Source organism: Thamnophis elegans, chromosome Z (assembly GCF_009769535.1).
Source record: "Thamnophis elegans isolate rThaEle1 chromosome Z, rThaEle1.pri, whole genome shotgun sequence".
Lineage (NCBI taxonomy): Eukaryota > Metazoa > Chordata > Lepidosauria > Squamata > Colubridae > Thamnophis > Thamnophis elegans.
The window spans coordinates 27432338-27576516 of record NC_045558.1 but is presented as its reverse complement, the minus strand read 5'-3'; the positions used below and the strand labels follow the sequence as shown (position 1 = coordinate 27576516).

General features: G+C 41.3%; 1 protein-coding gene across 1 annotated transcript; it reads right to left on the bottom strand.

Annotated features, from left to right (window-relative positions):
* Nucleotides 1-61528: 61528 nt before the first annotated feature.
* On the bottom strand, nucleotides 61529-135068 carry LOC116520388 (macrophage mannose receptor 1-like). The gene is made up of 30 exons (XM_032234555.1): nucleotides 134975-135068; nucleotides 134104-134505; nucleotides 133580-133753; nucleotides 131991-132155; nucleotides 130875-130988; nucleotides 130284-130418; nucleotides 128887-129069; nucleotides 127267-127424; nucleotides 125960-126073; nucleotides 125342-125457; nucleotides 124191-124339; nucleotides 123885-124084; nucleotides 118403-118524; nucleotides 117716-117791; nucleotides 109663-109801; nucleotides 108775-108810; nucleotides 107767-107936; nucleotides 106665-106732; nucleotides 105373-105473; nucleotides 103982-104124; nucleotides 102462-102576; nucleotides 94243-94382; nucleotides 91755-91857; nucleotides 83213-83442; nucleotides 82421-82586; nucleotides 81729-81881; nucleotides 79237-79347; nucleotides 67914-68114; nucleotides 63725-63763; nucleotides 61529-62142 (listed from the first exon to the last, which is right to left on the bottom strand). Exons 1-30 carry the CDS (start codon nucleotides 135036-135038, stop codon nucleotides 61916-61918), a joined length of 4314 nt encoding a protein of 1437 aa, XP_032090446.1. The 5' UTR covers nucleotides 135039-135068; the 3' UTR covers nucleotides 61529-61915.
* Between the last annotated feature and the right edge of the window lie 9111 nt (nucleotides 135069-144179).

Below are 144179 nucleotides of genomic sequence, written 5' to 3'. Positions count from 1 at the left end.
CCGAGGTAAGAAGCTGTCTGTAAGTAATTCTGTCCTGTTATTGTGCTGTATTCATATTTTCAATTGCGTGTCTAGGAATTGCCCACATGGGTATCTTGTCATTTAATTTATATTGGTATTTCTTCCAAACCCGCAATAAAGCATTTCTTAAAATATGACTTTTAAAATTCTTATCCAATTTTTTGTTGAATAACAGGTAAGCATGCCAACCAAATACCAGATCGTGTCCCTCAATATTCAATATTCTATCATTGGTTAAATGAATCCAATCACTAATTACAGATAATGCCACTTCATCATAATATAGTTTTAAATTAGGTAGTTTCAATCCTCCTCTCTCACGTACATCTTGCATTATTTTCATCTTTACCCTCGGCTTCTTTCCTGCCCACACAAATTTGTTGATACCCTTCTGCCATTCTAAAAGGTTCGCATCTTTTTTAAGTATAGGTAACATTTGGAAAAAAAATAAAAATTTTGGTAAAATGTTCATTTTCACTGCCGCTATCCTACCCAGCAAAGATAAGTGCAATTTCTCCCATTTTTTCATCTCTGTCTGTATGCTATGCCAAAGTGGTTCATAATTATGCTTATATAATTTCCCATTTGAAGTTAATATGTTAACTCCAAGATATTTGACTTTTTTAACTACCTCACATCCTAGCATCACTCCTAATTCTTCCTTTTGTTTAATATTCATATTTATAGCTAATATTTTGGTTTTTCCTAAGTTTATTTTAAAGCCCGACACTTGACCATATTGATTAATCGTATTCATTAAAACCATACTGGATTCCTCCGGTTGTTCCAATATTATGACCAAATCATCCGCAAAAGCGCGGACTCTATATTCTTGCTGCCTAATCTTGATCCCTTTTAAACCATCCAAGCCCCGTATTTTATTCAACAATACTTCCAAAGTTATAATAAACAATAATGGGGACAAAGGACAGCCCTGTCTTGTACCTTTTCCAATTTGAAAAGAGTCTGTTAAACTTCCATTGACTATGATTTGTGCTGTTTGCTGTTGGTATATTGCTTTAATTGACTGTAAAAAATTATCTCCTATCTGCATTTTTTGCAGTATCTTCAACAGAAATTGCCAGTTAACTCAATCAAAGTCCTTTTCAGCATCCAAAAATATAAACGCAGCAGGGATCTGGTTGTTCTTTCCCAAATATTCTAATGCATTAATAATTAATCTAACATTACTTTTCATCTGTCTCCCTTGTATAAAACCTGTTTGGTCCGTATGTATCAATTGTTGAGTGACCAACATTAACCTATTTGCTAATATTTTAGTAAAAATTTTATAATCTACATTCAGTAATGAAATAGGTCTATAATTTTTGGGTTGAGTAGTATCTTGATCTTCTTTGGGTATCAAAGATATAAACGCTGTCTTCCAAGATGGAGGGACTTTACCTTCCGTTTGAATCATATTAAATAATTCTCTAAGAGGTTCTACCATTTCTAACTGTAAGTTTTTATAGTAAACCGCTGTCAAGCCATCTGTACCTGGTGCTTTCCCTGACTTTAATTGCTTAATTACCTGCAGGATTTCCCCCGAGGTTATTGGTTGATTCAATTTTTGCCTGTGTTCTTCTCTAACTGAAGGTATTTTCTCTTTGTCTAAATATTTGTCTATGTCTAAACCATTAATTTTATCCCCTTTATACAGTTCTGTAAAAAATTCCCAGAAAGCCTTTTGAATCTCTTCCTGTTGAAACACCTCCTTCCCTCTGTAAATCAGTTTAGATATATTTCGAGTTTTCCTTTTTTTCCTAATCTGATAAGCTAACCATCTGCCAGGTTTGTTTGCATTACAAAAAGTATTGTGTTTTGCATATAATAAATTAGTAGCTACCTGGTCAGAGATCAACATGTCAAATTGAGATTTTAATATGTTAATAGCTTCCTTAACCTTTGTATCGTCTGGGTTCATTGTTAACTCCAGCTCTTTTCTCTTAATTTCCTCTTCCAGTTCTGTTCGTTTTAACCCTTGCTTATTTCTATGTGTTTTATTTATATTCATCAAAACTCCTCTCATATACGCTTTGCTTGCGTCCCATACAAATTCCATAGATGTACCCTTATTCATATTCAAAACAAAATATTCAGATAGTAATTTTTTACAATCATTAATATACTTTTCATATCTAAATAAGTTTTCATTCAATCTCCAAGACCTTCTTGCCTGCACTACCCTTCCCAACTCCATCCAAACTGGGTTATGGTCCGAAAGGACCCTAGCTGCAATCTTTGTTTTCTTGACCCTAGAAAGCAAATCATTAGTGGTTAGAATAAAATCAATCCTTGAGAGGGATTGATGCCTATCTGAGAAGAAAGTGAAGTCAAATTCCTCTGCATTTCTTTCTCGCCAAATATCTCTCAATTCAAAATCATCCATAATGTCAAAGAAAGATTTGGGTAACTTTGCTCGCATCTTGGTATTTAGGCGGGAAATCTTCTTATCTCTCTTAGTGTCTATCACTCCATTCCAGTCACCCAATAGTATACAGGAACTATAGTCCCACTGTACTAATTTAGCATGAAGATTTCTATAGAATCTATCTTGCTGTTGATTGGGAGCATAAATTCCCAAAAGTAATGTCTTTTTCCCTTCTAAGATTAAGTCTAAAGCAATATATCTTCCGAAGGGATCTGCTTCTATTAATTCAGCTTTCATATCTTTTCTTAAGTATACAACTATACCATTCTTCTTTTCCATAGCAGAAGCTGCAAAATGTTGACCAAGTTTTGAGTTGATCAAATATTTTTGATCAGTTGACTTGATATGAGTTTCTTGCAAACAAATTACATCGTTCTTAAACTGTTTGAGATAATGAAATATTTTCTTCCTCTTCTGTGGAGAGTTCAGTCCATTGACATTCCATGTTAAAATCTTAGTTGTCATCTTTGGTTGGTTGAAGCATTTTTAGAGCTTCCTGCATGGCCTGTTTAACCTTAGGTCTAGCTCCTCCCACTGCTTCCAGATTTGTTATTGTAGTTCCTTGATTGATGGCCGATGATTGTTGATGCTGTTGCTTTTTAGCTTGTTTCTCCATACATCTAGTAGTCATGCGGCTAGGTCTTGGTTCCATAGCACCTTGCACTTCTAGAGAAGAGAGATGCTCCATCTTGTCTGGTGGTTGTGTAGTTTGCTGTCTATCCTGTCCTTCTTGTGGTCTTTCTCTAGGTCCAGATGGTGCAGGGTGTCCGGCCTTCAATATATTATAATAAAAATCTTGGGCTTTCCATACAGAGTTGAGGCGGTACCTTTGCTTATCAAATGTAAATATGATGCCGAATGGTGCATCCCATCTATACTGTATCTGACGATTTCTGAGTTCTTCGACCAAAAAAGCGTAGTCTCTCCTGGCTCTTAACATTTGAGGTGGTATCTCTTTCAAAACAGCCAGGTCTTGACCGCCAATTTGAAGCTTAGTGTTATAAGACGCTTGCAGTACCATATTTCTAAGCTCTCTTGTAGTAAAATATATAACGATGTCTCGAGGAAGCTGCTTCTGCTTTGCCAGCCAGGAGTTAACGTGGTAAGCTTTGTCAATTTGCCAGTCTTGGTTGGTCCCTGGTCTTCCCATCAGGCGGTCAAAAGCTTCCGATAGGATCTGTTTCAGGTTCTCCTGTTTCTCCTCACGCAGCCCCCTTACTCTTAATGCGAACTCCATTTGTCGGTACTGTATCATAATAATTTCTTTTTCAGCATTTTCCACTTTTTGTTCCACCACCTCTGTTTTCAATGTCAAGTTAGCATTGGCATCATTAAGAACCTCTAGAGTATCTTCCACTCCAGAAATATGTTCTGTTAATACAGTTACAAGACTCAGCATATCGTCTCTAATTTTATCAACCTTAGCCTCAAATTTCTCATACAGCTCCTGTTTAAGTCCTTTTATTTCACTTTTAATTTCTTCTTTCATTTCTTTTATTTCCTCTTTTCTCTCCTCTCTATTATCTCTAAATTTATCTTCCATTTTAATTGTCTGTGCATTAAGAGCCTCGCTTAGATTACTCAGGAAAAATTCTTTCGTTAACACATCCCCAGCAGGGGGCGTAGGAAGCGGAGGCTGCAGCTTTGTGCCAGGCACTGAGGATGTGCCCCTGGAAGTAGAGGGTGACGACTTCAAGTTAATATTTGGTTTTGAGGCCATTTCAAAATTTATCTGCCTGCAGTTAATAAAACTCTATTGCCTGAATATGCAGCTTTAAGTAAAGAGGCTTTTATTTTGAAGTTTAAGGCTTGGCAAAACTTTCAGTGAGTAAACATTGTAACAAGACCGTTCAGCAGATTCATCACCATTTAACTTCCAGATAAGCAAGGTTAATGAAGGAGTAAAATTCTTCTATTGTGAAACCAAAACATATGATAAGCAATCTCTTTTGTTTTGAATTCTTGTGAGGATTAGCAAAAGGTGTTCGTTATTACCGGAGAAACCAGCCTGCTCGGCGCCATTTTAAAAGCCTCTGAGTAAATAATTTTTCGGAGGAGAAAAAGAAAAGAAGCTAAAATGTTGATAAGCAATTATTGTCCACGCAGTAAACGGATTCAGCTCGTGATAAGATTAAATCAAACAAAACTTTGAGCAGAGTGGGGGAGACCTACTTTGTCCTGCACAAGGCAGTTTGAAGTTCCCAGCACGGACAGCCGTTCTGCCTTGGGCTAGCCCCCCTTTCCTTGCAAGCACAAAAGCTGCAAAAATCGAAGAGCATTTGCCAGCAAAACAGTTTCTTCTTTCCTTCTTGCCTGAAGGATAAGAAAACCTGATAAGACGTCAGATGGAAGATCCTCTAAACAGGTACGTAGCCAGGAATTCGGAGGCAGCTGATTTTTTGCTGCCACCACCAGTAGGCTCCTCCCAGGAAGCCTTCTCTTTACATTTTTATTAGCCAAAATTCTTATGATAAATATCATTAAGGTGAACATCAATCTTGTTGGTGTGACAACTTCTTTCCCAGACAGATGGGCAGTATTTGACAACAGTGTTTACTAATGATTGTGCCACTGTATGCAATGTTTTTGCCGGTGCTTCCAGGCTGTTTCCATGATTTTCCTAAATGAAGTTGTTCCTGGTTTTCAATTCTTGTCCAATTACTTCAATTTATTCGGCATATAAGCCAAATCAATCAATCAATCAATCAATCAATGTGTTTTCCAAATGTAAGGAATTAGTCAAGGATTATTCTGAGGTATTTTGGATGGCAGTTATGTTTTATCCTCTTTTCACAGAAAGATTTATTTAACTCTTTCTGTGCTGCATGATTGCCAATGAGATCAATGATTGCCTCTGAGGTCACCGGATACAATTTCAGTTGATCAGAAATATTTCTACCAAACCAACAATGGAGAGATTGCAGTGAATCAATCAACACCTGACAAAGGGGGAAAAAACTGCAATTCTGGACACAGTTATGGAACAACCCAAAGAATGCAACTTGGATAAAAGAGATAGATAAGAAGAAAAAAATGAAATGAAAGAACTTGTAATAACAGCAAAACTAGTAGAGAAAAGAACAAGGAAGATCAAAAATTGGTCAGCACTTTGTGAAGATGGATTGTATGATTTTTGGTTTTGGAAAACTGCAAGAGAAGGAAGACCAACATGATTGCAGTTTTAACTGATTACAAGAAGGCATTTGATTCCCTGCCATAGGATTGGATAATCAAATGCCTAGAAATAATAGTAGTCCATAGAAACATCAAAAACTGTTCAAAGCTCAATGAAAGACATAGTTGCTGATCAATAATGATAGACTGGGAGAGATTAATGTCAAGAAAGGAATCTTCTATGGACACTCGCCTTCAGTCTTACTGTTTATTATTGCACTGATTCATCTGTCAATAATTACGAACAAATCAGGCTACAGCTATCAAATATCTCCTTTAGATGGATGATTTGAAACTGTATAGAAAAACACAATTTGAAATAGAATCACTGTTCTCCATCTATTTGTACAGCCAAGATATTGCAATACAATGGATACTGTAAGCATTTTCAACTGGACAAATGTGCAATTTTTACCATCAAAGGGGGGGAGGGAAGCAAAAATTTAAGGAAACAAGATTCTCTATGGAAATAACTTCAAGAATTTGGATGGAGATCAACCCTGGCTACTCTTTAGAAAGCCAAATCCTGAAGATGAAACTCAAATATTTTGGCCACCTAATGAGAAGGAAGGACTTACTGAAGAAGAGCCTAATGCTGGGAAAGATGGAGGGAAAAAGAAGGAAGGGACGACAGAGAATGAGGTGGCTGGATGGAGTCACCGAAGCATTAGGCGTGAGCTTAAATGGACTCCAGAAGATGGTAGAGGACAGGAAAGCCTGGAGGAATGTTGTCCATGAGGTCACAATGGGTTGGACATGACTTTGCAACTAACAACAATAACAATTACAAATACCTGGGCAACCTTCAACATGCCAAAATCAAGAAAGTTATAAGTTAATAGATCGAGGGAGTGAAGAATATGTTAAAACTCAATGAGGAAATACTTAACATCTAGGCAAACTCAGTCATTAGATATACAGCTGGAATAGTAAAATGGATTTAAGCAGAACTAAAAGCTCTAAATAAGAAAACCAGAAAAATAATGACAATTCTCATCATTAATGAAAATATTGCAAGTACACCTTTTTCTGCAAAGAAGCTGAAGAATCAGTGACCACTTTGTTAGCTGTTGCAAAAAAAAAAAAAAACTCCACTGATTACAAACAAGAGCATTACAATGGAGCTATATTGGAATATCTCTAAGAAATACAATTTGCCAGCAAGATCTGGTGAGACCATGAAATAGATAAAACTATAGAAAACGAAGAAAATAAAGTGTTCTGGGACTTTAGAATTCAAACAAACAAGCAGCTACAACATATATAAGTCCATGCCTAACAACTGATGATAAAAAAGACTGAAAGGTTTGGCTAGTGTAACCCATGGCTCTTGAGCAGCATGTGGCTCTTTCATCCCTCTGCTGCGGCTCCCTGTTGCCGGTTGGCTCCACAATTGATAGGGCTTTTGTTTAGGACAGGTAGAGGAAAAAGAATGGTGCCCTAAGAGGAGACTGTATAGTGGGAGAACCGGACTTCCGATCAGCAGAGGAAGAAGGATAGTGCTAAACATAATAAGCATCTTAGGTGCAATACCAAAACTGGATAACCTTCAAGCACTTCAGCATTGACAAAATTACCACCCGTCAATTGCAAAGAGCAGATTTACTTGGAATGGTTACATACTGTGACTGTTCTTTGAACACATCAAGCAAAAACATGTTTATCCCAGATCCTTGGGAAAGACTTGATAGGTGGATAAAAAAACCAAATCCAGTATAAATACGGGTAATCTTCAACTTATAGCAGTTCATTTAGTGACCTTTCGAAGTAACAGTGGTACTCAGAAAAGTGACATAACCGTTTTCCACACTTACAACCATTGCAGCATTCCCATTGTCAGATGATCAAAGTTATAACTCTTGTAGAGTCCTGAGATCATGTAATCATCTTTTGATAAACAAAGTCAATGGGGAAGCCAGATTCACTTAACAACCATGTTGCTAACTTAACTACTGCAATAATTCACTTTGCAACTAGGGCAAGAAAGTCACAGTAAAATATAAAATATAAAACATAAAATGGGGTAAAACTCATTTAACAATAGTGTCACAAAAAAAATAGAAAATTGGGCTCAATTGTGATCATACGTTGAAGATTATATCTGGCTGACTATGCACAAATCATAACAGTAACAATAATAACAATTTCCCACATAGTTACCAAATATATTCTGCAAACAACTCCGGAATCCCAAAATATCCAGCTGAAAAGTCTGGCTTCAACTAGCTTTCTGAATATTAACAATAAGGTTATACAATATGTCATGTTCAGGTCATGTTCAGAAAAAGCTTCAATTATCTGAAAAGTGAAGAAAAGCAGCTGCATCAAAGAAAAAAGTTTATTTAACTTTGAAATTTATTATACTTCATTCCCATTGTGATAAATTATGCTATAGCTTAATGGAAGGGACATTATATATGGAATATGTAAGATGAGAGAGCAAGAATTGAACAATTTACCTTTGGATCAACCCTAATTTTATCTGTGGTATAGCAATAGCACTTATATAATGTTTCACAGTGCTTTCTAGCCACCCTCTAAACGGTTTACAGACTCAGAATATTGCCCCCAACAACCCCCTAACCTTGCAAAGATGGAAAGCTGAGTAAACCTTAAGCCTGGTGAGATTTCAACTGCCAAATTTCAGGCAGCCAACAATCAGCAGAAGTAACCTGTAACTGTAACTATGAATGAAGAAAAGAGAATTAATTAAGCAGTAGCAATGAATGAGGACATGGCACAATTCTTCAAGGACAATGTCTATTCTTGCCTTTTTATCACAAGTAGCCTCATGTGATAACCTAGATAACCCACAAATCTCATAACCACTTTTGAAACATCATAGACATCTCTCCAGATTTCAGCACACTTTGGATTAATTGATGGGCTCCTCTTTCATATTTGGTAACTATCCCATTGCTAAGCTCCTCCTCCTCCTGTTACTCCTTCTCCTCCTGTTCCTTCTTTTTCTGTTCCTGTTCTTCCTCCTCCTCCCTTTTTTTTTGTATCTTTCAAAAATGATGATTCAAGCCACTTTCTATTTGAGATCTTCATTCTACAACAGCCCATCTACTTCCATATGGTTAGTGAACAGACAGAAACGGCCATTTATGACTGGTGACGGGGTAATGTATAAACTGTTTGCAAATATGATTTAATGAAAGTGATTTATAGGTAGTGTTTCAGAACAGCTAATAATATGTATTTTTCTTTAAAATTGTGTTGGCTTTTTCTTTGCAAGAAGAAAATTATCATAGTTTTCATTAACACTATTACTTTGTCAAATACCTGACAATAGTTTGCAAATTTATTATTTAAAATAAGAAATTAAAATAATTATATTATAAATATGTCAGTGGCCTACTTGAATCACATTTCATCTGAGAAAATTAAATTTTATATTCTAATTTAGTTAACAGTAGCAAAAAGCAGGACCATCTGTTTCTAATGAAAAACAATACTTTTCTTGATATGTGTGAAAGCAGAATATAAGAATGTAGCTATGGCATAAAATATCTCATCTTTGGCAAAGACCTCAAAGGAGTATGTATATAATTAATGAGCCAATTAAAAGACAGGAACAATGTTTATCAAAAAAGAGAAAAGCTTTTACCACATATTTTCTATATTTATCAAGCCTACATCCCCCCCCAAAAGCCATTTAACCTTTTTCATTTCACAATCCTACAGATAAATCAATTGACCAAATTAATTTTCAGTCTGATGCTTTATATAGTACATTTCACATGGCCAGTCAATTAGAATCCAAGTTTCCTTCAAACTGCAGGGACTTATCTAGTCTTCAAAATTGAACACTATTAAATGGAAGAAAAAAAGGCTAAGCAAGTAATTTAAATTGTCTTATTGGGATTCAATTTATGGTCATATCATGAAAGCCAATTGGTGTCCTTGAGATACTCACCATTTTTTAGCCCTAGCTACTTTCATAGGTTGCAATTTTGTGAATATAAATAAGAAGAAAACATGTGAATACATAAGTTTGTCTATTGCTGATTTCTAGAAGTTTTCAAATATCTGAATTTTCAAATGCTATCAAATTATGATGGCATTCAAACTGTTTTAATTCCAATAAAATAAATCAAATGGCAACTGATTGCTAGTTAGGATATGTTATAGCCAGTTTTTTTTAATGTAAATTTTATTTTATTTCCAAAGTTAAACCACAAGCTCTAAAAATAATAATCCAAGAACAAAACAAAACAAGACCAATATATACAAAATGCCCATAGTTTATAAACTACAACTCTGTTTACGTAACCAATTTGACCTACCTTGAATCGACAGTAAGAAAAACCCCAACAGCAAAGCTAAACTTCAAAGTACTCTGTTAACAATCTATTGCTGTATTTAACTTTCAGAAAGTAAGAGTAGATTCTAATCTAACTTAGCCCATTGCAGTCATTGTTTCTGACCCATCCAGGATCAAATATCCTTGATGGATTCTTAATAATAAAACTTTTCCATAGAATTGTAACTGATATCTTTATATAGAATTCCATTTAAAAGCCCAGTCATAGATCGCTGTTTAAATATCTCCACAACCTTTTTTGTTAAAAAAAAGTCTTCCTACAAATTGAAACACAGCATCTCTTGACAGTTGTGTTCTAGTTGAATATAGTAAGTCTATTCCACAATTTCCATCAGGTTTTTTTTTAAGAACATCAAATTCACCACAAATCCATTCTACTATCTAAGCCCTTTAAATTCAAGCCCTTTTCAGGTTTTTCCAACAAGCCTGCAAAACAAAGCTCCTTCTCTTCCAAGTCTTCCAATTACAAGTCTGATTTAGCTGCTGTTATTTATATTCAGTGACGTGCAGTGAGCTTTATGGCTGGTGAGGCAGCAATTGTTTTAGACTTGTTGACTTCAACTCCCAGAATTCCACAGCCAGGCATGCTCAGTTCCAATTTAAAGCGACAGCATTTTTCCCCATTGCAAAATAAGTTTTCCCATTCTTTTTCTTCTCCCTCCCCCTCCTTCCTCCCTCTCTCCCTCCCTCCCCCCTCTCTCAAACAGACACACGCACACAGAGAACTCTCTCACTCACTCACTCTCAAACAAACACAAACACAGAAGTTAGATTGGATATATTTTCCAAAGGCTTGAAAGCAGCTCCTCTGCCATACCCCGCCCCCCCCCCATTCCCCTGCTGCCTTCCAATCGGAGCCTTTGATTGCAGGTGAATCACGTTGCCTTTTCAAACTTGTAATCAGTGAAGATGGGCTTATATACTTTTATCCAGCTGTGTGTGTATGTGTGTGTGTGTTTGTGTGTTTGAAAAGGTAATGTGGTTTTGTATGCAATCAAACTTTTTGAATTCCGCCCCCCTCCCCACACACGCACCTTTTCCAGCTGTTTCAGAGAGGATTTCAACTCTGCTTTTGCCTGCCCTCATGAAAAGAAAAAAAAGCCTCTAAAAATGTCCTCTACAGGAGGCGAGAAAACACGTGCCTCCTTTGCATAAGAAATTTTTCGCCTTTTAACCCTTGCTTAACTCTTCTCAAGTGATCATAAAGCTAGAGTAAAGGAGGCCCGTAGTTCTCTCGCCTCCCACTGCAGTTAAGCACTAAGCAGAGTCATCCACTGTGACTCTGGCAGCAACTACCTCAGCCTTTTTCCTTTTAATTATTCTTTTCTTTTCCTCATGATGCTGGTGAGGCCACGCCTCCCGACTGCATGTACCTGTGATGATAATGTTGGGTAATGAAATGTCTGCAAGCAATAAACCAAGCACCAAGGACTCTACATTTCAACCCTGAGCTACAAAGATTCTCTTCCATTAGATCTCATTCTTGAAAATTTAAACATGGGGGGAAATGTATTTTCTACAGTGTTTCCTATGTGGCAAGTTGGTGATGTTCTTTCATTTTTTTTTCAACAACTGGGATGATAAAATATTGAATTAAATTGAATTCTTCGGCTAAAGGGGATACCACAGTGGATACAATTTTCACAGGAAAACCTTAATGTAGGATTTTTTTCTTGTTTCTGCTGTTTCAAGTTTATAAAAATGCAAAAAAAAGCAGATGAGACCACCACATATATGAGGAACCATGGGGATTTTAGAGTAAAGGTTTGCCATTTGCCTTTGGTATTAGAACAATGATATCCTTATTTTGGTGGCATGAAGGCACCCTTTGTCCACCTTCATATTCAAAGGTGCCCACTTCTTATGAGCCATATAAGGCTCACCCCTAGCACCTATCCATAGCTAGATAAAATATTAAGGCTGTGTCATGAAACACTGATTGTGATGACTTTGATTGCTACACATATATATATCCAGGATCCCAATCCTTGTGCTGAGGCATTGAGGAGTTGAGGTGCTGAGTAGCGGAGGAGCTGAGGTGCTGAATTGCGGAAGTGTTGAGAAGCTAAGGTGCTGAAGTGCAGAGGTTCTGAAGTGCGGAGGTTCTGAGGTGCTGAAGTGTGGAAGTGCTGAAGTGCTGAGGTTCTGAGGTGCTGAAGTGCTCAGGCACTGAAGTGCTGAGGAGCTGAGGTGCGGAGGTACTGAAGTGCTGAGGTGCTGAAGTGCTGAGGAGCTGAAGTGCGGAAGTGCTGAAGTGCGGAGGTGCTGAAGTGTGGAGGTGTTGAGGAGTTAAGGTGCTGAAGTGCGGAGGTTCTGAAGTGCGGATGTTCTGAGGTGCTGAAGTGCGGAAGTGCTGAAGTGCTGAGGTTCTGAGGTGCTGAAGTGCTCAGTCACTGAAGTGCTGAGGAACTGAGGTGCGGAGGTACTGAAGTGCTGAGGTGCTGAAGTGCTGAGGAGCTGAAGTGCGGAGGTGCTGAAGTGCTGAAGTGCGGAGGTGTTGAGGAGTTAAGGTGCTGAAGTGCGGAGGTTCTGAAGTGTGGAGGTTCTGAGGTGCTGAAGTGCTGAAGTACTGAGGTTCTGAGGTGCTGAAGTGCTCAGGCACTGAAGTGCTGAGGAGCTGAGGTGCGGAGGTTCGGAAGTGCTGAGATGCTGAAGTGCTACAGATCTGAAGTGCTGAGGTGCTGAAGTGCTGACTTCTGAGGTGCTGACGTTCTGAAGTGTGGAAGTGCTGAAGTGCTGAGGTTCTGAGGTACGGAAGTGCTGGGGAGCTGAGGTGCGGAGGTGCTGAAGTGCTGAGGAGCTGAAGTGCTAATGTGTGGACGACCAGCGGATCCTGGTAAGGACACACTTCTGGAATTATGGTCCAGTGGGTCACAGGTCATACTTCTAGAGCTGAGATGCCATTGCCCACCTTGTACCAAGCCTTGATCACATGTTTGCTTTCAGTATTTAGTGAAATGGGGGGGGGCAGACCTTGATGGATGTCTGTAAAATCCTGTTGCCAATCTCCATTTTAAAGGCAGATAAATCATAGAATCAATATAGAGTATCAAGAAGACTTCTACTATTGTCGACCTCTGTTCTGATCAAACTTTGAAGAAAAAAGCTGCAAACCTCAATAGTTGAGCTTGTTTTGCATATGAAGCTCTCCTCACTATTGCAAATTTTGTTGATGCAATGGTGATGTCATGCGACCTCACAAAAAAGGTACTGTGAGGAAGTAACTTGTTGGGATACCTTTGCAGATTGGCATTTGGGAACAAAGTGAGAACTTTTCCCACACACTAAATCAAAACATGTACCTCTAGAAATTGTTTTGAATTGTTTGTGTCTGTTGTGGCATGAAAGAGAAAAACGTTCTTTGAATTGAAAGGCTCTTCATGGGGAATATTGACGGCCAGTTATATAGATCATTTGAGATAGTTCACAGATCCATGGCTGCATCCCAGTGGTGGGATTCAGCCAGTTCACACCTACCAGGGAGAACTGATTGTTAACTTTATGAGCAGTTCGGAGAACCGGTTGTTGGAAGAAATCTCCTTTTGTTTTTTTCTACTTTACAGGGCTAATTCTGTAAGGAGGACAGGAAGGAAACATTCTGGTGCTTTTTCTAGCCTAATCTTTATTGCCCTCCTTACAGAAACTGCCTCTCTGGTTAACCCTAATTACATTGTAACAGCTAAGGTGAAGCGCCCATCGACCTGAGTGATATTGAGTTGGCCACACCCAAAGAGTCACATGACCACCGAGCCCTGCCTACCCAGCTGGTCATTAGGGCAGAGAACTGGTTGTTAAATTATTTGAATCCCATCACTGCTGCATCCCCTACATTGTAGGATTTACATTTTTAAAGCAATGTTAGTTTTGATCTTACATTTTATAATCTGTTAATGTTTTATTTCATTTAGCTGCCTAATGTTGCCTTTAGGTCAGATGGGCCACATATAAAGAGGAAAATTGAATTCTGTGTGGTTTAGATAGGTAGGTTGTAGCTTCTAGGAACAATTGAAGGTGTGGAAATCGCATGGGGAACAGGAATGTCTCTTACATGTTGAATTGTCTATCCATCTGCTTTCATGAAAAAGGTCATAAACTTCCCCTGTAAGTCATAGGAGATTGAAAAGTAGCTTAAAGTTATGGGACCTTATCAATTGGAATATAAATGTCAAATATTTAGTTGAAAGAAAAAAAGGAAAGGGGAAACTGCTGGGGTGGAAAGGGCAATGCTTGTCCTAATGGATCAGAGTAGAGGAATTTGAGGGCAAATGTAATTAACCAACCATGTCCTATTCTAGACATTGTCTCTCAAGTTTACATTCCAAATTTTGAAATAAAAATGTCAAAGCTATTCTGCCTTGTCACCTATTTCTTTATCTTCTAGTTTCCATCACTGATTTTACGATGGAAAAAGATCTGTTGAGAAAATTAAGAGAAAACATGAAGTGTCTCCAAAAAGAGGTAAGAGAAAATATTTGTTCATAGGCTGTCACAATAAACATGTGATGGAATCAGTAGTGGGATTCAGCCTGTCCGCACCTATTCAGGAGAACCAGTTGTTAACTTTCTAAACAGTTCGGAGAACCGGTTGTTGGAAGAAATCTTATTTTGGTGTTTTCTGCTTTACAGGGCTAATCCTGTAAGGAAGGCAGGAAGGAAACATTCTGGTGTTGTTTCTAGCCTAATCTTTATTGCCCTGCTTACAGAAACTGCCTCTCCGGTTAACCCTTATTACATTGTAACAGCTAAGGCGAAGCCCCCAGCGACATGAGTGACATTGAGTTGGCCACACCCACCTAGACACATGACCACCAAGCCCTGCCTACCCAGCTGGTCATTAGGACAGGGAACCGGTTGTTCAATTGTTTGAATCCCACCACTGGATGGAATGTATAAAAATTTAAGAAAGACAGACAGGCAGATTAGGTAGTTAGAGATAGACAGAAAGAATATTAAATGTGGTTTCTGTTACGCCACGGTTAAGGCATCAACCTGCAAACTCAGAGACCAACATTTCTTGCCCCACTTTAGAAGCAAAGCCAAGTGGGTCACCCTGAGCCAGTCAGCTTCTCTTAGCCCTAGGAAGAAAGCAACACCGAATCACTTCTGAAAAACCTTGCTAAGAAAACTGTAGGGACTCATCCAGCCATTCCCTGAGAATCATTAAAAACTTTGGGTCTTTGGTCATTGCAGGAGGAAGGATCGAGATTTCCTCTTCTGTCATCTACCACTGAAGAACGGAGACGTGCTGAGGTATATAATGTATATTTGTAGCTCACCTTAGAATATATTTATGAGAAAAATAAAAACAAATGATTTCTTCACAATTGGTAATTGTGAATAATGCATGTGCAGCATATTTTATAGAGTATATATGTTCGCTTTATATTTCTATTATATGGATGAAATCCATACACACACAAATCTATTCAATACAAACTAGTTTATTTGAAACTTATATTCAAGAATGGCAATTGTCAGAGTTCATGCTCGTTCTTGGTTGGCTCCTTCTTTGCCACATTAGCTAGTTTCTTTGGCCACATACAACACCAATGGCAGTGAAATAAAATGTAGATGATTCCAATTTTGTTTGAACCACCGTGTTTTGCGTTTCCTAAAGAAATGAACTAACACTAAATCGTTCTTTTTCTATCCCGGTGTGAATAACCTTTATTGCCTGTATTGAACATCTACAGCAATAAATCGGGAGTTGCACATTTGTGCTCATCTTGACATGCATGATTTTAATATGCACAAATATGCTTGTCTACACCCCAGACTTTTTTTCCTAAAGAGGATGTTTCAACGAATATCTTCTTTACACTGACATGAGAGAATTTATGGAAAACAAATGCATGTAATTCTTCTCATGACCATGAAATGAAGGAAATTATCAAGCAAGCGTTTAAAATTCATTTTGTTTTTCAAACTGCCAGGTTTCCCGGAGTCCAGAAAAGCACATGGACCAGAACATCAGTTTAAAGATGCGTTCCCATCGGGTAAGCAACCTAGCATGTGAGGAATCTGTTGAGAGTCCAGTACCAAGAGACAATTAATGTCATAAGAAGAGGTGAAGAAGCCCAGTGGGGGTGATGGGGTGGGGGTAGGGGGTAGTGAGTGGGCTGATATGGAAATATATTCCTGACTTGTGATGTATTTTGGCTTCTCTAGATTGTTCAGACAAAAACAGAAAAACTGGAAGGAGATCTGAAGAGAACAAGGGACCAGAGTTATATGTAAGTTTTTGCATAGTTCATCACATCTTTTTATAACCCTATTCAGATCACACTTTCAATACAACATTCATCATTTGTCCATTGGCAATGGGACTGGCCATTTTATGAAACAAGTGATGGAAAATTATATTCTAGTAAAGCTTGGGAAAAAAGGGTGGAATGTATTGTAATTGTATCAAAAGGTTTATAATTCAAGTACAAGGGCCTAATTTCTCTCTGGTCTTCATAATTTGCAGAAAGACAATGGAAATCTCAAAACTTCTGGCAGAAAAAGAGGAGCTCAAAGTCCAAATTCAGGAGCTTATAAAGGAAAACGACCAACTGGCCAAAGAAAAAGAGGAGCTCTGCGAAGAGTATAAAGACTATAAAGAAGAAATGAGCAGGTTAAAAAATTTAGATAGCCATCCTAGTATTTAGTATTTTAGTATTTATTAATACTTATAGGCCGCCCTTTTCCCTGAGGGGACTCAGGGCGGCTTACATAAAAAATGAGGGGGGGGGGTATACAGACAATAGACACAAACAATACATAGAAGTAAAATAATAAGCAACATTCATTCATCATTCGGGTGGGGACAGTTATCTTTGTCCCCAGGCCTGACGGGCTAGCCAGGTCTTAAGGGCTGTGCGGAAGGTCTGGACGGTGGTGAGGGTACGAATCTCCACGGGGAGATCGTTCCAAAGGGTCGGAGCTACTACTGAAAAGGCTCTCCTCCGTGTAGTTGCCAGTCGGCACTGATTGGCAGATGGAACTCGGAGGAGGCCTAATCTATATGATCTAATTGGTCGCAGGGAGGTAATTGGCAGGAGGCGGTCCCTCAAGTACGCAGACCCACTACCATGAAGGGCTTTATGAGTGACAAGTAGCACCTTGAAGCGCACCCGGAGATCAACAGGTAGCCAGCGCAGCTCACGGAGGATAGGTGTTATGTGGGTGAACCGAGGTGCACCCACAATCATTTGTGAGGGCCTCCCGGTTCAGGTAGGGTCGCAACTGGCGCACCAGGCAAACCTGGACAAATGCCCCCCTGGTCACAGCCGTCAGATGGTGGTCAAAAGTCAGCTGTGGATCCAGGAGGACTCCCAAGTTGCGAACCCTCTCTGAGGGGTATAAAATTTGATCCCCCAGCCTGAGCGATGGAACACTGATCGAATTATTGGGAGGAAAACACAACAGCCACTCGGTCTTCTCCGGGTTGAGTACAAGCTTGTTAGCTCTCATCAGTCCATAACGGCCTCAAGACCCCGGTTCATCACGTCCACCACTTCATTGAGTTGGCACGGGGCGTACAGATACAACTGAGTATCGTCCGCGTATTGATGGTATCTTATCCCGTGCCTCCGAATGATCTCACCCAGCGGTTTCATGTAGATGTTAAATAGTAGGGGAGATAAGACCGAACCCTGCGGCACCCCATATGTTAGGGGCCTAGGGGTCGATCTCTGCCCCCCCACTAACACTGACTGCGACCTGTCCGAGAGGTAGGAGGAGAACCACCGTAACATAGTGCCTCCCACCCCCACCTCCCGCAGTCGTCGCAGAAGGATACCATGGTCGATGGTATCGAAAGCCGCCGAGAGGTTGAGGAGAACCAGGATGGAGGCATGGCCTCCATCTCTGGCTCTCCAAAGATCATCGGTCAATGCGACCAAAGCGGTTTCTGTGCTGTAACCGGGTCTGAAGCCTGACTGGAAGGGGTCGAGATAGCTTGCTTCCTCCAAGGACCGTTGAAGCTGGAAGGCCACCACCTTCTCGACAACCTTCCCAACAAAAGGGAGGTTGGAGACTGGACGGTAGTTGTTAAGGACAGCTGGATCCAAGGATGGCTTCTTCAGGAGGGGTCTCACCACTGCCGCTTTAAGTGCGGCGGGGAAGTGCCCCTCCCGAAGAGAGGCGGTAACAACCGCCTGGATCCAGCCTCGTGTCACCTCACTGCTGTTAGCAACCAGCCATGAGGGACACGGGTCCAGTACACAGGTGGAGGCACTCACAGCTCTCATGGCCTTGTCCATATCCCCAGGGGCAACATCCTGAAACTCAACCCAGAGGTGGTCTACCAATTCATCCTCTTGTGCCTCGGCTGGAACTGCAGGGATGGAGTCCAAATCCGACCGAAACCGAGCAATTTTGTCCGCTAAGAATTGGGCATAATCCTCAGCTCTACCCTGCAAGGGTTCCCCCGTATCCCTCCTATTTAGGAGGGAACGGGTTATCCTAAACAGGGCGGCTGGGCGGGACTCAGTGGACGCAACCAAGGTGGCAATGTGAGATCTTTTTGCTGCCCTAAGTGCCCTGATGTACTCCTTGGTGCTGGTTGTTAGGATTGCTCGGTTCGATTCGGATTTATCGGACCTCCATAGGTGCTCTAGGCATCTCCTCCGGCGCTTCATCTCCCGGAGCTCGTCGGTGAACCAAGGAGGCCTCCGGGATCCGCCGCCTCGGAGGAGCCGTAGTGGCGCAATCCGGTCAAGGGTCTCCGATGCTGCCGAGTGCCAGGCAGCAACCAGAGTCTCCACCGGACTGTGGGCGAGAGTATCAGGAATAACCCCAAGCTCCGTCTGGAACCTCAGAGGCTCCATAAGTCGCCTGGGGCAGAACCACCTGGTCGGTTCCTCCTCCCTACAGTGGGGGTTTGGTTTCCGAAAGTCGAGCCTCAGTAGGCAGTGGTCTGACCACGACAGGGGTATGATCTCATTACCCCTCAGACCAAGATCACAAGTCCACTGCTCCGAGAGAAATACGAGGTCGAGCATGTGACCCGCTGAGTGAGTTGGGCCCCGAATTACCTGGGTCAAGCCCATGGCCGTCATGGAAGCCATGAACTCCTGCGCCCCATCAGAGTGTTCACCGAGCGAAGGCAAATTGAAGTCCCCCAAGACCATAAGTCTAGGGAACTCAATTGCTAGCTTGGCTACTGACTCGAGGAGCGAGGGAAGGGCTGCTGCAACGCTGTTGGGAGGCAGGTACGTTAACAGCAGACCCACTTGACCCTTGAGGTCCAACTTTACCAGCAGAGACTCACACCCGACAAGCTCCGGAGCAGGGATCCTACGAGGTGCTAACGACTCCCGGGTAATGATAGCCACACCCCCACCCCTTTCCTGGGCTCTCGGCTGGTGCAGCACCTGAAATCCTTCTGGGCACATCTCTACGAGTGGGACTCCTCCCTCCGGGCCCAGCCAGGTTTCAGTAATACATGCCAGGTCTGCCCTCTCGTCTAAAATTAAGTCCCGGACGAGAGGAGCCTTGTGAACCACAGACCTGGCATTTAGCGACAGCAGCCTGAGACCAGGGTCCTGATTACTCGGGCCATCTGGCCTCGGAGTGGGACTCATAGGGCCGGAAGGAGGGATCTCTGTAATGTAGCGAACCCTCCTTCCCCGGTAATGGCCAGCCCTAAAGTCCCCGCCATATCTGCCCCTCCCTGTTACGACCGTAATGCTCCGGCCCTCTCCCGTGTCTCTGGTCCTGACTTTCTCTTCCTTTCTCAGCTATTTCAATTAGTTTTAATTTTAAACAAGTTTTATAATTCAAATAAAAAAACCTAAGGGAGCTAATTACACTTTGCTCTTGATATTTTACAGAAAAATTAGTTCAGAGGAATTTGGGCAGCTGGAAAAACTGAGGCAAGAGAATGAGAGACTCCGCTGCAAGGCTCAGAAAGAAGCTGTGGAGAAAGCAGAGCTCCTACATGAGAATAATGATCTCAAGGAAGAACTTTATAGGTAAGAAATATTTAGATAGCGATTTGACTTTTTCTTTCAAATTCAGATTTATTTATTAGAGCCCTTAGGCCAGATATACTGGATAAAAGAAATATTCCATTCATGTATGTATGTATATATGTATGTATGTATAACTGAGTAAGAGAAGAGCAATAGTTATAATGGAATGCCATAATAATTAGTAATTCAAGTAACAAATTAAGAGGGCTAATATCTATCTGGTCCTCATAATTTACAGAAAGATAGCAGTGATGTCAAAACTGACCGTAGATAGTGAAGAGCTCCAAAACAAAAATGAGATTCTGACGTTCAAAAATATTGAACTTACCGATGAGAAAGAGGAGATCTTCAGAGCGTACGAAGAAATACTGTGCAGGTGAGAAATTTTTAGATAGCCACCACAAAATACTTCTTCCAGAATTTCATATTAGGGTCTCCTTATCTTAGAAAGCTTGGAAAACCTGTCATTCTCCTTACTTTAGAAAGAAATTAACAAACTATGTCTCTTATTCTTTTACATATACAAATCTAGGAGTTAGTCTCATGGAATGGGAAGATACGTATAGAAGAGACTTTTCAATCTCCATCCCCCGGTGCCCAACAATATTTATATACTTTCAGAATGAGAGTTTCCTGACATCAAAACAGTTTCCGTTATTTTAACTAAGAATACTTTGTTGTTGACCCAGATTCACAGCTAACATTCTGATTTTTTTTCAGAAAGGAACTACTGAGGATAGGGTGCTGCACCTTATTGACAGACAGAGACCAGATGGAAAACAAGACAGAAGCTCAAGAGAAAATGAAGCCTCAGATGGCGGAATATCAATTGAACCCCAAATGGCTTAAAGCTTCGATAGACAAAATTAAAAAATCTAAGGAACCCGGGTCAAATATTCTGAGGTGGCTGCAGAAATCTCTCAAACTCCTAAAAGAGGATTCCTCTGAAAGGTCAAAACACACCCTGCCAGAATGGCTTAAAGCATCTGCCACCAACCTCCCGGAGGAATGTGCTAAAGTAGCCAGGGAGGATGTGAAGGATTGGCTAGAAGCATCAATGAATCATCTCCAGGAAAAAGGGCCAGAAACGTGCGAGTTAGATGTGGAGGGATGGCTAAAAGCATCTATTATAGGCATTCAACATCTACAAAAGTTCAAGTCAGAGTCTCGTGGAAGCCGGAAAAAAAGGGATGACTTGCTGAATCAATAGAAAACCTGAAGAAGAGGACTTCCTGTGGTGACGTCACCATGCTTAGAGTGGAGGGAAGGAAGCTCTCCTAACTTCTAACTCTAACTCCTTTGTTTGGGCTCTTTTCTGAGCACTGTTGATCCTGAAGGGGTCAACAGATTAAAGGGGATACTCTGTAGATGCTGGGGTGATAAGGCAAATCCTCCCACGGATAGGAGAAAAACCCCTAAACGGACAAGGAGATATCCTACAAAAGTTCCAAGTCAGATTGTCGTGGAAGCCAGAAAAAAGGGATGGCTTGAAGAATCAATAGAAAACCTGAAGAAGTAATGTCCTGAAGGATCTGAAGAATATGTTAAAATGACTTCGAGGATCCTTAGAAAGCCTGGCCCTTTCTAGAGAACCTAGACCAGTTCCTGAAAAATGCCTTCCACAATCCTTGAAAAACCTGGAAGAGGAAGGTCCTGAAGTATCTAAACAAGATGCCAACAAATGGCTTGAAATAGCTATAAAGAATCTTGAGGAAGAAGGACCTAAAACGCCACTCCTAGATACTCAAGAATGCCTTGAAGCCTCTATTAAAAGCATTCGGGATCTACAGAAGTCCAGATGAGAAGGTTTGAAAAATCAATAGAGAACCTCAAGAAGCAATGTTCTGAAGGAACCGTGGAAAATGTTTCAATGGCTTCAAGGATCCTTAGAAAGCTTTGCATTTTCTAAAGAACCTATACCACTTCTTGAAAAATGGCTTCAGCAATCCCTGAAAAACTTGGAAAAGGTTCTGCAACATACAAACAAGATGCCAAAAATAGCTTGAAGTATCTGTAAACAGCTTCAAAGAGGAAGGACCGTGAAGCATCCCATGTGGTCCTCCGGAATGGCTTGAAGCATCTATTAAGGGCATCCAGGATCTCAAATAATCTAAGAAATCAAAAACAAGCAGGGGAAAGACAAAGGAGAGAGTGATTTGGGTAGAACTTTCTTGCTCGGAAAGAAACTGAAGTATGGATGGATGGCTTCAAACATCTTTAGCAAGTTCCAGACAGCCTGGTTTCTACTGCATCCAAAACAGATATGCAAGCATAGCTACAAACATCTCTGCAAAAACTCAATCAAGAATCTCCAGAAGAAGCTAAAAACAATCTGGAGGAATTGCTCTAGGAATCCAGAGAAAATGTCCTGAAGAATCCAAGGAAAAGGTGAATGATTAGCTTGAGATAGCCTTAAATGACTTCCATGAGGGAGGGCCTGAAACTCCCCATCCATTCCATCTTGGTATATACTTGTCTCTCATTTCTGCTACTACTAGTGTTACTGCGATCAAGATGACTAAATGAACAAACTGGAAATGTATCAGCAAGTATTTATTCTTTTGGTTTTCCAGAACTTCTTGGGCCATTTTGGAGTGAGTGACATACTGTTTTACTAATGGACTATGGTATTCCAATGTGAGCTTCATAACCAATGAACCCTTGTCATCAACAATTTTTATTATTGTGGACTTCCATTTGGGTGTTCCACATATCCCGGCTGATTCTACTCTGATAGGAAGTCTTTAGGGTCACCCTGGAGAGGTGGCAAAGAAGCGAGGGATTACTTGATTCCGGGAGATAGGCAGCTCTCCTGCTTGATCCCAGGAGCCCTCTCAACCAGTGGAGAAGAGAGACAGCCATTATGACTGGAATCAAGCTGGAGCAACCGAGCTGAAGTGGTATGTAAAGAGAGGATTGGAACTGGGTGAGATGATTTTCAACTTCTTTATTAGAGACCCACCTAAATAAAAGAAGTTTTAAAAGTCTCCAAAGTGCAGAAAGTGGCAAGTTAATACACGGAGAAAAATTATAGACCCAAAAGAGAAATCACATTTTAAAGGAAGAATATGAAGTTTTACAATATAAAAAGACTGAACTGGAATTTTGTTGCTTTTAAAAGTGACTTTGATTTGCCTGCAATATTGTTTATTGTTGGAAGAAATTGTAAAAAGAATGTTTTTTTTCCCTTTTTGTTGAACATTGATAATCAGCTGTTAGAGCTCTCCCTCAACTTGGCACCGAAAATTACAGTTGAGACACCATCTACTGGCCAAAGAAGATACTATATTATTATATGGTTGGAAAGAACCTTGAAAAAAATGAATTGATATGAAAAAAAGAAAAGAAAAGTCAAGAGTGATAAGAAGAGAAAGAAAGTGAAAGGAAAACAACTTCTGGAAGGCTGTCTTTTTGTTTTCCCTTTTTTATCTACTTGTTTTTTGGTGGCAAAAGTCCAGTCAGAGTCTTGAGAAAGCCTAAGGAAGAGATGGTTTGAAAAATCAATAGAGAACATCATGAAGCAATGTTCTGAAGGAACCGTGGAAAATGTATTACGATGGCTTCAAGGATCCTTAGAAAGCTCTGCATTTTCTGAAGAACCTATACCACTTCTTGAAAAATGGCTTCAGGAATCCTTGAAAAACTTGGAAAAGGTCCCGAAACATACAAACAAGATGCCAAAAATGGCTTGAAATATCTGTAAACAGCTTCAAAGAGGAAGGACCGTGAAGCATCCCAAGTGGGTCCTCAGGAATGGCTTGAAGCATCTATTAAGGGCATCCAGGATCTCAGATAATCTAAGGAATCAAAAACAAGAATGGGAAAGACAAAGGAGAGAGTGATTTGGGTAGAACTTGCTTGCTCAGAAAGAAACTGAAGGATGGATGGATGGCTTCAAACATCTTTAGCAAGTTCCAGACAGCCTGGTTCTACTGCATCCAAAATAGATATGCAAGTATAGTTACAATCATCTCTGCAAAAACTCAGTCAAGAATCCCCAGAAGAAGCCAAAAACAATTGTGGAAGAATTGCTCTAGGAATCCAGAGAAAATGCCCTGAAGAATCCAAGCAAAAGGTGAATGAGTAGCTTGAGAAAGCCTTAAATGACTTCCATGGGGGAGGGCCTGAAACTCCCCATCCATTTCATCTTGGTGAGAAAATGCCCTGAAGAAATCGTACAATATGAGAAGCAATAGCATGAGATCTGGGATCAAGTTGACAAAATGAACAAACTGGAAACCTCTCAGCAAGTATTTATTGTTTTGGTTTTTAAGAACTTAATGGGCTTTTTTGGACTGAGTGACATACTGTTTTCTTAATGGACTATGGTATTACCACATGAGCTTCATAATTAACGAACCTTTGTCATCAACAGTTGTGATTATCTAGATGCTGCCTTAAGTTGGGTGGGAGGATAAAAGAAAGAGAGAGGAGAGAAAAAGGAAATAAAGAGAGATTGATATGGAGGAAGGAAAGGAAATAAGGGCCAAAGAACAAGCACAATTTATGCCAAAATGCCAAGAATGGATAGACAATGGTAGAGCACAGAGAAATAAAGCTTTGGAAGTGAAAAGGAATCAACCAAAATCAGGAGGGTCCCTTGACTGCAGCATTGCCAGCATAACAATTCATCTTATGGGGAAGGGAAGAGATGCATTATCAGGAAACCTCTCGAGACTTCCATGTCCGTCAGACAGTCTTCCATGGTCTCGTCCACAGTCTGGGCTATACACTCAGGGCCTTTGAGTATCATCATTACTACACGGGAGTAACTTATGGGGTTCCCAGCAGGTGAATGGAGATCATTGGACCTGAAAGTGTGGCAGCATGAATGGATTTCCAGAAAAATTGCAGACTACGGGAATCCTTTCAGCAGTTCCCAAAACGCTGCCCAGCCATTTGCACTACTCAGGTGATCCTGAGGATCAGGCAAACATCCAAGTGGTCTCAACAACTCTCTAAAAGAATGCAAATGACCAGCTGTCTGCAAGGAATATCAATCCTCTCCTTCCCACCACCCAATCAGAGCTGAAGAAGCTTCTTGAATGAAGAGGGAAACATCTTCTAAGACTTGATTGGTTCTTCTATTTAATTTGCCTTCTGCAGGTACTTAATAAAGCCTGAAATCTCCTCATTAACTGGTGTGTTCATTGTGTTTGGATACTCAAGGAACCATTTTTTCGGCCCCTGGGCCGTTGCCTGATATTTGGCGAAAAACACACATACAGACAGACACATAAACACATCTGATTTATCATATGAAATGTATTTTGTTTCAATAACAAAGTAAATTTACAATCAAACGAACATCTCTGGTAAAACAGTCTCTCACCAGAAATCAACTGGATCCATAAGGTATCTGGGGCGGACCACCAGAATGTGTCTGGCCTTGCGTGGGCATCCCAAAGCAGGCTGCAGCACTACCAAACCATCAACCCACACTATGGCATATGCCAAGGATAGGAAGCTTGCCTGTTTTTCTGCCCAGTGACCTCCCTGTCTGAGGAAAGATGCTAGAGAGGAGCACAAGCCCCTTGCCACTTGGTCTGTGAGGGAAGAACCCAGGCTCTGCTCTCCCCACGTGAAACGGAGTGCATCGTCTCCATGCCAGGAGCAGCCTTCTTCCCAAGATGTTTTTCTAGAAACCAGAGTTCTGGGCTGGCTTGCTGATTCCACAGCAAAGACAGCTAGTATTTGGGCCCCAGGAAAGAAAGCCTTCCGTTCCTTTCATTCTAGGTTAAGCTGAAAGAAAAGAGCTCACAAAGGGCCACATAATATTGTACTACACCCACTCCTGCCAAATGATCTCACCTAATGGTTTCATCTACTGTTGGGATTAAAAAGGAGCAGCAACAAACTCTGGACACTCAGACCATGCTATTCATATGCTTGCCCAGTGCTTGGGGGCTTTGAATTTCACGATAGGGAGGAACGGGTCCACCCACCTCAACCCTGGCTCTCAGTAGGGTACGCGCTCCTCAAGAGACAGCTGCTAGGCAGTTTGGGTTTTCTCTGGACTCACAACTATTGTTCCAGGAGTGGCTGGTAACTGCCTTTGCACAGAGCAATCTCCTGCAGCCATTCTTGGATTGAGAGGAATGCTCACAGTCTGTCACAAATTGATTCTTTCACAGTTGGAGTCATGCAACGGGCTTTACAGCTAGTCATGTTGTGGAAACTTTCTGTTTTTTTCTTAGGCACAATACAAAGTCCTGGGCATCACTTTTCAAGCCACAAATACAGAGATCCAGCATACGTGCCTCTCTCTGAGGGTACATGCCCATCCGACCACGTCAGATAGGGTGGGTCCCTCTTGGCCCCCTCGCTTAGAAGTTGTCACCCAGTGAAACTTAGTTAGCGCATCTTTCCCATAGCTGCCCTGCCCTGTGAAAGAGGACTATGAGATCCAGCAACCTATCTCCATCCCCTTACTGGGTGGTAAGGAGACCGCAAACAGCTGGTTCTTTCCCCAATACATGGGGTAGGTTGAGACTACAGTCCAGAAGGTGTGGTGGTAGAGGGTGGGAAATGTTTTCGCAGGTACCATACGGTGTACAGTTTGTAGTTACTATCGTTTTGTTGGTGTTTATATTTTATTGTTTTGCACTGACCCATCAGGCATATTGTATATAAGATGTGTGTCCACATCAATCTCTTAAAGTGAATGAGTTCAGATTCTGGGTTCTTTTGGTCTCTGGTATGGTTTCCTGGGTTTGTTTGCTTGGATCTACAGGGGAAGAATTTCTGTGGTTTTAAAGACTGATTCAAAAAACTCTGACTGATTAGCATTGTGTATGTTAGAGTTGAGGCCTTTCTGGCATATTGTGCTTCCCAGTAGAGAATGGTCAACTGGATGTGTTGACTATTCATTTGGGCTCATTTGCCTCTTTGTTTGTGGAGTTTAGCTTGAGTAGTTTGATTTGGAAGTTTGTTTTCCTTTTTTCGGCTTAGAGATGGAGTCATGACAGTGTCAACATTTTTGGGTTTGTTCCAGTTGCTCCTTGAGGTTGTTTACGGTGCATCACCATAAAACACAAATCAACTAAGTAGCTTAAGAAACCAGAGGCCATCTACAACATGTGGAATAAGGGCCGCTATGTAGGACAGAGAGACAGACTGCATCCATAAACACCAACTGGCAGTCAGAAGACACATACACACAAAAACCCCTTAATCTTACAACACATACACAGACTCAACTATAGTTTCAATTGGGAAACTGTGACAATCCTAGACCAAGCCAAATCCAAAAAGAGAGATTAACACAGGGGGAAGGGACTTTGTAGGTCCTCTAGTTCAACTCCTCCCCCCACACACATACAAGCAGGAGACTCTGCTCAGTTGACAGTTGAGTCCCTTCTTGAAAGCTTCCAGTGATGAAGCTTCCACAACATCTTAAGGCAAGCTATTCCATTGGTTGATTGCTCTCACTGTCAGAAAAAGTCTCCTTATTTCCAGGTTGAATCTCTCCTTGTTCAGTTTCCATCCATTATTTGTTGTCTGGCCTTCAGGTGCTTTGGAAAACAGCTTGACCCCCTTGTCTCTGTGGCAGCCCCTCAAATATTGGAACACTGCTATCATGTCTCCCCTGGTCCTTCTCTTCACTAGACATTGAGCCATCCAGCAATGGACACATAGAGATAAATCACATTTACACATCATTCAAAAGAGACAATAAAAAGGCTAAGAAGGAAACAAAAAGACTAGAATGAATCCTCTCCAGTAGTCTAGACCCTTTTAAGGAGGGATTAACACCAAACAACCAAACCGAAAAGAATATCCTAACCAAGGAGAAAATCATACCCCCAACACTGACATGGCAAATTACAAGTAGTCCTCAATTTATGACCATAATTCAGTCTAGAATTTCTACTGTTAAGGAAGGCAGTTGTTAGGTGATTCAAACCCAATTTTATGACTTTTTTTGCCATGGTTCTTAAGTGACAATGGTAGACCAAAGACAAAAAGGGATGACCAAGATTGTATATGGCATACACCTAACCTAGAGAGCAGCTCACTGAATCAAAGAGATCCTTGGGAACTAGGAATTATGCCAGTGAGAGCTGGATGATTCAGGAAGATAACCATCAAAGTTAAAGAGTCCTCAATGATAGCCTATCGAGAAATCTCAAGCCAATGGAATATGTTCGAGGACTGACAATAGCATATTTGGCAAGGAAAAAAAAGAAAGAAAAACAAGAACTATTGGAGGAAGAATTTTAAAAATTGGAAGTGGATCTGCAAAAAGATCTATAAAAAACCAACATAAAGGGAAAGAGAGATTTGAGAAAACATAAACTTAATTTGAAGTTTTGAAGAAGAAATGGTTCAGAAAATTAAAATAGCTAAACAATTTTTTTTGACAACGCAAACAAGTGTGGTTAGCCCACAAACTAAAAAAAGAAAAAGAGAAGAGAATAATGCATTAATTACAAGATGCAAAGGGAAACATACAACACTGGAGGGAAGAAAAAAAATATAATACAAAATTTCTTTTATTATTATACAGCCATGAAAACATACCCACAAAATAACATGGAACAATACTTAAATAACATGAATTTTTTTTAAAAAAATGGGGAGACCAAAAGAGAAATGTTAAATGGAAAAATTACAATGATGGAATCATCAAAGGCAGTGAAGATCCAAAAAAAATAACAAGACACCGAGCCCAGATGGAATACCTGTTGAATTCTATAAGAACTTACAGGAACTAACAGAAACAGTAATCCTGGATTTGTATAATGAAGCACTTACAGAGACTAAATTACCAAAAACATGGACGGAAGCATACATAGCACTTATACCCAAAGAAGATTCGGACCATCAAGAAATAAAAAAATTACAGACCCATTTCATTATTGAATACAGACTAAAAAATGTTTACATCTGTAATTGTGGAATGATTTTAAAAAAATACTAAATGAAATTATTCACGCAGATCAAAATGGATTTCTACCGAAACGACAATTGAAAAATAATATGAGAATAATTATAAACACACTAGAATATTATGAATATTATGAAGCAGAGCCCAGGAAACAATGCACTGATTTTTTTGGACGTCCAAATGACCTTTGACAACTTGAATTGGCAATTCATTACTACACAATTAAAAAACAGGCAATTTGGAAGGAAATTTATGAAGATGGTAGAATCAATATATTCAATTCAAATGGCAAAAGTACTAATAATGAAGATGTTACAGAGAAATATAATATTTTGAAAGGCTTAAGACAAGGATGCCCCTTATCACCCTTATTATTTATTTTAAAGTTAGAAGGGCAACTAACAGAAATTAAACAGGGACAAGAAATAAAAGGACTAAAAATTGAAAAAGAAGAATATAAAGTCCAGGCATTGCGGATGACTTAGTATTCATTTTAGAAGAACCATTAGAAATGGGGGCCAAATTAATAGGAAAATATAGAGGAATTCGGCAAAGTGGCAGGACTTAAAATCAGCAAGAGCAAAACAAAGATCATACCCAAAAAATCTTACTAAAAAACAAGAAAGAGAATCGGAAGAAATAATGGGCATGCAGATAGCAAAACAAAAAGTGAAATATTTAGGAATTTGGTTAACAGGAAAATGTCCAACAATCAAAGAAGACAACTATAATAAGACTATGCAATGAATAAAAAAAGATTTGGAAAATTGGAAAAAACTGCAACTTTCACTTACAGGAAGATTAGCTGCAGTTAAAATAAATAATAAAATAAAATAATGTTTCAATGGTGTTCTAGCCCAAGTTCCAGTATCACATCATAGTGGACAGCCATTGGTTGATTTGTGCACTAGAGGAGATTGGAGGATGGGTATGGTACAGAAGAACCTCTGGTCATGACCATAATTCGTTCCATAATTTTGGTTGCAACCTGATTAGGTCATGACCCAAACCTAACCAAAATTAAAGCAAAATTAATGCAATGGCCACATGAGGACGTTGTTGCTTGTTGCTTACAAAAAAATGGCCTGGAAGGGGAAATTGGCAGTGGCCATGGTTGATCACCACCCAAGTATGTGTTTGTGACCAGATTCAAAACTTTTGTGAATTTCTTGGTCAGAACCCGATTTGGTCATGATCAGAAGTGTTCATGACCAGAGGTTCTATTGTATCTGCCATGACATTGAAACCTCTAGGTGTTTTGAAAAAGAAGGACATGATGTTTGGGCTTGGTTTGCCAGAACGTATCTCCATGACAACAGGTTTGTGACTTCAGACTGACATTTTGCTGTTATAAGTACCGCAAGCACAGCTGAATTGTTGAATTGGGCCCGGATCCTCGGTTTCTGCTAACGCTTTCTGAATTTCTGCCAATCCTTCCTGAAACTGGATGTTCGGGTTAAATTTCATTCTACAAAGCGTGTTTTCCAAAGACGAGCATGCAACAGTCAGTCCAAAGCTTAAGAGCAGAGTCAGAGTTGTCAGCCAGTCCAAGGATCGAAGGTTCAAATATGAAATTAATATACAGGGATCACATTTGAGCTAACCCTCCTTTCCTGTTAAGAGCAGAGAGGGAACCAAGTCTGTTCTTTAGGCCGTCATTCCTCAGAATGTTGTTGCAGCAAATTGCCACTGTCTGATTCTTTACTCTGTTGTTAGGCAACTAACTGAATGGAACTTTCCATATGTTCTCCACTCTCCTTTCATGGGCCATGACTGGTCAATGCTTCAGGAGCCAAAATAAAACAGCCAAAGGGACAAAGCACAACCTAATCTTGCCCCCTTCTGGATATAACATGGTTTAGTTAGATCACCATTGATCATAATTTGAACCTTCTGAAATGTACATATTGACTTAATTCCTTGAATAAAATTGTTGTCAAAGTGCATAATTTCCAGAACTTTAAACAAAAAAGACCAATTCCATTCAAAAGCTTTCTCTGCAAAACATGCCTTGTTTTTTATGTTGTAAATATCCTAAGGCATCCAATAAAGTTTTCTTTGATTAATAGAACAATAGAGCTGGAAGAGACATTGGATGACTTCTACTCCAACCCACCCTGCTCAAGAAGAAGACCCGACACCATAACTGGCTGTCCAATCTCTTCTTAAAAACCACCAGTGATGGTGCAGCCACGACTTCTGGAGACAAGGCGTTCCACTGATTAATTGATTTGGAATTTCTGAAATAGGCTGAATTCAGATCCCCCATCAAATTCAAAACCACTAAAACCATTTCTGGGGTAGGACTCTCAGCCAAGAAGCAGATGAGACCACCACGTATATGAGGAACCATTGGGAATTTAGGGCAAAGGTTTGCCATTCACCTTTGCTATTAGAACTATGATATCCTTATATTGGTGGCATGAGGGCACCCCTTGTCCCCCTTCATATTCAAAGATGCTCAGTTCTTGTGAGCCATGTCAGCTTCACCCCTAGCACCTATCCACAGCTAGATAAAACATTAAGCCTGTGTCATGAAACACTGATTGTGATGACTTTGACTGCTAAAAGAGACAATAAAATAGGCTAAGAAGGAAACAAAGAGACTAGAATGAATCCTCTCCAGTAGTCTATACCCTTATAAGCAAGGATTAATACTAAACAACCAAACAGAAGAGAATATCCTAAGCAAAGAGAAAATTATACCCGCAACCCTGACATGGCAAATTACAAGTAGCCCTCAATTTATTACCATAATTCAGACTAGAATTTCTACTGTTAAGAAAAGCAGTTGTTAGGTGATTCAAACCCAATTTTATGACTTTTTTGCCATGGTTCGTAATTGATATTAAGGTTGTTAACAAGTGAATATTGCTTCCCCCATTGACTTTGACTGTTTGAAGCTGGAAGAATAAGTTGCAAATGGAGATCATATGACCTGGGGAACTCCAACCACTAAAAATACATGCCTATTGCCAAGCACCCAAATTTTGATCACACGACCATGGGAATCATGCAATGGTTGTCAGTGTATTGATTATAAATCACTTTTCCCTGTGCTATTGTAATTTTGAATGGTCAATAAACAAATGGTTATAAATCAAGAACTAGATGTACTGTATATGAATAGGGATCAAACCCTCATACTGATGGTGATGATGCAGTGACATGCGGTGAGCTTTATGGCTGGTGAGGTAGCAATTGTTTTAGAGTTGTGGAATTCAACTCCCAGAATTCCACAGCCAGGCATGCTCAGTTCCGATTTAAAGCAACAGCATTTTTCCCCCTTGCAAAATAAGTTTTCCCATTCTTTTTCTTCTCCCTCCCCCTCCTTCCTCCCTCTCTCCCTCCCTCCCCCCTCTCTCAAACAGACACACACAAAGAGAGAAGTTGGATCCCTCTTTCACTCACTCACTCTCAAACAAACACAAACACAGAAGTTGGATTGGATATATTTTCCAAAGGCTTGAAAGCAGCTCCTCTGCCATACCCTGCCCTCCCCCCCCATTCCCCTGCTGCCTTCCAATCGGAGCCTTTGATTGCAGGTGAATCACATTGCCTTTTCAAACTTGTAATCAGTGAAGCTGGGCTTATACACTTTTATCCAGCTGTGTGTGTGTGTGTGTGTGTGTGTGTGTGTGTGTGTGTGTGTGTGTGAAAAGGCAACGTGGTTTTGTATGCAATCAAATTTTTTGAATTCCTCCCCCCTCCCCACAAATGCACCTTTTCCAGATGTTTCAGAGACGATTTCAACTCTGCTTCTCCCTGCCCTGCCCTCCCCTCATGAAAGGACAGAGCTCTGTCAGACTGAGCTAGTTGCTCCCAGAGAACTCTAAAAAGCTTCTAAAAAATGCCCTTTACAGGAGGTGAGAGAATACGTTCCTCATTTGCATAAGGAATTTTTTGCTTGTTAACCCTTGGTTATCACTTAAAAGGCAAAAAAATCCTTATGCACAGGAGGCCCCTAGTTCTCTAGCCTCCTCCTATGGTTAACACAAAGCACTATTCCAAGTCACTGTGAATCTGGCAGCAACTACGTTGGCTTTAATTATTTTTTAAAAAATCTTTAAAATTCTTTTCCTCATGACAGGTGAGGCCACGCCTCCCTTGCCTCTAGTGACTGCACGTCCCTGCTTATATTTGAGTGTCATAGCAATAGCACTTATATATTGCTTCACAGTGTTTTACACCCTCTCTAAGTGATTTATAGCAGTGTTTTTCAACCACTGTGCCGTGGCACACTAGTGTGCCGTGACATAGTATAAGGTGTGCCGTGGGAAAAACACTTTATATATAGTCAATATAGGCACAGAGTTAATTTTTTTTAACATTTTCTAATGGTGGTGTGCCTCGTGATTTTTTTCATGAAAAAAGTGTGCCTTTGCACAAAAAAGGTTGAAAAACACTGATTTATAGGGTCAGCATCTTGCCCCCAATACTCTGGGTCCTCATTTTATCCACCTCAGAAGAATGGAAGGCTGAGTCAATCTTGAACCTGGTGGGATTCGATCTGCCAAATTGCAGGAAGCCAGCAGTCAGTCAGCAGAAGTAGCTTGTAGTACAGCATTCTAACCACTGCGCTACCATGTCTCATCATCCTTAGGTTGATTTATGTTGTTAATGTATCAAAACTTTTATCTAAATTTTCATTCAGAGCTTGCAAATTGAAAACCATTTTTCCCAAAGGCTTTGACAATAAGTTGATCTAACTTTCACCTTTCCTTTGTATCGCTTTTTGTGGGCATTATAAAAAAGTATATGATATATAATGTTCAAAATCCTTACTTTATTGTTTTTATTTTTAATATAATCAAAATCTCTTTTTGGGCTGAAATTTCAAAACAAAACATAAATAATTCTTTTCAAGGACAAAACAAGTAAATGTTCCATAACAAAATAACTGCATGAGAAATTAAGATAATATTTCACACAATAAAAAATAGATAGAAAAAAAAGAAAGCTCCTGTTTCTTTAAAAAGAAAAAAGACGAGAGAAATACACTGAAGCAAAACAAAACAACAGTTCCTTAAAATTAATAAAAAACAGCCTTGTAATAGATATCTAATATAAATGTAAATAAAATCAGATCATTTTCATAGCCAAAGGAAAAGTCTTCATGCCATCAATTTCCATTTAGTAAAAAGTGAAAGTGTTTCATAACTCCAAGATAAATAAGTAAAAAGAGGTAAAAAATTCAAATTTATAATGCAACAACTAGGTATAAGATAAGTCATCATTGAATTGGATGACTAACACTTAAAAACCTAAGTAAAATAATAATAATTCAAAATATGAATTCTTACAAATGAAGTGCACCTAAAAAACAAGGAAACATGGACAGGAGGAAATGGAGATCCAATTTTTCAACTGTTCTTACCAAAAATTATGACCATCTACATTACTCTTCCAAGGCCTGGGGATCATCTTGACCCTCCCATTCAAATCAACAGAATATATTGATAAAGAACCAGATTTGTCAGCAAAATCAGCTGTTTGTCAATAGAAAAAAAAATGGTCCCACCACTAGTACACCATTTTTGGAACTCAATAATGGTTTTTAAAAATGCCACATTTAGTCCAAAAAAGAGAAATTCTAGAGAGATGTGATAGCAGTCTTCTGGTATTTAAATTTATTTAAAATTTATTCTCCACTGCATCCTATGGAAGAATTGGAACCAAAAGTTGAAAGCTTCAGAGACAAACCCAAGCTCAAAATCAAGCAGAATTTCCTGATTCAGAGCTCTTACATAGTGGAAGAGCCTATCTCCTGGATGAATGCTTCATCTCTAAAGTGTCTATGGAGATTTTTAGTCATCCAAGTATGGTATCCCAAAGATGGGTTTTTTTCCCAATAGGCAATGGACTTTCTTGCTTTCCTTTGAAGATGTTTCTCTCCAGTCTACAACAGTTCCAAGAAGGCTCCACACCTATCTGTATCACTCAGGTGGACCTTGACAACACATATAAACCTCCAGGTGGCCTTAACAACTCACTAAAAGAATGCAAATGACCAGCTGTCTGCAAAGAGTATAAATCCTTCCATTCCCCACCATCCAGTCAGAGTTGAAGAAGCTTCTTGGATAAGAAGCAAAATGTCATCAAAGAAAAACAAGACAGCCCAGTTGCCTCGAAAAAGGCACCTTTGGTATATCTCTATAGGTTTTCAAAGTCTGGACAGAATTTGTCTGGAATGGACTGAAGATTCTTGCTTTAGGCAGGAATAAACCTAGAAGGCCTTCAACAGCCTTTCAATTTCTATAATTTGGTAATCTTATGAAAATAAAGATTCCATATTTTTGGGAAAATAAAATAAAGATTCCATATTTTTGGGATTGCATTTGAAAAGTATTCAGAAACCAGGGGATACAAAATGCAATAAGGGAAGTAATGTGTGTCTCTAAAGTGACACACATTAGATACTGCTATTGAAGATATATTGGTCACAAGTTTTGCTTCCAGGTTCAATTCAAATTCTGGTTTTTAAAGCCCTTCATAGCATGTCTTTGAGGGATCACCTCTTCCCAATTATGTTTGCCTGTCCCATCAGATCCAATAGAAAGATATGCTGTGGGTCCAGTGGTGGGTTTCAATTTTTTTAGAACCTCTTCTATAGGTGTGGCCTGCTTTGTGGGAGTGGCTTGCTGGCAATGTGACATGGTGGGAGTGGCTTGCTAGCCATGTGACTGACTGGGAGGGGCTTGGTGCTTAGCAACCAAAATGTTGGCTCAGAAACTCTGGCATTTGAAGCATGCAAGTCTTAAAGCCGTCAAGTTACAAGACCCTTGCACCCCAATCCTTTACAAAAAAACCCCAGGGGTGTTCAAACTTGACAGCTTTAACACTTGTGGACTTCAACTACCAGAATTCCTCCTCCAGTCAAGTTGGCTCAGGAACTCTGGCATTGAAGTGTGCAAGTCTTAAAGCTGTCAAGTTATAAGACCCTTGCATCCCTAACCCTTTAGAAAAAAACCCCAGGGGTGTTCAAACTTGACAGCGTTAAGATTTGCGGACTTCAACTCCCAAAATTCCTCCTTTCACTCTTCATCTTGATGATATGCGGATGGGCGGAGGAAGGGAGCTGGAACCAGTTCTAAACAGCACTGCAGATTTGTGGAACTTCTTCTATAGAAGAGGTTAGAATGGCAGGAACCCACCCCTGTGTGGAGCCTATCTGCCAAGAAGTTACATCTGGTGGATCAGGAAATGAGGCCTTTCTAGGATGGCATATACCATATTTTTAGGACTATAAGATGCACTGGAGTATAAGACACAGCTAGATTTCAGAGAGGAAAATAAGAAAAAAAAATAGTTGTTGCCTCCGTGCATCTGGTTTTTGAATTGAATTGAATTGAATTGAATGAATTGAATTGAATTGAATGGGTTTATTTATAGGCCGCCCTTTTCCCTGAGGGGACTCAGGGCGGCTAACAACTCATAGGAAGGGGGATACAAACAATAACATATAACATTACATATAATTAAAAAGTAAACAACATTCATCCAACATTCGGGTGGGGGCAGATCAATCTCTACCCCCAGGCCTGGCAGGATAGCCAGTTCTTGAGGGCTGCGCGGAAGGTCTGAAGGGTGGTGAGGGTACGGATCCCCACGGGGAGCTCGTTCCAGAGGGTCGGAGCTACCACTGAAAAGGCTCTCCTCCGCGTAGTGGCCAGCCGGCACTGGCTGGCAGATGGCACTCGGAGGAGGCCTAATCTATGAGATCTAATCGGTCTCGAGGAGGTAATCGGCAGGAGGCGGTCTCACAAGTACCCAGATCCACTACCATGGAGGGCTTTATAGGTGGTAAGAAGCACTTGAAGCGCACACGGAGATCAACAGGTAGCCAGTGCAGCTCGCGGAGGATAGGTGTTATGTGGGTGAACCGAGGTGCACCCACAATCACTCGCGCGGCCGCATTCTGGACTAGCTGAAGTCGCCGGATGCTCTTCAAGGGCAGCCCCATGTAGAGCACGTTGCAGTGTTCCAGCCTGGAGGTCACGAGGGCGCGAGTGACTGTTGTGAGAGCCTCCCGATTCAGGTAGGGTCGCAACTGGCGCACCAGGCGAACCTGGGCGAATGCCCCCCTGGTCACAGCCGACAGGTGGTGATCAAAGGTCAGCTGTGGATCCAGGAGGACTCCCAAGTTGCGAACCCTGTCTGAGGGGTGTAAAATTTGACCCCCCAGCCTGAGTGATGGAATGCTAGCCAAATTGTTGGGAGGGAAACACAACAGCCACTCGGTCTTTTCTGGGTTGAGTACAAGCTTGTTAACCCGCATCCAGTCTCTAACGGCCTCAAGACCCTGGTTCATCACATCCACCGCTTCATTGAGTTGGCACGGGGCGGACAGATACAGCTGTGTATCGTCCGCATATTGATGGTATCTTATCCCGTGCCTCCGAATGATCTCGCCCAGCGGTTTCATGTAGATGTTAAATAGTACGGGGGACAGGACCGACCCCTGCGGCACCCCATATGTTAGGGGCCTCATGGTCGATCTCTGTCCCCCGACCAACACCGACTGCGACCTGTCCGAGAGGTAGGAGGAGAACCACTGCAAAACAGTGCCTCCCACCCCCACCTCCCGCAGTCATCGCAGAAGGATACCATGGTCGATGGTATCGAAAGCCGCTGAGAGGTCAAGAAGAACCAAGATGGAGGGATGACCTCCATCCCTGGCTCTCCAGAGATCATCGGTCAATGCGACCAAAGCGGTTTCTGTGCTGTAACCAGGTCTGAAGCCAGACTGGAAGGGGTCCAGGTAATCGGCTTCCTCCAAGGACCGCTGAAGCTGGTAGGCCACCACCTTCTCAACAACCTTCCCAATAAAGGGGAGGTTGGAGACTGGACGATAGTTGTTAAGTACAGCTGGATCCAGAGATGGTTTCTTCAGGAGGGGTCTCACCACCGCCGTTTTAAGTGCGGCGGGGAAGTGCCCCTCCCGAAGCGAGGCGGTAATAACCGCTTGGATCCAGCTCCGTGTCACCTCCCTGCTGTTAGCTACCAGCCAGGAGGGACACGGGTCCAGTACACAGGTGGAGGCACTCACAGCCCTCATGGCCTTGTCCATGTCCCCGGGGGTAACGTCCTGAAACTCAACCCAGCGCTGGTCTACCAAGTCGTCCACTCGTGCCTCGGCTGGGTCTGCAAGGGTGGAGTCCAGATCCGACCGAAACCGAGCAACTTTGTCCGCCAAGAACTGGGCATAGTCTTCAGCCCTACCCTGCAAGGGGTCCCCCGTATCCCTCTTGTTTAAGAGGGAACGGGTTATCCTAAACAGGGCAGCTGGACGGGACTCGGCGGACGCAACCAAGGAGGCAATGTATGCTCTTTTTGTTGCCCTAAGTGCCCTGATGTATTCCTTGGTGCAGATTGTTAAAAGTGCTCGGTTCGATTCGGATCTATCGGACCTCCACAGGTGCTCTAGGCGTCTCCTTCGGCGTTTCCTCTCCCGGAGCTCCTCGGTGAACCAAGGAGGCCTCCGGAATCCACCACCTCGGAGTGGCCGTAGTGGCGCAATCCGGTCAAGGGATTCCGATGCTGCCGAGTGCCAGGCAGCAACCAGAGTTTCTACCGGATTGTGGGCGAGAGTGTCAGGAATAACCCCAAGCTCCGTCTGGAACCTCAAGGGGTCCATCAGTCACTTGGGGCGGAACCACTTGGTCGGTTCCTCCTCCCTACAGTGGGGGTTTGGTCTCCGGAAGTCAAGCCTCAGTAGGCAGTGGTCTGACCACGACAGGGGTATGATCTCATTACTCCTCAGACCAAGATCACAACTCCACTACTCCGAGAGAAATACGAGGTCGAGCGTGTGACCTGCTGAGTGGGTAGGGCCCCGAATTATCTGGGTCAAGCCCATGGCTGTCATGGAAGCCATGAACTCCTGCGCCCCATCAGAGTGTTCACCGAGCGTAGGCAAGTTGAAGTCCCCCAGAACCATAAGCCTGGGGAACTCAGCTGCCAGCTCGGCTACCGACTCGAGGAGCGAGGGGAGGGCTGCTGCAATGCAGTTGGGAGGCAGGTACATTAACAGCAGGCCCACTTGACCCTTGAGGTCCAACTTCAGCAGCAGGGACTCACACCCGACAAGCTCCGGAGCAGGGATCCTACAAGGAACAAAAGACTCCCGAATAACAATAGCCACACCCCCACCCCTTCCCTGAGCTCTCGGCTGATGAAGCACCTGAAATCCTTCTGGGCACATTTCTACTAGGGGGACTCCTCCCTCCGGGCCCAGCCAGGTTTCAGTAATACACGCCAGGTCTGCCCCCTCGTCTAAAATTAGGTCCCGGACGAGGGGAGCTTTGTGGACAACAGACCTGGCATTTAGCGACAACAGCCGGAGACCAGGGTCCTTGTTACTCGCGCCATCTGGTCTCGGAGTGGGACTCATAGGGCCGGAAGGAGGGATCTCTATTACGTAGCGATCCCTCCTTCCCCGGTAATGGCCAGCCCTAAAGTCCCCGCCATATCTGCCCCTCCTTAGCCCCCAGGAGTACTCTGCAAGCCACCCAAATCCTCTGCATGTCCTGTTTTTGCAAAATATGGGCCTGTTTTTGGCCTCTCAAAGCCCCCCCATCCCATTTTTGCCCTTCCCGGCTGCCAGGAACACTCTGCAGGCCACCCAAACCCTCTGGGCATCCTGATTTTGCAAATAATTGACCTGTTTTTGCAAAAAATGGGCCAATTTTGGCATCCTGAAGCCTCTATGTGTCCTGTTATTTTCCCTTCCCAGTTCCCAGGAGCAGTCTGAAAAACTCCTAAACTCTTCATGTGTCCCATTTTCACCAAAAACAAGCCAGGTTTTGGCAAAAAGGGCATGCAGGGGGCATTGGGAGGCCAAAAACGGGACTGTATTTGGTCTATAAGATGCACCAACATTGGGCTTCCGATTTGAGGGGGCTTGCTGGTGGGAGCTGGTCATTACAGCTCCAGAATCCTGGTTGCGTTTATCTGGCGGATGAGCAATACATCAGCCATCTGACAGCTTGTTTATCTTTTCTTCGGGCCAAGGAGATAAGGTGAGCTAATTGTGCTGGGCAACGTGCCAACTAACTCTCGCAGATCGTCTCTGGGAGGGGGGGAAGGCCAGCCGACAGCAGAATTGTCTCCGCGCCAGGAATTCCTGCTGTGATTAGCAGCACAAAGCAAACCTCAAATCCTCAGAACAAAATTTGATCTACTGAATCCAAGACGAGCAGACCCTGTACATGTGAACTTTTAATTGTTTGTATTAATCCTTAGCTTCATTTTTTTATAAGAATTCCTTCTGATATCTTACTTGCTAAAGAGACACTCAAAATGGCGCTGAGCAGCTTTGTAATACTGTTCGAGTTTAATTCAATACTAAATTAAACAGTAACAGCTGCACAATCGACCAGCACAGACTTATTAATTGATTGAAGAAGATCAAAACTTGGAATGGCCTCTAAGTAAAATCCTATTCAAAAGGTCCCCCCCCCCCGGCTTCAAAAAGTTCGCCTGTCCCCGGCACAAAACTACAGTCATTACTTCCTCCCCCCACAGGGGAGCTATTAACTAAAGAAATTTTTCAGAAGGAATTGGCTGAAGCATTTAAAAATCATGTAGTTACGATGGAAACAAAATTTAAGGAGGAGATATCCATTGCGCATAAAGAACTGTCTGATAAACTTGAGACCCAGGTTCAAAAGATCAGGGATGATATGTTGGGGGTTGTTAATTTGTTAACAGAATATGTCTCGGAAATGGAAGACAGATTAGAAGATCTTAATGATGCCAATACTAATTTGGTATCGAAAATGGACGTGGTGCATCAAAAAGTCGGAAATACTGAGAAAGAAATTATTATGTTACAGTATAGACAAATGGAACTTGCATTAAGAATAAGAGGTTTGGTGAAAACAATCAGGAGAATTTGAAACAGATTTTTTCAGAAGCCTTCAATAGTCTGATGGGAAGGCCAGGGGGAAATTTTGATTGGCAAATTGATAAGGTTTATCATGCTAACTCCTGGCTGGCGAGGCAGAAGCAGCTTCCACGGGACATTGTGATTTATTTTACTACAAGAGACATGAGGAATATGATATTGCAAGAGTCCTATAAAACCAAGCTTCAAATTGGGGGTCAGGAAGTGACTGTTCTGAAATGCTAAGATCCAGGAAAGACTATGCCTTCTTAGTCGAAGAGCTTAAAAATCATCAGCTACAGTTCAGATGGGATGCACCAGTTGGACTAGCACTCTTTTTTGAGGGGCAAAGATATCGTCTTAAATCAGTATGGGAAGCTCGAGATTTTTACCATAATATCCTGAAGGCCGGACATCCCGCCCCACCTGGACCTAGAGAAAGAGAACAAGAAGGACGAGATAGACAGCAAACTACACAATTATCAACAAGGATGGATCATCTTTCTCTCTCAGAAGTACAAGGAGCTAAGGAACAAAGTCAAAACCGTGTGATTACCAGATGAATGGATCAACAATTGAAAAAACAACAATCAACTAATTACCAATGATTTGTTTTCTAGGGTGAAGAAGACAAGAAATGTGCCAGAGTTTTATCAAATCATAATCCAGTTTGGATGGAGTTGGGAGGAGGGACGCAAGCAAGAAGGTCTTGGAGATTGAATGAAAACTTATTTAGATACGAGAAATATACTAATAAATGTAAAAAATTGTTAGCAGAATATTTTTTTTAATATGAATAAGGATACATCTATGGAAATTGTATGGGATGCAAGTAAAGTGTATATGAGAGGAGCTTTGATAAATCTAAATAGATTACATAAATGTAAACAAGGGGAAAAACGAACAGAACTGGAAGATGAAATTAGGATTATGCAAAATGTTCTTTAAAAAAAGGATAAAGTTTATTCCTCAGTTATTTTTGTTAGGTATAATTACTGATTGTACAGTTGTAGAGATTAATTTGATTTTGGCTAGATTGTTGGTGGCGCAATATTGAAAGAAGGAAGACTTGCCTACAATTCAAGAATGGTCATTGAAAGTCACAAATTTAGCCGAGATGGCTAAAATATCTGCATATCTTAAGCACCACTCAAACGAGAGATGTAAACGAGACTGGAAAAAATGGGTTGATTATATACGAAATAAATATAGGGCTAAGAAATTCCAGATAGCTTATGATTAAGATCAGGAATGATATAAATTGTTTAAAGCTAGCTTAGCAAGGAGGAGCTAAGTTCAATGTAAAGATGTTATCAATTTTCTATTCTTTTTAAAATATATTTTAGATTGTTTTTGTTAAAGATTTATACCGTGTATGGGTTCTGGGAAGTCGGGGGAAGGAAGGCTGGGGTGTGGGGGTAGGAGGGAGGCTTGACGAGGGTTGTTAGATTTTAATGTAATATGATTGCACATATTATTTTTTCTTTATACTGATATGGAAGCATAAATACCATCAACATAGATTGGAGTTTGCTCAGTAGCGGAAATACACCAATGAGAGGAAGAGTGGGAAACAGAAGAGAGAAGAAAGATGGGAAGAGAAGGGTAGGAGAGAGGGTAAGGGGGGAAGATGAGGAGGATAAGGAGGAGTGGAATGTAGAGAGAGAAGGAGAAAGGAAGAGGAAGTAGAGTAGGAAAGGATGATGGAGGGAAGAAAGTAGGTAGGAGAGTGGTAGAAGAAAGAGGTGTATGGAGAGCAGAAGAGCTAACAATGGGTTTTTATCTTTCTGGGTGTTGATGACAAGAGGAACTGATGTAATTACTATACTGGTTATGTAATAGTATACATGTGATTGTATGTTATGAAAATGGAAAATAAAAAAGTATATTTGAAGATGCACCAACATTTCCACCCACTTTTTTTGAGGGGGGGAGTACTGTCTAAGGGGGGAGGAGTACTGTCTGAAAAATACAGTACCAATACAAATGTTTGTATTACAAGTGTTAATATTTTTTGTATGGTTGTTTTTATTTTATATTGCCCAGAGTTGCCTCTTGTAAGATGGCAGATATATAACTGTGATGATTAAATAAATAAATATTTTTGCTTTTCTCACTTATACTTTTAGAGATATGTGGTAAAGAGTAGCTATAGTTACATAAAATCAGCTTGTGAATTGGTAATCTAATTCCTTAAGATTTCAAGGGAAATATAACAGGGATACAGTATTCAGTTAAAAAAAATCACTGCTGCCCCCTCCCTCTTTCTCTGTTTGAATCTCTGAAATAAAGCTAGATTATCCCTGATAATTTAAGCCACCTACATCCCATCTGTTTCATGATTCATCAGAATGGCCTTGAAAAGTTTAACAAATAAATAAAGTAAAATTTGTCATCCAATTTTGTTTTCCCTCTGAGAGATGACCAAACCAACAACATGTAAACTAAGATATTCCAACATCAGATGACTCAAATCATAGAGTTTAGATCAATGTTTCTATATCATTAAATGCCCTAGATCTAGTATAGATCTATTTCAAGCTATTTAGCTCTCATCAGATACCTTTCACCCTGGCTTCGCTGATAACGAATAAGAGCCTGTGGCCTAATGGCTAAGATGTTTGCCTAGTATGTAATATAGCCCAGGTTCAAATCCCGGTAAGGGTATGACTAGCTGATGAGAGCTAAATAGCTTGAAATAGATCTATACTAGTCTCCCTTTATTTATTTATCAGCACAAATAAAAAAACACAAATATAACAAAGGCAACAGTAAAAATATTGGGTTTCTGTCGTGATGGACTCTTGTGACGAGCCGATTGACAGATGATGGAAGCAGTTAGCTTCCTCCCATAATTTGGGCATACCGGGGGTTGTAAAAATCTAATAGATATCTTTCACCCTGGCTTCGCTTATAACGGATAAGAGCCTGTGGCCTAATGGCTAAGATGTTTGCCTAGTATGTAATATAGCCCAGGTTCAAATCCCGGTAAGGGTATGGCTAGCTGATGAGAGCTAAATAGCTTGAAATAGATCTATACTAGTCTCCCTTTATTTATTTATCAGCACAAACATAACAAAAGGCAACAGTAAAAATATTGGGTTTCTGTCGTGATGGACTCTTGTGATGAGCCGATTGACAGATAATGGAAGCAGTTAGCTTCCTCCCATAATTGGGGTATACCAGGGGTTGTGACACTAATATATACCTTCCTCCCTGGCTTCAGCTGATAAGGAGGAGACCTGTGGCTTAATGGCTAAGACGTCTGCCTAAGATGTAATGTAGCACAGGTTCTAATCCCAGTAAGGGTATGGCTAGCTGATGAGAGCTAAATAGCTTGAAATAGATCTATACTAGTCTCTATTTATTTATCAAAATACACATACACACACACATATTTTATATATATATATATATATATATATATATATATATATATATATATATATATATATATATATATATATATATATATATACACACATACATACATACATACATACATACATACATATATATATATATATATATATATATATATTATATATATATATATATATTTATATATGGCTGTAACTGGTTACTTGAAATCATATCTATCATGTGTGGCTCTAAATATCATCTATGTTAGACCATTCTCCAAATATAGTTGGAATGGTTTGTTTGATAAGATGTAAGAGAAGTTTACACTGTATGGAGCAAATGTAATTTAAATGCAATTTCAAATACTCTTTCTGCTTACTTCCTATTTATAAACAAAACAAATAACATAGTTTTTGTTTGTTTTTATTTGTTTTAGAATTTATTTATAGGCCGCCCTTTTCCCTGAGGGGACTCAGGGCGGCTGACAACGTATAGGGAGTACACACAATGACATATAAAAACAGTACGTAATTAAAAATAGAAGCAACATTCATCATTCGGGAGGGGATGGATTATAATCTTTAACCCCAGGCCTGACGGGATAGCCAGATCTTGAGGGCTGTGCGGAAGGTCTGGAGGGTGGTGAGGGTACGAATCTCCACGGGGAGATCGTTCCAAAGGGTCGGAGCTACTACTGAAAAGGCTCTCCTCCGCGTAGTTGCCAGTCGACACTGACTGGCGGATGGAACTCGGAGGAGGCCTAATCTGTGTGATCTAATAGGTCGCAGGGAGGTAATTGGCAGGAGGCGGTCTCTCAAGTACCCAGATCCACTACCATGGAGGGCTTTAGGGGGGGTAAGTAGCACCTTGAAGCGCACCCGGAGATCAACAGGTAGCCAGCGCAGCTCGCGGAGGATAGGTGTTATGTGGGCGAACCGAGGTGCACCCACAATCACTCGTGCGGCCGCATTCTGTACTAGCTGAAGTCGCCGGATGTTCTTCAAGGGCAGCCCCATGTAGAGCACGTTGCAGTATTCCAGCCTAGAGGTCACAAGGGCACGAGTGACTGTTGTGAGAGCCTCCCGGTTCAGGTAGGGGCGCAACTGGTGCACCAGGCGAACCTGGGCAAATTCCCCCCTGGTCACAGCCGACAGATGGTGATCAAAGGTCAGCTGTGGGTCCAGGAGGACTCCCAAGTTGCGAACCCTGTCTGAGGGGTATAATATTTGGCCCCCCAGCCTGAGTGATGGAACACTAGCCAAATTATTGGGAGGGAAGCACAACAGCCACTCGGTCTTTTCCGGGTTGAGTACAAGCTTGTTAGCCCTCATCCAGTCCCTAACGGCTTCAAGACCCCGGTTCATCACGTTCACCGCTTCATTGAGTTGGCACGGGGCGGACAGATACAACTGGGTATCGTCCGTGTATTGGTGGTATCTTATCCCGTGCCTCCGAATGATCTCGCCCAGCGGTAGTGAGGATTATTATTATGGTATAATAATTTGTGAAAATATTAAGACATTGCCATTGCTGATCCAAAATATGCTGCCCAAACAAGCTAATAACTATAAATCAGGCAGACAGAACAGACATGGATATTCACAATAAGATCAATTATATATGTGTGATAGAATCCCATTTTTTTTAAAAAAATGAATTTAATTCAAATTTCCCACGTGGCAGACTTTCTTAGAAATAGTATTCCATATTTTTGATAACTTGCAAAATGCTTTAATCTGGTTTGTATAGCTCAATTACAACTTCCCAGTAGTGTGGAGTTATATGTACAAGGTATTTTTTTTATTTCATCTATTTATTTCTTCTACTTTCTTCTTTTTATTTCATTTTTTTTTTGGCTCTGTCTTAATTTGCTCTGTCTTAATTTTCAGGCTATATCTATCAATTATCTACTTCTTAAGAGGAATCAATTTGCACTATAAAGAGGAATTGCTTTACCAGATTTCATGACAAATTTCCTGGAATTTTAATTATTTTAAATTCAAGGTAAAAGTAACTTTTGAGTTGGACTTGAAAATGTACCTGTTACATGGAAATCATTTGTACTATTGAACCCTAGAGAGGATAAATTGCTGTATCAGATAAACTTCTTGCAATCTTCAGGTAAGAAGGACAACAGTTAGCTATTGCAACATGTTTTCATCAGCATCAGAATTTTCATCATTCCACTAGGCTACTTCCTTCACCAGAACACTTTGAAAAGGAAAGGAAATGGGATTAAACAGTCATAAGGTTGACTCAACCTTCCATCTTTCTCAGGTGGGTAAAAGGAGGACCCAGGTTGTTGAGGGCAATATGCTGACTCTGTAAATCGCTTAGAGGGGGCTGTAAATCACTGTGAAGCTGTATATAAGTCTACGTGCTATTGCTATAATAGTCTTCCTGTACAATAAGGAAACTGGAAAGATAAAGAGAAGCCTTATGCAATGCAGTGTGAATGTAAAGAAGGGCTGTTACAATTAACATAGTGTCATATTGCAGCTTTCGCAAATTGGGTTTGAAGGAATATTCCCAGATTGCATGTGTAGTAAAAGCCAAATGAAAGCAACACTGAAACTTGGACGGACCTTTTGAGGAACTTGTCTCTTGAATTGTATCTTGACCATTTCCTTAAAAATGTATTTAAGGCAAAAAAATAAAAGACTTCTGGTAACAGCAACAGCATAACTGTTACTCAGTTTTGTTTTATGTTGTTCTGTTTTTCACATCTGCATGATCTGTCTTTGTTGAAAAATATAAAAAGTATGGTATGCGAATACTGGACTAATCTTTATAAGAATCTACATTTAATCCTTAATCTTTGTATGTTTTACCTGAGTGCTTCTAGACGTCAAATATCTTCAGCCCCAGAAACCCTGAGAAACATCTTTCCACAATATTGAATGAACTGACCAATCATCTTGCCTACTGACTAATATGGAAGTGCAAATGAAGTGCCCAAAGAAGGGTTGTGAGGACTGAACCAGTCATAATAAAAGCACATAGTTTAATAACCAGAAAAATATATAATTCCTTGTCTCTTGTTGATGGAAGTCTGTTGATTGAGTGATAAAATACAAAAAACTAAGGGAAATTTTCTGGAACACTTCAATAAGATGTCCTTTTAAATCTCCTCCATATTTAATATTATATATTTTAATCGACACACTAAAATAAGAAAAAATTAAATACACTACAAAGAAGCATAACTTAAATAGTATGTGTTTGTGCACATACACTACTATACACATCTGTGTGAATAGGAGTTGGCAATGCAGAATGATCGTTGGTACTTACCTGAATGTCGATTCTAATGCTGAGCAGGAGGTGCCAGTGGGCTATCGTCAATCCTGATTGGCCCATAATCTGAGAAATTGTTGCAGCCATGCCTCTACTCCTTCTGCCCAGTTCCTTGAGGTCGTAGGGAATAAATCTGCGAAACCAAAACTCACAACAAGGAAAACAGCTCCTCCCCCCTGTCTGCTACACTAAATAGGGCGAGAAGGTAGCACCTCCCGCTCTCATCGTTAGAATCAACGTTCAGGTAAGTACCAACAATCGTTCCCAATGATAAGGAACAGGAGGTGCTACCAGTGGGACGTACCCAAACTTACGTCCATAGGGAGGGAGAACTATTATGAATCTGATACTCCCGATGGAGCCACTACCTGCTGCAACACTCTATGTCCAAAGGATGCTTCAGCTGATGCATAAGTGTCCAATCTGTAGTGTCGAATAAATGAAGTAGGGGACTCCCAAGACACTGCCTACAGATATCTTCGAATGGCACTCTAGTCGCTCATGCCGTCGTGGTGGTCGCACGGCGAGTAGAATGCGCAGTAATATCCTGAGGTGGACTCTTGCCTTTGGCTTCATAGGCCAAGGAAATAGCTTTCTTCAGCCACCTGCCTATAATGTTTGATGTCACTCTTGCTCCCTGTGTGGATGGTTGGAATGACACCAAGAGAGCTTCCAACTTCTGAAAGGAGACCATCCGCTTGAGATAAATTCTCAATGCCCTGTGGACATCTAGTCTATGCCACAAACACTCTCTAGAGTGAGACAGAGCTGGGCAACACTATTTCATGTGCCCTATGAAAGCGGGTATCAATTTTAGGAAGAAAATCTGGGTCTAATCGTAATGCTACCCTATCCTGGTGGAAAATACATAAATTGTTCCGAGAAGATATAGCCCCTAGTTCTGAAATATGTCTAGCCGACGTAATAGCAATTAAAAATGTCACTTTCATAGTAAAAAACTGAAGGGATACCATGGGAATCAGCTCAAAGGGAAACTCTATCAATGCCTGCAGAATCAAAGGCAAGTCCCATGTAGGAAATCTATGTATAATTGGAGAGGCAATATTAGCTGCCCCCTTTAAAAACCTCCTAATTAAGGGAAGATGAGATAAGGGGACCTGACCTTCACCTGGTAGAATAATAGAGAGTGTTGCCATCTGGCGACGCAAGGTGTTGAATACTAGGCCCCTGTCTAACGCATCTTGCAAAAAATCTAATACCTGAGGCACAAAAGCCTCTTCTGCTACAATGGATGCCACGTCGCACCACCTCAGAAACGCCAACCATGTAGTGTTGGACAGTTGCCTGGATGCTTCCAAGGTGGAAATAACCCTATTAGACACCTGGGCCCTACTCAAAATGTCCCTTTCAAGTGCCAGGCAGTTAGTTTTAGCCATTGAGGCTCTGAATGAATTAACACCACCTGGCACAAGCAAATCTCCTCCCTGGGAGGAGGAGGGGGAAAGGCATATAGAAAGCCCACCGGCCAATGGCATCTGCGTCCGGGTCCTTTGCCCTTCGAATCCAATATCTGGTCACAAATCTTGGTAACTGAACATTCTTTGGGGTCGCAAAAAGATTAATCACTGGAGTCCTGAACCTGCAACAGACCCATAGAAAAAGATCCAGGTGCAACTGCCACTTCCCATGGTACACTGTGGCTCGTCTGAGCCAGTCTGCCTGGTGGTTGGCAATCCCAGAAATGTGGTCTGCTGTGATCGAAACCACATGTGTCTCCACCCATGAGATTAGACTGTGTGCCTCTGTCCACAAAGCTCTGAAATGAGTTCCACTTTGCCTGTTCGACTGCTCATAGAAATGAGCCTATACTTAGCCATCATCCAGGTAAAGTTGTAATCGTACGAGGATAGACCTAAGGTAGGCTGCCACCACCGCCATGACCTTGGTGAATGTTCTCGTGGCTGAGGCCAATCCAAATGGCAATGCCCTATATTGATAATGAACTCCCTCTTTAGAGAACCTAAGATATCTGCGATGAGAAGGCAATATTGGAATATGAAGATACGCTTCGGTCAGGTCTATAGAGGTTATGAAATCACTCTGTCTAACTCCTTGCAAGATGGAGCTCAAGGATGCCATTTTAAATCGACAGTATGCAGTAAATTTGATTTTCAGATCTAGGACCGCTCTCCACCCCCCCCCCACCCAAATTCTTCGGAACTATAGAAAAGTTGGAATAAAACCCCAATCCCTGCTCCTCCAAGGGAACTGGCTTTATTGCCTGAATTTCCAATAAGTGTTGAATTGTGAGCCGCACCATATCCCGTTTTACCGGGCTCCAGGAGTAGGGGAAAGATCTGAAGAAGTTGGGAGAGGAACAGAGAAATTCCAGTCTGAGACCCTGTTGTACAGTGGCAAGGACCCAAGCGTCCGTCATTATGCATTCCCATTGTGACACAAAATGATACAGGCAGCCACCAATGGGAAGTGTGGGATTTGACTCATTTCCCTTTGCAGAATGGACGACCGCTTCCCCCTTGAAAGGTCCATTTCGACTGCCCCTGGCATCTATTCCTGTCCTGGAAGTAGTTCCTGGACTGGAATCTGTTCCCCCTGAAGCCATAGTACCTGTTCTGTTGGAATTCAGATTCAGAGGGACAGAAGAAAGATCCCTTGCAATAAGGTGCAGGGCGGTTCTCCTGACACTTGGTCGTTAATGGGAGGACTTTCTTCTTTTCTTTGTTTTCAACCAAGATTGGTTCCAAGGCCTCTCCAAATAAATTCCCACGAGTGTATGGTGTGGAAGTAAGGTGAAAATTCGATTTATTATCTACCTGCCAGTTCTTTAACCACAGGAGATGTCTTGAAGCTACAGAGACAGAGAAAGCTCGAGAGGCAAATTTAACGGAATCAAGTGTGGCATCCACCGAATATTGGGTTGATCTTTCATTGTGCGAGCGTCCTCTGGAGGGATAACCTCCTGCAGCTGCTGCAGCCACAACAAGGTTGTTCTGTTAAAGAAGGATGCAGCAGCAGCAGCCATCTTTATGGCCCAAGCCGAAGCCTGAAAACCCTTCCTAAGAATAAGTTCAGCTTTCTTATCCGCAGGCTTCAGCTTGTCTGCCATGTCTCCTGCCACCACCGCAACTGACATGACAAGGCCATTACCAGAGTGTCAACTATAGGTACCTGGAGTGCCTGAGAGAAGGACTGATCCATATTATACAATTTCCTGTCGTTCACTCCAGGATTTGGGAAGGTGCCTGGTTGCGACTACTGACTTGTAACTACTTCTAGGAAAAGAGGAGGCACTGGGACTTCTTCCTTATCTAATGGTTTTTTGACAAACATAGTCTTAGTTGGGTCCTTCTGAGACTCTGGAGTGGGAGTTGACTCACTTCCGCCCAACTTAGTCATGGACTTAGTCTTGGTTAATAACTGTTTAAACAATGAGGGTTGAAAAAGGCCAGCAAAGGAGGGAATATCCTGCTTTCCTGTGTCCTTCCTGTGCCCTGGAATGGGTCAGTTACCTGGACCCATTCCAGTCTGGCTTCAGGCCTGGCTACAGCACAGAAACCGCTTTGGTCGCATTGACCAATGACCTCTGGAGAGCCAGGGACGGAGGCCACGCCTCCGTCCTGGTTCTCCTTGACTTCTCAGCGGCTTTCGATACCATCGACCATGGTATCCTTCTGCGACGACTGTGGGAGGTGGGGGTGGGAGGCACTGTTTTGCGGTGGTTCTCCTCTTACCTCTCGGACAGGTCGTAGTCGGTGTTAGTTGGAGGGCAGATATCGACCCCTAGGCCCCTAACATATGGGGTGCCGCAGGGTTCGGTCTTGTCCCCCCTACTTTTTAACATCTACATGAAACCGCTGGGCGAGATCATTCGGCGGCACGGGATAAAATACCACCAGTATGCGGACGATACTCAGTTGTATCTGTCCGCTCCGTGCCAACTCAATGAAGCGGTGGATGTGATGAACCAGGGCCTTGAAGCTGTTAGGGACTGGATGAGGGCTAACAAGCTTGTGCTCAACCCAGATAAGACTGAGTGGCTGTTGTGTTTCCCTCCCACTAATTCGGCAAGTATTCCATCTCTCAGGCTGGGGGGTCAAATATTACGCCCCTCAGACAGGGTCCGCAACTAAGGGAGTCCTCCTGGACCCACAGCTGACTTTTGAACACCATCTGTCAGCTGTGACCAGGGGGGCATTTGCCCAGGTTCGCCTGGTGCACCAGTTGCGCCCCTACCTGAACCGGGAGGCTCTCACAACAGTCACTCATGCCCTTGTGACCTCTAGGCTGGAGTATTGCAATGTGCTCTACATGGGGCTGCCCTTGAAGAGTATTCGGCGACTTCAGCTAGTCCAGATTGCGGCCGCGCGAGCGATTGTGGGTGCACCTCGCTTCACCCACATAACACCTATCCTCCGCGAGCTGCACTGGCTTCCGGTCGATCTCCGGATACGCTTCAAGGTGCTACTTATCACCTTCAAAGCCCTTCATGGTAGTGGATCTGGGTACTTGAGAGACCGCCCACTGCCAATTACCTCCATCCGACCAATTAGATCCCATAGATTAGGCCTCCTCCGAGTCCCATCTGCCGGTCAATGTCGACTGGCAACTACGCGGAGGAGAGCCTTCTCGGTGGCAGCTCCAACCCTATGGAACGATCTCCCCGTGGAGATTCGTACCCTTACCACCCTCCAGACCTTCCGCACAGCCCTTAAAAACTGGCTATCCCGTCAGGCCTGGGATTAAAGACTGTAACCCACCCGAATAGTATGAATGTCGTGCTTTTAATGATGTATTGTCTTATGTGTCAATTGTTTGTTTCCCTCCCTTTTTGAGTTGTAAGCCGCCCTGAGTCCCCCCAGGGAAAAGGGCGGCATATAAATAAATTACTCTAAAACTCTCTAAACTCTAAACTCCTCCTCATCGGACATCACCAGGCTGCGCATGGGTTCCTCCCCAGACACTGACCTTCCACTAGCCAGGGAAGGGGAACCAGGAGCATCTCTCTCTTCAGGAGGGAGGACAGGGTCCGATGCCTTCTTCCCTGCAGCCTGCAGGGTCGAGGGAGGTTGAGCCTTCTTGAGGACTGGACCTTTGCTATGTTGTTGTTTCATGCTTGAGGCAATGCTATGCGAGATGGTGGAGGCAATCAGTTTTTGAATATTAGGGGGCGTTTTGCAATTCTTCATATTCATTATCCATGTCCTCCACACCAGGAGACTCAGGCCGAGGACCAGCGTGGGATGGGGAAGCAGAAAGTCTCTGGAGGTGCCCTCCATGGGGACCCTCATTACTCCCCTGATGGCCCTGGGGGAAACAGTGGGAGAGGGGGAAACCTCCATCCTGAAACTCCCACCCCCCTCTGCTCAGGGATGGGGCTAAGGAAGACACAGGACTAGATACTCTGGATGGAGGATCATTACCATGATCTTGATGGTCCTGCATCAGGCTTTCTACCTGGGAAAACTCTTTTTTCCAAGGCCCATTGCCTCCACTGTTCATCTCATAGCATGGCCCTTGATGGTCTTTGTGCTGCTGTGGGCCTTGCTGCCACTGCTCTAGGTCTGGCTCCAGAAACAGGTACCTCAGATACCTGTGGTGCAGCTGTTTTCTCCTGCCTGGATGACATTCTATCACTCTTTTTCTATTTTTAAAAAACAAAGGTCTCCACTGATAACCTAGCGGGGAACCCTGTGATTAGGTCCTCCTTCCCCTTTAAAACTGTGGCCAAAATCCAGTTAATGTCTTGCCAATCGAAATTGCAATTTACAATCCTTGTGGCTGATCTAAAATGGCCACCTCTCTTTTACTAGCCTCTAAAATGGCCACCAGTTAGAAAAACAACTGCCCGCCATGCTAGAATGGTGGTTGACGCGGCCAAGAATTCAAGGCCTCAGCGCCCAATCTCCTTTTGTTATTTTTTTTTGTCGAGAGCCCCCAAGAAACACCGGCGCTGCCATGATCTCTGGCATCCTGAAAAGGCACCTCGGTGGTGACTGCTGGCTCACTGCAAGGGAAGGAGAGAGCTGTCTGGGGAATTACTTTTTAAACAAACCACGGCTTTTCCCGCTTTTCCCGCACCCCGGGGCCACAGCAGCGTGAGCCAGCAACCTTTAACAAATCACTCACCACTCACCTCAGCCTCTATAGTGGAGTCCTCAACTATAGGCCCTCTGGATCAGGCCGATCATGATCCGACAGCCCCCGTGAGAAGGCGACGAAGACCAACGCCCCCTTCGCTGACAGCAACACTCAAAGTCAATTTGAAGTAAATTTGGAGGAAGGTCGAATTAGCCAAAATGAACAGATAATTTAGTACAAAAATCTCTAACTAGCAACAGCTAAGGAACTACCAGCCTATTTGGACCATAGACTGAGAGGAACTGGGCAGAAAGAGTAGCGGCATGGCTGCAACAATTTCTCTCAGTCTATGGACCAATCAGGATTGATGATTGCCCACTGGTAGCACCTCCCACTCCTCATCATTGGATCTACTGCATTTCCAGTATTCTCCTCCGTTATGTCCTTTTCCATCTCTAGCCACTTTTCTGGTTGCAAGACTGTGTATACAAGCATGACAATGGGCCATGTTTGTATACACTCTTGGGTCATATCTATGAGTCTGATCCTCCGTTAGTCATATATCTAAAGATATATAGGTCAGGCTTTGATTTCAACTTAAGGACCCAAGAGTTTTGAAATTTCCAATAAATAATTTATTCCTAAGGTTTAATTGAAATCCCTGACATAAGGCATATAACTCTGTGCTGTCCATATGCAATTTGCACAATAGCATATTATAACAAACTGTAGATTTTATTTCATAATAAACCTATGCTACAAGACTAAAGTAGTAGAACCAGCTAGTAGTGGTTGCCAAATAGGAGTATAGAAAATCAACTCTCTGTTTATATTTATTTGTTTATTTGTTTTGTCACTCATGTACAAGGTAACAGGAATAAGACTAAACATGAATAAGAACACAGGAAATGGGTACAAATAAATGGGGATAGTAGGACAGGGACATTAGACATGTTGGTGCACTTATGCATGCCACTGCTGACCTCTTTGGCATGGGGTGAGGTCAACAGTAGACAGTTTAAAGTTAAAGTTAAGAATATAACAACAGAATCAGGTAATGCATTCCAGACATTGACCATTCTGTTGCTGAAGTTGTATTCATATTGCAAAACACATGACATGGTTACATTTAGGGATTTTTGTACAAGCTTTAACAAAACAAAGAGATTAACACTAAAACAATAGACCTCCTCCCCAATTCTGAATTCTTACTTTTAGTCAAAATAAAAAAGGAGGATCGGTATATGACTCTATGGCCTTTTGAATACCACAAAGCATTTAGCTGCCAAAAAATCCAATGTTTTTAAAATTCCTTGATGGTGCTCAGCAAGCCAGAGAGGATTAGTTTATTTCTGCCTTGAAAGTTTCTGGTTGCTATGGAAAGAACTGCACTTAACTAAACCTAACAATGGAGGTGGACAGATATCTGTACAAGTTCTTCTTGGCAGGTTTCAGAATTCACATAATAAAATAAGTATTACTAACTATTTTAAGTGTCTTTGGTATTCAAACATCTCCTAGTTTATTTCATTCCTAAGATAAAGACATAGCAAAATAGCTTAAGTCAAAGAGCTGAGAAAGTAATTGAGAACCATTACTTTTCTGTCCAGTTGTGCAGTTTTTGCATGACAATTTTCTGCCCCCTCCCACCCTCAGGGGAGAAATTTTACCTTTCCAATTTAATCTGCAGAATAAAGGGGTATGTAACTGAAAGATCAACATTTTCTCTCTTACTTTACATATTTGATTCAGATAGTGCTAGTGTCAAATTTGCGGTATCACATTGATATCATGTGATGTTTCACAACATTTTTCCCTTTGTGGAACTGGGGTGGGTGTGCCCTGTGCATGACGCATCCGACCCACAGACTGCCAGTTTGACACCTTTGTGCTAAGGGAAAATTTGCAAGGAAAGAATATATTCTTTAACTGGAAAATAACAGTTTGGTTTCTACTAAGACAATGTTTATAATGAATTTCCATTTTGCTGAGATACTGAGGAGTTATTATTTCTCCAGTTTCTCTTGTCAACAAATTGACATCTTAGTTTTGGAGAACTGAATGTCCCAGGAGTCCTTGATGCAACACGAAATGTAGTGTTGAAGCTATCAAAGTGCTTTTCAAAGAGATTTTTGCAGGAACATTATATGTCCAGTCCAGATGATCAAGGAGCATCTGCTACAAATCCATTGTTTTCCAAGGTTTAATTCAAGGAGGCCAATGGCAAGTGTCCTGTGTGTGGACTCCCCTCCTTTGATGCAGGCTACCTTTCAACAAGGCTATCTCCCATTCTCTTGGCCTTCTAAAGACTGATAAAAGTTTGTGGTTTTCAAAAGGACTTTGGAAATTATGTGGCTATTTTAATCAGAAGGATTATTGAGTGTTTTTTTTAATGAAGTCATTTGTTGTTTAAGACTGATATGTTGCTTAGAGTCACTATGGATCGAAGCAGTCAATACATTGTACAACTAAATATATATTGTACATCTACTTTTAGCAAACTTGAAGTAACAGCTTTGGGAATTTGCAGTCCATGACTACCTCCATGATCCTTTTTTTTTTTTTTTTTTTGCTGTTGCTATGTTCAACATTCAGTTTGAAGATGTTTTGAGAGACTTACTTTTTTTAAAAGCATAATTTGTCAGATTTTGCCTAGAAAATCGTTATGAGGTTGAGATTGAAGAACAGGGAAAGATTGAATGGCAGGGGAGGTTTGAGTTCATTCCCACAATGCCAAAAAAATAAAACTCAGTTTTTAAAGCATTCAAAGACGTCTGTGCAGAGCATAACAGGACTGAATTGGTCAATATTTTTCAATCCAGACTATCCTGTAAAAATGTAATGCAGGTTTTCCATTTTCCTTGTTCATGCTTTCCTCCCTATATCTTTCCTCCCTAACTAAGAATGAAAAGGCATAATATTCAAATGGGATTTGTCAACCTGATAAGCAACATGCATTCCTGATTTTTTCTACCACATTTCTGCCTTTTTGTATAGATTTTTTTGGGGTGGGGGTATATGTTTCCCTTTTAAATTTAGAGTATTTGCCTCCTTTCAGAGGATCTTTTGATTGGGGAATCTTGCCATACATTTAATATACTAAACAATGACAGAGACAGTATAATGGTCCAGTTAAAGCTATGCCTAATTTTATGTGCAATGCAGATAAAAAACCATATGGAGCTTTAATTGCATTGCCACAGCCATCATCTTTATTTTTTTTTGTACCATACTTTACAGATATCTCCTTAGCTTCTTTCCGCCCCTTATTTATTCCCATCTATTAATTGTGTGTCTCATTACCATGCCCTGAAAGAAATATCGATTATTTCCTACTGATTGACAATAACTACAGGTGCCTTATTGCTTGTGTGGGTTTGTTTTAATGTCTCTCAAGTAGCAAAAAAAAGAACAATCCTGATTTTTTTTTACTTTTTAATTGATTAAACCAAATGCTCTAAATTTTCAGTAAGTAATGTAAACTCAACTTATTTCCCCATATCTTAATCATTTCCCAATGAGCGCTGTTTTCTTTACTGAGTAAAGGTTTAATGGCATATTATGCCTTCTGCCAAGCAAAATCAATGGGGAAGCCAGAATCACTTAACAACTGTGCTACTAACTTAACACCTGCAGTGGCTCACTTAACAATTCTGACAAGAAGGTCATAAAGTGAGACAAAATTCACTTTCTTGCTTAGCTACAGAAATTTTGGCTCAATTTTAGTCGTACCTCAAGGACTACTTATACGCGATGCAATATTGTGAATATTTGTTATTAGTGAACAATGCAGTGACTTTCAGAGTTCCTATTGGTGCACCAATTGCGTCCCTACCTGAACCGGGAGGCTCTCACAACAGTCACTCACGCCCTTGTGATCTCAAGACTGGACTTGCAATGCGCTCCACATGGGACAGCCCTTGAAGAGTGTTCGGACACTTCAGCTGGTCCAGAATGCAGCCGCGAGAGCGATTGTGGGTGCGCCTCGGTACACCCACGTTACACCTATCCTCTGCGAGCTGCACTGGTTGCCTATTGGTCTCTGGATACGCTTCAAGGTGCTAGTCGTCACTTATAAAGCCGTACATGGTATTGGACCTGGGTACTTGAGAGACCGCCTCCTGTCGATTACCTCCCAAAGACCCATTAGATCCCACAGATTAGGCTTCCTCCGAATTCTATCTGCCAGCCAATGCCGGCTGTCAACCACCCGGAGGAGGGCCTTCTCTGTGGCTGCTCCAGCCCTCTGGAACAATCTCCCCATGGAGATTCGGACCCTCACCACCCTTCAGGCTTTCCGTAAAGCCGTTAAGACCTGGCTGTTCCAGCAAGCCTGGGGCTGTTGAGTTCCATCCTCTACTCGAATCGGTGTGCTTGTTGAGACCTTTTAAATTGTTTTGTATTGTTGTCTGTTTCTGTTGCCTTCCCTTTTGTATTGTCCCCCGCCCCTCACTTGGTTTTGTTAGCCGCCCTGAGTCCCTCGGGAATAGGGCGGCATACAAGTTGAATAAAACCTAAACCTAAACCTATTGGATGTTTTCAAATGTCTATGTTTTTGGTTATGATGGAAAGGTGGACTGACCAAACTTCAGTAAATAGAAGATAACTGGTAGCTTTTTAGCCCCTAGTTTTTCCGAATGGAGATCATATTATACATTCAAATGCAAGGGTTACTCTATCATATTAAACTAAACTAACCTTTGGCTATTCAAATAAGTGATTTGTGCAGCTTCCACCATTTATAGCTTTATTTTTCTGGAACTCTATTTATGGTTTCAATAAATTACAAACCAGTTGTCAGTCACAAGGTCATTTGTTGTGGAATGAAAGAAAGATGAAAGAAGAGCCTCTGATCTTGTCAGACATTGTTGATACTCTTTCAACTCATTTTAATCTCTGATTTGTATCTTTAACATACATCAACAAATACAGTAGATTGAAAATAAATGCAGATTATTGTGTCAGGCTAACAGATAATCTAAATATTTTCATAATAAAACATCACCATTCAGCATCTATTTGGTTTAGTCAGATAGTGCATCCCTTATTTTAAGTCACAAAAATTTATAATGGCTAATTTTGTCATTTCCTCAAATCGGAATCTGGTTCATTCTATTTAATATATTGTGATAACTGTACTATTGCAGGCTGTAAACTGTTGCTTAAGTCTCAAGAGTTTGTGCCAGGCAAATAATGATGGTTTACCCAATATATTTAAATCATGCCTTTGCACAGATGATCATGAAGAACTCATATGTCCATTCAAGTCTTAGTTTTGAGTGCCTGCTGAAAAGAAATGATAGTGAATAAATCTGTTTGTTCCAGACAATAACATGTGGAGACAGAGGAGGAATGGAAATGGAATTGGTCCAGAAACAGTTTTTTTTAAATTGTTGGACTAACAAAGTGGTGACATTTGCATAAATATATCATTTACAACATCCGTTGAATGACCTTGCAATCCCTTTTTGTCACTAGTCTCCCTCTCCCCAATGGCAGTGGCCTTGTCCTGGCCCCATCATGATTTATGCTGCCTTGAGTTTACTTTTCTTCTGCATCCAAAAGATAAGAGAAATGCAACAAGAGCAAGGGCATCATTGTGTTTCTATTGGAAACTCTTTCTATTACCCCAAGAAGAGCTAGGTCCTGAGAAAACCACTCATAAAGAAAGGCTCAGATGTTGACTATCAGCAGAATGTCCTCTAACTTCAAACAGAAGCTATCTTGCATCATAGGAAAACGATGCATGCATGCCATTATTTACTTAATTTATTTTTTTATTTTTTTATATTTTGCCTTTATTATTTTTAAAAATAACTCAAGGCAATAAACCTATCCAACACACTTTCCTCCTATTTTCCCCACACAACAACAGCAACCCTATGAGCTAGAGGTGGGTTGTGGATCCCGTTGCAACTGGTACGGTGCAATAGGGCCGGGCATCTACCACATGCGCGAGAGCAACATGCGCATGTGTATTTACTACCCACGACGCTCTGCGATGGCTCTGCAACAATCCAGCTGCTTGGTGGAACATTGCGCAGGCGTCGTACGCTCCTTGTGCATGCGCATAAGCCTAAATCTGCTCAAATACAGGTAAGGAGAGCGGGTGGGCGCGCCTTCCGGAGCATCGTACTGGAACAGGGGCACCTGTACCAGGGCGTACCGGTCATATCCCACCACTGCTGTGAGGTGAGTTGGGCTAAATCTAAGAAAGCACTAGTTCCAAGACCAGAGTATGTCTTCCACAACAATCTGAAAACGTATAGAAATTTTGTGCATACTGAAAATAGGATTGAATGAACTGAAAATTGTAAAACAAGTAAAACTAAAATGATTTGTTTATCTATACAGAAAAGAGAGCTGTGTATCAAAAGAAGACATTTATAACAATTTACACATTTGTTCTCCAAGTTTCTCTGCAATTGTACCATTGCATTTCTTATCAGCAGTGTATTAATGTGCCCAATTTCCTGGCTATTCTTCATGCACTGTATTTTATTGTTTAATATCTGCAGATAAATGATCAAGAATACCCTTGAATTTACTTTTTGACCTGTTTCTCTGTATCTAGATGTACAATTGAATGTATAAATGGGCAGGTTCAGTTCCCTTAGCAGATAGAATCCTTTTTGATAACTAAAGTCATTCTTCTTCTCTTTAAACATCGGTAACAGCTACTCACTTCCATTTTAGCTTTATGAAAGAGGCTGCAAGCATGAACAGAGTGATCATGAATTCCCTGGCATATGCTTTGTCCAAAAGATAACATCAAGGAAGGAATGTTACTCTGAATTGTTTGAGATTTGGTGTATATACAGGAGTGGATATTCAGGGTCCAGGACCAAAAAGGAGGAGCTGCTTCTCTTGAATAGTCTCTAGAAAATGCTGTTACATACACCTGAGCAGTGTATGAAAGGAACGCAGATGGCCAGCAAGAAGATAAATGGGGACACTGCTGGCTGTGAAAATTGGTTTGATAGGGGCAACTAAAGGAATCATATCCAATTGAATGAACCATTTGCAATTCACTGTAGTAAAATATATTTAATAAAGAAACACGTTTGTATACTGTATATGCCACAGGAGGACAATTAATTTTCCAAGGGAGCACATCAGAAACTAGGACTGTTGTGGAGTGCTGAGCCAATAGGCTGAACTTAATTCTTCCACTGGCATCCAAGTGTTGGGGGATGAGGGAGCATGGAGCTTTGCCTCACCTCACTTCCCTTTAGCCTCTTCTGGTGCACGCACAAAAACGCTCCCACCAGTCCACTAAAGGAGTGAACTTGGCTTCTCCCCCCACTTTTATTTATGTTTTATATTCTAACTTCAAATTGACCAAGCACGACACAGACAAGACAGTCAAAAGACCAGCTGTGGCACAAGGGCAATAAAATAAATGTATAAAAGAAAAACTTCTGTTTCTTTTTTTTAAAAAACTGACAAAAGGTAAGCTTAAATTTAAACTATCTACTGAATTCTAACGTTTCATAATATGGGTCTGACCCAGTAGTGGGTTTCAAAAATTTTTAGAACCTCTTCTGTAGGTATGGCCGGCTTTGTGGGAGTGGCTTGGCAGCCATGTGACTGGGTGGGAGTGGCTTGGTAGTCATATGACTGGGTGGGCATGGTCAACTTATAAAATGTGGTGAAATTCACTAAATAACACTCTTGTTTAGCAATCAAAATATTGGCTCAGAAACTCTGGGATTTGAAACATGCAAGTCTTAAAGCTGTCAAGTTACAAGATTCTTGCACCCCTAAGACTTTAGAAAAAAAACCTTCAGGGGTATTCAAACTTGACAGTTTTAAGACATGTGGACGTCAACTCCCCGAATTCCTCCTCCAGTCATGTTGGCTCAGGAACTCAGGCATTGAAGTGTGCAAATCTTAAAGCTGTCAAGTTACAAGACCCTTGCACCCCTAACCCTTTAGAAAAAAAAAACCCAGGGATGTTCAAACTTGACAGCTTTAAGACTTTAAGGTTTAGCTAGGACTCTTAGAGGCAGGCAGGGCAATTTGTGAGCCATCCAATCAGTGAGCGGTGGGCAGGGCAAACGTGGTGTGAACAGGTGGGGGAAGGGAGCTGGAACCGGTTCTAAAAGGCACAGTAGATTGTGGAACCTCTTCTATAGAAGAGGTTAGAATTGGCAGGAACCCACCCCTGGTCTGGCCTATGCCTGTTGTGATAGGATCTAAACTTTTTCAAATACCGCACTGTAAAAAATTATAAACAGTGTAATCCAAAACATTTAATTTTGAATGTATAGTATCCAATGGGATACTGTCAGCAGTATTTGTTAATTTAATTATTTGTTCTGTATAAGAGATTATGAATCATTATGAAGAATAATAATGTTGTCACTTTACAAATAATTGTCAAATCCAGCAGAGACATGTGGTCTATTTCTTTTTTTGTAGAAAATATAGAATGCAAATGCTGTATCGTACCGATGCATATGAAGATAACTGGGATAACTTTTATCACAACTGTGCCATGTTAATTTAATTCTTCGTTGTCTACAAGAGGTTGTGAATCCTTATGAAGAGTAACCACATTGTCACTATACAAAGAATGGTCAAATCCAGCAGAGACTTGTTGTGCTCTGTTTCTTCTTCTATAGAAAATATAGGCCGCGATTCCTGCACCTATGACTATGAAGATAATTGGGATAACTATCATCACAGTTGTGCCATGTGTTGGTAGAGGTGCCACTCCTTTCTGCCCTAAAATACCAAAGAGAAGAAAAAAGCACTGAATATATTATGATAAAACTATGATAAAGTGTGAGCTTAAATGGACTATGGGGAAGGAAGAGGACAGGAAGGCCTGGAGGAACATTGTCCATGAGATCGCGACATGACTTCGCAACTAATGATAAATCTCTGATTTAAGATTTTTTTAAAATGACAAAGAAGCCAAAAGAGATTGCATTCTAGCTAGAAATAGCCTAATAAAGGCAGAGCCAACAAGACATCTATCAGCCCCAATAATCTGTGAACTGTAACTCAGTAAAAGGAAGTAAATTTAATACTTTTCCTGTCTATTACAGATCCCAAAGGAAATTGATATATGTTGACTGTGGAAGATAAGGACTGAATTGACAGTCTTTTGATGTAAAACTCAGTGTTAGATATGTGCGTTATTCCATAGTAAAAACAATTACACATTGCTATGGCTATCACTTCTTGCTAATTATTTCTTTAGCAACTGAAAATAATCATAATTAACTGAAAATAATAATAATTATTCCGTCATAATAACTGAAGAAGGTGGACTTTCAAGACTTAGTTTCATAAATATAAGATCATCCAAATGATCATGGATGGCAGGAGAAGTTAGGAATACAATTCTGGGCTTTGACACTGTGGGGAATAAAACTTCTTAGAGATTTAATGAGATTTTTATAATATATCCAGCTGGCTTTAAAAAAAACATCTTTTTTCTCTCTGTGTCTCTCTTTAATGTCTGTGCTGCAATAACACATGTTAAAGGACTGTCATTTAATTTTTTTTTACCAAATATAAAAAAAGTAAGGTAATTTCATGATATATCCTTAAAAATATAATGGTGTCAACTCTCGAAATGACTCTAGCTGAAGCCATATTTCTCCTCTAATTTGTTTCTTAATTGCCATGCCATGACTTATGGCATGTAGAATGTTTTCCTCCAAAGTTCCAGACGTAACAGTGATAAGGCTCGTGAAAACCAAGGCCAGATGAATGTCCCCTAGCAATGACAAAAGGGAGTGCTGAGAAGTTCATCACCTGTTTGGTTAGTTAATGTGACCTGTGACACAAGGGTAGTATCTATTCTTTAATTATGCCAAAGTGTGGGAATTATTCAGAGTTGAATTCACATTTGAACGTGCTGATATAATGGATCCAATAAAATGGATCTTTGAGAAAAGCTACAGCCTCAGAGTCCTGAATTGATTGGGGCCATTACTTGGGACCATGACAGATGGTTTATTCATTCACAGCTGTGATATTTGGCAACAGCCACCAAAATTTCAAGGTTTGAAGAAAAAAAATGCAGTAGGTTGCCATCTCAATGATCTGCATAGCTTCCACTCTATTAATATAGGAAATATTATGTAAAACATGACAATTATAACAATTGACTGGAGATAAAATAAGTTTTCATAACAACATTGAATATATTTTGTCATCTAAATCTTTTAATCTACAAAAACAAATTCCGCTACATTTGACCTATATAGTAGAATTTTTAGTTCACAGCTATGAAAAAATTACTAAATTTTAAAAATAACATTCTTCTTACCTTTTTTAAAAATTACTTTCTTACCTGATATTGCTGTAGACTTTAGAGTTGATTCTTCAATAACTAGAAAATAATTAAATTTGGTTTCAGTATAAAATAAAATAAAAGCATAATGTATATGCTTTCTATACCATCGACCATGGTTTTCTCCTGGGGCAGCGTCAGGGGATAGGAATGGGAGGCCTTGTGCTATCCTGGTTCATTCCTTTCTCTGCAACTGCTCTCAGTCAGTGTTGATAGGAGGGCAGAAATCCAGCCCTCACCCACTGCTTTACGGGATTCTGTAGGGCTTGGTACTCTCCACTCTTGTTCAACATTTATATGAAGCTGCTGGGTGAGATCATCTTTCACCATGAACTGAGATATCACCAATATGCTGATAATACTCAGCTGTATGTCTCGGCCCGTGGTGAATTAAGTGATGCTCCTCCCTTCACAGTGCCTGGAGGCTGTTGGAGGCTGGACGGGGAGCAATGGGTTGAAACTAAAGCCTTGCAAGTTGGAGTGGCTCTGGGTTTGGGGTTCATTGGCTCAGGAGTATTTCCACATTTGGTCTTGGATAGGGTGGCACTACCCCAAACAGATTTGGGGTTTTCCTGGACTCACGATTCCTGCTCAAAGAGCAGGTGGCAGTCATGGCCAGGAATGGCTTTGCGCAACTGTGGGTTGTGCACTAGTTATGCCCTTTCATGGACCAACAGTCCCTACTCAGTCACTCATACCCTAGTCACTTCCCGTCTTGACTATTGCAACACGCTCTACATGGGGCTGTCCTTGAAGAGCATCCAGAAGCTCCAGTTGGTGCAAAAGGTAGCAGCCCACATGATTTTGTGCAGACCCCGGTATGCACACATATCACCTCTCCTACGGGAGCTGCAGTGGTTGCCGATTTGCTTCTGGGTGCACTTCAAGGTGCTGGCTGTCACCTTTAAAGTCCTTCATGGTTTGAAATCAGGTTATCTGAGGGATCGTCTCTTGCTGCTCACATCTACCTGACCCATCAGAGCGAGGAGGCAGAGAATGTTGTGGGTCCCATCCCTGAGAGAGATATACCTGGTGGAATCCAGAAGAAGGGCCTTCTCCTTGGTGGCTCCCTCTCTCTGAAACATCATTCCCCCAGAGATTAGAATAGTCCCCACTCTAATACTCTTCTGGAAGGTGCTGAATACCTGCTTCTGCCAGCAGGCCTGGGGAACCCAGAGCATGATGGATCTCATTAAATGGCTCGTGTGATCAGCTGTCACCAGGACAGGGCAGGGGAGATGGGGCGTGATTTTGTTATACTGTATTATATTAATTTATTTGATTCTCTTTATTAGTTTTTATTGTTTTAAATGTGGTCCTATATTCTGTAAGCTGCCTTGAGTTGCCATAGGCGAATATGCAGCAATACAAATTCAATAAACAAACAAAGAAACAAACAAACAAACAAACAAATGTCTTACTGCACACCCTTAATTTAACAACAAAGAAGGATATACAAGGCAATTTTGAAAAATGAATTCCTTGAATCACAGCAGATTTTCATACTGAATGTTAGCAAATTTTATGAATTCAAAAGAGACAGCTATATACTTTAAGACAACATCTTAAAATTTCTTTCACTTATATCTGAGTTTCATTAAAAGTTTATATTGTTTGATAGGAATCTGAATTCATGGGATATTCATTATATGAAATATTCTAAACCGTGTTTAAAGTATCTTTCAGGAATGAATTAAGGCACAAAAAGTAATAGTAATATTTGAGTCTATAGACAGAATAGGCAACTAGAAATACAAAATTTCAGAATAATATTTACAAAGCAATCCAAATGCTCCTACATTAGTCATTTGCCTTAAATGTTATGAAACAAACATTGGTTGTTGACACTGTTTTTATTCAGTTTAGTGAGTAATAGATTACTAATGCTGTAAAACAGTTGATCTAATACTTAGGGAACAACAACTGATGGAAATGAATCTTTGTTTATTAAAACTATACTGCTAAGAATATATTAACAGCAATAGCATTTAGATTTATATACTTCAGAGTGCTTTACAGCAGTGGTCCCCAACCCCCGGTCCGCGGACCAGTGCCGGGCCGTGGAGTACCTGGCACCGGGCCGCGCAGCGGCCGGGGGCCATGATCGCTCTTTTAAATCCGCTCCTCTTAAATGCATTTCTCTCCCCCCCCTTTGGTCCCACCCTCGGCTCTCTCTCCCTCCCTCCCTCACCGTCTCCTCCCTTCTCTCTCCCCCCCCACCCGCACCGATCCATCGCCAGGGAAAGAGAGAGTGAGAGAGTGAGAGAGGAGAGAGAGAGGGAGAGAGGGAGGGAGTCAAGAAAACTGTTCCGGCCGCTGCTGAAATGACTCAGTAACTTTTGCGCTTGGATCTGCTTTTTCAAACCTCCCCCAATCATCATCGCCTTCCTTCCCGCCCTGCCACGCTTGGTCTGGCTCTTTTCTTTTTTTGCTCTCTCCTCGGCTTTTCCTGCTTTCTCCCTGCAATTTTGTCACCCAGATGCATGCTGTGGTTCGCGAGTGCGGCTTGGTTTTATGTGTCCGCTTCTCTCCCTTTCTCTCCACACACCCCCCACCTCCATTTAATTATTTTTTTTTAAAGAAAGAAAACCGTAGTTCTGCCAATTGCAAAAAAAAAAAAAGTGTGTGTGCGTGCATATCTGCTGGCGGGTGTGTGTTTGTGTGGTGTGTGTGTGTGTGTGTATGCGTGTGCAGAGAGAGACTGGTTGGAAAGGAAGGACAGGACTGGCGGTGTGTGTTTCTGCAGCCCCTCCGGTGGAGGCTGCACTAGCCGTCAGATCTGGTGTTTTTTTTTTCCCCTCTCCTTTTTCCGGCAGGTCGTTTTAATCCTTGCTAATTACTTTCTGTTCTTCGCTTGCCAGCTTCCTTCCCACCCTCCTTCCTCCTCCTCCCCCCCCCGGCCGGGTGCGCCTCCCCGCTTTTACTCCCAAACAGTTATATATTTATATATATATTTATTTTCTCTCTCTCCACGGCATTCGCGCGCGCGCGCTCTGTTCTTTGCCCGCCGAATGTGGTGGGGAGGGGGAGGGCGGGCAGAAAGGTTGGTCCGGGTTGAGGGTTCAGGATGGTCTTTGAGGAACATAAGTCTGTCCGGGTGGGGGAGGCATATTAAAGCACTTTATATTTATGTAATTGTATTTTATTTTGTAAGGCATGTTTAAATACAATAAAATAAAAGTTGTTTAATCAAAACAATCTGATATATAAACAATCAATGTGTCGTCACGAACAACGCCCCTCCACCCCTGCGCGCGCTCAGCGGGCCACGGTAAAATTATCAAAGGCTGACTGGTCCGCGGCGATAAAAAGGTTGGGGACCACTGCTTTACAGCCTTGTCTAAGTTGTTTACAGAGTAAGCATATTGCCCCTAACAATCTGGTTCCTCATTTACTGACTTCAGAATGTTGGAAGACTGAGTAAACCTTGAGCTGCTTAGACTTGAACTGCCAGCAGCAGGCAGCAGAATTAGCCTGCAGTAGTACATTCTACCACACCATCAAGTACATTATATAGATCAGGGATGTCAAACTCATGTCGTCGTAGTGGCAACATGTGATTATCAGAGCTCCCCCCCTCCTTTGCTAAACTGGGCATGGTCAGCATGTGATGCATTTGCCCGCATGCCGGGAATTTGATAGCCCTGATATAGATAATATATTTAATTATGTATATTAAAATTTGTCATTCAATAACTGGAAGCAAAAATCAATATATTTTGTCATTGATTCTATTTTTACTTTTATTATATTTCACATAACACATCATTTGAAAAAGAAATAAACCTAGGATAAAAATGACAATTCAGATAGTTTGACAGAAGAAAAGGAAGGGGAAGGGAAGAGAGAAAAAGAAGGATGATGTACTTACAGCATACAAATTAGTTGTCTAAAAAGACAAAGAGCAATGATAACAACAACAAAAGACAGTATAAATAGATCAGGATGAGCTCTTTTAAAATATAGAGATAGAAAAACCTGTCCATCAAGGAATTATAAACACTTTGAATATTTTGGATATATTTAAAATTGAGCAGATAGTAAAATGGTAAGAATAATTCTAAGGAACACCTACCTAGGGAGAAAACAGAGGGATTAGAATATTATAGGAAGCCATATAATTTAATGTCTATTCACTGCACAAATCTCATTTTCAGTCTAATATTGTGATAATGATAATGACACTTACTTTTGTTTCTTTTACAAATAAATGATCTCATTTCATAATAATGGCAGTGCCCGACGAACCATTTCCCAGAATCACTATTCATGTAAATGCACTTGTTAAGATCTGCTCTGTCCTCTTCACTATCAGACTGTAGAGATTTTAATTCTGATTCATTCCAGTTGACAAAAGCAACTTCATTGTTATCTTGCCATAACCATTCTCCTAATAAAAAATAGCATAATGATTAAAAAGGGAAATAACTGCACTGTGATGAAAAGGTACATGCTATGGAAAGACATTAACACTCACATTGATGATTTTATCGAGTTGGGTGATGAACCATCTACAACAGTGGTCCCCAACCCCCGGTCCGCGGACCAGTGCCGGGCCGTGGAGTACCTGGCACCGGGCCGCGCAGCGGCCGGGGGCCATGATCGCTCTTTTAAATCCGCTCCTCTTAAATGCATTTCTCTCCCCCCCCTTTGGTCCCACCCTCGGCTCTCTCTCCCTCCCTCCCTCACCGTCTCCTCCCTTCTCTCTCCCCCCCCACCCGCACCGATCCATCGCCAGGGAAAGAGAGAGTGAGAGAGTGAGAGAGGAGAGAGAGAGGGAGAGAGGGAGGGAGTCAAGAAAACTGTTCCGGCCGCTGCTGAAATGACTCAGTAACTTTTGCGCTTGGATCTGCTTTTTCAAACCTCCCCCAATCATCATCGCCTTCCTTCCCGCCCTGCCACGCTTGGTCTGGCTCTTTTCTTTTTTTGCTCTCTCCTCGGCTTTTCCTGCTTTCTCCCTGCAATTTTGTCACCCAGATGCATGCTGTGGTTCGCGAGTGCGGCTTGGTTTTATGTGTCCGCTTCTCTCCCTTTCTCTCCACACACCCCCCACCTCCATTTAATTATTTTTTTTTAAAGAAAGAAAACCGTAGTTCTGCCAATTGCAAAAAAAAAAAAGTGTGTGTGCGTGCATATCTGCTGGCGGGTGTGTGTTTGTGTGGTGTGTGTGTGTGTGTGTGTATGCGTGTGCAGAGAGAGACTGGTTGGAAAGGAAGGACAGGACTGGCGGTGTGTGTTTCTGCAGCCCCTCCGGTGGAGGCTGCACTAGCCGTCAGATCTGGTGTTTTTTTTTTCCCCTCTCCTTTTTCCGGCAGGTCGTTTTAATCCTTGCTAATTACTTTCTGTTCTTCGCTTGCCAGCTTCCTTCCCACCCTCCTTCCTCCTCCTCCCCCCCCCGGCCGGGTGCGCCTCCCCGCTTTTACTCCCAAACAGTTATATATTTATATATATATTTATTTTCTCTCTCTCCACGGCATTCGCGCGCGCGCGCTCTGTTCTTTGCCCGCCGAATGTGGTGGGGAGGGGGAGGGCGGGCAGAAAGGTTGGTCCGGGTTGAGGGTTCAGGATGGTCTTTGAGGAACATAAGTCTGTCCGGGTGGGGGAGGCATATTAAAGCACTTTATATTTATGTAATTGTATTTTATTTTGTAAGGCATGTTTAAATACAATAAAATAAAAGTTGTTTAATCAAAACAATCTGATATATAAACAATCAATGTGTCGTCACGAACAACGCCCCTCCACCCCTGCGCGCGCTCAGCGGGCCACGGTAAAATTATCAAAGGCTGACTGGTCCGCGGCGATAAAAAGGTTGGGGACCACTGATCTACAAGGAAAGAACTAAGTTCAGAGAGCACCTTGGACTCTCCAGTTCAAACTTGAGCTATAGATACTGACTTCTATCAGAACCTCTATGGGAATTAAATGTTTTATAAAGTACATATCAGAGGTGGGTTTCTACCAGTTCACACCGGTTCAATGAACCAGTAGTGATAATTTGGCCTGGGTCATAGAAACGGCAGTGAAGCCCACGAAAAGCGAACCAGTACCAACACCAGTAGGAACCCACCCCTGGCACACATAGGAGATCTTTGCAAATAGAAAGACAAAACTCCATCAAGCAACAACTATTCCTTCTGCATGAATCCCTTTGGCACCATAGTCACCACTACATATTATACTTTATTCTCAATAGAGGTGGAGCAGTGGTGGTTTCAAATTTTTTTAGAACTTATTCTGTAGTTGTGACGTTTTGTGGGAGTGGCTTGGTGGCCATGTGACTGGGTGGGAGTAGGTTGGCAGTCGTGTTTCTGGGTGGGAGTGGCCAAGTCGATGTCACTGAATTCTTTGCCCCAAACAATGACCCACAAAAAAAGATATAAAAAAGAAAATTTGCTATTTTGTGCACTTACTACTTAAATAAGAATAAAATAAGTACACAAAACAACAACACAGCTGCTTACAGAGGAAATATGGCTGTCCTTGCTGGTCTTCAACATTACTAACCACCTTACATGCACACTTCCAGCCCCTCTGCTTCTTCCCTCTTCCTGGATTCACTCTGACATTTTTAAAACTCACAGCCTCTGCATATATGAGGGGCTGGAAGTGTGTGTGTGTGTGACAGGCTGTGAATCTTAAAAACATCAATGAATCCAGGAAGAGGTAAGAGGCAGGGGGTCTGGAAGTGTGTGTGTGTGTGCGCACAAGCTGTGAGTTTTAAAGAGAGGCTGGAAGCATGTGTTCCTACAGTATCTTCCAGCCCTTCTGCTTCTTCCCTCTTCCTGGATTCACTCTGATGTTTTTTAAAACCCACAGCCTGTGCACACACACAGACAGACAGACAGACAGACACACACACACACACACAAACACACTTCTAGAAGCCCCTCTGCCTCTTCTCTCTTCCCCAACTCCTCCCCACCCCACCCTAGCCACTCACCAGTTCTTTGTTCTTCTGGTTCTTCTTCATAAGAAGAACTTTTCGGCAGCATGGTGAGGTTGGGCAGGGTAAGTGAAAGAGCAAAGGAGGGGAGGTAGCATTCTGGTACAGGGCCTCCTGACCAACAGGTATGGGAAGGCATGCTAAATTTCACCATCCGGTACAGCCCTACCAGTCTGTACCAGTTGAAACCCACCCCTGAGTTGGAGATAGCATCCATGCATGGGTTGACATTGTCTGCCTTTGGATTGGACTGAGTCTGATTAAATATAGTTAAGACACCCTCCCTGTTTCTACCCTTACCCAGCTTTTTGACTCAGTCCACTTCGAGGATGGTCATGTCATCATTAGCTCCTTGATAAGATTATTAATAATAGTGTAGGTAGAATAATTATTTACATTGGTTTGTTTCTATATCTTGCCTGAATTGAGGAAGTAAGCCTGACATTGTTGGAACTGTCAGCCAGACTAGAGTGGAAAGGCCTTGTGCCCATTGCTCGCCCTGAGGAAACTCTGATTGCTCAGGTGACAAGATGGAGAGAGTGGAGCGCTCTTTGTCTGTGTCATTACATTGGCACAGGTTCCCGCCTCTATCCAGCTAACAAGATTGTTTCAATGATCTGTGATTGATTTTGTGATTGATTCTTGATTCTGCGATTGCAGTGGCTGCCCCATGAAGTTGGGACTTTGACAGCTTGCTGAGGGCCCCACGGCTGAGACTCACGTGCTGCTGCACTTTCTTTCAAGCTCAGCTCTCACCGCTAGCTCCCGGGGCCTTCAAGGAAGAGAAATTAGCTGGGCAGCTGGGTCTTTGTTTTGCCACTTGAGAAGTGTGCAATTTAAAACACAGCTGCGCCACTTCTAGCTCTAGCCCTTTGATCTCTCATGGTTGGGCTTCATCAGCAGCGCTTGTAGAGAGTTTTGCGAAGCACTGTGATCGGGATTATTATGATTGGTGTGAGCGCTTTAACAGCGGCACTTGAGAGACAGCCCTGGGCTCTGCACAAAAGTTTGACAGCTACACTGGCCATAAGGGAGAAGAATCCCACAAGGCACAAAGTGACAGTGGGCATTAGAAAGGATGCAAGATGTGAAAGGAGGAGGAGCCAACGTTGCAATGTTACATCATGTGGACTCGACAGTTTGAATCTACTGATGACACTTTTGCCCCTGGACAGTCCAGTAGGACCTAAACCATCCTGAAGAGATGGTGACTGGGAAGACAACACCTTGCTGGTCGCAGGGACATCACAAAGTCCCTGATCGACCCAAGGGAAGCACTTCCCACCGGCGGCAAACAGGCAACCCCCAGGCTGACATAGTTGGAGATGGCTCCAGAAAGAGAAGTGAAAGTGTTCCATCTGGTGTGGTTTTTTTTCTTTTCTTTTAGAAGATTGCCCTAAGAAACTTTTTTCTTAAGCTAAATTAGTCCCTTAAGTAAGAACAAAATGGTGTATTTAATCCCTATTGGACTGCCTTAAAAAGTTTTTTGCTCTTGCCTGTAACAATGTTTTGTGGATTGAAGTGATTGCAACGTTTCCTGTTTCTCCGCTTGAGGTGAAGGGACTGATCTTTTTTCTATTTTTTTTTTTTTTACTACTTTAACTTTAGTGGCTTAAATTAAAACTTTTTTTTTACTTTAATAAACTTCTCCTTCTACTTGTTATAATATCATATTAAAGATACTTAAGGAAAAGTTTTTTAAAATAGTTGAATCTGCCACTTGGAAGTCTAAGTCTGAAGTTTTTTTTCTTTTGCTGTTGTAACAATGTATCCTTTGTTCACTCCTATTTGACTACATGGACTTTGCAACAGAAGGGTTTGGAACTTGTTTTTAAACCTGATAAAGACGCAAAGTCACAAATAGTGTACTGATGCTGCATGTGGAAAATATTTTGGCAAGAATTGGAAAAGGAAAGAAAAAGATTAGAACCCTTCTTTTTTGAAAACCATAAAAGAACATCTGCTTAAGATTTAAAATAAAAATAGATATATTCTTCAAAAATTTGTGACAGGCTAGAGTGGCAGATTCCTTTCTTTGCTTTTTCTTTATATTTCTTTTTACTCTAAAAAATGCATTTGTCTTTTCTTTAAGTTTCTCTTCCTTGTGTAGTCTATTGTCAAACCTCTGATAACAGCCTTCATTGTATCCCAGAGATTCTGCAACGACGTATCTTCTTTCCTATTTTCTTTAAGGAAAAGGACTAGCTCTTTTTCCATTTTTTGTACAAACTCTTTTTCTTTCAATATAGTGTTATTTAGTGTCCATCTAGGTCTTGCCCTTTGGCCTTTCCATTTAATTAAAATTGGATTATGGTCCGCCCAGGTACTTGCTCCAATCTCAATTTCTTTTATGTTAGAGCTCAACTCCGCTGAGACCCATATCATATCTATTCTAGAGAATGAAGAATGTCTGTTTGAGTAGAAAGTGTATTGTTCTTTTTTAGCATTTCTTTCTCTCCATATATCTTTTAGATTTACTTCATCTGTCATCCTAAAAAAAGATTTTGGCAGAGGTTTCCTATTTAATTTTTTTGTTTTATGTGTTTTATAGTCCATATTTTGATTCACAATGCCATTAAAGTCTCCCATCATACAAATATCAGCATAGTCTAGTTCCAAAACTTTTTTGTGTAGTTTTTTGTAAAATTCATCTTGTTTTTCATTGGGGGCGTAGATTCCAATTAGGAGTGTCTTTTTGGTATCCATAATTTCCACCATCAAAATTCTTCCCTCTTCCTCTGCATAGACTACTTTTGCTGGGATGTTGCCTTTAATATAAAAGACCACTCCTCTTTTCTTGCAGTTCGCCAATGATGAAAACATTTTCCCAAGCTTTGGTTGAGTTAATAAATGTTCATATTTCTTTTGGATATGTACTTCTTGCAGGCAGATTATGTCAAGTTGTAATTTCTCTAGTTTATAAAATATTTTCTTTCTTTTAATTACCAAATTAAGTCCATTAATGTTAATTGTAATCATTTTTCTTTCTTCCATGTTTATACTTTATATACAGGATTTATCGTTCTAGTAGATCTGGGTTCTCATTTTTCTTTACGGCTTCCATTCCCTGTCGCCCCTTCTTTCTCACTGCTCCTTCTATTTTTTCGGTCCCGGTTGCAGGTGGTTCCAGTATTTGTACCGCTGAGTCGTCTTTCCCAGCTTTCTCAGCCATTTTTCTAAGTATTCTTCGTAGAAAGCTTCTGCCTTCTCAATTGTATCTATCCTGTGTCTTTGTCCTTGCCATGTACATAGTAAACCTTCCGGTATGAGCCATCTGTAATTAACACCTTTTTATCAATACTTTAGTCAGAAATTGATATTCTCTTCTCCTCTCTCTCACCTCTCTCGGAATTTGTTTGAGAACTACAATCTCCTTACCTTTATATTCTAATTTTCTATCTCTCAATTTCTGTAAGATTTGTGATTTAATTGTTTTCTTAGTAAATCTTACATGCACTTCCCTTGGGAGAGCATTTCTCATTGCATATCTTGTGTATACTCTAAAACTCTCGTCTATATTTTCTATTATTTTGTCCTGGGACATCTCCAGATCATCTATCAAAATATTTGAAATTATCTGAACTAAGTCCTCTCCTTTTTCTTCTTCTATGTTTTGAAATCTTAAGAAAAATTCAGATCTATCCATCTCCCATCTTAATATTCCACTGCTCTCTCTTTCTACATCACTTAGTCTGGTCTCTAGCTTCTCGGTTTTCTTCTCTCCTTCTTGGATTTTATTTTCAATTTTTTGAATTCGGTCTTCGTATTTCAGCATCCAGTTGTGCATGCTTTCAACTTTCCCTTCCATTTTATCAACTTTTTGCACTATGCTTTGATTTTGTTGTTCCATTACCTCCATTTTTTTTACAAGGATGTCTAACTTGCTATCTTTACTGTCAATTCCTGCTTGCATTTTCTGCATCATGTGCATAAGTGTTTCAAAATTTGCTTCCTTCTCTTTTTCATGCTGGGACATTGTCTGTGTTGTCCTCTGGCCTCCTGCAGGTGAGGAGGCGGAGGTTGATGTAGAGCCAAAAGCAACTGCTTTTCTACTCATAGCCAATTAGTATTAGAGGGTGGAAGGTTATAAGTACAATGGATGAAGTACGTAGAGTACACAGGGGAGAGGAGGGAGAGATGAGGAAAAGGGGAGAGAGAGAAAAGAAAAGAAAGAAGGGAGAAAAAAGGAAAGGAAAAAAAGGAACTTTTCCAACTATTTTGTTCAAAATTTAAATTGGATCATATGTTGATGTCCCAATTTCTTCAGAAAAGAAATACAGTGAGAATACAAAAGAAGATATATATATAACATATATATATATAACATATATATAAAGAACCCCCCCCCTCCAAAAAGAATAGGAGAGGTGCTTCAGCTACAAGTGGGAAAAAGAAAAAGAAAAAAAATGTAAATAGTCAAGGGGTCAAAAAGAATGATCCAAAGGTTAAAAAGAATAATCAAAACAGAAAAAAAAATGTAAAAGATCAAAAAGTCAATAAGGATGATCAAAAAAGAAAAAATCAATGTCAATATCTCCGCAGCAGATGGTGTGAGAATGGTATTGAGAGATGAAAGAATGCCAACAAGCTAAAAGGGCGCAAGACACCATTTTGTTAGTCTAGCGATCACAAGATGGCTGAGCTGGCTGCTGTGGTGGCTAATAAGGCCCTATCTACCCCCTGAAGGAGTAATGAACCCTGGCATTATAACAGTGGAAGCCTCCACCTCCATGGGTGGGATTGATTCCAGGGGGTGAAAAAAGGCAGAAAAATTGGCTGCGGAGTCCAAATCTAAAAAAGCCTCAAAATCAGCCTCCAAGGCAGAGAAGGGGCAAGACAAGTCATCCAATAAGCAAGCTCCCACTGCATCTCACAGGTCCCACTCATCATCATCTAAAGGGGATCAAGCGTCTTACATCAGCAATAGATCTTTCCAGCTATCCCCTACTGGGCTGGGGCAGGGCCCTTTAGTCCATTATTTCCTATCAACACAAAGGCCTTTGGGGATCAGGCTCTGATCTCCAAAGCAATATATTAGCAGAGCAGCATATAGGGTCTGGGAGTAATAGGCCTGCTGGGGCCACCTTCACTTCTACAGCTGTGGGCCTTCACTAGGCTTTCCAATGAACACTCTAGCCTTGCCCAATATTCAAGACATTATTGCATTGGCTCATTAGCCAGGGCATAGCAGCTGGGCTGCACCAAGGGGCAGGAGCAGTTCCACCAGTGGTTCCTGTGGCCCCACCTGTGGTCCCTCCTACTGCAGTTCCCAGGTCTTCTACGCAGGGGGAGATATCACCATCTCATTCTCAGCACAGCCAGTCCCCAGTGTCAGAGGAGGGAGAGCTCAAGGATGCAGAGTTCTCTGAAGACGAAGAGGCAGTGCCTGAAAAGGTCTCGTTCCTCATGTGTTGTGCAAGGTGATCACTGAAAGGGCAGAGGTGATTCTGGTGGCCCCTCATTGGCCATGATGGCCATAATTCTCTGACCTACAGACCTTGTCGGTGGATCTCTCAGGCCAAGGGTGCCCTCAGCCAGGGGTCACTGGAGCATCCAGACCCTTAGTGGCTCCAGTTGACTACCTGGTGCTTGAGCACGACTCTCTGAGGGAGGACAATTTTTCCTCCAGGGTCATTGGCACAATTCAGGCATCCAGGAGGCCCTCCATGGTCCACATATATGATGCTACATGGCGTAATTTCTGTAAATGGTGCGAGGCCAAGACTATTTGTCTTTCCACTATTTCTGTACTCCAGGTATTGGAATTTCTCCAAGATGGCCTGGAGAAAGGTCTATTACCTAATACACTGAGAAGGCTGGTAGCAGCTCTGGCCACTATTCTGACATGGAGGCGGGAGCAATCTTTGTCCCCTCACCCAACTGTGAGGAGGTTCTTAAAGAGTGTGGTCAACTTGAGACCACCAGTGGTTCACCGCTAACCCACTCAAAGGTTTTATCAGCTCTAACCGGGGGTGGGTGTTGAACCTCTATGCTCTGTTGAACTGCAATTCTTTACCTGGAAAGTTGCCTTCCTGGTGGCTATTACTTCCACCAGGAGGATCTTGGAACTGCAGGCTTTGTCAGTGAGGGAGGATCTTTGTACCTTCCACACTGACAGAGTGGTCCTAAGGTTAGACCCTTCATTTATACCCAAGGTTTCCTCCTGGTTTCACCGGGCCCAGGAAGTCATTTTACCCAACTTCTGTCCCTCCCCTAGGTATCCCTTGGAGAGAAGGTGGTACAAGCTGGATGTGTGACGGGCCCTTAAGGTCTACATCAGTCGCACTTCCGATTTTAGGAGGTCAGAAAAATTTTTTGTATTATTCCAGCCAATGACACTAGGACGGAAGGTATCTGCCTCAACCATTGACAGGTGGCTTCACGTCTTTACATCTGTATAGCATACAATTTACAACATGGGCTGGTGCTTAGAGACATAACTGCACACTCTATGAGAAGTGCAGCTACTATGGCAGCCTGGGCAACACAAGCCTCTCTAAATGAGATCTGCAGGTCGGCCACCTGGGTTTCACCATCCCCGTTCATTACCAACTATAAATTAGATAAATTTGCATCTGCAGAGGCGGCATTTGGCCACAGGGTATTACAAGCATTTCACTTGGCAACACCTGTTTCAGATCAGTCTGGATCTCTCCTGTAGGGATAATAGGCTTGGGTATGTCCCAGGCATGGAAGCTATCTCCACCACTATTGAGAAACGGTGTTGATACTTAACTGATACGCCTCTTCTAATAGAGTGGAGATAGCATCCATCCCCTCCCTACTATACAATTGATCTGCATTACGAACTGTTCTGAAATACCCTTGGTATCAAGGGTTTATGTACCTCAAGGAGGATTATGGTTCAAGTTCTTCATTGTCGTGTTGTGGTTTGCTAAGACTTAATTGCTGATGAGTTATTGTTTACTAAAGTTAATGTTTGATGACACATTGAGTCTGTCTAAGTTCTTCTTTGCCAAAAAGCTGGGTAAGGCTAGCAACAGGGGGTACACTTTAACTATATTTAATCAGTCCAATCCAAAGGCGGATAATGTCAACTCATGGATGGGTGCACTCTCCACCCTATTAGAAGAGGCGTAACAGGTAAGTACCAACACCCTTTTTACTCAAATACAAATCTCCAATGAACTGCACAATTGGATGGAAATAGCTCAAATAAATGGCTGAAAAATGATACGTCTAACGACCATGGTTGCTTACCTCAGATTGAACAAATCGTAGTACAACATAGATAACCTCAAAGGGAAACCGGAATAAACCATGATCCCAAAACACACAAAAATGCTGACAACCACCATTTCATAGAGTTGTTCTAGTTCTATTTGCAGACTTTTGTATTTTGTGATTTTCTCCAGTTCTTTTTCTTCTTCTTTCTTTTGCTGTCTCCAGTTACCGCCACGTCCACTATTGAAGCTTTTTAAAAATCTTTTTAAATTAATAATTGTTAAGACAGCTTTTGTGTGTCAAGTGCTTGTTTTCTTACATTCTAAGAACATTCAAAAGTGTCTTAGAGCACTTCAACTTCTTCATTACTTTATCTATTTGTAGTCCCACCAACAATTGCTTGAAAATGGTATTTCTTGCAGCTCTTCCAATGCAGCATTGTTGCTCCGTTGTCATGCCATTGTTTGTATAATCAGTCTGTTTGATCTTCTTGTAACAGTTAATTAGATGGTCCATTGCCTTTTTAGCTTCTTTGCAGAGGCAGCATTTTCTCTCTGTTGCTGTCTTCTCAATTCTGGCTTTGTATGCACGTGTCCTTAAGGCTTGGTCTTGTGCAGCCAGAATTGGCCCTCAATATCTTTCTTCAACTTTCCTACACTCAACCATTGCCAGTCTTGTTATTATCTACTTTGTCTGCTATTTTTTATATACTGGACCTGCAATACTTTGCCTTTTCATGTCTCTTTAATGTTCTTCACTTTGTTTTTCTTGTATGCTATTTGGGTCTTTCCAGTTAAGCCTTTGTGGTATATTAACTTCAGTCTTCCTCACTTTAGATATTCTTCCAATGCCCTTTTTTCTTCTTCAGTTGTCTGGAATACTTGAAACATTTAATGCCCACCTATTTTCTTTAATAAATAAAGTCTGTCCACATTGTTATATGAATGAAGGGCAAGATTCACTGTCCTTTTAATGGTCTTCCTATTCATGACTTCCAGTTCAGATTGAGTTCAGTTCACTATTCCAGCTGTATACAGTATCTAATGACTAGAATTGCCCAGGTGTTAATTGCCTTGATGGTATTTCTTTCATTGATTTCTCAACATTAAGATGTCGTTCATACTCTTTTTTGTACAGGATAATGACTGATCTGGTATGAGTTTCTACAAATCACATTTCCCATTTTGTTTTTGGGAGAGACACTCTTTGTCCAGCATCTCTGATGAGATCTGTGTGTTATGATTGAACATCTGGCATACCTCTAATCTTCCCCAGAGCTCACAAGCCCTATAACCATGTCAAGATAATGTTTCAATGGGGGAGTATTACTACTATTTTTATTATTACTATCTATATAGATAAATATTAATTATATAATTACCATCCATATTTTTGAACAAGCCTATCCAAAAATCTGTATATTCAAGTTTTCCCATTTGTTCCTGTAAAAATTGTAATTCATCTGAATCTTCAACTGAAGTCAAGGCACCACCTATGAAACATAAGATAAATAAAAAAGCTCATTAACAGGTTCTATTCCCATGCCACCAAAATAGGGCCAATCCACAAACCATGATCAATAATTTATTGTCCAGCACAAGCAATAATTTTAGTTTTGAATATCTTAAAGAAGCAAATAGTCTTCTTTCTAAAACCAATTAGTTCTGTATTGTTTAATATGTTTATGATGAAAGCCATGGCAGTTTATTCTTTGGGTATAATGATACAAAAAGTAAAACCTGGTAATTTAAGCAAACATTCTGCAAGAAAAGTATTCTGCACAATGCAATGGAACCAAGAGACCCTGGTACTCTCTGAGCTTGGTTGTTTTCTTGCATATGTTCATTACTCAAAGTTGGTAACATCATCAATGCAGCATTGATGATGTTATCTGATTTGGGTAACAAAACATGTGCAAGAAAGCAGTCAAGCTGAGAAAGAACAAGGGGCCCTCATTTCAACCCTGAGTTACAATTATTCTCCTTTATTGGAAAGACAAATTTATTTTGTTCTAAATTCTCCACAGTATTTGAAGAGCCCCACCAAAATATTAAAAAAAAAAAATCAGGAAAACTAGCAAGTCTTCCAAAGAAGCTGATATTTCAAAATATTCTCTATTTTTAAGATGCTTTTTAAAAAAGCTTCCAAAAATTACAATTATTGCTTTCCAATATCATATATATGATTTTCTTCTGTAAAAGAAAATATATTATAATGAATTCATTATTACATAGAATTATGATGTAATTTGATGAGTTTGTATGTCATTAGCTATAGAAACAGAATAAAATGATGGCAAATAATAAATGACAAGTACTCAGGCACATTCTGTATTTTTATCAAAATATCTCTCTTGATTCGCTCCCTGAAGCTGAACAGCATTTGCCCAAAGGATCAGCACAAATGCATCATAAAATCATAGGGATGGAAGGGACTTTAGAGGTCTTCCAGTCCAACCACCTTCCCAAGGCAGGAGTTCTTATTTCATCCTGGACAAATGAATGTCTAAAATTTCCTTGAAACTCTTGAGTAAAGGAGCACCCAAAATTTGGGTAGACAAATGGTTCCATTGATTAATTGTTCTCACTGTGAGGAAATTTCTCCTTAGATCTAGGTAGGCTATATCTTTAATGAGCTTCCACCCATTGCTTTGTATCCTACTCTTAGATGCTTTGGAGAATAAGTCAATCCCTCATCTCTGTGAGTGCTCCTTAAGTACTCGCAGGGAGCTATCACGTTACCCCTAATCTTTTTCTTTTTTAGATTAGACATAGCTATTTCCCTGTTCATCAATGTTAATGTTAACCTTTAAGATTAATTTTAATCTTTCATCAAGGTCTTCTTGAGCTCAGGTGAGTATATGTGAATATGCCCAGAAGGTAACATGGCAGCTAGTAAGATAAAGTGTTTGCAACTTTGCTTTCTGAGCTGTCATGTGCACATTTCTTCTAGGTATGTCCAAACATATTGAAGACCCTTAAACAATCATACTAAGTCTCAAGTGACTACATCTGCTAGGTGGCTTCAAGTGATCAGGGATCTAGTGATAAATGCTTCTCTGAATCTTATCTTTATAATAACTAGCATTCTAGCCTTGTATCATGAAATTCACTGAAAGTTTCTGCTTTCATCCTATCAGAAGTTTTTGTTCAGTTGAAGCATTCCTTTTAGTAATTATTTTCAGTGGATGTGAAAAGTAGAAAAATATTTATGTCACTTTATATTATACTCATTCCAAATGACATCTTCCTATATTCTCACTCTCTTCTTTCAAGAGCTTTGTAGGATAGAATAAAATATGATAAAACCTGGGGTTGCTTGCTGGATTTGACACAGATTTCTGTATTCAAAATAATTGTAAATTTAGTTTAGTTTAGTTTATTGTCATTGCACCTCATACAACAAAATTAAATGCCATCTTCAGCGTACATTATAACTATAAAAATAAAGGACAAACACACATTCTTTGCTTTCTATACAATTGAATTGAAAACCCCTGATATTGCATTAATATTACACTATACCGTAGAATTCAATATAGTTACTGCTCTGGGATAGAAACTGCTTTTGAGCCTGTTGTCCTTGTTTTTATTATCCTGTCCTGTCTGCCAGAGTATAACACTTCAAAAAATGGGTGCCCAGGATGAGATGGATCTTTAAGAATGTTTTGAACTTTCGCAAGGCAGAGGGAGCTATAAAGCTCTTCCAAAGAGGGGAGAGGGCAACCAACGATCCTCTGGGCAATGTTGTTAGCCCTCTGGAGTGCTGTCCTATCTGTCACTGTGCAATTGGCAAACCATAATGTACACACTAGCAATTTCCCTAAGAATTGAATATTATTGTTATTATTATGTAGCTCAAAATGGTACTAACCTATCTGAGTACACATCAGAACTGCTGCTGGCCAAGATCTCTTTAAAACATAAACTTTATAGCAATGACCTCTAAAAGGTATCCAAGATATACGGCTGTTTTTGGAGGTTTGGCATTTTCCTGGCAACTGTGGAATCTCAGTTGGCACTACACCTGTTACGAAACAAATATGTTTTCTTTATTAAATAAAATGCATATGTTTTAACAATGTGTTACTAATAAAATGATTAATAATAGTAGTAATAATAAGCAGTATAGTGAAAAACAGAACAAGATATAAAATAAAAGTGTCATTTTCTGTTTGAAACTTTAATAACCACCTGTTTTTGAAAATTTGTATTATCTTTTTGTTGATATGAGCCACTTTGCATATAGAGCCGAGGTGGCGCAGTGGGCCACTTCAGCTGACTGCTAGATCAGCAGTTCAGCGGTTCAAATCTCACCGGCTCAGGGTTGACTCAGCCTTCCATCCTTCCGAGGTGGGTAAAATGAGGACCCGGATTGTTGTTGGGGGGGGCAATATGCTGACTCTGTAAACCGCTTAGAGAGGGCTGAAAGCCCTATGAAGCGGTATATAAAAATCTGCTATTGCTATATTGCTATTGTAGTAATTAGGTACTAACTGAAAATTAGTGCAATACATAAACTCTATTAAAATAGACATATTATTTATGTCTATATATTTTTCTTACCATAATATCTCTCGCAAACAGACAAATATTTTTCACTGCAATTTCCTGTTTTCCAATAACCCTCAGTGTCTAGGTAGACACAGGCTACCTTATGCAATGGTTCTTCGGCAGCCCAGTTAGTGTACGCTAGCCTCCAGTTACTAATCCACTTGTACCTAGCATCACTCTGAAACCAAAATGCATAAGGGAATAATTACAAGAAGTGCAATGCAAAGTATTATTGGTTTAATTTCACTATAGCCAGTCCTCACTTAACAACTCTAAGTGGGACAGGAATTTACATTGCTGAGCAAAGCACGCATTTAGTGAAACATGGTGTGACAACATCATTTAGCAACAGCAGTTCTGTTAGTCTTGGTTGTAGTGAATAGGAGAGGACCACCCAGAACTGCTTAAAATGGAAACAATGTAAATCAATTACAGAAATAAATCAATTCTATCAAAGCATTTAGTCTTCAAGGTCCATTTAGGAAATGGCCACATATATGTCAAGTCAGGTGCCTAATTTAGTAATCTTGGCACTTACAACAGTGATAAAGGAGTATCTTTATGACTAATCTTTGCATTTACAACCTTAAGATCATAATAATCAAAGTTGCAGTTTCACTTAGTGATGTTTTTGTTTAAGTCACCAATCCCAAATATAGTTGCTAAACAGGGATCACCTGCATCCACAACACCTTCTAATCTCACAAACTCCTTTTCTTGAGTTCCTTATCTATGTGACAATTTTTCCAAGTATACAATTTTAAATATAGGACTTCACTGTGGATGTATAGATTCTGTTCTTACCTCTTTGCTGCTTAGTCCAATCCATAGAGGCTCTTTATGTTGGAGCGCTTGCAGCCATATGAATGATTCTGCATAGGGGTCTACAATGGTGGCAAGTTTTGCATTTTCAGATTCACATTTCTTTCTTGCTTCTTCCCAGGTCATCTTGGTACTAACCATAGAATAGCTGCTATTTCCATAACTGATATAGTGAGATGCTGGAACTGTTGGTTCAGAGTAAGGTTCAGGACCTATTTTTTAAAAAAGAAAATCAGGATCTCACACAGTTCTGCTTTTTTTTTTAAATTTTGAAAACCCTTAATATTTAATTGCTATCTTTTCTTAAAATATTCTCTCAGTTCCATACTATGGGAACATTTAATACTAAAAAATCAAAAGCACATTAAACAAATAGAGTGAGTTACTTTAAGGAGAACTTCTTGAAGCATAACATTAAACATATATGTTTAATTAGTTCAAATATGTGAATTCATGAACTAAAGATATCCTCTGAACACCAGTACAGATATAAACTTAATTGGGCGTCACGCCGGAATGAGCTGCTGACAGATTCTCTGTTCGGTTCACCCGGTCTTTGCACGAGCGTGGCCGTAATAGGCAAGGTCCCTTCGAGGTGCGAGGACCTTTGGAGAGGGGAAACATCTGTGCAGTGGAGGGTGAAAGGCGATCTCCCCCCACAAAGCAAGAGGCTCCCTCAGAGTTCGTGCAAAAGAGGTCGGCTGATTAATGGCCGACCAGAAGACGTGACTGCCAGCCACTAATAAGGAAGGGAGAGACAGCAGCAGGGAACATAGCGGATCGAATGACGGTAATCACAAGATCTGATTTAAAAGCCTAAATCTAAAAGATAAACAACTTAACTGCAATAAGTACAGATACGTGTGTGGGCGCATTTATCTGAAGCGGCTAGTAAAGACAAACAGGAAACTTTTGTGAAAGCTGATTGACGGAGTGGATAGAGGAAGACTGAGGCTTTGGACTATTTAAATTTGAGGATTAACGGAGGACGAGACGGAGGAGAGAAAGACAGTCAGCTGGATTTGCCTGCCTGGGAAAAAGGGAAAAAGCTTAATCACAAGGGTTTGAACCAACTTTAAACCACTAAGTACGCGGTGTCATATTACAGCCAGAGACAGCAGAAGGAAAACACTACACTGACAACAGGAAGAGATTGATGGGTGAGTTCTAAATACTTCCTGGCCTCTCCTGCACCCTGTCGTATCACGCTGAAACGGTTCTCTTCCTGACTCTCCCAGATACTATAGAATTAACTGAGCCTATATTTCACAGCCCTGCTCCAGCTTAATTACCTTGTATGTACCCCGGGCTCTGTATAATTACTCAAACACCATTCAGAAGGTACTAGACTTGCACCTTAAAGGGGAAGAGCTGAATCAAAGCAAATGGCAACAAAAACAGTAACTTTAATTAAAGGGAGTAAAAAGCAAACTCCCCTATCTACCCCGGTGAGGGAAAAGTCCCCTGAGGGCAGGCAAACGGGAGATAAGGCAGCCCCAACCCTACAAGACCAGGTGGAACAATGGACTCCCTACAAGAGGCAATATTGAAGATGGGTGAAAGTGTCACCAAAGGCCTGGAGGAAGTAAAGAATGAAATGCATGAAGTAAGAAACAATATGGGAAAAATTGAGGAACGTATAGGAGTAATACAAACAGCGCTGCTGAAAAATGAGCAGGAAATTCAAAATGTTAAGGGGAGAACGGAAATAGCGGAAAAAAGGATAGACAAAGTAGAAGACAATCTGGAATCTATAAACTCAAGCCTGGAGGAGGCCATCCTCCAGCTAGAATTAGAGCGATCAGCATATTATTTAAGACTACAAAACGTGGAGGAAGCAAAAGATGAAAACCTCCGGGAGCTGATTGGAGAAATCCTGGGTTTAGTCCTCGACAGGCCGAAAAAAGAGGTTATTAACGAACTGGACGAAGCCTATAGAGTCAATACAGGCTTCGCGAGACGCCACTGGCTTCCGAGGGAGATCCATGTGAGGGTGTTGAGAAGGCAGCTGAGAGAGGACATTCTAAGTACAATAAGAGGGGATTCTCTAACATACAAGGGTAAAGAAATTCTCATCTTAAAACAGACTCCAGGGAGAGTCAGAGAGAAGAGAATGAAATACAACTTCCTCTCCACACGTTTAAACAGAGACAGAATCCAGTTCAGATGGCTCCTTCCAGAAGGAATGTTGATAACATGGAGGGAAAAGAAATACCGGATAGATACCTTGGCGAAAGCTCAAGAATTCCAGGAACTTTTACTAGCAGACGATGAGAGGTTTAATAAAGAAGGACTTTTAAGACAGGAGGACACTATAACTGAAACTCAACCAGAGGGGCGGGGGACGGGAGAGGCCAGAGAGCGAGAGAGATATGGCAGAGAAGATTCGAGAGCAAGGTCACCCATCGAGACATGATCTAAAGGTGCCCTCAAAGCGAATAACGTGTAATGGAATTGAGGAATGGGAAACGAATGTACTATCAGCAAATGTAAATGGTCTTAACATAACTTCCAAAAGAAAACGTGTACTGTTGGATCTAGTGAAACAAAAGTTAGATGTAATCTGTCTTCAGGAGACCCACATTAAAGAAAAGTACAACAACCTGTTGGTCTGTCCAAAACTAGGTAAAACATTCTGCTCGTCAGCACAAACCAGAAAAAGAGGAATTGTGATGTATATAAAAGAATGGTTGAACCCCAAATTAATACATGCAGACAAAGATGGTAGGGTATTAATGGTGGAGATAATGAATGGTGGGAAAAAAAATTTACTAGTTGGAATTTATGCCCCAAACCAAAAACAAGAGAGATTTTATGTTAATCTATATAAGAGGATAAATGAAATAGAGTGGCAAAATATATGTATTCTAGGGGATTTCAACGCTATAGCAGACGGTAAGATGGACTATAAGGGTACACACAAGAAAAGTACAAGAAGGAAACTACCGTCTGCCTATGTAAATATGGTGAAGGAATTAGATCTTTATGATGTCTGGCGAACAATGAATGACAAGATGCAACAGTACACGTTTTACTCCCATCCACATAATTCATGGTCCCGTATCGACATGGTTTGGTCAAACTCGGAACTACTCATGGATACTGTAAATATTGAAATAACAACCAACAAATGGGCCGACCACCACCCAGTCTTATGGCAATGGAAAGGGAAGGCAAGGATAAAAGCTAGGTGGACATTAAACCAGAACATACTACAAGAGAAAAAATTTGTACAACAAATAGAAAAGGAATTGGGCTACTTCTTTAAAGAAAACTGTAAAGAGCAGACCTCAATACAAAATGTTTGGGACACGATGAAGGCAGTTGTGAGGGGAACATCTATAGCCTATATAAGAAGAAGAAACAAAGTGCACAGGGAAAAACTTAATACACTGAACAAAGAATTAAGAGAGACGGAACTGCTGACCCAGAAAGAGCCAGAAAACAGTAGACACAGGGAAAAAGGAGAGTTAATTAAACACCAAATAAATTTGATCTCTCAAGAGGAAATAGCACAAAACATTAAGAGAATGAAGCAGAATTATTTTGAACATGCAAATAAAACTGGGAGATGGTTGGCCCACAAAATAAGAAAGGAGAAGGTCAAAAGAATTATTAAACAATTGTGTGACGAGGAGGGGAATTTGAAACAAGAAATAGGAGAAAAGAAAAAGATCGTACAGAACTATTATAGGAAACTATATAAACAAGACGAAATTAGTGAACAGGACATTAGAAAATACCTTATAAAGCAGAAACTTCCAGTCTTGTCGGAGGAGATGAGAGAGATGCTCGATAAAGAAATTACACAAGAAGAACTGAAAAAGGCCATTCAAAAACAAAAAAACAATAAAACACCTGGGCCGGATGGGCTTCCATCGGAAATATATAAAAAACTTCAAAATACCATGGAAGACAAATTATTAGAACTATGTAATGAGGCACTACAAAATGGTAGGGTCCCAAAATCATGGGGGGAAGCTTACATCACCCTAATACCAAAGGAAGAGGCGGACAGTAGCAAGGTCCAAAATTACAGACCCATATCCCTGTTAAACGCAGATTACAAAATTTTTGTTTCAATATTGGTGGAAAGACTAAAAATAATATTAAATCAAAGTATCCACTCGGATCAAAACGGCTTTCTCCCAAAAAGACATATTAGAAACAATACAAGAATAATAATTGATACCCTGGAATTCTATGAAACAAGATCCGAGAAACAACTCGCATTAATTTTTGTCGACGCCCAGAAAGCCTTTGATAATCTAGATTGGAACTTTCTAACCACTCAACTAAAAATGATGAAATTTGGCGACAAATTCATTAAGATTATAGAATCTATATATTCACGGCAATCTGCAAATATCATAGTCAACGGGGAACTAACGGAGAGGATACAAATTGGAAAGGGTGTTAGACAAGGGTGCCCGCTCTCCCCACTACTATTTATTATGTCACTAGAGGTTCTTTTAAATCGGATAAGATCAAATCAGGAAATTAGGGGCTTGACCATAAAAAAGAACAATACAAAGTACAGGCCTTCGCGGATGACATGGTCTTTATCGTGGAAGACCCCTTACTTTCAGGACCGAATTTGATGAAGGACATTGAGAACTTTGGGTGTGTGGCCGGTTTAAAAATAAACAAGGAAAAAACAAAAATGATTATAAAAAACTTTCCCAAAAACCAGATTGGAGAACTAGAGAAAACAATGGAATTAAAGGTAACTAAAAAAATTAAGTATTTAGGGATCTGGCTGTCTGCGAAATGCTCTTCCATAAAAGAAGACAACTGATAAGTTGTTACAGAATACTCAAAAGGACTTAAAAACCTGGTCAAGACTACAATTATCACTGATGGGAAGAGTCGCAGTAATTAAAATGAATGTTTTGCCAAAAATCCTCTACTTATTTCAAACGGCACCGGTCAAGTTAGGGGAAAAATTTTATAATGATTTGGACAAAATGATTCGAAACTTTATATGGAATGGTAAAAAGCCCAGAATAAAATATATGCATCTGCAGGATAAAAGAACTCAAGGGGGAATGGGCTTACCGGAATGGAAAACATATCATCAAGCAGCAACAACTATGTGGATAAAAGAATGGGTAATGTTAGCTAATAAAAGAATCTTAACAATAGAGGGCCACGACCTGCAATACGGGTGGCACAACTACTTATGGTGCGAGGGAAATAAAATCCACAATTACTTTAGTAGACACCATTTAAGGGGGGTATTAATTAAGGACTGGCTGGAAATTAGAAGGAAATACTACACGCAACTACCTAAATGGATATCTCCGATGGAAGCCCTGATATACCCGAATTTGATAAATCTGGATAAAATTGTTACCTACCAACAGTTGCTAGACGACCAAAACAAACTAAACCCCAGGGAAAATTTGGCTGATAAGGGAATAAACATCGATTGGTGGCCATATCTTCAAATTCAGAACAAACACAAATTCGATCTAGCACAACTCGGCTTCCAGAACAAGAACCAGGAATTAGATAAAATTTTAATTGGCCCAGATGAGAAACTAATTTCAAAAATATACAACTGCTTACTGATTCGAAAAACGGAAGCAGAAAGAGTAAAAGAAGTCATGGTAACCTGGGCCCAAAACATCGGCCACACAATAGACCTAGACGACTGGGAAAGAGTCTGGGAATGGAACCTAAAATTGACAAAATCGACGGCCTATAAAGAAAATATATATAAAATGTTCTACCGCTGGCATCTCCCATCGACAAGACTGGCGAAAATGTCTTCAAAAGTTTCGGTCATATGCTGGAAATGTAAAACAGTGCTGGGCACGTTCTACCATATGTGGTGGACGTGTCCGGTTGCCAAAGCGTATTGGAAGCAAATACTAGGATGGCTGAATGGAATCTTGTCAATTAAACTATGTCTTAAGCCGGAAACTTTCTTATTAGGGATAATAGATCAAAAAATAAGCAAATCTAATCAATACCTCCTAGTCCATATTCTGACAGCGTCAAGGATTGTTTACGCACAGTGCTGGAAGAGTGAAAATGCCCCCACCAACACTATGGTGATGAATAAAATTTTAGAACTAGCAGAAATGAACAGATTGACGATGCGAATTAACGACAAAGAAGATACAGACTTTTACACAGTCTGGGAGAAGCTGTACAAATGGCTTGATGAGTCAGTGAAGACTTAGACACAAAAAGAGATAGCTGACTAACCTAATACGATTAAACCAATAAATGAACAATATACAACAACTGAGAGATAAGCGAAAGGAGAAATGTATTAGGGGTGAGAACCCACTGTCGAGCAATTTGGTTAGACCACAATGTTGGGAAAACTTAAAAAAGCTGATAGGAAATCCGCTATAACTACCTGCTTGGAATTAGCAATTAAACTTCATTTTAGATGAGGCGAGAGGATTTATAATCCTTGCCTCCTTAAGCAAGGAAAGGAAAAGAGAACCAGGTTGTCCTCAGCAGAGGAAAATATGTAAATGTAACAAAGGTTAGAGGGGAGGGAAGGAGGATAGTAGGGAAGTCAGGATGGAGAGGAGAAAGGAGAGGAACAGGAAAGGCAGAAGAAGGGGGGAAGGATAAGGAGGAGGAAGAGAAAGAAGAGAAGGGAAAGAAGGTGGGAAGAAAGAAGGAGAAAAGAAAGAGAAGAAACCGGGGGAGGAAGGAGGGAGGGAAGAGGAGAGGGTAGTAAAGAGGGAAAGAGGGAGGGAAAGAAAGAGAGAAGGAGAGTTGAAAGGAAGGAAGGAAGGAGGGAGGAAAGGAGGGAGATTAAGAGAAAAGGAAGGAGGAGGGAAAGAGGAAGGGAAGGAGGAAAGGTATGTGAGAAGGAGGGGGGGACCGAGGGAGGGAAAGGAGGGGGAAGGAAAGGAGGAAAGGAGAAAAGAAGGCAGGGGAGAAGGTAGTAAGGGGGGGAGGGAAAAAAAGGATATGGAAAAGAAGAAATGAGGGAAGAGAAGAGGGAGGGAAGGAATAAGATACCTAACCTTTGATGTTTATAATGATTTGATAGTATGGGAATATCTCGAAATGTAGTTGTATTGTTTTTTACAAGTTATGGATGTTGTATTTTCTTTTTACCAATAAAATCTTTTTTAAAAATTAAAAAAAAAAGATATAAACTTAATTATTCAGGCTATAACTTTCAGTCTAAATATTAGTTTTAAAAACAATTTTATTGACTTCTTGTTTCATTAAATCTCTAGTACAAGAGAAGGAGAGTGCTTTTTTGGAAATAGTTTAGGCCATTTGGCCAAATAACTGATTCAATGCTACTAAAAGCCTCTACATTGGGCTTCAGGTATTTGGTATCACAATTATGTTTATTAGTTCACTACATTTAAATACTTCCTGAAGTTGATGATTCTGTGATTTAAGTTTACAATTTCTATACATTTTTTTACAAAGTATTTTCTTGGTTAGCATATCTGACATATTGCCATCTTACTTGGCTCAAACATGTTTGTGTCCCATCCCCCCAGCTTTTTCTTTTTATGTATATAATTTGTATTAAAGCTTTTTAAAAAGCTAAAAACTAGTACAACGTAATATAAAATAAGGGAGAGAAAAAAATAAAAGGAAAGTAATTAGGGAAAAATAAAAAGTTCAAGAAATGAAAAATAGTTGAATAAAAATAGGAAGAAAAGAAAGAAAATATATAAACAAATGGCTTCCAATAATTAGAACAGAAGTTATAACTACAAACATATATAGTATGTTTAACTTCTCTGTCTTTTTCAAGATGCATCATATTACTCTTCTTTCTAGAATCTATACCTTCTAATCATCAATATCAAAGATCACTAATTGCTTTTTTTGAATTCTGATATTAATCTGTAGAAGATAATCTAAATTAAATGTTTAATTTAATTTCAGCGAGAACAATATTGACAGATATTTTTTACAAGACGCCTGCATAATATGCAAGAAAGAGAAATGAAGAAAGAAGGTATAAGACCAACTACTGCACATGGGCATCCTTCCATGCATCAAAAATATTTGGAAGATGTAGAACTGCAGTTTACAAGATTTAGAATGGGCATCACACACTGCCCTGATACAAAGAGAAATCATGCTTTCCAAATAGATGGGAGACACTTCTAATGTAATCTACTGGATTCCATGCATGGCTTACCCCTGTGACTATGTAGGACAAATGAAGAGGAAGCTAATTGCAAGAACACAAGCAAGAGGTCAGATGAGGAGATCTGAACTCATGGTAGCCTCATCCCTGGACAAGGACATTTAATTTTTCAGCTACTAAGATTGTTGGCCAAGCAGATAAAAAGAGAGTCAGGGAAATGATTGAAGCTGAGAAATGGGTCCCTTGTCAGTCAACAGGAATGCTGATTTACCACCACCTTATTAGGTCCATTGGAGCCAAGCATGTGGCAGCACAAGGAAACCACAGTCAACAGCTGGCATCAACATACCAATCAACCAATAGGAAGCCACATCCAACCAGACACCACATCTGGATCCTACAAATTTCTGAAGACTTCTATAAACTTACCAGTGTTTTTTTGGCAGATGTAGCTCCGCTTAGAAGAACAGGATCCAACTCTCCAATGTCCTGCAAACCTTTCAGGCTTTCTCAGCATAAAAACGCAACGACCCTACAATATTTATGCATAGCAAGAAAGCCAAATGCAGTCACTGGTATCATGATTGGAACAATCTTTCTGAAACCCCTCCTTTACAATCTCAAAAGAGAAAATAATTGTGTGTGCTTTTTTTGTTCTTGGTAACTATATAAGATGATCCCCGTCAGAGTATCTGTCATTTGTCATAATGTCCTATAGCATCTAGCACAGAAGCATCCTAAAGCATATTCAATAGAAGCATTTAAGCCTCCATCATCAAAGGAAGATGCTGCCACTGCCTATAGTATAGAACTGGAAGGGGGAAAAGGAAGTTTCTAACAACTGTCTTTAATGAATCTTTATAGTCGGGGTACTTCATGAAAATAACGGATTGTGCAGAACATGCCATTTTATGTAAAGGAACCCTTTAGATACCCATCTCTTCCCAAAAGTCCCAGTGTACATGTACAGAGCCACTATAGCATGCTTCTTTGGCAAACCCATCAAAAGTGATACGTACACATACACAATCATGGAGACAAACTGGAGAAGCCTTCAAAGATGCCACACTGGACCTTCTAGGGCCTAAGATGGGAAATTAGTTCTTTGCTTGTGTCACCAAAGCTTTGCCCTTTGGGATACTGTGCACGGCTCATTGCATACATCAAAGCTAAGCAGCCATCAGAATCAAATCACTTCTGTGAATTTGAAGGATGTAACTAGCTTTATGTATTGAGTCCCTTTGGGAATAGGGCGGCATACAAGTCGAATAAACCACTAAACCATGTATCAGGCATTCTAAACCTGGCAGGGTCCTTTTTCTCCATACTTATTTTAATTTTATATATTTATATTTTTTAATTCTATAGATTTTTTTATTTTTAAATTTCATTTTACTAGATATTTTTTTTTCTTTAAAGGAGTGTTGGCAATAGTAAAATTCTCCAAAACATAATATCCAATGGCATATTTTTTCATTCATAAGTAGAGAGACAGGAGTAAGATTGAATTCCTTTTGGCATTATATCACCCTCTATTGATGAGGAGAAAGCACAGCAGACTTTTCTTATTTAAAAGACAGAAAAGATCTGAGTTATACACCCTAAAGGATTGGTCTCAAGAACCTCTTACTTTACATTTTAAGGTATGCCTGTTGCCTTTGAAAATCCTATAGAAGATTTCAGATGGGATGCTCCTAAGCTACACATTCTGCCTCCTTTGCCTAAGACAAACTAAACACTTGCGCAAACAGAAGCTTAGTGTACACAGATGCAGGATAGTTGGGCCGGATGGAGTTAACTTTGAAACTACATACAATATTCTTCCAGTGAAACTCTTATACCATTGGCAATATGAGAAAAAAATAGAAAGAAAAACTGTCCTAGAGGCTTTTGAGAGCAACTTTGCACTTCAACCACCCAGTTTAGTTAGTGCGTTTTGATGTTTAGATCATACTCTGAGCTCAAATGTTTCAAATTACTTTTTGCCCTAATAAGGGTTTTTTATAAGCTCTTCACAATCATAATTCTTTTTCTAGACTTGGTTTATTCATTTATTAAATATATATGGCCAGTCATCACACAAAAAGGGAGTCTTTTCTATCTATATCTATATCTATACCAGTGTTTCCCAAACTTTTGACATATGTGTACCCCTTCTATAATTTTCGTAACGCTGAGTATCCCCCATAAAAAACGCTGAGTACCCCTCATAACTACATAAAAAAATGTAGTTAATGATTTTCACGCTTTCATCCAGAACTTTCTATAGATCAGCGGGCATCTTACGTGTTGCCAAAGCCTCTCTGTGTATGCAACAATGTGTGGATATGACATTTGGAGCAACATTTTGAATTTTTGCAACGACTCCTTTATTAATTCCGACCATACTTTTTGCTCCATCTGTGCTTATTCCAACACATCTATTCCAATCAATTTTGTTCTCTTGCATAAATGTATTCATAACATTAAAGATATCTTCTCCTATTGTGATATTCCCACGTGATCCCCACCAAACTCCAGTGCAACGTGTACCCCCACCAAACTCTTCCCGTACCCCTGGGGGTACGCGTACCACACTTTGGGAAACACTGATTTATACCTATACCTATACCTATACCTATACCTATACCTATACCTATACCTATACCTATACCTATACCTATACCTATACCTATACCTATACCTACCTACCTACCTACCTACCTACCTACCTACCTACCTACCTACCTACCTATCTATCTATCTATCTATCTATCTATCTATCTATCTATCTCTATCTAATATCTCTCTCTCTCTCTCTCTCTCTCTCTCTCTCTCTCTCCCTCCCTCCCTCTCTCCTGTATCATTGCAGGAATTCACCATCAAGGAGATTTGTGGATACATAGAACAGGAAAAAACCCCAACAATTTGAACTTACATTGGTTAAACGGGGTGATCCTTTAGCCCAATTTGTAAAATAGACTCCACTCCCATCAGTCCAGAGGAAATGTGAACTCTTGTCAATGAATCCAATCCAAGTATCACCTGCAGCACTTTTTAAATTTACTGTGAGAAAAGCTGGAGGGAAATGCAGATATATTTTACAATAAAGTATTTGGCAGACCTGTTATTTATTATATTTTGTTCCATCCTTTTTAATATAGCCTTTATTGTCATTGCACAAAATAAATACAACAAAATTAGTTAAACTTTTTAAGTTTACTTTGATTACCATATTTTTCAGAGTATAAGACACAATGGAGTATAAGACACACCAAGGGTTTGAAGAGCCATTTTTTTTAAAAAAAATAGGTAAGTAGATAGAGGGATAGAGAGGGAGAGAAAGAGAGAGAAATACAGTAGGTAGGTAGGGGAGAGAGAGAGTAGTTAAGTAGGTAGGTAGATAAAGGGATAGAGAGAGGAAAAAAAATAGAGATAGAGATAAAGAAATACAGTAGGTAGGTAGGGAGAGAGGGGGGGTAGCAGTCAGTGATGTACGGTGAGGTTTATGGCTGGTGAGGCAAGCGGGCAAAAGCCGCCCTATGTTGGACACAGCACCGGGGCTTTCCGAAAGCCCCGCCACTGTGTCTGACATAGAGGCATCCCGCATCTATGGCAGACACAGCGCCGGGCTTTCAGACACCCGCCACTGTGTCTGACATAGAGGCATCCCACATCTATGGTGGACACAGTGGTGGGGCTTTGGCAGAGCTTTCCGAAAGCCCCACCAAAGCCCTGGCGCTGTGTCTGACATAGAGGCGTCCTGAAAGCCAGAAAGCCCCGGCACTGTGTCCAACATAGAGGCAGGGTGTGGGATGCCTCTATGGCAGACACAGCGCCGGGGATTTGGTGTGGCTTTCGGAGCGCCCCGCCAAAGTCCCGGTGCTGTGTCCAACATAGAAGCATCCCGCATCCTGCCTCTATGGCGGACACAGCACTAGGGCTTTCCAAAAGCCCCGCCAAAGCTCTGGCGCTATGTCTGCCATAGAGGCGGGATGCGGGACACCTCTATGTCAGACACAGTGGCAGGGCTTTTGGAAGGGCTCTTCCACACCAAAGGAGAACCCATCTTTCTCCCCGCTCCTACAAAACAGCATCAGAAGGAGAAAGGGGCAGATTATATTAATGAAGACACCCAACACGTAAAGTGGTTCCTCTTAGACAGGAAATGGAAAATGATTATAAACATGCCTGCTGAATGGTCAGCCTCCTCGCTTTAACAGTTTTGGGTTGCCAAAAGAAACTCTGACACTTCCCAACTTCAAAGCAGTGGCAACAACTTAAAGTCATTAAATAATAATGTTTGTTAGGGCTTTGTACCGTTTTTGAATATATAGGAATGTAAAGCCCACAGCATCTACATTTTTAAAACAGCAGCAACTTTTTCCTGGATTCATGAAATATCTACTTTAAAGAGTTGTCGGTTAGGTACTATATTACAGTCTTGTATTCTCTGCAATACTTTGTTTGGAACAGAATCCAAAGTACCTTGTAGTCCTAGCATTTGTACTAAAGCTAGGCAAGTTTTTACAGAGCTCTGAGCACTCCTCTAGATCTGGTCAATGAAGCAGATGTTCCAAAGTACTCCCACAACTTTCCAATGCTTTGAAATCCCACCAAATGATTTATACAAGCCTATTTCATACTTTATTCTATATGGTAATCAGGGTGGTTTTACATATGGTTCACAGGTGGTTTATTTTCCAAGTACTTAGAGGGCCAAGAACTGTCTTTCCTAGATTGCAGCTTTACCTTCCTTGAATGTTAACACACCTTCAGGCCATTCAAATATAGACTAGCTCGGATCCTGGAACCATATCACATGATTTATATATTAATATCATATTCAATATAATCATTATTGCTAAAAAAAGAGGCAGCAGTTAGAGTAGTTTGTAACAAAACATGGCCAAGAAATTGATTCACCACCACCACCCCTATTTTAGCTTATTTCTGTCTTATCTAATATTTTCCTGCAATTCTTTCATAATACAGACTACTAAAAAGAGTTCTACATAATGATACTTTTAAAATAAGTTTGATGTCCAACAGATTTCCTACTTATTAATATGAACAGGTTCTGGCCTGTTGCTTAAAAAAATAAATTCATAAATATATCCCCAATAAAAAAGAACAGTATGTTGGAGTACTGAAAAACTCAGCCAAAGGTGAAAATCCAAAGAAAAAAATATTGGACTTCCTGCTAAGAAGTAACAATTTATTTATAGTATGCAAAATTCTTTTAGTTAAATTATTGCTGAACAATTTATAATAGTTGTATCAAAGTATTATTCTAAGATATTTGCCACTACTACTCTACTTCCTAGATGTTCACTATTGTCTCCCCCAACCCCCATGATTTAAGGGTATGTGAAACAGTTTTGATGAAAGTTGCATGATATGAAACTTCTCTCCTTTGAAATAAGGTTTGGTTTTAATTCTCTAATGAATCAAAAGGAATGTCTCATGCTTGTTACACAGCATTTGTTTTAGCTTTCCATAGCTCTCCCCAAAACCAACCAAGGAAGATAAAACCACAGAAGTCTAATACTGTTGTGTACAGCTTTGCACTAAATTATCTGTATAGTAAGCCAAAAATAGTTTAACATTATAATTAGCCCACCTGTTTCCCCCATTAACATGCAAATATATTTTTCTTGTTCAGAGACTGCATGAAAGATTTCCCAGTCCTTGCAAAATATCACACATCCACATAAATGGAGAAGCAACTCCTCTGTGAAGGGAGGGGGGTGTTCAGCTTCTCTCTGCCATTTAAAGGCTGCAGCAGGGAGAATCCCAACTTTTTTCCTCTCCCTCCATTTACAGAGGAGCTGCGGCTCTCTTTATGCTCCCCCTGACCCCCTCCCTCTTAGGGGTCAAAGCACCTGAAAGGGACAGGCAGGCTGCCACAACTTTACTGAGAAGACATTTCTGAGAAGAGAAACTTCTTGGGTCTGGCTGCACCCAAGCTGGTGGAGTGCCTGTGCAATTGGAGCAACCATGCAACTCATCTGCACTGTCTGTCTGCCTGGCGATGGGCCGGCGGTTGGAGGTGCTCCACCAGCTCAGGTGCAGCCAGACCAGAGAAGTTTCTCTTCTCAGAAATGTCTTCTCAGTGGAGCTGTGTCAGCCTGCCTGTCCCTTTCAGGTGCTTCGACCCCTGGGAGGGAGGGGGTCGGGAGGGGCATAAAGGGAGCTGCAGATCCTATGTGAGTAGGGGCAGTGGAGTGGCTTCTCTCTGCCATTTTAAGGCTGCAAAAGGGAGAATCCCAACTTTTTCCTCTCCCTCCTTTCAGAGCGGAACTGCTCCAGCCTCCCCCCCCACACGTTGCCCAGTAACCCTAACCTTTGCCTCTTATCCGCGCTCTCCTTGGCTCCTCACGACTGCAATAGATGTCCAGAATCGACTTTTGGAGCTAATGGGGCCTTGGGCTTCCAGCCCCCGCCACTTCTGGATGTCTATTGCCGTCACGAGGAACTGAGGAGAGCATGGAGAAGAGTACAAAGGTTCTTGGCACTCTGGGAAGCCATGAAAACAGTTGGGAGAGGCACGTGGCTTGGTTTAGCCTCCCTGAACATTGCAGCAGCAGCCCCAAGTACGCTGATCTCACCATTTTTCGCATCAGGGCGTGCTGCAAGAAGGGGCGACTGAAGACCTTTTCTGGCTGGTGCAAAGGACTTCCCCGACTTGCTTTAGTGAGCACAGGCCCACACCTTCACCACCAACAATCGGAAAAAGTCTTTACTCTCTCTCTCTTGCTGCACGCCCCAATGCAAAAAAGGCCGAGGCCTTGTAAGGTCTCTGAACTTGTCAAGACACCAGCCGCACCGTGTAATCTCCTGCCGCCGCCCCCACCCTTGCCCCCATGCTTTCTGGTGGCTAGGCATTTTAGGCAAGTCCAGGGACCTTGCAAAGGCCTTGTGAGGTCCCCGAACTTGTCAAAGATGCCAGCCATGTCACATAAACCCCCATCGCCATCCACACCCCCGCGCTTTCTGGCAGCCATGCGGTCCTGTGCTAAAAGCAACCCCGGGATCCTTGCAAGGCTGCAAAAGGTCACCGGACTTGCTTATAGTGCAGGGCCGCAGCAGCCCCCCCCCCCCATGCTTAGTTGCAGCTAACTTACCTCCTCGAAGTCAGCAGGCAGCAATAGAGAGCCAAACAGGAAAAAAGGTAAGTGGGTTTAGATAGGGTTCTTAGATGTGGGTGGGGAGATTGGTGAGATAGCCAATCAGTGAGCGGTGGGTGGGGCTAGGATAGTGTGGACGTAGCTAGAGGGAGAGATAGAGATAGAGATAGAGATAGATAGATAGATAGATAGATAGATAGATAGATAGATAGATAGATAGATAGATAGATAGAGAAATACAGTAGGTAGGTACGGAGAGAGACAGACAGAGAGAGACAGAGAGAGAGAGAGAGAGAGAGAGAGAATAGGTAGGTAGGTAGATGTTTCCAGGTGTATTTATCCATGTGCTGGAGAAGAAAATAACTGACAATCTGGAGAACTAAGACTTTGTTTCTGCTGGCACAGCACTTGATCAATGTAATTCTCATCAATCAGTTAAAGAGCTTTCCAAAAGTGAAAAAAAAAGATTTTGTACTCTGCAAATCTCCCCAAAATGACCCGTTTTCATGAAAATGCGCCCATTTTTTTTAAAAAAAGGCATGAATAGCCTTGGAGGGGCTTGCAGAGTGCTCCTGGTGGGTGAGAGGCCAAAAGCGAGCAGAAATTGGCAAATTTTGCAAAAACGGGCCCATTTTTTGTCAAAAAAATTGCATGCACAGCCTTATGGAAGCTTGTAGAGTGCTGCTGGGGGCTGTGGGGGCAAAAAACGAGCCATATTTTTGCTCAATTCTGCCCTCCCCAGCCCTCAGGAGCTCTCTGAAAGCCTCCATAAGGGTATGCATGGCCATTTTGGTGAAGGGGGTGGCTCTTCGGGAGGCAAAAAAATGCTGAATTCAGTGTATAAGATGCGCCCAGATTTTCAGCCTCTTTTGGGGGGAAAAAGGTGCATCTTATATGCCAAAAATATGGTATATCAGATTTTAAAAACTGCTTTACTGTACCAGATCAAACTCTCCTGATATACAATGCTTATGTTCATTTCTATGTTCCTAACCTAAAAACCTTCTAGGCACAATTTGGAAGTATGTCAGGAAAAATACAAGGATAAAATTTTATCTTTTGCTTTAAACTGCTGCCAAGAATTGAGTTATCCAAATTGTAGATACCGGTTCAGTAGGCGTGGCTTGGTAGCCATGGTATGGCTTGGTGGGCATGGCAGGGGAAACATACTGTACAATCTCCATTCACTCCCTACTCCAGGGAAAGGTTATAGCAAAATCGCCATTTCCTCCTGATCAGCTGGGACTGAGGAGACAGAGAATAGATGGGGGCGGGGCAGTGGTTCTAATTTTTTTTAGAACCTATTCTGCAGATGTGGCCTGTTTGTGGAAGTGGCTTGGTGGTTATGTGACTGGGTAGGAGTGGCCAAGTTGGAAAATGTGGTGAAACTCACTTAACAACGCTCTTATTTAGCAACCAAAATTTTGGGCTCAATTGTGATCATAAGTTTCCTTCCTTCCTTCCTTCCTCCCTCCCTTCCTCCCTTCCTTCTTGTGTCTCTCTCCTCCACTTATTTTCTTTCCTTCCTTCCCTTCCTTCCTTCCTTCTTTCCTTCTTGTGTCACTCTCCCCCACTTATTTTCTTTCTTTTCCTTCCTTCCTTCCTTCCTTCTTATCTCACTCTCTCCAACTGTCTTTCTTTCTCTTTCTATCTCTCTCTCTCTCATACACACACACACACAGACACAGACACAGACACACACACACACACACACCATTTCCCTTATGTTTGCCACTGACAGCTCTCAAAGAGAAGGAAGGACTCCTGCCTTGGAAAGGGGTGTGGACTAGATTATCTCCATGTTCCCTTGCATCCCTCTATGTTCTCTGTCCCATTTAGTCACAAACAGCCCCATTCACTTTAAAGTTGGTCGCGAACTCCACTCACCCTGCACGCGCCCTGGTCCCACCCAAGGAGGTGAGTGGAAAAGGGGGGAGTCTGTGGCTCCACATTCTGCGAGCGAGAGGTGCTGCTGCTGAGATGGCACAGCGGCGGCAGTGGTGGCGGGGGAGTCGAGGCACTGCCTGCTGAGCAGCGCGACCCACAACTAGGCAAGAACAGTAGCCACCTCCACCAGCTTCCCCATGCCGCCATCACTTGCTACCACTCAGTCCGGAGGCCGTTAACGCAGAGGGGAGGTGGCAGCAGCGCTTTGGTAGATGCTGAGGGAAGGAAGGAACGAAGGAAGCTGCAGGCTCATTTGCCCCGGCTACGTGACCTCCTTTCATTCTCTGCTGCCCAAACCAGTGAATGAGGAGACGGAGAATGAAAGGAGATTGTGTAGCCGAGGCAAATGAGCCTGCAGCCTCCTTTCTTCACAGTTCACACATTTAGGCAATGGGCGGGGGGACTTCCTTGCACGCCTTCGGAGAAAGAAAGAAGGTGTGCTAGAAAACCCCCCTCCACTGCCCGAACGTGTGAATGAAGGAGGCTGCAGGCTCATTTGCCCCAGGCTACGCAACTTTCTTTCATTATCTGCTGCCCGAATGAGTGGTTGAGGCAGATGGAGAACAAAAGGAGATTGTGTAACTGAAGCAAATGAGCCTGCAGCCTCCTTCCTTCACAGTTCACACATTCGGGCAATGGGGGGAGGCTTTCTCGCACATTTTTGAAAAAGCCACCCCTGCCTCTCAGAGGTGGAGTGATTGGTGACCCAGCCAATCAGTGAGTGGCAGGTGGGGAAAGCATGGAGCAGATGGGCGGGGCAAGTGAGCGAGGGGGGGCAGGCAGGAGGGAGTGTTCCGGTACTGTCCCATTAGACGAACGGGTCTAAAAGGTATGGTAAATTTGACGAACCCCTTCTGGTGTACCAGTCCGAACCGGGAGCAACTCACCCCTGGGTGGTATTTACCGGTTCTCTGAATTACTCAAAATTTCCACAACCGGTTCTTCAGAATTGGTCAGAACCTGTTGAATACCACCTCTGCCACAGGGTCAACCTGCTTTTCAAGCAAGGGCTATGAATCTAGGTGGATTCTACACCCCTCAAATTCTATACCAGTTTTGAATGAGAAAGTATAATCTCATGCAACACCAATGATGAAAATGTCCGTGACAAAGATGAACCTGTGCAAAGGTCCCCTGGCCAGATGTCAAACTGAATGAGGAAGTGTAACCCCATTTAAAAAATGTCTTTGACCGACCAGGGCCAAATAGCTAAACAGTCGTAATTACTTAATCATGTCAGGATTGACCTGAAGTCTGCTATTCTCCAGCCAGGCTCAAACAGCCTTGAACATTGGTCAGTACATCAGTCACTTTGCCCATCTAGCGAAAGATTGAGATATAAAAGTGGCTATTATGATACTGAAGCCTGAACCAAATGAATGAGCTCACCTCACCATATAACTCATATCAGAGGTGAGTTGCTGCCAGTTCAGCCTGATTCAATCAAACCAGTAGTGGTGGTAGCGGGAGGCTCTGCCTACCCACCCGTATGCTTCTGCATAAGTGCGCATACCAGCAAACCAGTAGTAAATTGATTACCAATCCACCACTTCTATATAAGTTTCTGTTTATACCTTTTAGATAACTATAGGGGTAGTGAAGGTTCTTAGTCAATATAACCTTTAAATATAATGAGTAAAACATAAGATATGTGCTGCTTGTAAAAATAAACATTTTACTAAATTCTGCTTTGAAAATAATCCAGCTACACACTTGTAATTGCTGTAACTAATGCTTAACTCATATAATATTGTCAAATCACAGTTTTTATATTATTGTAAAATTACTTTGGGTTCTTATTGCCCTTATATTATCAGCACGGCAACCTTTGAGTTAGGAATGGGCTGAAAATGTGCATGGGGCCATAGAGAAGGAGCATATCCTAAGAATTGTGGCAACATTTTCATATCTTTCAGGTCCTTTCAAGTGGCAAAACTTATATAAACTGACGCTTAGGGTTAGGGTGAGTGGTGAGGGTTAAGATTGATCATAATAATTTCTATAAAAGTTACTTAAGAAAAGATTCCTGGATTTTAAAAGAAATGTTGATAGTCAATCTGATTTAGAGAAGTGATTGTACCTTGAACAGCTTTGTTTGGTATAGAAGCTAGGTTTCCTCCTAGGTTTTTGCAGTGATCACGTGCATCGGTCCAGTTTTTCATCTCCTCTTCTTTGAAGCCAAATATTTGAAAGCACTAAAAGAATAAAAATCAGTGGTGGTATTCAGCCGGTTCTATCCGGTTCTTGTGATCCAGTAGCGGATCACAAGATCCGCCCACTCTGCACATGCAGGGAATGAGGTCCGCATCTGCGGCCGGTGCATATAACAGGGCTGAAACTGGTGCACTCAAGAACTCAAGAAGCATAGCAGATGGAGGTTGGGAAAAAAATTGCTGCAAGAAGCCTGCAGCAACCATCTCTTTTTTGGTGCAAGAAGCATTCATCTGCACCAAAAAAAAGTCAACTGCAGGAATCTTGTGGAAAGGGGGACTAGATGCACACTGGTGGAGAGCCTAGCAGCGACGGCTCAGCTCTAGCTTGCCTTCCCTGGCAGCCAGTTGTGGGAGGAAGGTAAACCCAATGAAATAGGTGGTCATGGGGGAGGAAGTAGGGATAGGTCCAGGCCTCTGAAGGAAGGGAAACAGTACTGGCAAAGGGAGAGTGGGAGGCCTTTGACAGATTAGGCCAGGCTCAGGCAGAAAATAGATAGGTAGAAATTCATTTTTTTCCCTATTGAGTTCTGTGGGCGTGGCTTGGTAGGAGAGTCATATGACTAAGTGGGCTTGGACGTGAGTAATGTCAAGTTGGCCAAGCTCACTCAGTCACAGGACCCTCCCACCAAGCTGCAGCCACCGAACAGGTAAGGAAAAAATTTGAGCGTCACCACTGTTTGCAACATTTCATGGATACATGATCAGGATTTGTGGTTTGTTTGTTTGTTTGTTGCTGGAAACGGATGTTTGCTTCTAGTTATTGGCAAAATAATGCTCATTGTAGAAAATGAGTTCACTTAACAATCATGGATTTTACTTAATAACTGCTGCATTTGCTTTACTACTGCCACATTTGCTTAATGACTGCTGCAAAAAAGTTATAAAATCAGGTTGGTCACATACTGACCCACTTAATGACTGGCATGACTTATGACAATAATTTTGGGCTTAGTTATGCTTTTAAGTTGAGAACTACAGGCAAGAAATGTTGACAAAAATTATAGAGAAATAGAATATGAAAATATACTTTAAATTATATTTAGATTTTATGGGAGCAGAACAAAACTGGCATTTATCTAAAATGCCAAATCTATTTCTAAAAAACATGGCTCTTTTAGTATTGGCAGCATTTATATTTTTCATTGTTTCATTGTTGCAGGTATTTCTATTTTGTGGCACAGTTACTCTGTTCAAATATTGTACCTAACACAATAGATGTAATGAAGGACATGAAGAATCTCTTGCTGAATTACCTGTGTTCATTGAGAGGTCTAAAAAGACCACTGGCTACCTATGGCAATCACTATGTATTAGCATGGAGATTGCCACAGGATGTCTGAACAGTGATGCTACCTCAATATTTTTTTCCAATTGCTATATCAATTACCTTTTCATTAAACCAAAGCCAGCCTTCACTGCACCCTTTTGGTGTTGAGGGTAATGTGGGTGCTGCAGTTGTCCGGATAGAGTTATTGTGTCTCTCGCAGATGAAGCTTTTCTCATGACCACAGTTTATATCGTGCCATAAACCTGGTGAAAGAGGTTATATTGCCAAAATTAATTTATTCTTAGAATAAATAGCAACGGATCATATATGTGTTGCAACCGAAATAATGAGGACGAGAATAATACAAAGTGCAATAGTACTACTGAAATCCTACAGTATTTGTGAAAGTGTAAAAGTAGTCCTCACTTACTGACCACTCATTCAGTAACCATCAAAAATTATAATGGCACTGAAAAAGAAGAGTTAGGCCTAAACTTCAAAGTTGCAGACATTGCCGCATCTCTACAGTCACATGACTGTGATTCAGGGACAGGGCAGTTGGCTCATCTTTAAGACTATTGCAGTGTCCCATGATTGTCATTTATGACCTTCAAAGCCAATATTCAACAAGCAAACTTAATGGGAAAGGCGACAGATAGCTGCAAGTTATGGTCACATGACATTGTGTTTAATGACTGCAGGTGAACACAGATGAAATTGCCATGGTAAGTAGGCACAGTCATATGTCTTTCATTTTATGACTGTGTCACTTAGCAATGGAACTGCTCATCCCAATTGTGGGAGGTTAGTGAGGACTGCTGTATTTTTGTAGCCTGAATGTCAATAATTCCAAAACATGGTCCCAAAGAAGAGATAGGTGACTATCTATGTAGTTATTTTGGAATAACTTCACCATTGGCAAGACTATTGTGAGTATTGCAAATTGGTATTTTCTGTGAATATATGATGCAATAGCAATAGCAATAGCAGTTAGACTTATATACCGCTTCATAGGGCTTTCAGCCCTCTCTAAGAGGTTTACAGAGTCAGCATATCGCCCCCACAGTCTGGGTCCTCATTTTACCCACCTTGGAAGGATGGAAGGCTGAGTCAACCCTGAGCCGGTGAGATTTGAACCGCTGAACTGCAGATAGCAGTCAGCTGAAGTGGCCTGCAGTACTGCACTCTACCCACTGCGCCACCTCGCTCAATTAAATAATTGCAGTAATTGCAGTAATTAAGCTATGTAATGTATGGATGAAACCTTAAATTCTTGATTTGAAAATAATATGCTTATATGCTTGCTTAGAAAATGATATGTTGTAACACTTTAAGCCAATGTAAATATTTACATCATGATGTAAAACAAATTAATTAGAGTAACAAAATAATGTATAATGATGGAATCTATAATAATGTGTGCCAATTAGCCCAAATTAAACAATGCTGTGCCTTATCCTGAACATGAACATACAGATAACTTCTGAAAACCTAATGTTTATTTTACTTGCCTGTTTTATAATGCATAATTACACAGTGTTCATCTTCATTGTCAAAGTTGGGTTCACCAGGGGACCAGGCTTCATATGTCACTGAAGTTCCATCCATCCAGCTGAAGAAAAAATGTTAGACAGTCATCTATGATGCTGAGCTCAAAACAACTGCTGGAAGCTCAAGAAAGGCTGTTCCAAGGCTAGGACACTTTGAATTTGAAATGTTTTGCAATCTTCCATTATTCAATCTCTTTATTCTTTAAAGACATTATAACTCCACTAAATGGGCTATACAAACAACGTAAAACAAAATAAAAGAACAAAAAATAAAAGCCAAGCCAAGCAAAATGGTATAGCACACTTACAACTATTGAGAAATTACAGATAGTTGAGTTATGAGGCAGTTGGAATGGTCATTGCTGTCACTAAGCAATGCAGCTGTAAAGTGTAACATCCTGTGATTTAATCGCTTAGCAATGGCAATCCAGGTGGTCCCAGTTGTGATCATAATCCTAAAATAGATGAGTTATTAAGCAGAAAACAGGCAGTCACAAGTTAGGAGCATGAGAATACAGCAGGGGAGTTGGGGAGGCCCTTGGAGGACATGCTTGAGTTGGGCTGGTGGAGCACTTGAGTTGGGCTGGTTGGCTGGCCTGAACTCAGGGAGTCTAGGGAAAGTGGGCTGGGATGCATGCACAAGCATAGAAAGGCCAGGAAAAGAGAGCACAACATGTATGTATGCATGCATAGCTTCATGTCTGCATCACAGAGGCATGGAGAGCAAGTGTATGAATGCAGGGAGATTGGGAAAGATTGGGAATTCACTATGATTAGTTTAGATGCAAATAATTACAATTTAAAGAAAAGTGTTTTTTTCTGCATAGTTTATGCTACCATTTGAAATGCCACATGAAAGGTTGAAATGCCACATGACAACACCCATTGTTATACAGAGTGCTTGGATTTTTTTATTATAAAATCTCTAATGGTATCTTGGGAGAGATTCACAGCCTGCCTACCTGCACATTCCTTGATGAACCGCTTCTTTGCTAGGTGGCTACTAGTAAAAACTGAAGAAGTGTGTATCTTAAGAAACTGAGAAGTAAATTGGTTCCAAAGTGAAAGCATTAAAAATAGAGTTGTTTTCCATTTCAGTAAATCTTGTTAAACAAAAACCTGCCAAAATCTTTTTTCCAGCAAAATTGGCTGTCTTATTTATATTTATTCCAATTTATCATCAAAAATAATTTAAAAACAGAATTCCATTACATGGTGCAGAATTTGTCAATTAGTTTAATGCATTCACCTACCCGAATTTTTTGTCAAAACTCAAAATTAAACCAATATAGGAATTAGAATGAATTCCATAGGTGACAGCCTAAAATGTAAAAGAAAGAATTGGGAATAAAAATAGTTATGTACAGCTTTAATATAAAGTAATGAGATAGTGTACCAATAATCTGATTCAGTTATTCTATAAAAACTCACAACCAATAATCCAATAAAGGATAGACTCTTTCCTAGTATGTTTGTTTTTTATCACACATAATGTATAATTAAAATATTATTTGGAAATCATGTTGAATAGAAACAACAAACACAAAAACAATGACATAACTTTGAAATATGCTCTACTTTTTAACAATATGGTGTTCTTTAAAAATTCATGTGAGAAAAAAACATTAATTTATTGTGTCTTTAAATAATTGGTTTCCAATTAAGTTGGCCATACTAAATTTCCAGTAATATTAATTTAATGGTCAGCATGTTGTATAGTAGATATACAATAATGCAACACAAAACATAGAAAAGAATTTTTTAAAAACTTTTGGTTCTTAATTTATGAGAGAAAGAGATATGCACACACACTCATGGATTACACACACGTACACGCACACATTGTGAATTGTCCTAAAAATGTTCCAGGTGTAGTTAGTTATAAAAGGAACAGCCATTGTGATCTCCGGAACTCTTAAAAATATTTAAATCGATTAACATTGTATAAGGCAGTTATCTCTTTAATTAATTTTACACTCTGACGATGTTAGTAGTGACTAACAAAAGCTAAGTGAGAAATATATTTTTAAAGTTCCGGCGTGGGCAAAAATTAGGCCTACTGGAAGTCTGGAAATGGGCCCATTTCTTGCCTCCAGAGGGCCTTTGGAGGCCGGGGAGGCGGTTTTCGCCGTCCTGGAGGCTCCAGGAAAGCCTCCAGAGCCTGAGGTGGGCAAAAACACACACCCCCTCTGTGGTGCAGGAGGCCAAGTAGGCCACGCCTCCATGGTCTCGCCCACACAGCAACCAGGCAGCAAACCAGTTTGCTAAAAATTTTCAATCCCATCCCTGTACCCACATATATACTTTATATATACTTGTTACTTTGCATGGATAATTATTGCCTATATTTCTTACATATTTCCACAAAAATATTTTTTCTTCTTTACTCTCAATGATGGTAAGATCGCCACCATGTTGTTTGCAGAACTTCCTGGCTTTTTCTGCAGGCATTGTTGTATTACTGAAATAATATTCATTGTTTCCATATTCAATCCAGCCATCTTCAATTCTTGTAAAAGAATTTTCTGCAAAAGAAGACATAGAAGAAACGATTTATATGTCTAGAATCCCTTTGCATGCATGCCACAAGAATACAAAGCAAACAGAGCTACTTGAAAATTACGTGCTGTCCTTTGGAGCAAAGCTCTTCCTTCCAAGATCTTCTGAATATGAATAAGCACATCCAAAAGACACATCCACATTATAGCTGGCAAACTGACTTCAACTGTGTGCTTCCAATAACTGGAAGAGGCTTTTACGCAAATATTACGGAATATCCAAAAATATCTTCTGGGTATTAGATATGCTGGGATGAGACATAGGACAAAGCAGTGTAAAGCGAAGCAAGGAGGAGGCCATTTTAATTTGCTTTCAGAACTAGCTGGAGAGAGAAATGGGTTGTTGCCTTAGGCAACTGCTTAATTTGCTAGATTCAATTAAATCACTATCAAATACAACCACTTCATCAAAGCTTTGCATATTTGGGGATGTTTTTTAAACATGTCCAATGATTTCTTATGGATATGAAAAGTACCCTAAATTTTAGTAACTCCTCTTTGGTTATATTTCTACCTATGCTTGGGAAGCCTCTACTTAATTAATGTCTGTGATGAGAACTATGACACCTTATGTGACTTCCTTTCACTTAAGAAAAATCACAATGTATGTAGTTTTACACTATGCAGAGTCAATGTCTGGCTTTCTTCAGTGCTTTGAGAAATTGGTTTGCTTACAAACTCAACCATTACACATCACATTTTAGGAATGCTCCTTTATGTCATACAGCCAAATTTAGCTCAAAGCAGTCTGATTCAAATCAAACTATTGCATACAACATTTTTGACATTAAATTGTTCAACATACCGAAGTTGTTGCTTGCTTCTGGATTCAAGGGTGTACCTGCAAAATTAAATATTTTAATTATAAGGAATCCAAGCCTAACCTTATCAGAATTCTTCATGTTGCAAAAGGCAATTTTCAAAAACTGAACTGTTGTATTGGTTTAATGTATTTCTATATTTATAAGTAAATAAAACCAAAGAAAACTGGATCCCGGTTCCTCTAACCTGCAAATGGCCACCACTTATTGTTTAAGAGATCCATGAAGACCTGGCTCTTTATTCAGTCTTTGGCAAAAAAAAAAAATCCTCACTCCATTGTCCTTGCCATATTTTATCTTTACTCTTTTATTCAAATCTCTGTTTGATTGTTGTGAGCCCCAAGGCAGCATACAAGTTTCATGAATTATTTAGAAGATGGTTGTGATTATCATTATGGAAAAAAAAAACTGTTGGCATCAATAATGTCTTCTTTGGTGTAAATTTATGCAGATATTTATATTTGAAATTGTACCATGTTATTTAATTAGTCATACAGTAAATAGAAATTTAAAATCTGTAGACTTAAAAGGGAATTGTATTTTCAACTCTCAGATTCCTCCCCCAAAAGAACACTGGAAGTCTTTAAGAAGATGTTGGATAGCCATTTTTCTGAAACGGTTTCCTGCCTAGGCAGGGGGTTGGACTAGAAGACCTCCAAGGCCCCATCCAACTCTGCTATTGTATTGTATTGTATTGTATTGTATTGTATTGTATTGTATTGTATTGTATTGTAAAAAGAGAACTTCATATGAAGTTTTACAGTTCATATGATGGTGTGTCTTTATTTTGGGTGAGGAATTTGAGAGTCTTAAAGAAGTTTTACAGTTGAGAAATATACTAATAAATTACTTGAGAATGCAAAGAATACTACCTCTTGTAATTTGACAAATCCAATTCAATAACCCATGACATGGAAACGGTGACCAGGATCCAGTTTCTCCCCATATTATTTTGCATCTTTCATCATATTCATTTTCTGAAATCCAATGAAATGGTACATATGTGTATACCTATAATAAAAAATAAAATGGATTTACAAATCTACTTTCTAAAAGCCACCAGTTTTAACATGTAGGAAAAACCAAGTGTATCATAATGACCTTTTAACAATTTGTGTCTGCATGTTTGATGGGCTGTTAGCAAAGTTCTGCCAATGTGGTTTTGAGTATTGAAATTGAAGGAGTGGAAGCTCAAATCAATAACCTTTCAGTGGCTGAGATGTAAAGTTGTGTATCTCTCACTGGTGATACTTAACTCTTTGCCATTAGGTTACATTCTCAACCAGTTTCAGCTAGATGCTAAATAAAAGTGAGAAGAATATCAGACCCTACAAGAATCCTAATTCCAATACATCCTCCTGGATGGCAATAGAGTGTTCCTTATTCTCAGTCTTTGGATATGATCCAGAAAGATGCAATGGTTGATGGTTATTAAAAGCCGCTTAGAAATCAACAGGATTGCAACTCCCCATAATGGTCTTACCAAAAATCAACTCTAAATATGACTAATGTATCTCAGTTACACTCATAGACCTAAAGCTATATTAAAATAGTTCCATGTAATTTATTTATTCCAGAACACTTTATACTGTAGCCAGAAATGTTGCAGATACATTAATAATTTTGTAATATTTTTGGATCAAGCTATACTTCTGAAAGAATAGAACACACTTCCTCAAGGCATGTGGCATCTGTCATCACCCAAGAATGCATCCTTCACACACTCCTTCACTGAATCCTCTTTACCTCCCTGTCACTTGTCTTTTAACTTGCATACTGATACAGGTTTTTCTGTTAGCAGGGGAAAGCAACAAGATAAGTGTAATCCAGTACTTAGAAATGATGTTTGTGCAGTTCACTCCTTCCTTCTCAAAGTGGATTCAACTTCCTTGCATTGGTCCTCTTTCTGGGTCACCACCATAATGATAAGTTTCCATTTATCTTCTTGGTCTCTCTATATCTCTTTTACTCAACAATTGCTTTGGAGGTATTCAGCCTGTTCTCCAAGATCTCAGACATCAGGTGGATTGCTCCTGGTTCAGATCAGTTGGGGAGAACCAGTAGTGGTAATTGGGTGTGGGTCATTGAACCGATAATGTTGGCTGGCTGGCCATGCCCCTGAACCGGTATACTCAGATACTTGCCCTGCCTCACCTTTGTCATGTGCAATCACACAACTGCCTCCTCCTTCCTACACACAGACAAGCAGCATTCATGCTAGCCTAGCCCCCCCCCTCCCACTGGCCAGCATCTCCTGAAGCCGTTGCTGTTGCAGCCCGGCAAGCTACGATACTTCCATCTGCCAGCTCAGTGCAGCTGGATCAGCTGCAGCCCAGATGAGCCAAGGAAGTGTGAAAAGCTCCTGCATGTTGCAGGGGGGGGGGGGAGACAGCCTTTACTTGTGCCTCTGTGCTGGCCAGTGTCTCCCATAGTCACAATAGGCATGGGGGCAGCCCACTAAGCTGGGCACCCGTAAATGACATGGAGGTGCAGGCAAAGGCTGCCCCCCCTCTGCAACATGCAGGGTAGGCTCTCTGCAGCCTGCAGTTGAATCCACTCCCCTGAGCCAGCAGAGGCAACACAGGGCATGGCTGGGAGCCTGCTAACCTTGTCCTCCCTGAGTACCAGACTCCACCATTGCCATTGCCCCTTCCTGGCTCGCCCCCAGCTGGCTCCTAAGCTAGGAGGCAGTGGCCAGTTCCCCCTGCCCTCCAGATTACCAGCATGAATGAATAAAGCACTTTTCATCTCCAGTCGGCCGGCAAGAATAAAGAACTGTCATCACTGCCATCTTTGCGCATGTGCATGCCTTGGACTTGCGTGTGCGAAGATGGCAGCAGCTTTCTGCCCCCGCTCAGTGCTTCCACACTCCCGGTGGTCACCTGCTTACCTAGGGGGTCTGCGGGGGCTGAGAAGCAAACCAGATGGGCCCACTTGCATGCCATGAGACAGATGCAGGAGGCTGATCAGAGGGGAGGAAGGAAACAGCCTTTCAGGCAGTCCCACCCAGAATCCCCAGCCCAGGATCTCTTTGGAGGCAATGGACCCAACAGAGGCAAGCACTTCTCTCAGTGAGGTGGCCATGCTCACTCACTCCTGGTCCAAAGCCTCACAATGCCCCCACCCAACCAAGCATGACTCACCTGGGCCGGGAAACATCTGGCAGCACCAGCATGTCTCCCTGGTGACAGTCAGTCAGTTGTGGCACCGTCTTTTCCAGCACGGGCGCAGCCTCCTCCAGCCGAACGCCCTCCACACATGGGCAACTTTGGGAGCTCCAAGGGCTCGCAACTGACTGCCTCCTCCAGCCCGGGCGCAACTGGAGGCCTTGGAGCTCAGAGAGCAGCCTATCTGCGTATGGTGCTTGACTGAAAGAGGTTGCACCCAGGATATAGGAGATGGTCAGTTGTGAGGCCTCGGGGCTCCTGGAGCAGCCCATTTGCAAGGGTACTCAGCTGGAGGAGGCTGTCCCTGGGCTGGAGGAGGCAGTGCTGCAACTGACTGCCTGTCATCAGGGAGACCCGCTGACGCCACTTTGGGAGCCCCAAGGTTTTAGACTGCCGGCATGTGTTTTGGCTGGAAAAGGGGGCAGAGAGGAACATTTCGGGGTGCCAAGATATGCAACAGGGGGTAAAAATGTGTACCTCTTGGACTTTGCCTGTATACGCTGCCCCTAAAGTTAAAAAAAATGAGATGAGGGTAGAAAAAAAGGTGATCTCTCAGGGCAAACCAAGCAGCAGCTACTCTGGGGGGATGTGCACTTTTTGGTGCTTTTGTTTCCCCTCCATTGCACATCAGGAAAGAGACCTGTTTAAGTGAACCTTGTGGTCATTAAGTGAACCTTGTGGTCATTAAGCACATTTTCCCAAAGGGGCATTTTTAACCAGAAATCAGAAGGAAGTGTTTGAAACTGGCAAAAAACATAGAAAAAATCAGTCATATGACTTTGTAGGATGTTGTAACTGGTCATAAATGTGTGTGTGTGTGTGTGTGTGTGTGTGTGTGTGTGTGTGTGTGTGTGTGCATGGCTGTCAGAACTCCAAAACAGGAAAAGTAGCTCAGGGGAGGTTAGTCGTAAATTAGAACACTTACTAAGCAATCAGCCATTAAGTGGGGACCACTTGTATTTGGTTTGCCTTAAGGGTTCAGAGCTGTATGGAATATGGAAGGAAGGAAGGAAGGAAGGAAGGAAGGAAGGAAGGAAGGAAGGAAGGAGAAAGTGGGAGGGAAAAGTGAATGACACATAGTTGCATGGATGGATGGATAGATAGATGCATGAAGGGAGATAGGAAGGACGGGAGAGAGAGAGAAAAAGTAGAGGAAGGAATGACCACAAACCCTGGCATTAGAGGTGGGTTCAGAAGATGCTTTGAAATAGCACAGCTGTTTCTGGGCTGGAAGGGATCTTGGAGGTCATCTAATCCAAAGCCCTGCCCCAGCAGAAGATCCTTACAGAATCATAGACTAGCAGGGTTAGAATAGGGTGACCAGATGTCCCACATTTGGCGGGACAGGAACGTTTTGTCATAATTTTTCCTGCGTCCTGGGCCGTTCCCAAAAGATCCTGCTTTTTAATTTTGGCGCCTTCTTTGATCACTCTGCTGCCGCTTGCATGGGCGGGGTAGCGTAGCGAGTGAGGGGTGGATGGGCGGGGGAGCGAGCTCGCCTTTCCAGCCCCACTTCCAGACAAGCCGTGGGAAAGCCTCCGCCTCTCCGAAAAGAGCCACCTGTGTGTGTGGCCCTCGGCGTGGTCTGGAAGCGGTGCCTCTCCGCCAAAGCATCCCTCACGAACTTCGGGGGCCAGCGGATGAGGCGAGCGCAGCGGCCAGAGACTCCTCTGCAGGACCCCTTCCGGCTCCGTCCGCTTCCCAGCCTGTCCCGGCTCTCCTGACTCCAGGGGCCGCCGCTTCTCCAAACTCACCCAGAGTAAGTGACGGGCGGGGTAGCGTAACAAGTGAGCGGGCAGATGGTGGTGGGATCGCCGCCCGCTGCACTGCAGCTGACTCGCCCGGGGCAGGCTGAGAGGCTTTGGGCATCCGGGTGGGAACAGCCGCGAGCGGATGGTGGTGGGATCGCCGCCCGCTGCACTGCAGCTGACTCGCCCCGGGCGGGCTGGGAGGCTTTGGGTGTCCGGGCGGGAAGATGAGCCGCGAGCGGATGGTGGTGGGATCGCCGCCCAGGAACCACCAGAAGTCTTCCTGCCCAACATCTACTCTCCCCGGACTTCTTTTGAGTGCTTTGGGCGTCCGGGCGGGAAGACGAGCAGCTGACTCACCCCCGGCAGGCTGGGCGGCTTTGGGCATCCAGGAGGGAAGAGCCGCGAGCAGATGGTGGTGAGATCGCCACCCGCTGCACTGCAGCTGACTCACCCCGAGCGGGCTGGGAGGCTTTGGGCGTTTGGGTGGGAACAGCTGCGGGTGGATGGTGGTGGGATCACCGCCCGCTGCACTGCAGCTGACTTGCCCCAAGAGGGCTGGGAGGCTTTGGGAGTCCCGGCGGGAAGAGCCGCGAGCGGATGGTGGTGGGATCGCCGCCCAGGAACCACCAGAAACCTTCCTGCCCAACACTTACTCTGCCCGGACTTGTTTTGAGCGCGGGGCGACTGACGGTCGCCTGCTCAAACTATCGTCAGTCACCCCATGTTATAATCTGGGCACCTTAGACAGGCAGCTTCTGCCTCGGACCAGAAAAACTGCAACAGCAGCAACATGAAACAGCCTTCGCCACCGCAAGCGCCGGGGGAGGGGGAGGGACGGCATTTACCGCCCACCTTCCCGCAGGAAAGAGCATATAGGATTCCTACCAACGCCCCCCTCCCCCTGGCGTTTTATCGCCCCAACTTCTTCCACTTATTTTCGGCGCGGCGGTTGGCGAGCCTTGGAAGCTGGCGATCGTGTCAATCTGGGGACGGGCATCATCGGCCTGCCCCTTTTCTTTGCCACGTTTTTGCAAGCCTCAGCTTTTAAGTCTGGAGATTCTCAGACGGCCCTGAGCTTTGTGTGGTATGTGCACCACTTTCGTGCACTTAAAAGAAAGCGGGGTTTCCTTCCCAGGTGTATGCCTGCCGCCACTTTTCCCGCCTCTGTAGGTTCATCGCGTGTGCGCTACAATGCTTTCCTAGAGCGCACTTGCAAATGCGCATGACCCGTAGCTCCCTGCGCCTAGCTGCGTGTCACACACGTGCGGGCATTCAAGGAATCCGCTTGGGATGACCCGGCTATGAAGGGGCAGCAGCAGCAGCAGCAGCAGCAGTTAACGTAGCAACCCTGCGTTGCTCGTAATCTTGAGGCTCCACGCGAAAGGGCCGAACGCGGAGGAAAGGAAGGCACATCGGGCATCCAGATCACAGTGAGGAGAAGGAGGAGGAAGGGGAGGAAAAAGGTGAGGGTGGAGGGAAGCAGGCAGAAGCAGCCGCAGCAGCAACAGCCATGCTGCCCGGGGTGGGCGTGTTCGGCACCAGCCTGACCGCCTGGGTCATCATCCCACTTCTAAAGGATGAGGGCTTCGCGGTCAAGGCACTCTGGGGCCGCACTCAGGAAGAGGTGGAAGAACTGGCCAAGGAGATGAGCGTCCCCTTCTATACCAGCCGGATAGACGAGGTCCTGCTGCACCAGGATGTGGATTTGGTCTGCATCAACCTGCTGCCTCCTCTCACCAGGCAAATCGTGGTGAAAACTCTGGGTGAGTCTCAGTGGAGAGCTTGGCGGGCAGCTGGCTGGACTTCTAAGAGGTGAGGGGGGGAGGCGGTGGAAGAAGCGGCAGCTCCTTGAAATGGAAAAAGGCCTGCTTTCCCCCCCTCAATGAGACGCCTTCCACGATAATAGGAGAGGAGAGCCTGGAGACAGCAATCACAAGGCAGATAGCAGCTAAGAGAACGGGTGCGGGGGTTGGGATAAGGCATGGGACGGGCTCCCAGCAGCGGCTGCTCGGATTTGCCATTTGAGAGAGAGAGAGGGAGGGAGGGAGGGGGAGAACGCGAGTGTGTGTATCCCTCCTTCCTTCAGCCCAACACTCTCACTGGCATTCTGGCCAGACGAGAGGGACTACAGAGGGTCTAGGGCAGCGAGTCATTCAATGGGAAACTTGCCTCTTGGAAGCAATGACCCGGCTTGGCTCCTGCTTCGTCTCTCCTGCCTCTTCGCTTCTCCGTTCGATCGTTGAAAGCGGGAGCCAAGCCAGGTCATTCCTTCCAAGATGCAAGTTTCCCATTGAATGACTCACTGCCCTAGACCCTCTGCAATCACTCTCGTCTGGCCAGAATGCCAGCGAGAGTGTTGGGCTGAAGGAAGGAGGGATACACACACTCGCGTTCTCCCCCTCCCTCCCTCCCTCTCTCTCTCTCAAATGGCAAATCCGAGCAGCCGCTGCTGGGAGCCCGTCCCATGCCTTCTCCCAACCCCCGCACCCGTTCTCTTAGCTGCTATCTGCCTTGTGATTGCTGTCTCCAGGCTCTCCTCTCCTATTATCGTGGAAGGTGTCTCATTTGGGGGGGGGGGGAAAGCAGGCCTTTTTCCATTTCAAGGAGCTGCCGCTTCTTGAAATGAGCTCAACATTTTGGTTGCTAAGCAACAGCATTGTTAAATGAGTTTCACCACATTTTACTCAACTCATGACATCTCCTGACTCTAACAGTCATGTGCAGGCCAGGGAAAAACATCCAAAGGCATGTTTAATGTTCTAATACACAGAAGTTATAGTTAAATGTGTGGGAGAAAGTGGACTCTGGGTGTGCTTTTCCAAATGCAGTTTGGTTGAATGTGTATAATTTTAGAAGAGATGTGTGTGTGTGTGTGTGTGTGTGTGTGTGTGTGTGTGTGTGGTGTGTGTGTCTGCGTGTACATACACATAAAGTATATATACTAGATCATGTATCTTTTTGTGCCTATACACATTCTATACTATGTAATATGTATGTACACATATGGCATATATATATATAGGATTAAATAGTATATTTTGGATGTTCAGAAGTAGTAAATAAATAGACAGAGAAATTATATCTCATTGAGGCCTTTTTGAAGCAAGGAGAGGCCAGGCAAGGAGCCCCTTGACATGAGTGATGTCAAGTTGGCCATGCGCACCCAGTCACATGACTAACCAGCTACACCCACCCACACATGACCAACCAGCCACTTGACCATTCAGCCATGCTCACCCAGTCACGTAACCAACAAGCCACATCTACCATCACATGACCAACAAGCTATGCCCACCAAACAAGCCATGCCCACAGAACCGATAGTAAAAAAAATTGAAACCCACTCTGATCATGATAATACTTGGTCAACCATGATGCCCTCTGATTTTGTTGCTCTTCAGATATTATGAAAAACCATCTTCTTCATCTGGCAATACCATCATCAGTATCAAATAGCTCCAATGGGACCAATAGCAGTAACAGTGGTATTCACAAACATAACACATAAATTGCATTATAGATATTCCACCTTATCATCCCCTAATTGCAGCTTTATGACCATAAAAATATATGTCACATTGGATTCAAAGTTCTAGCCCTAGGTTAAGCTTCTAAACACTAGTAATTACTTAGGAAAAGAACAACTCAACTTTTCTAGCTGGACATTCTTTCAGTAAAAATAGATAAAGGAAAAATTAGTAGGATGTGAAATGAAAGATTTCATGTAACTTGTTGGCTTTTATAAGAACAATGAAATCATTTTTTTTCAATAGCAGTCTGAAGTAAATCCATAGAAATTGTCAAAATAAACTGAATCAAATCAAATATCAACATCATATTATATTAAGATTTTAAATAGTTGGTTTAACTTAGTTTAACAGTTAAATATTATTATATATCTATGAAACTTCACTACAAAAATATTGATAATGTCATTAAGTATTAAAAATACCAGCAATTTTACTTAATATTGTGTTATAAGGCATGCATGTTGATCATTTACTTACCAAAGTTCCATCAATCCAAGTTAAATTTGCACCGTTTAAATTTGCGCTTAAATCATTCCAGCCTTCTGGTTCTGATCTAAAATGTAATAATTAGCAAATACGTTAAATACATTTCATGCATGTGTCTTGTTTAAATACAATGCTGCAATTTTCTTTTTTTGTTTTCTTTTTCATATACAGAACATAAGCATATTCACAAATCAATAATCCCCAGAAATATACTCTTAAATATGGCATATGCCACTATGACTGCAATATGAAAACTACTCAAGTGGGAATAGGTACTGATGACTACAATGGAATTTATTTAAGTAGTCATGTACAAGCCTAGTTACCTTATTGAGATGATGATGACAATGATGATAATGATTATGACTGAATCTACATTTATGATCATTCATGAGTATTACTATTGTAAGCACTGGAGGACTTTTTAAATATATAAATGGTGATGTCTCATCCAATGGGTTATTGACGTAAAATGAAGTATTGGATCTACGATTCTAAGCAGAAATCTCTGAAAGAAAACTTAACTACATGCAGAATACTTTCAAATGAATAGATGTAGGTTTTTGAAATTTACACTAGTTATATATTCCGTGATAATGAATTCAGTCCTCCAATAAACCCTTTGCCAGGAGTGTTTCTGCTTTGAAATCTAAGAAATAAGCAGTTTATTATACTCACAATTGGTTTAATAAGCGTTCCTCTGTCTTACTATTAAAATAACCCAGGTCTCCTCCAATTGATTTACAAAAGTCATATGCCTCATACCAAGATTTTCTTTCAGCTTTCTTCTTTATATAAGCCTAAATGGGTATAAATATATCTTACTACAAATTACTATTAACTAGGTTGTTTGTTTCCCCTTATAGCTATTATTTAATAATCATTTCAAATAACCCTCCAACTTTCATATTTGCTACTTTCACTTTTCACCAGTATTTGAATTAATCTTTCTAACCCCGTTGATGTTAAAAGAAAATGAGAGAAGTTAAAGGATATTTTTTTCCTGCTGCCATAACTAGAGCTTTGTAAATTATATGTATAGGAACATCTGCTTGTTTTTCTGAGAAAAGGCCAGGATATTTCTCCCTTCCCCATAGATGAGGATGAGAATGATGGTGATGATGACAACTTTATTCCTGAACTCCTTTTGACTACCAAACATTTACCAACCCCATGGATAGCCCATCATCATTTGGGGATGGGTATTGACCACTGTTGGAAACCCTGCCCTAAATCAATTTTTGATTAACAAAGCTATATGATTGAAGATCAGATAGTCAGGCCAACTGACTACCTAATTAAGCTATTTCCCTATGACTACTCCTTAAGCATATTGTGTCAAAGCTCTTCCTTCCTTTATTACAATTCAGTTAAAATTCAAGGCAATTCCTATAGGTCACTTTTAAACTAATCTAAAAGAGAATCAGATAGCATGATAGTAGTTGTGGCAGTGATGACTAACCTTTTCCCCATCATGTGCCAAAAGCGGGGGAAGTGCAGGAGGGTTGTGCTCGGGTGTGCCACACCCATGATGCTATGCACACAACCCTAATCCTTCCCTAAAGTCTCTAGAGGGCGAAAACAGCCCAAGGGCAAACTGGAAGTCACTTCTGGGTTGCTTCTAGGGCTAATTTTCCCACTCCGGAGGCTTCAGGGAGGCCTCCTGAAGGCTCCAGAGGACAAAAAAAACCACCCCTATGGGCAAACCAGAAATCCGTTCCCAATCTTCCGGTTTGTGCATTGGGTTGTTTTTCACCCTCTGGAAGCTTCAGGGAAGCCTCCGGAGGGCAAAAAACAGCTGAAAAAGAAGACTGAAGTCAGCTGGCCAGCCTGCATATGCAAGCTGGAGTTGACAGGGCAATGCCTCGGGTGCCCTAATAAATGGCTCATGTGCCACCTGTGGCATGCGTGCCATAGGTTCACCATCACGAAGTTAAGGTATCAGGTTAGAAAGAAGGAGGCATTGAGTCTTGGTCTTGCCTTAGGCAAAAAACCAGCTGGGAAACTTTGGGCCTGTCACTCCCTCTCAGCCATAGGAAGCAGGCAATGGCAAGCCATTTAAAAAAAAATTGCCCAAAGACTGCAGAGATTGTCCAGGCAGTTTCAAGAATCAGACATGAAAGAATGGAATAAAAAAGCTGTGTTATAACAAACCTATGCAAATGTAATTGTGAAGAGTTTAAAATGTATGAAGCAGGACTGCTTCTTGGATGAATCAAAGACAACTGCAAGAAAAGTGCCAACTTCTAACCATTTTATTAGAGCCATATCTGTCTTATGTTAGTTCAATGATAATAGTTGTCATCTTGTTTGAATTGCTTAGAGCAGAATTTCTTGGGGCTCAGAAAGAAAATGAATGAAGAGTTCAGAGAGAGGATTAAAGATATGCTGGCTGCAAAAGAATAACAATTGGAAGGGACTTTGGAAGTCTTCTAATCCAATCTCCTACACAAGCAGAAGATTCTATACTATTTTTGACAAATGGCTACCCAATCTCTTCTTAAAAGAGATGGGGTAGCCATTTGTGGAGCACCCACAACTTCTGAAGACAACCTATTCCACTGGTTAATTAAGTTTTTCCTTACTTCTAGATTGCTTCTCTCCTTGATTAGTTTCCGTCCATTGCTTCTTGTCTTGCCTTTTGCTACTTTGGAAAGTATTGGCAACTCTTTGTGTCAGCTCTTCAAATATTGCTATCATGTCACCTCACTCCTCATTTTCACTAGATTAGAAATACCAGTGGTGGGTTTTAAAATTTTTTAGAACCTATTCTGTAGATGTGGCCTGTTTTGTGGGAGTAGCTCAGCAGTCATGTGACCAGGTGGGAGTGGCTTTGGCAATCACCTGACTGGGTGGGAGTGGCTTGGCAGTCATGTGACTTGATGGGCATGGCCAACTTGATGTCATTTACCAGGAGATGTCATGGATTGGGTAAAATGTGGTGAAGCTCATTTAACAACGCTCTTGCTCAGCAACCAAAATTTTGGTCTTAATTGTAGTCATAAGCAAGGACTATCTCTAACGTCTTCTGCATGGCAGCCTTGCCCTAGTAAACTCCTTCTCCTTTCTGGCAATTTTCCTCTCTGTTAGAGGGATCTTACAATGTAAGGTTTCCTGTTGCAGCAAGGGGTTGGACTAGATGACCTCCGACTAACCTTCTAGCCCTAAATTGCTGTGCTGTTTTTCTTTCTTTCTGCTAACAAAAAACCCTGACTGAGGCTCATTCCACATTCCTACCAGATAGAGATAATGAGATAATGACCCTAGAGAAAGTTTGACTCTATTCACAAGCAGGGAATCATCCAAATCCTTTTATAAACACAACACCCATATTGCACAAACCTGAAAACTTCAAAAACATAAAACTATAAACCATATAAGCAATTTATTGTTCCCAGCAGATTTCAATTTAAAGCTTAAATTTAAAGTCATAAACATTAAGACTTGTGGACTTTAACTCCCAGAATTCCACAGCCAGACATGCTCAGTTCCGATTTAAAGACAGCATTTGTTTTTCTCCTTTGCGAAAGAAGTTTCCTTCTTTCTTTTTCTTTCTCCCTTCCTGTCCTTCCCCCATCCCTCCCTCCCTCTCCCTCTCTCAAACAAAGGTACGCACACAAACAGAAGTTGGATTGGATATAGCTCTCCTAGCCCCCTTTCCTCTCTCACTCTCTCAAATACACAACGCACACACAGAAGTTGGATTGGATATAGCTCTCCTACCCCCTTTCCTCTCTCACTCTCTCAAATACATTTCTGGGTGGGAAATGCCTGGAACACAATAAAGCCCACCCACTCACCTCCTGCTGGCAGACTGGAGTGAGAGGAGAGACAGAGAAGCCAGAGGGGAGCAGAAAGGAGCCTTCTGAAAAAAACGGAGCTGGGGGAAAGTATGTGTGCTACAGCATGCCCCTTTGCCTGGCTTCCCTCCTCCTGTGGTCTCCTCAGTGGTCGCTCGTGCTCTCCCTCCCCAGTCTATTTTTATTGTAGGTGGACTTTTATTGCAGATGGAGCCACATTGCCTTTTCAAACCTATGGTCAGTGAAGCTGGGCTGGATTTTTGCATAGCTTTATCCAGTTGTTGGAGGAGGGGGAATGACTTCCTCCCCAGGCCCCCATCTGTTTACATACACACACACACACACACACACACACACACACACACACACACGGATAAAGCTATGCAAAAAGATAGCCCTCACCAGCGTCCAGCTTCACTGACTGCAGGTTGTATCAAACTACACAAGGGAGGGAGACAGCATGAGCGAGCCAGGGCCCTTTTCTCCAGCCTTTACCCAAAGCCCTACACTGCACCAGGAAGATGAAGTTTGAATTCCTCCTCACCTTCCAACCCACGTGTACCTTTTCCAGCTATGTCAGAGAGGGCTTCAATGCCACTCTTGACTCGGGTCCTGTGAAGAAACTCCATCCTCGCTTCCTTCTTTTGAGAAGCGCTTTGCAAATGGGGACAGGCTAGGGGACTGTACAAGTACAGGGGCATGGCCATGCCACCGTGGAACGGGTACACAAAAGTACAGCAAATTTCTGGCCGGAATCCACCTCTGAGAAATACCCAATGGCTGCAACAATTCTTCATGTTTTAAACTCCAGTCCCCTAATCATTTTTATTGCTCTTCTCTTTTCAGACTCTCAACCTCTTTTTTACATTGTGGCAACCAAAAGTGGATGCAAAAGGCAAGTATGGTTTTACCAAGGCATTACAAAGCTGAATACTTTATATGATATTGAGTCTACCCTCTATTAATGTAGCTTAGGATTGCCATGGCGTTTTAGGCTGCTGCAGCACATTGCTCATATTTAAATAATTATCCACTAGGACTCCAGGATCCTTCTCACATTTACTTCTATGAGCAGGTACCTGTACATTTGGTTTTTCATTTTTAACTGTAAAATCTTACTTTTATCTACATTGAATTCATTTTGTTAGATGTGTTCAAGTCTGTCAAGATCCTTTTGGACCTTAAGCCTATCTTTTGGAGTATTGTCTATTTCTGACAGCTTGGTGTCATCTGCAAATTTGATGAATTCCCCTTCTATCCCTTCATCTAAATTGTTTATGAAGACAATGAAGAGTACTGGACCTAAGAAAAATCCCCAGGATATTCCACTGCTTCCTTCTTTTCATGCAGGTGTAGTTCCATTAAGAACTACACATTGAATGAAGTTTGTCAGCCAGTATGAATCCATCTGGTAGTGATGGATTTTTCTACCTTACTAAGTAGGTTGTGATCTATTTTGTCAAATGTCTTACTGAAATCCAAGTATACTATGTCCACTACATTTCTCTGGTTAACAAATATAGTTACTTTGTTAAAGAATAAAATAAGATTTGTTTAGCATGATCTGTTTTTGATAGCAAGACAGAAACCATATTGGCTTCTGGTAATAACTTTGCTTGCTTCCCAGGTATTTGTAGAGTCTTTGCTCAATTATCTTTTCCAGGATCTTCCCAGGTATTAATGTCAGGCTGATTGGTCTGTAGTTTTCTGGATCTACCTTCTTCCTTTTTTGAAGATGGAAACCATATCAGCTCTTTTCCAGTCCTCCAGGATCTTTGAAAGATATGGTTCAATGGTTCCAAGATCACATCTGCCAGCTCCTTCAGAATTCTGAGATTAATCTATCTGGTATTGGTGATTTGAAGTCATCTAGAGTGGACAGGTGTTCTCTTACAATTTTCTTCCCTATTTGAATTTGTATTACTATTCTGTTGTTTAAGATTCTGTTTTTGATAGATTCTGCTATTTTCCCCCTTTTTGTGTGAAAACCGATGCAAAGAATGAATTAAGCAAGTCTGCTTTCTACATATACTCATCATTTCCTTGCTATCTTCTCTCATTAGTGGGCTGATTGATTCCTTGACCTTACAAGATGAAAAAAACCTTTTAAAATTATTTTTTACATTTGTTACAAGTCGTATTCCAGAGTGCTGGAAACTGGAACATGATCAGTTTCCAGCATTCTCTATGATGTCTTTCTTGTTCTTCCAATCACTGTATTGGCTTTTCAGAGGAAGATTAATCATAGCTGAAGGGCACCAAATTCCCTCTGGAAGGGGATGGAGAGCAAACTTTGATGCCAGCCCCTGTCTGCCTCTTATCTGGCCTCACTTGGTTGAGCAAGCAAATGGCTGACCTACCTTGAAGCAGACATTCCTTGTTAGACTTGCAGTCCATCCTTCAGGACATGGGGGAGGGGGTGTTGGTTCTGGGATTGGAGGAGGTGTCACCCCTTCAGCCAATTGTTTGCAAAGGAACGTGGCCGTCTCCTCACAATTGACAACATCCCACAGTCCAGCAGCATCTCCCGTTCTCATGGCAACACAGCCAGGATTTGGGCCTGGCAGAATGGAAGACCAGAGTCAGATTTAATGCATCTGCATAGACAAGCTAAATATGATAAAAGTTTTCTGGCCAGGATGTATTTGCTGTGACAGATTCCATACCAGGCATTTTTGCATTCCAGTGAGTGAACTGAATGGGATCTCCATTGGTCCAGTTGAAAGTCCCCGGATTCACTACATCTGAAAGGCCAATCCAAAAATATTTTTCAGGACGATGTCCAATTTGTGTAGTCAGGAAGGCTTGCTCAAATCTGTGGTAAAAATAATTCAAGTCAGGATAGTCTCTAATTTGTCAATTTTCAGATTCTGCAGAGGATTAATCATAGAGCCAATTTATACTTTCACTAGTCAATCCACTTCAAAGGATTGCTGTGGGGAAAATAGGAGGCAGGAGGATTCAGTACATTTGTATATTTTAAAAAGGTGAGATAAAATTATAATTTACACCATCATCCTGTCAGATCTGGAGGTTTAAAATCTTTTATAACTCCTGATCAGAGCTAAAGAGTATGTTTCCATAACTAATTGCTAAGGGCAGCAACTGAATCTTTCTTACAGATTACAGTGCAGTGTCCTCTAGAAGGCAGGTCTCCGTTTTGCTGAGTTCTCTTAATAAATGGTGCCTGGGGCAAACTATCCCAGTATGGCCAATGTAGGGCCTGCCCAATCTTTGCTACAACTAGAAAAGTCACCTGTGACAGCTCTGTAGATTTAGACTGACCAGCTAATTGCTAGTTGCAGTTATATCATAACATTCTCCCAACCTTTGGCAGTTTTAAGATTGTGGACTGCAACTCCCAGAATTCCCCAGTTTAGTGGATCGAGGAAAGAGAAGAGACGAGAGCCAGGACTCTTCTGGGAGTTGAAGTCTACATATCTTAGGGTTGCTGAACTTGTGAATCACTATAGTAGTGGTCCCCATCAGTGGGTTGCCAATATTTTTACTATCGTTTCAGGCGCACTCCCACATGCTCTTGCTCAACGCTTCTGTGCATGCACAGAAGCGTCCTGAAGGGGGACAGAACCGTCCGCTGCCACTACTACCAGTTTGTCAGATCCACGCTAAACCGGAAGCAACCCATCTGTGGTCCCCATACTTTTTTGATCACACAGCCTTATCAAAAGAAAAATTAACAACGTAACTCAACTAAACAATGTTTATTTATTTATAAATTATATCTGTACTATTTACTAATATATCATTTCTATTTAGGATACTGTAAAGACATTTTGTTCCTTTCACTATATTTTACCTATTCTCCACAGAGATCAGAAATCCTTGTTTAGATTCACAAGATGTCTTTGCTTCTGAAAATGTTCCAGATGTCCCTCCAATTAAGTAACAATAGAAACCATACCTTTTCCAGCCCTGTTGACATAGCAAACATACACATACAGAACGATATTATCTGGATTTATTGGTTTATTTTTCACATTTTTATCCTGCCTGAATCCAAAGATTCTTGGATTAACTAAATTATCTTGATGAAAGTGTAATTTTTAATTTTTTAATGTTTATATTTTGTATGATAATCTCACTATTCTACACTTTGAACCTACTATCAGAGTTAAAATCTCACTTTTCTACCTTTTGAACCAAGAATAGAAAAGATGCTGTATTTTTTTCAGCTCAGCCATTACTTCAGCTAGGTTTTTTTTTCTTTTTTACTACAATGTATAAAGATGAATAACTGGTCTTCTTATAGTTTTGCAGAGGAAAATCTATCTATGGTTGCTAAGAGTCAACACCAATGTTAGGAGTGGCAGGGAATGTTAATCTCAAGGCAATACTAGCTTTCTGGTTGATATCTCCAAAATTTCATATGAAAATGAATAGATCAAGATCAAGAGCTACAAAATATTAGGCTTACTTTCTGGCACTTTGGATCAGCAACTTCATCTGTTCCAGAAAGAAATTCTGAAGGTTCTTTTTTACAGATGTATCCTAATTCCTCTTCACAGAAATAATCCGCCATGTATCCATTCTGAGGATGGAAAGATGAACAAAACTCACTGAAAAGGAATCCATTATTTTTTCCCCTTTCCTATTTTTGTTATGATTTATATTATTTTTGGTTTTTTTACGAACTGGACTACTGCACAATGTTTGTTAAAAGTTGCAGTTGTCTAAAATCTTGAATGTTTGTTCAGTAGCAGGGGTGGGTTCCGGCTTCTTCTGCCAGCTCGCTCTGGGAAGCGCTTCACGCATGCATGCACAAAAGTAAAAAAATGCTTCTGCACATGCACAGAAGCAAAAAACCAAGATGGTGAGGCCTATGGTGCTGCCATTATAACTGATAGTTACTACCTACTCGACCCTTAATACCAATAGTTACTACCTACTCGACTGAACCAGTCCGAACTGGTAGGAACTCACCTCTGTTCAGTAGCCCTCGGAGCCTTTTCTAATTATATATAGAGGAAGCCAACAATAGGCTTTATTTGGGGATCAAGATTTCCCCCCAGGACAATGTTCATCAGTGTGACTAACCCTGCTTACTTTACACAATTAATCAATTTATTAGTATCTTCCTTATGCCTCCAAAGTATTAAGTGATGTCCTTACAAATCAAATTAATAAACTTAGCTCAGTAGTAACAGCAACCTAACAAACAATTAAAAGCAATACAAGACCAACGTATTTAAAATTATGCTGAGATGAGTTCCAGAATATATACATCTATGGTTATTTGAAGTATTAAGATAGAAGTGTCAGATATATTATTGTAGAACAATCAGACTTTACATTAACCCACTAACCAAATAAAAAAGCCTCTAACCTTTCTTTTAAAAGCTGTCAAAATGGGAATATTATAGTATTTCTTAAAACGTAAAGACTCACAGAGTCATAATTTTCTGCCAGCCCACACTGAAAAATAATACAATATTAAAGCCCATCCACAATTGTGAAACATGGTAGCAGCAGCAAATGTAATTTATAATATTGTAAAAATCAGTAACTCATACCAGCGAAAGTTCTTTAGGAGTTCTCCATAATTTTTAAATGTGGAAAAGATTGTGGAAAGGAAAAAAGTTTAAAAAACATTGATCTGTAGAATAAATTATGTTATGGAATAATATATTGTATCAGATAAATTTCTAGACACAAATTTTATCCAGGAGAGAACTGAAGAGGAAAAAAAATATCCACCAGACAATTAAGGGTTCTTATTGTTACCTTCCCAGTCATGATGACACAGTCTTCCTGTACATTGCTTATAAGTGTGGGTTCTCCTTTCTGCCATTTGATGAATCTCACTGTAGTACCATCACTCCACTCAAAATATGAAAAAGTTTTCTTATCATTTAGGCCTATCCACAAATTATCTGTTGATTCTAAAAAGATAAATCCATTTTATTAATTTCTTCTCAAATGTAATGAATGAAGTCCAGAGGTTGTATATAATCCTCCAGCCCATAGAACTCTATGCTATGTTGGTCAGGATATAATCTGGATGTATGCAGCAGGATGTACTAATCTGCTATGGATGTATGCATGTATGGATTTATGCTCCCCGCCCAGTTTCTCTTTTTATGTGCTTCCTGAAAGGTAGCTGCTAGTGGCCCAAAGACGGCAACGGCCCCACACCATGGAAAACATAGGCACGTGTGCACCCTGCACAATTACAGCCCCAAAGACTCTCGCACAAGCCCGGGCAAGTGAGAACAAGTTCCTGCCATTACGAAGGCTCCGGGATGAGGGATGGAATCTTCACCTTGGGACATTAAAGCCACGTCCACCAGAGGCAGTGGGGTTTCTGGGTCCCTCATCCTCAGGTGACCCAGATGGTGCCTTCCCAATAAGAATTTTTTTAATTGTTGGTCTAGGACTGGGAAGAAAATGAAAATGATGATTTATGCCACCTTGAGCTTCAGGAATAAAGCTGGGATTAAAAAAGAAAGAAAAAGTAGCATCGTGACCAGCTCTACCAACTGCGTATCATGGGACAGGTGGACTGACCATGCCTTGGAGGGTGCCAGATTGGACAAGATGTCATTTAGTTCTAGTGTGACGAGAGCACAGGACCAAAGCCCCTCTCCCAACTGGCCCTTTCTCCCTCTGAGGGTGGGACCCGGCTGCCCCATTGCCTCTGGCAGACAGCAAAGATTCTGTCCCTCATCCCGGAGCCTTCATAACGGCAGGAACTTTTTCTCACTCACCCAAGTTTGTTCAGAGGCTTCCCTCTGAGAGTCTCTGGGGCTATATTTGTGTGTGGTATTTGTGTGCTATGTTTTCCATAGTGTGGGGCCATGGCTGTCTTTTGGGCCACTAGTGGCTACCTTTCAGAAAGTGCATAAAAAGAGGAAGTGGCGGGGAGAGAGTGGGAACAAAGCTGCTGGCCCGAATTGCAGGACCAATGGCAGGGAGCTGGCGAGGCTCTGCACAACCAGTGAGGACTCCAGAGCCAATCCGCAGGGGTGGAAAGACAAGGAACGCAAGACGGACCAGGGGAGCCTTGTCCTTCTGAAGAGGACCTGCCAAAGAGGGCCTGAAAAGGGCAGATGTGGTGGCATTGGTATTAAGATGTTCCACGGAACCCCCCAGGGGAAAAACGCCACTGCCAGGTACTTTTAAGTGGGGATGGCTTTTTAACCAGGCAGCTGTCAAAGAGAAGGGACCGCGTGCCACGTGTCCTTCTCACTTCTTTGGCTGTTGGACAAGCCCACGTGGCGCACACTGCACCCTTCTCTTTGACAGCCACCTTGTTTCCAATTGGGGGAATCAATGTGTTTTTTCTGACATCCAAGTACCCACAATGTATATGAAACAGGGAATAAGGCTTCTAAATATACTTACCATAGCCAAGCTGAGAAAAAACAAAGCTGTATTCCTCAATATCATGTATACTTAGTAAATGTCCGCCATCCTTTTGGCAGGAGTCTGAGGCATCTTTCCATGTTTTGCGATCTCTATTCAGACGGTAACAGTGCTTTCCATATCCAACCCAGCCATCTGGACATTTAATTGGTTTAAGATCATCTTTAAAAAATCAGTATATGTACACCATCAAGAACTGGGAGTGGAGGTAGAGATAATATCTTGATCCTGAATTATGATGTAACTAATTCAATAAATAGAATTTAGTAGAAGCAAATCAGACAATTCATATTAATAATGACAGTAATTTGTCCATTGTCATGAGGATATTTGCTAGAAGTATCATCAAGATTTATTGTAATCCAATCTGATTTTTGAAGTTAGTTTTTCATGGATCAGGCAGATACTTTTTATGCTCTATATAATGGGGTTTTTTTTGCAGTGCATGCTAATTGGCATTACTATTTTTTAACCAGACTGTTGCTTTCCTTCAAAACTTTCAGCTCAATTCATAGAAATTTACAGTGAATAAACTTTTTTGAAAATAAATTTGGCAGAAAACCTAAAACTACACCAGTGAGTAGAGAAATGTATATATAATTAGTAGAGGTAGTCACTGATTTATGACCATGGTTAGGCCAGATTTTGCTATTATGGCACAAATTATTGTTTGTGATTGCAGGACATAGCAACTGGTCCTAAAAGTAAGCTAGTTGCCAAGTCCTTGAAATGTAGTTATATGAACTCAGGAATGCAGATGAGGGATGAGATATATTTTATGATGGCTAGAGATGTTTTATATCACCTGGCTTCTGGGTCAGTCTTAATTTTGAATTATTGTTAAGTAATTTGTCATAAGATGGGGATCTGTAGTTTAAAATCTTTCCTATGCATTTAGTTCTGCAAATCATCAGGATTTAACTCATCTAAGATGCATGCTACATTTCATATTTAAAATTTCTGAAATAAAACTGATGTTAAATACTTTTTTTATTCCCTCTGAATCTTGGATAATCAGAATAATGATGAGAAAAAAAGCCCTTATGGAAGTGATAGGTCAGCACGCACGCATGAAGCTTGTTTTGTGTGAGAGGCAGGTCAGTGCACACCCACAATAATCCCCACTGGCCCTTCACTCATGAGTTGTACGTGTGCCCACTCTACAGCCAGCAGTTTACATGGCCCCATTTCGAATAGGCCATGTCTCAGAAGTGGCCTGAAGCCCAAGGAATGGGGATCCCTGCTCTAGATAGATTACTCTGGGACCAAAACCCTCACTAGAAAAAGAATGCAAAAATGTAATCTGGGTCATGAATGCCATTCATATCAGTGAAAGAATATTTATTCAATTAACTTAATTTCTAGTTTAAATATACCTGAAGAAGGTCCAGATGAAGAGTTCATTCTTTTACAGATGTATCCACATTTCTGTTCACACAGATTATTTGCCCATTTGCCATTACCACTCTGCAATAATCCACAGTTTTTTCCTGTTTCTGAAGAAGGGCTACCTGTAAGAGACAGTGAACCAGATTATCCTATCACTATTTGATGTCCAAGAGGATAACATTTTTATCTGTAAACAAATTAAATTGTTTTCCAATTAAGTATTAGAGCAGTGTAGAGCTTGAAAGTATGCTTCATTCAACAAAGCTCCAATGTGTGCAGTGCAAGACAGTCAGCCAAAATCGTATTCTCCTTCAGTGAACTGAATTGTAGAGGCGGCCTACCTTCAGTCAGTGACCCTTTTGATCAGATCAAAGGGGCCAGCCAGATCAAGTCTGTATATGAGGCTGAACAATTTTTCTAGATAAGGCACAACTTCCACCTCAGCTGTAATGAATTGACAGGAGTTAGGTGGCACATCAGTGAGGAATGGAGCCATCTCACACATTAACATAATCTTAAATCTTTACACTTCTCTTTATAAAATATTAGTGGCTTTATAATTGTACATATTTACTCACCTGAAGCCCAGTTTAAATATCTTAAAGGTTGGTGATCACTCCACTGCCATCCATTGTCAAAATCTGGATTATTCAAGCCTATCCAATAGTTGGCATCAAAGTTATTTGCTAATCCTATTTGAGAAAGAAAATTAACATAATGAACAATTCTGTACCTGTGAGGCTGAAGAAAAAATAGACAGACAGATACAGTGCATTTTAATCCGAACTAGAAGATCATCCAGGGAACTCTTGGAAGTTTGGTACTCAAGATAATTAACTACCAATAGACACATAGAGATAAACCACATTTACACACCATTCAATTAAAAAGTTAAGAAGGAAATGAAACAAAACAAAACAAAAATAAGAATATATCCTCTTCAGGCACCAACACCAAGATAAGTAGAGATTAACACCAAATAATTAAATAGAAAACAACACCCTAATCCAGGAATTAGAGCCGAGGTGGCACAGTGGTTAGGGTGCAATACTGCAGCCACTTCAGCTGACTGTTATCTGCAGTTCAGCTGTTCTAATCTCACCGGCTCAAGATTGACTCAGCCTTCCATCCTTCCGAGGTGGGTAAAATGAGGACCCGGATTGTTGGGGACAATATGCTGACTCTGTAAACTGCTTAGAGAGGGCTGAAAGCCCTATGAAGTGGTATATAAATCTAACTGCTATTGCTATTGCTAATTATTAAGGAGAAAACCACATACCTACCTACACTGGTAAGGCAAGTTACTATGATAAACAGGGAGCAAACATCATACTAGTTAGGTAATGAAACATCTATAAGCAAACAACTCAAAGAGCACCAAAAACTCAACAGTTCGACCTGAGCTACAGATACATTCTTCTATTAATATTTAAAATAAATGGCAAATCAATCAGATAAAATTTCAACTTTGGAATCAAAATTTAGTTGATGTCAAAAAATTTGGTCCTTGGAAGTGGATTATTCAAGATTGTTGAAACTGTTTTCAAAGCATCAAATATTTTTGAGAAGATAATTTCTCTGGAGTAAAAATAACAGTTCTTATATGAAGTTTTTAAAATTGCTTGCTACAATTGACAAAATATTATCAGGAATGCCTTTAGGAGCCTTTTAAGAAATGTTTTGTTATGTGATACCTGTCAAATATGCTTGTTCATATAGTTCGTTGATGCTTAATAATTCTGAATTTTGTTGCCAACAACTTTTTCTTGCTTGATCCCATGTTAGAGCTGAAAGGGAATTGATCTGGTAGAAATCTCCTGTCCAGTGATTTTTGACCCAGAAAAAGTTATCTTTTTCATCTGTAAATGTCATAAAAATAGAGTTATATGATTGTATAGTTGTAGTGCTGTATTGGAAATTGTTGTTATGGAATTGGAAAACTCTGAGTGGATTGAAACAAGAAACTGGCATAAGGAGAAATGTCAACATATCATTATCAGTGATAATCATGATTTGATCAAGTTTCGTGCCACAATTCTAAAAGAATAATTAAATGCAGCAGAGTAATTGCTTAATTGTAATATGTATATATTATACATTGTTGTGTGTGTGTGTGTATGTGTGTGTGTGTGTGTGCGCGCGCGCACACACACACACAGAGCAGAAAAGTTTGGAGGAACTGGCTGCAACGAGGCTAGATGGATCTTGGCCTTGAAAATAAGTCTATTGACAGTTTATTTTTTCAGGAAAGATTCTCTTAAATAAAAAGGGCAAAACCAAACACACAAAAGATAATACCTTTAAAAATGATTAACTAATTTCATACATTTTGTTAATTTAGAAAGATTCCAGTTGATATTAATTCAACACATGTTTCTCAATTTACTGCTATTCAAAGTTATTTTGGAGCATTTTTATAAATAAACTCAAGGCAAAGTGATTCTGATGACAGAGACTTCCGTAAACTAATGCTGATGTAGAAATGCTGTCATTAAGTTATGATTCCCTGGAAAAGATAAAAAGCTTTTTCTATGTGCACGGGGTGAAACAGTCTATTCTAAAAGGCTTCTTTTTAAACATAGATATGCATGTACTCTTGCATGAGAGCCAGTTTGGTGTAGTGCTTAAAACATCAGGTTAGAAAGAAGAGATTGTCAGTTAAAATCCCACCTTAGCCATGAAAACCAGCAGAGTGACTTTGGGCCAGTTACTTTTTTCAGCCCAATAAACCTGTTGTTGTAGAAAAAGTAGAAAGAGGAAGCTACCTTGTGTTGATTGTAAAAATAATAAAGGTATGATAGAAATAAATAATGGTATTTATTTCATTTACTTCATGGTATTGGACCTGGGTACTTGAGAGACCGCCTGCTGCCAATTACCTCCACCAGACCGATTAGATCCCACAGACTAGGCCTCCTCCGAATTCCATCCGCCGGCCAGTGTCGACTGGCGACTACCCGGAGGAGAGCCTTCTCTGTGGCTGCTCCGACCCTCTGGAACGAACTCCCCGTGGAGATTCGCACCCTCACCACCCTCCAGGCCTTCCGCAAAGCCCTTAAAACCTGGCTGTTCCGACAGGCCTGGGGCTAAAGAACCGTCCCCCTATCTCGAATGGTATGATTGTTGCGCTTTTAAATTATGTATTGTTTTGTGTTGTTGTCAAATTGCTTGTATCCCCCCTTCCCTGGTTTTGAGCTGTGAGCCGCCCTGAGTCCCCTTCGGGGGAAAAGGGCGGCATACAAATGAAATAAATAAAATAATACTTTACCAAATAACACTTTACCTTTTACTGGGCAATATCCAGTTAAAGAGTCTTCGTCCACATCTGGAGTTGTTCCACACCAAAACCGTTTGTGTTCATCATCATCAACTATGCATTTAGCATGCCATTTATTCATATACTTAAAAGGAAACACACAAGGTGCTCCCAAGGAATTGCCTTCTATAGTGAATAGAGCTATAAAAATATCAAACATATCCATGTTAGATTGAGAAGTACTGAATTGAGAGTAGAAATCTTATTCAAAAATATCTCAGGATTTAGTTCTGAGGAATGTGTATTATTTGTGTACAATACATGTAACTATGATTACTTCAATAAGGGAAAAATTTTCAGAATTTATATCTTAGAATACATGCCATTTTTTCTCAGATAACGTAAAAGACAACAACTCTACTATGTTAAAGGTAATAATATGACTTTGCTATCAAATTTATTCCAATATTCAGAAAAAGAAATTCAAAGAGAGAGAAAAAAGAATTCAGCTAAGCAAATTCAACAAGAATGATTAATATTCTTATATTTACCTTCATATTTCTGGGCACACAAGCTCTTCTTTGTTCCATAGATCTTCCAAACACTTTTTGTGGAGGGTTTTTTGGATAGTATAACCCCATTCTCACGTCCATTAGCAGGATTTAAAAACAGTTCTTGATTTACAAGGGCAAATAGAGTGTCATTTCTGCATTCCCATTTCTGTAATTCAGTGGTTTTGTTGCACCGTGACAGTGTAACTGGAACCATGTTTGATTTTGAAGGTACACTCAGGCATAACTTCACGGCCATATTCAATAACTGATGATCGGATACCCACTTAAAATTTTGCCATTCATTAAACTTGTTGCAGATGTCGAAGGTGAAGGAACGAGATTCTTGAAGTTTTAGGCAACGATCAAGATTTTCATTGTACATCATAAAAATGTCATTGTCTATAAAATTAACCAAATAATAATAGTAATAATAAACACTGCACATGTATGTATGTATGTATGTATGTATGTATGTATATGTATATATCTATCTAGATAGATAGATAGATAGATAGATAGATAGATAGATAGATAGATAGATAGATAGATAGATAATATTTAAATTTAGCACTTTATATTATTTATTTTAGTATAATAGATGTAGATAAAATATTTCTAAAATATATAAAATACTTTATGATGTTAACTTCTGAAAGATTATTTAAAAGCAATCAGTAATTATAGAGAGTGCATCCATATATAATGTTTGGAAAATAACAGATAATAACTGAAAAACTGTGATACTTTTTAACAGAATAAAAATAAATTAAACAATTGATATTTACACAATTGATTTAAATACATTTATAAACAATTTAAGTAATTACACTTAAGTAATTACTTAAGTGTACAGTAATTACACACTTACCTGATATTTGAAAAACTGGCTGAATGAGAAATGAAAGATTAAGAAACAAAAATAATGTAGGCATTATAAACAATAAAACATTCCCCAAAACTACCCAGAAATTAAAAACCAACTGGGGTAGCTTCTTTTGAGGAACTTCTTTATATATAAGCAAAGAACAAATTTTTACTCCTGCCTTCAATCTTACGACATGTTATTTTAATAAGGAAGACTATAAATAGTATTCGGCTTCTGTGTAAAAGACCTATTAACATATGTTTTTTCAGGAATTTACAGTTAACCATTATACATATAAATTGTATATGTATATTAAATATTCCATTTGAGAATAGAAAGCAGTATACATGAAATGAAATACTATTTATTTAGTCAGTGACCAGTGACCATTAAATCTGAAAATACAGGACACATAAGTAAATCAAATGGATGAAATAAAATATTAGCATAACAGGGAATTTCTGTTATCAAAATATATTATATACTCTAATGATATATTAATTACCATTGCAAGTATAAGTCTAAAATATTACAATCTTTATGAGTTAAAACACATATTACCTAAATGAAATAAAAAATACATATCACCTAAAACAAAATAGCTAACAAGTAATAAACCTGAAATGCTGAATAAAATGTTTCTCATACAATTATCCACAAACAAATGAAGTAATCAATAAGACATTATAAATCCTTATTTGACTTACTTTCTAGCGATGATCTCTTTGCTAAGTATTTTCTTTATTATCTCAGACCTGTATTATGTACTGTTGTTACCTCATTCAACAACCAACTTTCTATAACTCAAACGTACATTCATTTTTCACTTTCAGATATTTCTTTGTGACATGCTGAAGAGCAAACCTGGTTTTTCTACCCCTGCATGGTATAAAGGTATTTTACGCTTTCCAAATTTCATTCATTTAATTCTGTTCCTTTTCCAAGTAACTTATAGATAAATTTATTTATTTAATCTATGGGATACAGTGACAGCGAAATTACAATTCTAGACAGAATGACAGTCAAAATCACTAGTTCATTCTGTTCAGCACTTGCGTGCCTATCGTGGAATACACCACAGGTGGCAAGCTAGCTTACACTAGCTGATTAGTGGCTCCTCTGGATTCCTCCACTGGTCTTGCCTTGCCTCACCTCACTTCATGTTGCTTTGCTTTGCATCCAGCCAAGTCCAGCACTGGCTTCTACTTTCTCATGAATGCAGCTAGGTTCTCAAAGTGATACCCATTTATCTATTTGCAATATTGGATTCTTTTGAATTGCTAGGTGGGAATGAGCCAGGGAGCAAGTGGCAGGAGGTTATCCTATCTTGCAGAGCCGGACTTGAACCACTGCAGTGCAAACCATTTCTGGCTAGCAGTTTCAATGTTATTAAGCCACTGTGCTACTGTATCCTCTTTATCAATAAATAAATATGTGTATCAATAAAAGATTTTAAAAGGAAATATTAATGAGAATTATACTACAATCAGCATAATAAGCCAATTCTTGCTGGCTCTTTATTTTTGGAAGTACAATATATCTCCTGATTGTTAAGATATATCAAACTATCAAACTGTTGAACTATCTAACAAGGCAATATTACCATCATTATTCTCATCTTCCCTCCTTATCTTATGACTACAACTTTGTTGCTTATCACTATTGTTGTATGTACATTGAGAGCTTACGCACTGGAAACAAATTCCTTGTGTGTTTAATCACACTTGGCCAATAAAGAATTCTATTCTATATGCAACAGTATTTCAGCTTGAACCGTGTTTTCAAGATTAAAGCACTTGAAAGGAAAAGTTTGGATATATTGCCCAAAAGGTGACAGAGCCTAAACAAAACCATTTATCTTTCAGAATGCTATGAGTTGCTCTTAAGGCAATATAGATTGTACTTTATTTCAAACATTTGATTTTTTTTCTTCAGAAAGTATGCGGTCAAGGACTGGCTGTGGAGATGGGAACCATAGCTGGAATACCTGGAACTTCTTTGCCATAACATACCATATGGATTCTAAGATTTTAACATGAAATATAAATTAGGTAAACTAATTTATACTAATTAGGTAAAAAAAAACCTGTTTCATTGTTTTAAAAATTAGAAACCAAGATATAATACATATTTAGAAGAAACTTATATTAAAGAGTTCTGATAAAAAGTATTTAGTAAATATAATTCTGAGCTTGGAATATATCTCTGTCAATCACAAAAAAGATCAATGGAGTAATTTTGTATATACATTCCCAGTTACAATCAAATTTATTATTCACAGAGGATCAAGGTAGATAAGTAATTGTGTAAATTGAATTACAAGGAATAAAATCTTTGGTAGTTGGTTTATATATCCCACACCAAGAAAAAACCAAGTTTTTAAAATATTTGTCTGAAAAGCTATTATCCTTTTATTTTCAGCATTAGTATATACTTGGAAATTGAATAGGTAGTAACAACTGGCAAGATCTACTGATAAGGAATTAAAGATAAGTAATGGAAACTGCCCCAAACCTTTTTTGAATATTTTGAATATTTGATTGATGTATGCTGATGTAAAAATTGGCTTTTTTTCTGAGACATAAATCCTTTTCTAGAATTAATATGACAAGGATTGCTAAAAATTTGGTTCACAAGACAAATAAAGCTAATATTCTTCCAAAATCTTTTTCAGACAATAATCCAATGATGGTATACCTTAAATTCAGATCTCAGTCCTTTAAATGGAAATTAATTAAGACCACAACTTATTAAAGAATGTAAGCAAGTATTCCATGTTTTGTGTTAATAACATGCGGACAATTGGAGCGATGAATCATCCTGTGGAGAGTTGGTTATAACAAGATGGCTGCAGTGAGATGGCTCACACTGAGTTGGCCACAGTGAGATGGCCCATTCTGCTTACAAGATTCTAAAGAAAGAGAACAGTCTTGGTTTGCCAGACCTAAGATTTTATTATGATGCCTGTTGCTTGGCATGGTTAAATAATAATTTTGGTAACTGTTATGTCCTAGCCTTGGAGATGTGACTTCGTCTCCAAGGCTCGCCATTGGTTGGAATGTGTGTGTGTGCCAGAGCGGGATAGTCACCGTTCTCTGATGGGCTAACCGCAGGTCTGCCTGCATATAAATTGCTATCAAGTGGGAATGTTCTTTATCTTAGGTTCTGGAGTTGCGGTTATGTTAGCTGTTTAATAAAGCCTTGTTAGCCGAGCCCTGCCTTGCCTCAGTCATTGCCACCCATCGAATTTAACACTGATGATGAAGGTGGAATGCTCTGAGGTGTAGGAAGAGCTGTGTCACGTAAGGCAAACTTTCATTGTTTATACAAGGCTTCCGGCTAATCGCTGAGGCAATCTCCTCAGATCGTGTCTTCCTCAGAATGATCACTTTGAGCAACTTCTCACCATTTGCGCCAGGGTTAGAGTCCTGGGAGGCTTACACTGACCATTTTGAATGCTTCCTCAAGGCAAACCACCTGGCTAATTTGCCTAGTGAGGGAAAGAGGGCTCAGTTCCTGAACGCTTGTGGGCATGAGATGTTCAGAACAGCCAGGATTTTGGCCGCCCCGCAATCAGTCCAGTTTCTTTCATGAGAGACCCTGTTGACCAGACTGCAGAACATTATGCCCAGCTCTGTCTCACATAGCTAGGCGCTATACGGGTCAGCAAAGTCTTCAGAAGGAGGGGGAATCAGTGAATCAATATGTGGCTGCCCTCAGAGCTGCAGCACTGCACTGTGATTTTCCTAATTTAGACGACACTCTACTTCAGCAATTCATGTGCGGGGTGACCGATTCGAGGCTGCATTGCCACTCGCTCTGAGCTCAACCTGCAAGTGGCATTGGATGAGGTTCACGCCTCTGAGATGTCCAATGAGTCCTGTGCTGAGATTAAGAGGGGTCAAACCACAGCGCCCTCCCCCTGCGTTATCATCTACTAAGACTGTGCCTATTCATTATGGGGAGGTAGACGAACATTCTTCGTCTAACACTGATGAGGCTGAGGTTGACTGCCTCAAAACAGGAGGTGGCAGTGTGGTGCGATCACGGAAAAATTTACCTCAGAGCCATTTTGCTGGTTGTGGCGGGAACCATGCCCGTGCCTGGTGTCATTTCAAATCTGCGATTTGCCACAAGTGTGGAAAGAAAGGACATTTAGCTAAGGTGTGCTGCGCACAATCCTCCCCCTCTCAGGGTCAACCAGCTGACCGCTCATGTTACCGCAAGCCAAAGCCATGGTCTTATCACACATCAAGGACTGTTTTGCAATTTTCCACAAACAGTGGCAGGCTGTTCTGCTGACCAGCCAGGCCAACGTGACATCGAGGAAGAAGATTTCTCTCAGCGTCCAGCTCGAGGGTAAGCCCTGCCGTATGGAGGTGGACACCGGTTTCTCAAAGTCTATTGTATCCTGGTCCACTATCAAGCATTTGGTGCCTTCCTTAGCCAAGAAAGGCCTGTCACCTTGTTTTATTAAGTTGCAGGACTATCAGGGAAACTATATCCCAGCAGTTGGCAATGACCGGTTCCAAGTGGTCACTCCAAGTTTTAAGGGAAGGCTTCCCCTCATCATCATCCAGGACAACCTTCCCAGTCTACTAGGCCTAGACTGATTCTATGCCCTGGGCCTCAGTGTCACTGGGGTGCATCCAACGGTGGGCCTTGATCAGTTTGAAAGCCTGATGAAGGAGTTTGCTGCAGTTTTTAATGGGTCGTTAGGTAATTATAAGGGAACCCCCATTAGTTTTAATTTGAACCTTCAGATCGCTCCCATCCATCTCAAGCCCAGAAGGATCCCCCTGACCCTGCATCCAAAAGTGGACGTTGAACTAGATAAGTTGGTTGCCCAAGGGATCTTAGAGCCCGTAGATTACTCCAAATGTGAGCCCCCCATTGTGATTCCTCTGAAATCCAATGGCTCCATTAGATTATGTGGGGATTTTAAATGTACAATAAATAGGGGTCTCCAATCCAACCCCTACATTGGGACGGGGCTCCATTTTTCCAAACTGAACCTTGCCCAGGCATATCAGCAGCTCCCTGTGGATGCTGCTGCTGTGGAAACACAGACCATCGTCACCCACAGGGGAGCTTTTAGATGCCGGCGGCTCCAGTTTGGTGTCAGTGTAGTCCCGGGCATTTTCTAGAGGCTCATGGAGCGACTGCTCCTAGGCATTCCGGGGGTTGGCCTGTACTTCGATAATGTGCTTATTTCTGCCAGAAACAGCATGGGAACTGATGACACAGTTGCGTGCCGTCTTATCAAAGTTCCTGGAGGTGGAACTTTGGGGTTGAAACTTAAGGGGTTGAAACTTGGAACTTAAGGAGTTGAAACTTAAGCCTTCAAAATGTCAGATAGGGGTACCCAAAGTGGAGTTTTAGGGTATCTGATTGATGCCAAGGGCATCCATCTGACCACCGCTAAAATAGCAGCCATTAAGCAGGCTCCTGTACTGACCAATAAAGCCCAATTGCAAGCTTTCCTTGGCCTCCTCAATTTTTACTCTGTCTTTTAGTCCCATAAAGCCTCTGTTGCGGAACCCCTGCTTCTCAATAGTAGGGATACATGGAGGTGGGGTCATAAGGAAGCAGCCACTTTTGTGGCCGTCAAGGACCTATTAACTTTCAATGCTGTCCTTGTTCAGTATTGGGGTGGGTGCTGTCCTGAGCAACAAGCTTCCAAATGGGTCTGAGGGCCCCTGGCATACTTTTCAAGGACCCTGTCCCCTCTGGAATGTAATTATAGTCAATTGGATAAGGAGGTGTTAGCAGAGGTAGCTGGAATTAAATGATTCCACAACTACCTGTATGGATGTTTTTTTGAGCTAGTGACAGACCATAAGCCTTTACTGGGGTTATTGGCAAGTGATAGCAAACTCCTGTGATAAACTCCTCGCTTGTCCCGTTGGGCTGTCTTCCTTGCTGCATACAATTATAAACTTGTTTAAGACCCTGGAAGCAGGCGGGGCATGCTGATGCCGTAAGCCGTTTCCCTCTGCCGGTGTCTGATGCTCACCCAGATCCTGACCCCCTAGTGTTACTGATTGAGGACCTTCCGGTTCCCTTAACAGCCACAGATGTTGCTACCCATTTGGCTAGGGATGCTACTTTGGCTCAGGTGTTAGATTGGGTGAGGAGGGGTTGGCCGCAGATGCAAGTTCTCTCGCAGTTCCTGCCATTCAAACACAGGCAGCCTAAACTGTCAGTACAAGGTGAGTGTCTACTGTGGGGCCATAGAGTGGTCGTTCCTCCTCAATTGTGGGAACTTATCCTCCACTGTCTACACGAAGGGCATCCTGGGATAGTAAGGATGAAGGCCTGGGCCAGAGCTATGTGTGGTGGCCTGGTTTTTATCAAGATATTGCACAGTGGGTGACTAGGTGTCAGGAATGTCAGCAGTCCAGGCCAGCTCCCCCCATGGCAAAACCTAGGAAGTGCGAGGACCCCAAGACTCCCTGGGCTGGGATCCATTTGAATTTTGCAGGGTCATTCCTAAATATATGTTCCTGGTAGTGATCGGTGCATATTCAAAGTGCGTGGAAGTCATCCTAATGTCATCGATCACTACCGAGGCTCTGATTAGGGCGTTGTGAAGATGTTCGCGGCTCATGGGTGCCTGGGTGTACTGATATCAGATAATGGCACCCACTTGACGTCTGCATCTTTCCAGATGTTCCTAGTGGGTCACAGCATCCACCACGTTCTAGTGGTCCCTTACCATCCCTCCAGCAATGGCATGGCAGAGTGGATGGTGCGATCTGTTAAGAAGTCCCTAGCTAGGCTAGAGGATTGGCAGATACCTGTTAGTACAGCACAAAGTCCCATCTCCCCTAACTAACTGCAGCCCTGCAGAGCTGTTAATGGGCCGCCGCCTCTGGACTAACCTTGATCGACTTCACCCCAGCTACTGCAATGACAAACCTATTGACAATGATGACCCCACCAGGGGTTTCGAAATGGGGGATCTGGTTTTTGCACAGAACTATGGAGGTGAGCAGAGGTGGTTACCGGGACACATTCTGCAATTAACCAGTCCCTGCTCTTACAGGGTTGGCCTAGGTGATGGGCGCATTTGGTGCTGCCACATTGATCAGCTGTGACCACGAATGGTCTTGATACAGACATCAGCTGATCTCTTCCCAGTTGATCTTATAGATCCCCCAGTTACTTTGGACACCTCTGTTGAAACGCAGCATTGCCCATCCTGGCAGTCTGGTATTCTGGCACCAGACTCACCTGAGCCATCAGAGTCGCATCCGGAGTCGCCGGGTGGAGAGTTAGTACAGTCGCATGCAGTTCCCCTGGAGAAGCCTTCTCCTGTTCCTTCTACAGCATCAGTTCCAGCCGAGTCAAGATGCACATGTGGCCTGCATATATGCAGGATTATGCATGTACCTGACTGGTGGAGAGGAGTGTTATGTCCTAGACTTGGAGACATGGCTTCGTCTCCAAGGCTCACCATTGGTCGGGATGTCCGTGTGTGCCAGAGCTTTCTCTGATGGGCTAACCTAATTACCGTTCTCTGATGGGCTAACCGCGGGTCTGCCTGCATATAAATTGCTGTCAAGCGGGAACTGTTCTTTATCTTAGGTTCTGGAGTTGCTGTTGTGTTAGCTGTTTAATATAGCAATAACAGTAGACTTATATACCGCTTCATAGGCCTTTCAGGCCTCTCTAAGCGGTTTACAGAGTCAGCATATTGCCCCCAACAACAATCCGGGTCCTCATTTTACCCACCTCGGAAGGATGGAAGGCTGAGTCAACCCTGAGCCGGTGAGATTTGAACCGCTGAACTGCTGATCTAGCAGTCAGCCTGCAGTGCTGCATTTAACCACTGCGCCTTGTTATCCGAGCCCTGCCTTTTCTCAGTCATTGCCACCCATCAAATGTAATAGTAACATTAAGGTTATTACATCTTGAAGGTTCTGATTTGAGATTTGGGTAGCATGCCTACTGATAATAAAGTAAAATAAAAGTTAATCCCTAGTTTCAAGAATAATATTATTAGGCAGCTAGGAAAGTAGCTGATAAAGTACCACTATGATTAAAAGGGATCCGGCTTGAACCTGAATCACATATTGTGATTTATTAATATTTGAAGAAGAGGGGCCTAAAATAATAAAAAAGATAACTTTTCTCTGGGCACTTGCGCTGTTGCCAGCTGGTCTTCTGATTTCTGACACATGAATGCGCACTAGCCAGCTGATCTTCAAATGCGCAGGAGTGCTGAACACTGGAAAAGCAGCTACCCAGTGCACCTGTGTGCACCGGCCAGCTGGTCTTCATGAGTGCATGCACAGTGGCCAGCTGTTCTTATGGCTTCCGGCTTGTGTACCAATGGTGGGTTGCAGGCGGTACGCCCTGGTACAGACATACCAGAGTCAGCCTGGAGCACCGGATACCGTTCCGGTACTGTGCTCGGGAGGGCCCATCCTCCCACCCAAGCTCCTTACTGGTCTTTTAAGTCTTGTGTGCTTCCATGCACCCGCATGGCACATGGCATCCACATGGAGCGTACAGCGCCTGAAAGATGCTCCACTGAGCAGCTGGAGCATCACGGAGGCTTGCGGAGTGCTAAGACCAGGGACGTGCTGTCAGGGGAGACAGGGGAGGCAGAGCCTCACCACTGTCATCATGAAAAGAAAAAAATGTAAAAGGAAAAAGGCAAGAACTGAGGTCAGGCTGAAATAGTTGCTGCCAGAGTCATCATGGATGACTCTGCTTAACTGTTTAAAAAAGCCTCTAAAAAGTGCCCTCTACAGGAGGAGGCAGGAGAACGACGTGTCTGACTTTAGGCGTTTTATGATCACTCGAGCAGAGTTAAGCAAGGGTTAACAGCTGAAAAATTCCTGACGTAGGTGAGGCATGTCATTCTCCTGACTCCTCCTATAGAGGGTGCTTTTTAAGAGGCTTTTTTAAACAGTTAAGCAGAGTCATCCACAATGACTCTGGCAGCAACTAGCTCAGCCTGACCTCAGCTCTTGCCTTTTTCCTTTTACATTTTTTTTTCTTTTCATGATGACAGATAAGAGCAGAGTTGAAATCCTCTCTGAAACAGCTGGAAAAGGTACGTGTTGGTCAAAGGAAGGGGGAGGAATTCAAACTTCATCCTCAAGTGTAGATCCCTCCCCAAGGGTAGTTTGATTGAAGGCAGAGCCATGTTGCCTTTTCAAACACACACACACACACACACACACACACACACACA

What these genes read in the sequence shown, in the direction of transcription:
- LOC116520388 (XM_032234555.1), bottom strand. Translation starts at nt 135,038, where the DNA reads ATGCCTACATTATTTTTGTTTCTTAATCTTTCATTTCTCATTCAGCCA. An exon ending in TTCATCTGGACCTTCTTCAG is followed by an intron (nt 129,070 to 130,283) that starts GTATATTTAAAC and finishes GATTTTTTAAAG; the next exon opens with ATGATCTTAAACCAATTAAA. An exon ending in TTTTTCTCAGCTTGGCTATG is followed by an intron (nt 127,425 to 128,886) that starts GTAAGTATATTT and finishes TTATCTTTTTAG; the next exon opens with AATCAACAGATAATTTGTGG.